At 44.0% G+C, this 144,179-nt stretch overlaps 1 protein-coding gene across 2 annotated transcripts; it reads right to left on the bottom strand.

Moving 5' to 3' along the window:
- Positions 1 to 41,039: 41,039 nt before the first annotated feature.
- Positions 41,040 to 136,716, bottom strand: KIT (KIT proto-oncogene, receptor tyrosine kinase). 2 transcript variants are annotated; one of them, XM_035113018.2, is made up of 21 exons: positions 136,347 to 136,716; positions 94,884 to 95,135; positions 86,613 to 86,891; positions 85,962 to 86,098; positions 81,903 to 82,062; positions 77,715 to 77,904; positions 75,317 to 75,432; positions 66,489 to 66,603; positions 57,528 to 57,718; positions 57,242 to 57,348; positions 57,014 to 57,140; positions 55,440 to 55,544; positions 54,419 to 54,529; positions 51,992 to 52,133; positions 50,879 to 50,967; positions 50,432 to 50,559; positions 48,792 to 48,914; positions 46,440 to 46,551; positions 46,212 to 46,311; positions 44,727 to 44,832; positions 41,040 to 43,639 (listed from the first exon to the last, which is right to left on the bottom strand). In XM_035113018.2, exons 1-21 carry the CDS (start codon positions 136,408 to 136,410, stop codon positions 43,514 to 43,516), a joined length of 2,880 nt encoding a protein of 959 aa, XP_034968909.2. In that variant the 5' UTR covers positions 136,411 to 136,716; the 3' UTR covers positions 41,040 to 43,513. The 2 variants fall into 2 exon arrangements, with proteins under 2 accessions (XP_034968909.2, XP_034968910.2); XM_035113019.2 differs by lacking the exon at positions 94,884 to 95,135.
- Positions 136,717 to 144,179: the final 7,463 nt, after the last annotated feature.

Here is a 144,179-nt window from a genome sequence, read left to right as displayed (position 1 = left end):
AATAGTATTTTTAATTTGTTTTACTATATCTGGTTGATTAAATTAATAAACATGCAGTATGCAAAAAGAAAAAAAGAAAAAGAAAGGGGCAAGAGCAGACACAGACACACAAAGGTTTTGGGTTTTTAAAATCAAGACCCCTTGCACTCTGCTGTGCTCCCCTTTCTTCCTGCCCCTCAGAGCTGGAGTGTCACGTGGGGCTCTGCCTCTCCTTGGTGGTGACAGCCTCTCCTCCTCCTTGCCTTCTCTCCAGTAGCTGCTACAAGCTGCCCAAAGGAGGAGGCTGGCAGCAGCGGCCATAGAGAGTCCATGGAGAGGTTGCTCCCTCACTGCCGCCACTGCTCGGGACAAGCGCCAGCTCTTCCTCCTCCCCAAGCTTGGTGGCAGCAGCAGTGGCAGGGGAAACAGGGACATTCCTAGATCAAACCAGAAGCCAGGATGGCTTTTGTAATTCTAGGACTGTCCCTGGAAAATTGGGACACGAGGAGGGTGTGCCATTGACCATGCTGACTGGGGCTGGTGGGATTTGGAGTCTAACGCCATCTGAACGGCCACAGCTTTCTCCAGCCTTGGTGAAAGAAGAGATAGGAGTGAGCGGTGTCAAAAGACAACAAGGAGAATCCAGGTCAGAATCCAAAGAGACGCAAGTAGGATACCGAGCCCAATGTCTGTTTTAAGCTAGACATGGAAGAAATGAAAGACCTGCATTGGCTCCCAGTACGTTTCCGAGCACAATTCAAAGTGTTGGTGCTGACCTTTAAAGCCCTAAACGGCCTCGGTCCAGTATACCTGAAGGAGCGTCTCCACCTCCATCGCTCTGCCCGGACACTGAGGTCCAGTGCCGAGGGCCTTCTGGCGGTTCCCTCGCTGTGAGAAGCCAAGTTACAGGGAACCAGGCAGAGGGCCTTCTCGGTAGTGGCAACCCGCCCTGTGGAACTCCCTCCCACCAGATGTCAAAAAGAAAAATAACTACCAGACTTTTAGAGGACATCTGAAGGCAGCCCTGTTTAGGGAAGCTTTTAATCTTTAAGGAATTAGTGTATTTTAATATTTCTGTTGGAAGCCGCCCAGAGTGGCTGGGGAAACCCAGCCAGATGGGCGGGGTATAAATAATTATTAATTTTATTATTATTTATTATTTATTATTATTATTATTATTTCTGGAGAAAGGTGAATGGGAAGGCCTCTCCTTTTAAAAGTCAACCACATCCTGGCCTTATTTAAAGAACAAACCTAGTACACAAACCAGGGACAAGCAAGCTACACAAAATCACAGATGCATTTGTTTCCACACTCATTAGTGATTTGTAAGTTTAGTCAGGCAGGAGTCATGCCACAGCCTGGGCCTCTGATGCCTCTCAGTCTGAAGCTCATATAATTAGCTTGTGATCACTCATGACATTCTGACCCTTAAAGCATAATAAGACAAGATAATAACCTTTCTTCTCATCTGTGGTGGGCGAATGGATGCATACATGTGACAGGGGCTTCATGCGGCCGCTAGAATGTGTTTGAATGGCTCCCCAGACAGGAATGTTCAACATACTTCATGAGGTGAAGCAGCAGGGATGTCCCCACCCCTCATAATGCCCAGCATCTGAAGGCCCAGTTTGTGTGTCCTCTCTCTCAAAAAAAGGGGGGGTATGGAAAACCATACAAGAGGGTTTATGAATGTACAAACTCTCTGTGAAACATTTGTCTCACATGTAGCTTTAGGGGAAGAGTGGTAGAGCATCTGTTTCGCATGCAGGAGATCCCTAGTTCAATGCCTGGCATCTCTAGGCAGCACTAGGAGAGACCCCAGCCTCAAACCTTGGAAAACCACTGCTGATCAGGGTAGAAAATACTGTGATAAGTATTTTGGGAGAGGGCCAAGACTCCCCTAAAATCTCTGGATTCAGTAAAGGGTTTAGGATTTGAGGATGCTTGGGTTCCGGTCTGGGTGCGCTAGAGACAAGTCGCAAGAAAGCTGAGCTCCGTGTTAACGGACCAGCTTTGCTTCAGTGGGGGTCCGGAAGGGGGGGTCTGGCGCCGAAATCCCACCCCGACGAGAGGGGAGAGTACGGGTCTCTCCCTGGAGGAGGAAAGAGAGGCGTCGAAAGGCAGAACTCCGTCACAGCACCTTCGAGTGGAGGTGACGGAGAGGAGCTGAGAACGCCATAGACCGAGCGGACCCACTGAAAGGCGCCCGAAAAACTCGTAATAGCGAGCACCTAAGGCACACCGGCCAAAGAATTGGGATAGCTACCGACCTGAGAGAAGGAAATAGGATCTCACTGAGCTGATTTGTGAACTCCAGGCGGCACGATAAGGTCGGTGTTTTATCTGCGAGCGCGGAAAGCTGTTGCTGGCGGTGAGACTCCCCTTGGACTGTGGGATTTTTAAAACAGCGGAGGCGGCACGTCGCGAGGTGGGGAAGTTAAAATTATAAGAATAAGGCTTAGCCACCTAAAGGGGAAGAAGATCTTTACCCCCCTGCCGGAGAAAGGGCGTGAAAAAGGAGACGAGGAAAAGGGTTTAATTAGAAGAAGAAGAAGGAGAGGAGGAGGCGGGCGGAGGAGGAGGCGGAAGGGGAGTTGCGATCTAGGCTGTGTGACTGCATGCTTTTGGAAAAGACAATGGAGGGTAACAACTATAATGGCGATTGCTGAAGCGCGAAGTCATACTTCCGCCTTCTTCACGGAAGAACTAGTAAGATCTGGGTAAAGCCTAATAAGCCCTTTTCAAGAGAGAACTGACGTGCTCTCCTTTTCAAGGGAGAACTGACGTGCGACACCTGCTGGGGAAAGTGAGGCACAGCAGGGGTGAAAGAATAAAACAAAATGAAAGGCTTTTAAAGTAATTTTCCCGTATCTTCCCCTCAGTGAAGGAACCCCATGCTTTTGTGATTTAAAGTGAAAGGGGAACCCCCAAGATTGGAGAACGTCTGAGAAAAGCCCTCAATTGTGCATACTTTATCCTTCTTTCTTCTGAACACAACAACTTAAGCCCTTGCATTAACCACTCAAAATGGGAAGCAAAAGGGCACAAGCACAAACTCTATCATCAAGGAGGCAGTCAACCTCGGAGAATGATGCCCTAGCAGATCTAAAGGAACTTATAACCGAAATGAATAAGTCCTTAAACGAGAAGCTGGATATAGCTGAAGTCTCGAACAAAGCATTAAGCGATAAAATGGACTCAGTGGAGACAAAGATTGAAAATAATTCTAAAGTGATTTCAGAAATGACCAATCAAATTAAGGACTTATATGGAAAGAATAAGGAATTAGACAAAGCTTTGAAGGACTTAAACAGCAAGGTGCATAGGCAAGAAGAAACCATCAAAAAAATTGTTTCGGCAAACAAAGAGATAAAAGATTTACATCAGGAGGAAGATGCAGAGAAGCTCAAAATCAAGAAAGCTCAGGAGGACTTGGCAGACCAAATTGCTATGTTAGAAATGAAGCAAAAATCTTTGTGGTTGAGGATGAGAGGGATAAAGGAGTCCCCAAATGAGCGGATTGATGAAAAAAATATTAAAGAGCTGGCAAATTGGCTCCAAGTTAAAGAGGACGATTTGCTTCTCGACGTAGAGAGAATCTACAGGACTCGGACGGACAAAACTAAAAACAAGAGAGGACCAGGAGATTGCGTGGTCATTCTGAACTCCTGGCTACTGAAAGATAGAATATTACAGAAGAAGAAACGCGATGAATTCACAGTAGATGGGAAGGCGGTGGCCATCTTTAAAGAGATACCGAAAAGGTTCCTTCTTAAAAGACAGAATTATAAAGTCCTAACAGAGGCCCTCACGAAGAGAAATATTGGATATGTTTGGGAGTTCCCCGAAGGCTTGTCCTTCCCCTACAAAGAAAGAAGAAAGACAATTAGATCAATGGAAGATGCAGAGAAATTTATGAGAAGATTAAGAAAAGAAGCAGGGGAAGAAGAGGAGGGTGATGGGGGCAGTGAATGAATAATGAGATTATTTAGGAAAGAGTAGAAGAGAATTAAAATGTGATAAGACAGAGTAGGGGAAGAAAAGGGAAGTGGGATTGTTTTCTTTCCCTTTTGTTTTTCTCTTCCTTTTGTTTTTTCTTTATTCTTTATTTGCTTGATTGGGAGTTTGCTGTATAATTAGTTCTCTTGGTATACAGGGTTTACATACTTTTTATTTCTTCTTCTCTCTGTTTTCTCCTTTTATAGTGTCTCCAACCCCGGCACCTCCCTACCCCCCCTTGATTCCGGGGGAAGGGGAGTGGAGTTGGGAGTGGGATTGGAAACTGGACTCATTTTACAACTAAGCTGTCGCCATACTTAAATTTGGAGTAAGAGTGTTACTTTATAGTGAAGAGAAGGTGGGGTGCATTCTCCTGAAAGTCAAATTGGCCAATTATTATTTGAGATAATTGATTTGTTTTGCAAGAACCATTATCAGTATTATTATTTTAGATCATTGTAGATTTGTGTAGGCTTATTAATAAAGAATGACTCATAGATTAATTTCTTGGAATGTTAACGGTTTAAATAAAAAATTGAAAAGAAACAAGATAGAACATTTATTAAAGAAAGAATCATGGGATATAATGTGTTTACAGGAAACACACATTTCGCAAAAACACGAGAGAATTTTAAAAAATAGTAGATTGGGTAATGAATTTATATCTGCGGATAAAAAGAAAAAGAGGGGAGTGGTCACCTATGTTAATAAAAAATGGAAAGCCGAAAAATTATTCCAGGATACCGAGGGGAGAGTGGTAGGAGTGAAAATTCATTTAAATGTGGGAAAGGTAGTAGTAGTTAACATATATGCCCCGAATGATTGTAAGGTAAGGTTTTTTGAAAATATTGGGAAATTAATTGGGGAATATGTGGAGGATGAGGAGATTATTTTAGCAGGGGATCTTAATGGAATAATGAAAACAGAATTAGATAGGTCCAATACAGGGAGGAAAAGGGGAGGTAAATTACCAGAAAGTTTCCGACATTTAATTTCAAATTTTGGGTTGATAGACATTTGGAGGGAGCGGAATCCAGAGGAGAAAAAATTTACACATTATTCTGATGCAAGGAAATCGGCAGCTAGATTAGACGCCATTTGGGTGACCAAAAATTTAATGATGAAAATTAACAAATGCGAAATCTTAGCAAAACTCATTACAGATCATAATCCGGTCATGATAAGGATGGAGGAACAGGCAAAGCAAGGCAGGAGGTGGAGGCTGGATGAAGCAATCCTGAGGGATGAGAATTTTGTGGAAAAAACAAAAATAGCGTTGAAGGAATTCTTTACAAATAATATAAAAGAGGAAATGAGCCTAACAACGGTATGGGATGCCAGTAAGGCCTTCATAAGAGGGCTTTACATACAACAAAAAGGAAGGAAAGTGAGAGAGAGGAGAGAGAGGATAGAGGAGATAAAGAGGAAGATTGAAGATAAGGAGAAAGAATTGGGGAGAAATCCCAGAGGGGAAAATTTGGCAAATCAATTAAAAATTTTACAGAAAGAATTAGAAAGTGTAGTAGAGCAAGAATTGGAGAAGAAGATAAGATGGAATAAACAAAGATTATTTGAATTTGGGAATAAAAGCGGGAAATTTTTATCATGGCAACTTAAGAAAAAGCAAAATGAAAAAATTATAACAAAAGTAAAAGAGGGTGAGAGATGCTGGACCAACCCGATTGAAATTAATAAGTGCCTGGTAAATTTTTACAGAAACCTCTATAAGAGAGAAAGAGGAAAGGAGGCGGAGATATCGAAATATTTAGAAAAATATAAAGGGGACTTAATAAGGGAAGATGAGAGGGATACTCTAAATAAAACAATATCAAAGCAAGAGATATATGCAGCAATATCCAAATTGAAAGCGGGGAAATCCCCAGGCACAGATGGATTGGGGAGCCAGCATTATAAGACATTCCGTGAAGAATTGATAGAGATCTATCAAAAGTTAGTAAATGATATTCTAAAGGAAGGCAACATCCCACAGTCCTGGCAGGAGGCACACATAATTCTATTACCAAAAGAACAAAATGAGGAGATTCAAGTGTCAAACTTTAGGCCAATCTCGCTGCTAAACACAGATTATAAGATTTATGCTACTATCATGGCCGAGAGATTGAAACAGGTCCTGAATAGAGTAATTGCACAAAATCAGCAGGGCTTTCTTCCAAGAAGGAAAATGGCTAACAATATACGGTTGTTGCTAAACATATTTGAGTTTCTGGATTGGCACCCGGGGAAGAAAGCGGCATTCGCGTTTTTGGACGCAGAGAAAGCTTTCGACAATTTGAGGTGGGAGTTCATGTTGAAGGTTATGGATAGAATAGGAATAAAAGGAAATTTTGCGAAAGGGATCGAGGCAATTTATAAAAGGCAAGTAGCAAAATTAATCGTGAATGGGAATATCTCTGAGGAGTTGGAAATTGGCAAGGGAACTAGGCAGGGGTGCCCACTCTCGCCTTTATTATTTATCATGTCGATAGAATGCCTAGTGGATGAGATTAAAGAGGATAGCGAGATAAAAGGAATTAAAATTAAAAAATACACACACAAGATAAGGGCCTTCGCAGATGACCTCATAGTAATGTTAGAAGACCCGTTGGAATCGATAAATAAAGTTAAACAGAAATTGAAAGAGTACGGGGAGGCTTCTGGATTTAAGGTAAATGTTAATAAAACAAAATTGATGGTAAAAAATATAAGAGGAAAGGAGGCAGAAGAATTAGAAAAATTGGCAGGGTGGAAGATAGTTAAAAAGACAAAATATTTAGGCATTAATGTGACCCCAAATAATATTAATTTATTCGACGATAACTATTCTAAATTATGGAAGGAAATAAAAGAGGATTTAGAAAGATGGGGAAAATTAAACCTTTCAATTTCCGGAAGAATAGCTACAATAAAAATGGCAATCTTGCCGAGGGTCCTGTTTCTGTTTCAGACGCTTCCTATAATAGGAAAGAAAGACACTTTTGAAGATTGGAGGAAAATCTTAAGCAAATTCATCTGGGCAGGCGGGAAACCCAGAATTCAATATAGATTGTTAACCGAAGCAAAGGAGAGAGGAGGTTGGGGGGTCCCAGACTTGAGGCTATATTATGCGGCAGCATGTTTTGGCTGGATTAAGGATTGGCTTATTCTAAAAGACTTAGAACTCCTTGAATTAGAAGGATTTAGAAACATCAAAGGGTGGCATGCATACCTTTTGTTGGAAAAAAAAGGGAGTCAAAGAGAGTTTACGGATCACACAATTAAGAAATCATTATTCCAAATATGGAATGAATTTAAAGATTGGGTAGAACCGCAAAGTCCGTGGTGGGCGTCCCCAGTGGAAATGACGGCTATGGGCAACCTCAGAGGGATGGAGAAGTGGCCAACCTACCAAGACTTATTAGTAAAGGAGGATGGCCAATGGATTCTGAAACCATATGAGAAGATCAAGGAATACTGCTCGAGCTGGCTACACCATGGGCAGGTCCAACATATTTTTAAAATTCATAAAGAGATTGGCTTTCCGGCAAAGGAATCCAAATTGCAAGAATTAATAATAAAAAATGAGAAAAAACCATTGGGGAAGATGTATAGATTCTTATTGGAGGAAGAATTGAAAGATGAGTTAACCAAGAGCGTGATGATAAAATGGGCTACCGATATCGGGAGACCTATTTCAGTAAGCCAATGGGAGAAATTGTGGAGAACAGATTCTAATTTCACAGCTTGTATGTCAATCAGGGAAAATGTATTAAAAATGTTTTACAGGTGGTACGTCACGCCGGAAAAAATAGCAAAAATTTATAAGGTAGGGGATGGTAAATGCTGGAAATGCAAAAAGAAAATTGGGAATTTTTTCCACTGTTGGTGGACATGCCCTGAGGTAGCCGCTTATTGGAACAAAATTTATGAAAAGATGAAAAAATTGTTGAGATGTACGTTCGAAAAAAGTCCCGAGATATTCTTGTTGAGCCTTATTCCTTCTAATATACCAAAAGACAGAGTGAATATTATGTTATATGCTTGTGCTGCAGCTAGGATTTTATTGGCAATGAGATGGAAAGGTGATGCAATTCCCACAATTCAGGATTGGCAGGGAAAATTAATTGAATATTTGAAGATGGCAAAATTGACAGCTATAATTAGAGATGTACCCAGGCAGAGAATCATGCAAGAATGGAGATATGTACAGGATTATTTGGAGAAAGAGAATCTAGAATGTAATTTAGTGATATGCCTAGATTAACCAAATAAATTTCAGGAGGAGATTTTGATGTATAGTTTTGTATGAATTGTTAAAATTTGTTAGAATTTATATTGAAGTAAGTGATACAGCAACGATGTAATTAATGTATTTAGGGTCGCGTTTCGCAAATAATAGGAAGAGTATTTTTAAAGTGTTTTTCCTTTCTTTTTTTCTTTCCCTTGTTTCTTTTCTTCTCTCTCTTCTTTCTTCCTCTGTTTCTCTTTTCTTTCTTTTTTCCTTTCTTAGTTCTTTTCTTAATTCTTCTTATAAGTATTAAAGTGATTCTTAGTTTTTTCGAATTTTAAACGTTTTTTTTCTGCTATTGTGTATTTGATTTTGTATTTTTTGTGAATTACTTGAATAAAGATCTATTTTAAAATTTAAAAAAATAAAAAATAAAAAAAATAAAGGGTTTAGGATTCAAGCAAACCCCATAACTCTTGGATTTAGTGAAAGTTAGAGTTAATCATGGTTTGATTAAACTGTGCCAAACATGGATTCAGTTTCTGCTAAGAAGCCAGGCCAGCTTTGCAGAACCAGCTGGATGTATTGGAAAATAATGTATATGATAAGAATAATATTGGAGAAAACTGGGTATTGAAACTTGCTTAATCTAAATCATATATCCCAGTTTATAGCGGCCCTTTAAAGTACGCTTCACACAGAGTATACGCAGTCAGAAGTTGACCTGGCTAAGAAAACACCACCAAGAGCGCAGGGTATTATTTCCCTTATATGAAACCCCATACTAGCTGCACACTTGTAAAAGTATGCAGATGAAAATACAAACGGTTGGGTTTCTTTAACTGAAAAACAAACTGAATCTAAAGAGACTTTAAACTAAAGATAAATGCTTTCTCCCACATTCCAAACCTCCCACAAACTCCCATTAAACTCCCCGAGATTTAACAGCAAACTAGCATTATAACTAAGCAATCATACTAAGATTCAACTAAGGAATCTCTTAAACTGAGAACAACTGAGAGAGTGATCTACTACGAGATGAATCAAACTGAAAGATCTAACTAAGAGATACAGAAGGCTTTCTGGCAGAGCCTTATATACAAAAAACAGAGCCCACGCCTGTGAGCAATTAACAGAAACACCGGCACCTGTTTCTCTTAAACAACAGTATTTACATTAGACCGGCTCTAAAGTAACTTGGCTATTCAAAAAATCCAACAGGATGGGGGTCAGTGGAAGAACCGTTAACCCATTAAGAAGGTCATTGACAAATATTTCCTGGGCTGACAGAAAATGGGGAAAGCCCTTCCCCTGAGGGGAGAGATAGTTACATACCCAAAATTTGGACATGAGTCTTCCCAACTGTGCTCTCTTGTGAGTCACATGACCCTTGTGAAATCACAGAGCCCCCAAAATGTGCTTTGGGGCATGCCTGCGTGGTTTTTTCCAGGGTGAGATCCTGGCACGAAATTGCGTGAGGTCACGGCATCCAAAATGGCCGCCGTGTTCTCATGCAAGAAACGGGATTTCCATTTTTCCCTGGAGGAGGGCAGGGCAAGAGCATTATGCGGATGGCCTGTTTTATGCTCCAGAGAGAGCAGACATGATGTTTGGGATCTCTTGGAATCTGAGGCTGCAACAATGGGAGAAACAGGACCCTCTTGGGATGTGACTGCTTGGCCATACTCAGAGCAGACCTATTGGAATTAGTCACACCTGTTAATTTCAGTGGGTCTTCTCTGAGTAAAGCTTAGTTGAATGTAACCCTAGCTCTTTCCCCCTCTAGTTTCTGTCAAAGTCTCCCTCCTCAAACTTCTTTTCTACCTTCCCGCCATGCATGAAAAAGCAGCTTTCTTTCTGTGTGTGTCTGATTGTCACCTAAAGAATATTTTCTTATTAAGTGACTCGTTAATTTAATGAAGAAGATAAATTCTGTAATATGTAACAGCTGGACGGAGGAGAGAGTCACTGTCCTTCCTCTGAAACATGCAGCTTGCTGAAGTCGTTTTTGTTGAAAAGCAACATGGAGAAAAGTATCATAGACCATCTCTGTGTAGCATCTAGTTTGGTCCTTCGTAATCTCCACAATTCCACCATAAGCTACAAAGCTGCCTTTAGTTATGCTTGAGAAGGCTCAAACTATTTCTTTTGGACTCAAAGAGAGGTTTAGAATGACACAGTTTAAGAATCTCCGGTTTAAAGGAATGGTAGCAGAAAACTACACCATCCCACAGGAAAAAAAAGTTTTAACAAGTGCAAACTTTGCTATAAATTCTCCGGAAGAAAGCAACAACTTTTGATGTTAATAAACCAGCGGTTTTAAAACCAGCTTCCCCATTTGCTTGTTCAACCATGCTATATGAGGACAAAAAAAAAGCCTGACATGCCTCTCCTCACCACATCAAATGAGGCCTCTTACTCCCATTTTGCTCCTTCCCAGACCCCCCTCCTGCCTCATCCCACAGCAGGGAAGTGGAAACAAGTCATTGAGTGAGAGGATGGGGAGAGCTACATGAGAGCTTAGCCTGAAGATTTTAGAGGCATTGTTTTCGCACAATTGTTTTCGCATTGTTGGCATACCCTCCAACATTTCTCTGATGAAGAACGTCCCATTCCATAATGATAATGTTACTATTTATACCCCACACATCTTACTGAGTTTCCCCAGCTACTCTGGGCAGCTTCCAACATATATAGAAACATAAGGAAACAGTAAACATTTTAAAAAAAGAAAACTTCCCTATGCAGGATTTATTGCCTTCAGACAGCTCAGGGGTCAGATAACTCAATACCCTTCAACATTTCTCCAATGACAATAGATGACCTAAGGGAAAGCAGGGCATTCTGGGATCAAATCAGAAACCTGGACGGCTTCTGTAAATCTGGGACATCCCTGGAAAATAGGGACACTTGGAGGCTTTGCAAGTGCACTGGAAGTGCAGAGCTGGCCAGGTGAAGAGCAGTGCGTGAGAAACTTAGGAGCGTCTTCCCATTTGGCCCCCTCGCCTGCCTCTGCTTTGCCAAGTCAAAAGAATAAAGTGCTTGCTTGGCCACTGTCTGGCTTGACAAGCGCTGCAATGGAGGCGAGAGGTCTGACTTGGCAAGGAGTTTGGTCTTATGGAAGCATCTATACCTATCTCTATAACTGGTGTGTGTCGGTCTGTTTTCTCTTAGGCATGCAGATTTACTCAGGCGGGCGTTGGCGGAGTTTTTGCATGCAGAAACTGAACATACAAGAAGCTATCCAACATCCTGATGGGGGAAGGCTGGTAGCTCACTTGCTTTGCCTAAATAAATTCCCATAATGCCCTTCTTCACACTTGCACATCCCTTTCCATCATCCATCCAGGCAAGCAAAAGGTATCAGAGTTCAAGGACACATTCCAGCCTGACAAAACCACTCATGGAGGGTGCAAAGCAGGAATGGCGAGAGAGAGAGGGTGGCCAGGGAGGAGGCCTGGCTGGATGCAGAGCAGTGGGGGGGGGAGGCACCAGCTATGGAACCCCCAAGGGAAGAAGCCAAGGGGTTGATTGGTGGTGGGATGACAATGAGGGGTCAGAGGGAGAAGAAGGAGCAGGCTGGGAGGAAGAGGTGATATATTGCTGGCTGGCTCCTGACTGTTATGGCATTTAAACTGAGTAACTGCGCTGTGGAAAGCATGCTGAGGATAACTACCCATTCTGAGTTTAATTAGGAGAATTGTTTTAATTGAAGAAAATAACAGAAGTTATATTAACTCTACAAAACATAACAAAAACCCCACCCACCCACCAGGGTACTGAGAGAGGTACACAAACCTCCTTATATACTGTATCCGATTGCTGACACAGCTTAATTCACACAAACTTAACATCACCTGCTGTACTGCCTCGCAGCTGCAAAACTAGGTCATGACATTTACTTCTGGCTTTTAAAGAGATACACATCTTGTGAAACAATAACGAACCTCAAAACTTAAACCATTCAACACTGACTAAGGGTCTAAAATTCCTCATTCCTGCTCCATGTTCAGGTCTCTGAAAGACAACCACATCTGAGGATTTCCACCACTCCTGCAATCCTATGCACACATACCTGGAACATAGTCCCAGTCAACTCACTGGGATTTGCTTCTGAGTAGACATGCACTGTGAACAACTGGTGGTCTTTTGGATTAGCCAATGAGATGGATTGAAATTCCCTATTGACATTTGGAGTCCCGTCCCCCCCCCCCCTTTAAGGGCAGGGTATAACTGTCTAAAATAAACAAATAAGGTCCCGTGAATTGCAGCTAAAGCAATATTTTAAGGTGAATTTGACTCGGGTGAAGCATCTGAGGGATCTCAAGGGATGGAAGCGCAGCTTACACAAGTCTATTGATGTTTCTGATTCAGGGCACTCCCTAAATTGTTGCTGAGGTTTGCTGAGGAGGGGGGAGGAGATTCCTGCACAGAGGGCTTCTGATGGAAGCAAAAAGAGCTTTGATTAGCCATGTTGAATTTGTCAGGAAGGAAATTTTCAGAGAGCAGAACGTCCAGACTAATCTGAATGAAAATACAGAATGATATACAGCTGAGAGATGAAAGTGAAATGAATTGGCCACAAAAAGGGTGCAGCTAGATATTACAGGGAACATGTGCCTCCCAGTAATGCCTATTAAAAGAAGTCTGTGACAGGACGCCGTTGAGTTTGTGGTTTGCCCGCCCCCTTCGGAGAACAACCAATCAACTGAACTGGGCTGACTCCAGGTTGGCAAGGTGCCCACTGATAGGCCTCCTCGGCTGCCGGCGGTGGGCCCTGCTGGGCTTACCTGGTCACAGCAATGCAGCAAGTAGCACGGGGTTGGCTGAGCGTTGTCATGTTAATTTCCCACAATGCCCCAAAGTGATGCTACATTTAGGAGTATCGTGGGAAATGAAAATGTCCCCTAGACCCAACTGCTTGGAGCATCAGCCTTTAGAGAAAATAATCGCAAAGGAGCCCTGGAATCTGCCCAAGAATCCCAGGTGCTGGAACTGGAGCAGGAACAGGGAGATGCTAGACGCAGTGACATCACCCCACCACATGTTTCTTTTCCTAGACATTACCAAGGGAGACAAATAGGTTGGAGGCAGCAGCCAAGTGCCCCACACAACGTCTCCTTAGGACACCGTTCCCCCCCCCATTTGCTTCCTAGCAACACGTAAATGAATGCTGCTTGTCGAAACCGAGAACGTGTCTTAGGACGTGCACTTCCGTTTTGTGAGAGGCAGATCACGTGGGGGGCATATTTGGCTGGGGAATGATGCCGAGCGATGTGGCAGAAAACTGACATGTGACACGGCTTTCCGCAAAATTGGCAGGCCCGCCATATGCTGTGAAATCTGGGACTTTCGGCACAAACAGTACCATTTCAAAAAGACAAGGTTTTGGCAATTAGCAATTTCTCTCGCTGATGGCGACGTTTGTCACTCTAGAAATCATTCCTATCAGATGTGAGCTTGGGCATCGACAGAAAATCAGGCAGAGTTGATCAGAAGGATGCGGCTTCTGCTAAACGAAAAGAACGGCACACGAGGCAAACTGCAGTTTGGAATATCGAGCTGGGGGATTAAGCAATTTTGCTTTCCCACTAGCATAAAACAATTACTATTACTGGAGAATCATTGGGACTAATATGTGAGCAATATACCTTAGAAAAAACAGGCGACACATCTGATCAAGGGAACTTGCTGAAGTAGTTTCAAAAACTCTGTATCAAAAGCTTTCTTGAGCTTTCATATCTGGTGGCACCTGACACATATCTCTTAGCTACACATGGCTCTTAAGGCCTTATAATAATTTAGACTATCACTATGGTATTTCTTTTTCTTTCTTGGAAAAAAAATGTTTCTAGCCCTCATTATTGCAAAGCGAAAATTGTAAAATTATCAGAAAAAGATGAAGAACACAAAGAAGAGTCCAGGTGTATTTGTGTTTTTTGCATTTATCTATCTATCTATCTATCATCTATCTATCTATCTATCTATCTATCTATCATCTATCATCTATCTATCTATCATCAGGGATGGAGAGACCTGTCATCCTCCTCATGTTATTTGACTAAATCTTCGATCATCCTCTATGCTGATTGGGGCAACGAGAGTTGCAGTCCAAAAATATCTGAAGCCACATGTTTCCTACTGCTGCCTTAGACATTCATAGAATTTTTCTTCTGGTAGAATAGATATCTGAAGAGCTAAACTTTTCTATGAAGACATGACTCTTATGCACTGCTTCAAAGGAGTTTTCTTGTTTTCTATATGTTTTTTTTTTTTTAAAAAGGATGATCGTGCCTTCCCTAAGTGATCATAAATAATAAGATCCAAAACAAAGAAGCAGTCCGCCTCAGTTTGCACCCAGTAGTGTTCATTATACTAGCAAGTAATTAGAATGAGATGTGATTTCAAAACCTCCCCCCCCCCCAAAAAAAACCCCACTCATTTTCTAAGAGCTGGATACTCTAACTAGTCCCAATTTCCTGAGTGTCAGAGAATCAGAATTCTGGGCCCTATTAAATTAGTGCTAAAATTAGTGTCCAGAGAGATGGCACTGAAAGCAGGACACTTTCAATAGAGACAGAAGGAACTGTGTCATCGTGTCCAAAAGGCAATTTGTAAAGTCCAGCACTGTGGCTCTGTGACTTTCTCACAGGGAATGTACGTGCTGCATCCCATGCTGTGCAACTTCACAGTGCAGCTGTTTAAAATCAAATTAGGATCTTTGCCATCTACCCTAAAGTCTCAGGTCAGGGTCAACAGAGGAAGGCTAAAAGCACCATCCTGTGGCATGTGTCTTTCCTGCATCTATGCAAGGCCATGGGAATCTGCACTGATCTCCAAGAGACAGCTGCCCAGTTCACCCTGCTAAATGTCTATGGTTTGCATGTATCCATGCATCATGTTGAGAAAGGTAACTGTGAAACAGAATGCGTTCATGAAGAGCCAGTCAACCATTCCCAGGATTGCTGCTGCTGAAAAAAATTGCAGCCGTGATCCTGGAAATGGCAAAGACTATTTCTAGAGGTTAGGAAGATTGTGGATTTCAAAGGGGCCCAAAAGTGGCACCATCACTTTGCAAAAGGCAAAATGGAGGTGTGAGAGAATACTTGGTTTGGTGTGCTCCACGTCTTCTGAGTTAAAACTGCAGCCCTCTAGACTGTCAGCGCTTACCATTCTGCAGAGTTTGCTTAGGTGCAATTTCAAAATACCCTCTCAAATGTTCTAGTGGCTGCCACAGGCCAGTGACAAGTGTCACCTCAAAGGACAAAACACCTGTATCAACCCTCCTCAGCAGCTCCTCGTAAGAGGAATGTGTTTGATTTGCCCCATTGACCAGGTCTATGCCAGTTTATTGTGGCCGACCACAGCTTTTGCAACAGCCCCAGCCAAGCCACTTGGTATTGGTTAAGGGAGAGCAAGGTTGACAACCAGAGACCACAATCCTAGTTTCTCCAGACATGGAGTGGGGGTGGGGGTGGCAACAGAAATAGTGTGGAGGCTTTTGACAGCATTCATGCTTACTAGCCAGGCTATACCTGAAGGAGCGTCTCCACCCCCATCATTCTGCCCGGACACCGAGGTCCAGCGCCGAGGGTCTTTTGGCGGTTCCCTTGCTACGAGAAGCCAAGTTGCAGGAAACCAGACAGAGGGCCTTCTCGGTAGTGGCACCCACCCTGTGGAATGCCCTCCCACCAGAGGTCAAAGAGAACAACAATTACAAGACCTTTAGAAGACATCTCAAGGCAGCCCTGTTTAGGGAAGCTTTTAATGTTTGATGGATTTCTGTATTTTAATGTTTTGTTGGAAGCCGCCCAGAGTGGCTGGGGGAACCCGGCCAGATGGGCGGGGTATAAATAAATTATTATTATTATTATTATTATTATTATTATTATTATTATTATTATTATCATCATTGCTGACTGCTGAGTGGAAGAGAAATAGAAAGAAGTATCAAGCAAGCCATGTGCTTCCTATATCTCTGTTTGCAGAGAGACTTTGCAATCTACCATTTATACAGGTGAGGAAAATTAGAATATTGTTGAAAAGTGCATTTATTTCAGTAATGCAACTTAAAAGGTGAAACCAATATATGAGATAGATGCATGACATGCAAAGCAAGATATGTCAAACCTTTATTTGTAGTAATTGTAATTATTTGTCGTTAGGCGGGTCAATTATAAATGGAATGTAATTAATGAAATGTAATAGTGATGTTTATTTTTGTATTATTGTAACTATTTGTTTTATTACTGTAGAATTTCCAAAAGAAAGCATTTGCAAAAATTAAAAGAAAAAAGAAAAAATAATAAGTTGCATTACTGAAATAAATGCACTTCTCAACGATATTCTAATTTTCCAAGTTTCACCTGTACATGGAGAGAACTAGCCTCCTGAGGCAGCCATATTTGGCTGTGTGTGGACTGCCCATAGGGCCATCACTGCACATAGATGGCAGAATTGAGACCTTGTCATGCCCATTTCTGATCCTGTTGGTGCCTCCAGCTGCTCTTGTTGTTTGGTGATCAGATTTGCTGCAGGGATAATATAGCAACCTACTTCACCTTCCCAATAAGGCTTTGGATCAGGAATCCCAGACTCTTAGGAGTTCTGTGGCTGTTAGACCCCCCCCCCCCAGGCTGCTTGCGTTTCTTTGGCTCTCCACCTTGCCTTGATTCCTCATCTGATGTCTGCCTGCCTTCATTTCCTGTCTGGCTGTTTGTCTGAGCTAAGCTAGCTGACTGCACTAAGTTTTCTTATCTGTTTCCTGGTCTGTTGATCTGAAGAGTAGGTAGGAATGAGGTTCAACTGGTTGGTCTGGTCCTGGATTGACGAACTGGGCTTTATCCTGCAAAGGCTGTTGTTCGAGTGGCCTTGTGTCCTGCTTTGCAAAGGACAGACCTCTATTTGAGGGAGTTTTCTAGCTGAAGAGCTGTTCCGTCTCAAGCCCAGCTTAAAGAAAAAGGACTCCAAGACAGAAGCCTTGAAGTTACACCTGGATAGCAGACTGAGTAGGCATACAGGTCTGCTGGTTAAAGTCCCCCCCACTATGATGAGACATATTTAAATCATAGTGATAGTTTCTGATTCTGCATCTATACCCATAAATAGCGATACTCACAAATCGACACATGCAATTGCGTACTCAGACACAGCAACCCTCCAAAGACATGGCCGCAACTTTACTGAATTCAGATGCTGTAAACCTTGGCATTCCTGCCAACCTAGCAGTTCGAAAGCATGTCAAAATGCAAGTAGATAAATAGGAACCGCTACAGCGGGAAGGTAAACGGCGTTTCCATGTGCTGCTCTGGTTTGCCAGAAGCGGCTTTGTCATGCTGGCCACATGACCTGGAAGCTATACGCCGGCTCCCTCGGCCAATAATGCGAGATGAGCGCGCAACCCCAGAGTCGGTCACGACTGGACCTAATGGTCAGGGGTCCCTTTACCTTTACCTTTAAACCTTGGCATAGGCACTGGGCATGTGTCCCTTTTAGCCCTCTGCTGGGAGCCTGGGCATGACAGGGTCAGTTAGAGGAAGATGGCACCAACACAAAACACATGTTTACATAGCTGGTCCCTCCCCAAATCACTGAGGGGCGCTCTATGGCCCTCCTGCCATGCGCTATGGACAGAGACTCCCCTCATTACCCCTCTAATGGAGTACCCTTGTATCACCGCTGCAGGAAGCGGGTGAGTCACCACTTCACCCCAACTTCAGATGTTAGACTAAAGGATTCTGCCCAAGGCCTAAACCTCCAAAGTTGTGACAATTGCTATGGGGAAGGCGAAACTTGCAGAGCAGGGGAAATTCCTTCCCGGCTCTGAAGACAGCAGCTATCGTACAACCATAGCAACGCTTGCATTTCTGGAAAGAAGAAGGTTAGCCTGCAAGAGAACGAGATTAGATGATGGGCTGGGTGGATGATGCTCTGGGCCGACTGCGCTGCCATGAACAGCCACAATATAAGCTTGAAGAGCGGAGTAGAGCCCGAGGCTCCTGCAATGCGGTCAGCTCCTATTGCCCTGCCCCTGGGCAGCCACGGATTGGCCAGAATTTGAATCTAGGTTAGGTGGGAGCCCAGTAGGCTCCATAGCAACCGGGGAGGAAGAACAATGGCTGCGCAAAATGATGTGGCTCCAGGAGGAAGGGAAAGCGCCGTGCCAGGTCGCACACATAGTCCCTCGTAGTGGTCAATTTCATGCAAATCTCCGTCCACCTTTGTTACTCTTATTTTGTGGTGCATTTCATCACTTTCAGTGATGTGTAAATACTTGTCCAGAGGGTCCTTGATGTTGTACTTGCCCAGAGGGTCCAGACATTTATCTAGGGCAGAGCTTTGCAAAATGTATGTTGTGACACTTTAGTGCGTCAGCTGCAGTGTGTAGGTGTGTCCGAGGCTGGAAAGGGGTTAGTTTAACCTCTGGTTTGCTAGTAAAACTGAATTACTGTGTGGCAGAATGATGCTTGTCTAAAAAGTGTGTCACCAACATGCAGAGTTTGGAAAGCTCTGATCTAGGGACATGCTTTTGTCTACTGCTCTGGGCCTGGGCATTACTGGCATTATATCTACCGTAAGCAATGCGTACACATTATTGGACTGATGGCTCATTTCACAAAAGGATTTAGTACTGGATCTTGACCTTTCAACTGATTCCACTAGATGTGGACTTCAGGTGAGCATTACATGTTTGTTTTTTTAAGTGGAGCATCACACTTCCATCACACATGAAAGCTTATTATCCACAAATGATACATAATGTCAGAATCAATTACCAAGAGATCAATGATGAAATGGCAGTGAGCATCTGATTTCAGAGGGGTTTAAAAGCTTTCCTAATATGCCTATAATTAAAGCCATCAAGCTTCTCTATGAAGTTGTGTATGACTATCTGCAAAGGTTTGCCAAATATCTCTCTCTCTTTTTTCTTGGCAGCTGCCACAAGCTCCCTCTTGTCATCTAACATTTTCTACTCTTACAGATGCGAAATTCTTGGGTAGTGACTGAACTCGTACTTAGCTTTGAGAATGCACACAGGAGTCCTATGAATGGTACCCAAGTGAAGGCCTGGAGCCTTTAGTGAGTGATGCTTAACACAGTGTTCCCTGAGGAATAGTTTTGGCAGCTAACTTAAATGCATATTTGGTACCCATGCCAGGAGTTTTCTAAGAAAAGGCCCTGTCTTCTAGACTGGAGACAGATGCACTACTATAAGAGTGGTGAAGGTGACTTGATAGCATCATCACTGTCTCCAGATTTCTTCTGACCCCTTACTCTATCTCCCAGAAACTCTGCTGAAACAAGTTCTCCAGCTTTTCACCAAGTTTCACAGGAAAAACATTCCATACTATCATGGGGAGATAGCTCTCTCAACTATGGCGTATACAGCTGTTTGGGGTGCCTTCTTCCTAGTGCTCACAATACCACTAGAGCCATGATACCATCAAGGTAGCTCTCTCCTGCTGCAATGGCCAAGAGTACCTACCAGGTGACACACCTTTGTCACATTGAGTTTCCCTGTCCCCATTCCATGTCATTTGCTGTCAAAAGCATCTGGCCCCAGCCCTACCATTAACAGTGTGAGACATTTCAGTTTTGTGTATTGTTTCAGCTGGTATAAATTAGGTGAACCTCACTGAGTCCTGCCTGCTAGGTCCGAACCAGCAGTGTTTTGCATCTGGTCGCAGACTGTGTGCCAAAATGCACTTTTATTTTGATTTTTTGATTTTTGCAAGCAGAACTTAGGGTATTCTTCTGTTCTTTCTGGGTAGTTATTCTGTAAAAGAACTTTAGGATCAAAAGCAGAATGCTTGCAAGTATGAAAGCAAATCTTCTGGAATATTTTGAATACTCTTTTGCATTTTTGGATTGCATGAAAAGTTTGCTTTCAAAGAACAATATCTTATGAATGGGTATGCAATGCAGAACTACCAATTAAGTCAAACAACTGCTAAAAATAGACGATTGACCAGGACATGACTATTTTTGGTCTCCGATAATTAGAGTTCTGAGTTGCTGTTTTTCTGAGCGGGGAGGTGTTATCTGTGAATATGTTAAGCAGGATTTTAAAATCAGTCATGGACCATGTAAGGAACAAATCTCTCTCCCCACCCCCACCCCCCACTTCCCCTCATTTAAAAACTGTTTACAATAACCAGACTTCTCTAACTGTGCCTTTCACATGGAGTGGCAGTTATGTACTGTTAATTATTTTATCCTTTCTTAAGATCCTCTGAGGTAAGTGGTTTGTTATGCAACAAAGAGTCAAATTGCCACATGTCACATGAGAGGACGAGGAAACCAGGCAGAGCCTTAGATAAACTGGGATTCTGCTGGGCTACAGTTGTTGTTGTTGGGCACAGAAGCAGTGAGTGAACTCACCCTCCTTTTGGAGAGGACAATATATTAGCTCAGAAGTTCCCTATAAGTAACCCACATGAGTACCACATTTCCTGAGCATCTGTGCTTCATGACACCTTCAGGCCTCCTAGATTTCCTCGTGGAGGCCTCCAGCTTCCTCTCTTGTCAACTCAAAACACAGAAAACTACCTACAATGTTGCTGCAAGATTGCAGAAGCCCATGTGAAATGGAATGGTAGCTTCAGTTGGGCCACATTTCACTTTGCAACATTCAAAATGCCATAGAAGCCTGATGGCGATGAACCGCAAGTTTGAATCGTCCAGCAGTTTGGTACAACAGTTCGACCACTCAAGTATGTTGGTTCTCATGCCATGTGATCATACAACCGTGGGATCAGTTCATGTGACTGGGGAAGGTGGTATTTTAATTAAGATGTCCTCAACTACATCATGTGGTTCATTCATGAGTTTGGTTGGTGGAATGTTAGCCATTATTTGTATAACCAGTGCTTTTTATTCTGCTGGAGCGTGCGTAGTTCTGGTCTGGCTCCTCTCAGGTGGGCACCATTGCAGGCCGGCACTCTGCCTTCCCCCTTCTTGCCTTTACGTACTTCTGAGAAGTGGAAAATGAGCGTTTCAAGTCAAAACAGAAGCTGGCCAGCATGTGCGAGTCTTGCAGGAGAAATGGGACAGAAGCTGGCATCCAATCCATGGGCTGCCACTTCCTACCCCCTGTTCAAACATTTGGCTCCAGTCGGTGGATCTCAGGGATATAATAATAATAATAATAATAATAATAATAATAATACCCCAAAACAAAATATATCTCATAAGACAGAAGTCTCACCACTCCTTTTTTTGCGCATCATTTATTTATTACAATTCTTATGTTACATTAATAAACATTGTTACGTTACATTGCAAGACTTATTGTACTATGATTTTCAACGTATAAACAAAGGTAATATACAAAATATACAAAATTTTAAAAAGAAAGAAAGAAAGGGGAGGAAACAAAAAACAACAACCCAAAAAGTAAAGAAGTAAAAAATATTCCCAACTCATATATATACCAACATTTTAGGCTTCCTGTCAATCCCCATTGTATATTTTTGTTTTACAAATGAATGTACTCTTATTGTTATATATTTCTTTATATATTTTTTCTATATATATTTTGTCTAATACATTCCTATATCAATATGTACACATTCTGTCTCCAAAGTCAATCAAATGTTAACATAGATACTGAGCCCTTACTATATCTTCGAACATATCTCTTATACCTATCCCACTTTTCCATAAATTTTTGTTTTGAGTTGCCTCAGATTATTTGTCCATTGCACCATTTCAGCAAATTTTTGTAGCTTGTTCTGCCAATCCATTATCGATGGAGCTTTGCTACCAAAGTCCGGGCTGTAGCTGTTGCATATACCATAAGAATACCTCTCTCAATCTAATCAGGATATCCTTACCGACAATGCCTCTGGTCTTTTTTAAAAGGTTATTCCAAGCATTTTTTCAGCTCATCATAGATTAAACCCCAAAACACTTTGATCTTCCTACATGTCCACCACATATGGTACATGTCACAATTGCTCCCACCACACCCGCAACATATATTCGCTAGATTTTTGTACATCTTTGATAGTCTTGATGGGGTGAAGTACCATCTGTGTTGCATCTTTAGCATATTTTCCTTAATATTATAACACGCAGTAAATTTCATATTTATTCTCCAAAGATTTTCCCATTCGGCCATCACTATTGGGCGGCCAATATCCTGTGCCCATCTAATCATTGTTGCTTTAACCTCATCCTCCTTGACTTCCCAGTCAAGGAGGATTCGGTACATTCTAGAAATTATCCTAGTTTTATTGTTTATTAATTCTATTTCAGGTTTTGAGGGGTCTTTGTCAAATCTTTTTATCCTGTTTAAATATTTCATACATTTGATGGGACTCCAACCACCCAGAGAGCTGGTCCTTTATTTCCTCATATTTCCTAAGTTTAATTTGGCCATCTTCCCACTCCTAATATATATAGTAAATACAAATCACTTCACCCGCTACTCAGATAATGTCCACAAATTACATTATCTGCTACTCACACGGAACAGATAAGATCTCTTTTTGTTAAGCAAAGCCGATTTAGGATTCATTGATGAACCAACCAGGCAGGATCTTCAGTTCCCTAAGAGAGAAGGAAAATCAAGGCTCCTAATTTATTATGAAACCACTTGCATCTCGAATGCAGGACTTCAAAGTCGAGCAGCATGGCAAGTCCATTTGCCTTTGAAGTCTGTGAAGTCTTCAAAGCAGCTGCTTCTCAGAGATCAGAAACCGGTGATTTGCGACAATATACAGCCCAGCGACAGACAGGCAGAGGGATGCTTTCGTGGCTGCTTTTTTGGAGACAAGTCTCCAAAGACAAGGGGGAAAGAACCAGCAGGTAGTTGAAATAATGGATATGGGGCGGTGCAAGGAGATTGAACAGATAGGTGGAGCATAGGATGAGGGCCAGACCAGGACATTTTGCTGCCTGAGGCAAAGATCAAGATGACATCTCCATCTCCCCATTTGATGTACAGAAGTCAACCAGGCTTGCCGTTGACTTAAATTACTTAATTTAAATGTTTACAATCCACTCTTTGATAAGTGTGGCTTACAACACGCAAAACAGAATATAAACCAGTCCATAAAAATATCCATAAAGCATAAAATTAAAAACATCAGTAGGTACAGGTTGGTTAAAAGGAGAAAATCATATTGGCTGTTTCGTGAAGCCACACTGCATTTTGGCTGCATGTGCCTGTTCTCAGCAAGGGAACACACATATGCTTTCAAACAGAGCAGGATTGCAGGGCTCTGGGAAAGTAGATCCTAGCAGAATGGAATCCTCTGCTCACCAACTGGTTAGCAGAGGGTTCCGTCCTGCTGGCTGCAGGTAACTCTCTAGTAAAGCAGCAGCCAACAGGGATGAAGCCTTCTCTGCAATGTGCAGGAGGTGGCAGAAGCAGAAACATGCTCTCCTTCCTATTCCTGTCCTGACTGTATGTTCAATTAGGCTTAAAAATAGAAAAATTTCATCCCGCCCTGAATTGACTTGGGGCTGTATGTGGGCTGGTTACTTGGGCTGGTGGGAGGAAACATACAGAGGGCCTTCTTGGTAGTAGCTCCCTCCCTGTGGAACGCCCTCCCTTCAGATGTCAAGGAGATAAAGAACTACACTTGACATTTCAAGAACATCAAGAAGACTTTGAAACTCTCTCTCTCTCTCTCTCTCTCTCTCTCTCTCTCTCTCTCTCTCTCTCTCTCTGTGTGTGTGTGTGTGTGTGTGTGTAGTCTATCAAAGGTAGCATTCATGTGCAAAATGCTTCAAGCATCATCATCATGGGCCACTAAAAGAAAAATGCTTTCCTCCTAGTGAGGTCCTCTTTTAGAGTTTCTTTTGTAACCTACATATATCCATATATGAATGTCATTCTGTTTGGGGTGACAGTTTAACATTCATATATGGATATATGTAGGTTACAAAAGAAACTCTAAAAAAAGCCCCACATTAATTCAGTGAATGGCCTTCTTTATACTGGTCAAGTAACATGACATTTCAAGTTCAACAAGAAGACTTTGAACCTACACACACACACACACACACACACACACACACACACACACTGTATATAGTCTATCAAAGTAGCATTCATGTGCAAGATGCTTCAAGCATCAACATCACGGGCCACTAAAAGAAAAATGCTTTCCTCCTAGTGAGGGCCTCTTTTTCATTAAATCATCAGCAAAGCTCCTGCTATGCTCAGTTAGAATAATATAGAATAATATAACATGACTTTGTTTGCTGAACAGTATGTGGTAAAAACACTGTTCTTGCAATACGATTTAATGGACAGTGGGGGACCTTTATTCCTGCTCATTCATAAATACATTGAGTCATTAGAAAGCCAGGTTACCAGAGAAGGGTGAATCTCTTAGTATCCCAAAGACCAGGAAGTGCATTGCCACAAAAAAGAACAGCTTATTAAATTTGTATACAGCCCTTCACCTGTAGATCCCAGGGCAGTTCACAGCAGAAAAATACAAGATAAAAACACAAAATCTATCTATCTATCTATCTATCTATCTATCTATCTATCTATCTATCTATCTATCTATAAATGTAAAAATCTTGAAAGTGTCGGTCTCACTTTTCTCCATAACCACTTGACCGATCGTCCTGAAATTTTGACACAACGATCCAGGCCACTCCCCAAGCGTTGTTGGGGACAAAAATCCCTCAAATTTCGCATCTGGGCAGGTAGAAACCTGGTTTTCCACCAAGTCAAACAGTGCCCTCAAGTGGCGTTATACCCTCCTCCACCCCCTCCCTTCCTGTGAAATCTAAGCCACATCCACAAACCAAATGACATCATCAACCAAGCAACTGAAACCACCAAGGCGGCCATTATCAGGGTGGGGGGAGCAACTGTCCAACAACCACCAAAACAGCCATTCCACCCCCAAAGCCCAAGCCCAAAGCCTCTCCCGGCAGCTGCATTAATAAACGCCTGGAAGCATTAGGCAGTCGTTCATCATTTCTTCTAACACACACTTGGGGGCACAGCGAGGGGTTTTCGCTTTATAATTTAGTGGCCGTTGTGTCACATGCGAGGCTCCGGCGGCCATTTTAAGTAAGGGCAGTCGTGCCCCTTTTAACCTAGGCTTCAATTCCCCCTCCCCGATTTACAATCCCCTACCTTCCCCTTGCCACTTCCTGGGTTTTTTATGGAACCAAACAGCTTGGGTGCTTCGGAATATGCCTTCTGCTGCTACGGAGCTGTGGGGCTTCGCTACGACTTATTGCAAGCATCTGCGTCTTTTAAAAAAACAACAACCATGCACTTTCTCTCCCCAGTTTAAGTCCTCAGATATTTGCAGTGGCCAATCCCACCCCCTCGATTTACAATCCCCTACCTTCCCCTTGCCACTTCCTGGGTTTTTATGGAACTGAACAACTCGGGTGCTTCAGAACGCGCCTTCTGTTGCCAGGCCCTTGCAGGGCCAGACAGAGGCCCGGGCCACATTTTAACCCTTTTGTTACTTTTTTCATTTTACTGATTGTGAATATGCTGACCGAGAACCCCCTTTAGATTCGGAGGCCCGCGCCAAGTGGCCCATATGGCCCCCCTCCTTCTGCCTGGGCCTGTCTGTTGCTACGGGGCTGTGGGGCTTCGCTATTTGACACCCCCCCCCCGTCGGGATTTTTAAAGTAGTTCTCTGGGTCCCAGGGCGCATCATCACCCCGATTCTTAATATAAATATATAGAAATGTTCACGATGCGTGTGCAGGGGCCAATGTATGGAGATACAGGGGGGAGGGGACAACAGAGGGCTCAGACAAAAGTAAATATTGGGAAATGGAACCCAGAAACTGACAGTTCCTTCTCCAAGGGTGGGGGCCAATGTAAGAAGATACCGGGGGTAGGGGCCAACACTCCCCAGGGACAACAGAAGGCTCAGACAAAAATGCATGCTGGGAAATAGAACCTAGAAGCTGACAGGTATGGAGATACAGGGGGAGGGGCCAACACTCCCCAGGGACAACAGAGGGAAGGGTATCCTATCGAAACACAGGGATGAGCCAGAGTGGAGGGAGGAGGGGCAGGATACATCATGGATCGGGACAGGGGTGGGGATCACAGGAAAGAACCACAGCAACGCGTGGTCGGGTCAGCTAGTACCTAATAAAAACAAGAACAGAACAGAACAATAACACCCTCTCTCACAAACACATTTAAAAGGATATAGGGTGTTAGTCAAAAGCCTGCTGGAAGAGGAACATTTTTGCCTGGCACCTAAAGGTGTATATTGAAGGCAGCAGCAAACACAGTGCTCTCGAAAATACTCGCTTGGATCCTCTGCAGTTATCACGCAGCTGTAGCATGATAAAACCATTGATTGGGAAAGGCCCATGCATGATCAATCCAGATCTGTTGTCCCCTCTCTCCCTCCCTCCCTCCCTCCCTCCCCATCAAATCCAATGGAATTTTAAAACTGAATATGGCAACATTTCTTCCTCATGTGCCTTCACCTTTGAGGCTGGGCTATCACACATGCCAGAAAAGATGCTTTTACAGAAACATGCCCCCTCCCCACTGAATACGTATTAATAATGTATAACCATAATTTGAAGATAATGCAATAATTGCTTGCTTGATTATGTAGCCAAAAGAATAATTTCTGAGACGTTTGATTTCTACATGGTGACTGCATTTTGTATAATTTGGTGAGTCTGAAGGGCTGGGAAGTGGGGTGGGGGGTAAAAAAAAAAAGCAGATGCTCATCTATTTGTAATGGTCCAGAAAGCAGCACTAAATTGAACTAGAATTACTTTCAACCTTTCCAGGCACCTAATTTGACTTTAAAAATAATCACAGCATAAATGGTCTTATATCACTCGGAGAAAATCTATGTAACATTTATGGATGAAGAGAACAATTTCCTCTACTTAATAATCACAGAGTAATGTAGACCAAAAAATAAAATAAAAATCCCATAAATCATAAAGCACCTCATTTCTTCCCACTCCTGCTTTTTACCCTCTCCCTTTAGGACCATGTTTATGTATGCATTTCAGTGGAAGGAACTCCAATTAAACTCACTGAAACTTCCTTCTGAGTAAACATGCACAAGACTGCAGTAAATCCCACCCATTTCAGCTAAGGAGGATGAACTGCATGCTTAACTATACCATGAAACCAATGGGATTTAAAAGTCCTTAACTCTGACAGGATTTCTCCCTGTACTTGAATACATACTGTACGTGTTGGGCAGGGAGTTCAAACATGCTAGGGCTATGTTTATTTGGTAACTCCCATTTTGGATTGCAACCCAGTTGTCTGTTTCCTCCAAAGCAGACCCAAACAACAACAACAACAACAACAACAACAACAACAACAACAACAACAACTTATTTATACCCCGCCCATCTGGCTGAGTTTCCCCAGCCATTCTGGGCAGCTCCCAATCGAGTGTTAAAAACAATACATCATTAAATATAAAAATCTTCCCTAAACAGGGCTGCCTTCAAATGTCTTCTAAATGTCAGGTAGTTGTTTATCTCTTTGACATCTGCTGGGAGGGCGTTCCACAGGGCGGGCACCACTACTGAGAAAGCCCTCTGTCTGGTTCCCTGTAACCTCACTTCTTGCAATGAGGAAACCGCCGGAAGGCCCTCGGCACTGGATCTCAGTGTCTGGGCTGAACGATGGGGGTGGAGATGATCCTTCAGGTATACTGAGCCAGGGCCGTTCGGGGTTTTAAAGGCTGGCACCAACACTTTGAATTGTGCTCGGAAACGTACTGGGAGCCAATGTAGATCTCTTCGGACTGGTGTTACGTGGTCTCGGCGGCCTCTCCCAGTCACCAGTCTAGCTGCCGCACTCTGGATTAATTGCAGTTTCCGGGTCACCTACAAAGGTAGCCCCACATAGAGCGGATTTCAGTAGTCTAAGCGGGAGATAACTAGAGCATGCACCACTCTGGTGAGACAGTCCGTGCGCAGGTAGGGTCTCAGCCTGCGTACCAGATGGAGCTGGTAAACAGCTGCCCTGGACACAGAATTGACCTGCGCCTCCATGGACAGCTGTGAGTCCAAAATGACTCCCAGGCTCCCAGGCTGCACACCTCGTCCTTCAGGGGCACAGTTACCCCATTCAGGACCAGGGAGTCCCTTTACAGAGGACAAACTATTTAAAAGGCTGCCAGAGACCAGCTCTGTCTTCGAAGGATCCCTGTTTTGAAGGCCATCCTGTTAAAGGTCTGATTTAAAGATAAGAAAAGAAAGGAGCGCAGAATGAGCAGGCACACAGGTCCCCTGGTCATAGTCTTCCCCACCATGATGAGATGTATTTATATTTAAATTATATTTCTAAATTTGCACCTGCACTTATAAGTCAGTATGTGAGGATTTTATGAAGGCCCCTCCCATCAACTTTGATGGTTCTTTATCTTTAAACTGGACTTGGGCTAGAGGTTCTTCAGATGGGGAGTATCTTCTGCAAAGTATGGCATGTAGCCATCTCATGCCTCACTTCTGCTTCCCCAGCATTTTGAACACTAAATTGGGTCAAGTCTGCCTGGCACCTAGTTGAGTTGTGGTCGCTTCTGATCACCATAGCTGCCAAGTTATCCCTTTTTTTAAGGGATTTTCCCTTATGCTGAATAGGCTTCCTCGCGAGAAAAGGGAAAACTTGGCAGCTATGCTGATCACTGAGGAAAGGGAATAGGGAAGATGAGGTCATTAATACCAGTCTGTATACACAAAGACTGTTTGGTTGTGGAAACCTCCTGATCCTTCAAGCGCACATTGGATGAAGCATTTAAAAGGCAGAAGCTAAGAAGAAGAATTAAGAATACATCAAAGCCCTGTAGTAATTAAAGTCAGAAATGAGCTTTTGTGGTATACAAGGAAAATGCTGGGTCCAGGAAGTGGTCAATTTGGTTTCATGAAGGATAGTTCTAAGCCTGTTGCTAAAAAGGAACTTGCTCTGGCCATGTGAAGGTGCGAAGCAGAAAAACAAGCAATGAATTATGGTCAGGCTAAAGATAACGTCAAAAACGAGAATTAATGCATCACAACTGAAGGGAAACAAGTGTTTCTTGAATAGGTGGTTGAGAAAGGACGACTGTCTGAAACTTTTTTTTGAGGGCTTCTGGTTCTTGCATATCCTTCCCCACTCAGATGTATTTATAGGAAGGTGGCATATAAACATAACAGTTTGGACAAAATCCACACACACACTGCTGTTTTGTCATGGTGGGGTAATGCACTACTACTGCCCTCCACATGCTGGAGGAAAAGCCAGAAGCAGCTGTACATACGTGGCCTCATTGCACTATGTAGAACCCTGCACCATTCATTCATTTTCTATCCCACCTTCCTCCTGAAGGAGCCCAGGGCAGAACGTTTTCATGTCAGAACATTCCCTGCCAATGGCCACCAAAGCAGTCATGAAGGAGGTAACGGGGCCAGAGAGTGTGATCGCTATTGTCTCCTTCACGTGACAGCAATCTCACACATGATGACACCTAAATATAGTCAATGCTGTTTTTCTAGAAAAAGAGGTGTTGGAACTCACCATGAACACCTCCCTCATTCTCTCAGAATGGCAATGGCGCCCACCTGAGAGGTGCCGGAACAGAGTTCCGGCAAGTTCCGGCTGAAAAAAAAACCCAACCTGGTTATGGTTGCTATAATTCAATCCCAGTTTCTCTTGGTGGTGGCTGGTGCCTGTTGGAAAAGTAGGGCAGAAGGCAAGGAGGCCAACAGTAGGTGGAGCCAGAGGAAACGACAGGCAGGGACAACTAGTACTAACTTCATCCCCATCCTACATTGAGTCTAAGATGGAGGAAGCTGACAGGCAGTGGCAAACCCTGGGATGGTTATAAGTAAGAAGGCAGGCAGGAGGGGGCTGGCTGAAGTTGGTGGGGCAGCGCCCCATTTGTCCTAATAGACCGGCTTTCACTGGTTTCTCTCTTCCTTATAGGGCCAAGCCTGAGTCATACAATACATTTGTTTGAGGCAGCCATTATGGATCTGTTGATGGTGGCTTCTTCACTCATACAACCGCCTGAATCGACTATGCGGGCACTTAAGACTTGCACACAGCTGGATTGCACCACAAGTCTATCTCCATCTTGTGTTCAGTTTCCAACAGAGGCCAGCCAAACACAGGTTAATGGCTCCAGTGCAACACCCCAATCTTCCAAGTTGCCACAACACAGCAGTTTTTGTCTTCCTCCCTAAACAACTATTTGCTGGTCCAGCAGCTCATAGAATTGGAATGCCAGCTAATGGAATTAATTGATTGAGCAAGAATGGTGAGAAGCACATTAGTACAAAAATTACCAAAAAAAAAAAAAAAGCAATTAGAATGGTGGTTTCAGAAGAGAGAGACAAAAAATAATAATCTTCCAGATAATTATTTTCCACTCACCTGTTAAAGTTGGCTTCACTGCCTAATAAAATGACAGAACAAATATTAAAAGAAAAAAAGAATATCAATAAGCACACAGAGGGGAACAAAATATTGACTCAGAAGCAAGTGTTGGACAGAAAACGAAAGGCATGTGATGACTCCAATGAATCATGAACTCTGTGGAGGTTTTATACATCAGGAGAACCAGAATTCTTGTTAGTAGGCTCGCTGTGGTGTTAGCTAAAGGCAAAGGACTCATATATACACAGACCAACACCTACATTTATACTGCCTGTAGTGTTTGGTCATGTAAAGTGCAGTCTGGGCTGTTGTTGTTTGGGTAAATAAAAATAAAACACACCCTAGTTAATTATGGAGGGCATAAATACTCCCATTGGTTGCTTTATCTGTAGAATATCCAGAGTGGACTTACCACTTGGTAACATCGTCATGGTGAGAAGGGAGACTCAGAGCGCCCCCAAATTGCCACAATTTTGCATGAGGGAGTCAAGTGCATACTGAGAAATTTAAGTTTACACAGCTCCAAGTGGATAAAAGCACCCTGTCCTCCTTGCAAAACAAATCCACTTCAAAAAAAGAAGCAGCAGCAGACTTTTTCCGGTTAGGAAAGTGACAAGGAAATGCATGGAAAGTGGGGAATGGGCAAGTGATTAACAGGAAACAAAGCAAGCAAATCAAGATGAATGCAGGGTGACTGTTCATTGTCATATAACTTTCCCACAAGCAAATCACAGCAAATACTCAATAAAGAAAAGACCAGGTGTAATCTAACCTCTGCATAAATTTAGTACAGGCACATCAGAACGTAGCCCTCTCAGTATATAACATACGTACATTGGAAGCAACCACCCCAAAGAATCTGTAGTTTACCCCTCACAGAGCTACAATTCCAAGTTTCTCAGTAAGAAGCTGAAGAAGGGTGGACAGGCTCCCTCGAGAGACAACTTGCTCACTGCCACTCCTTCCCAGCAATCTAAAATACTGTTATGAGATTGTGGGTGCCAGACCCCTCTAAATCCCTGGATTCAGCAAGAGTTAAAATCTAATATGCCAGGTTTTCTTCCTGATAAGGTGTCACCTGGGTGACAAACACGGAAAGGGGGACACTGTGCCAGATGGCAAATGGATGAGATCCCTTCTTCAACTCTTGGATAGTTAACACGACAAAGCCTGAGTTTTAGAGCAGAGTTTGCTGTTATGTGAGCCGGAAGCTGGAAGAAAAGTTACAGGCTGGAAAGGCAGAGAGAGAGAGAGACAGTGCTGTGGCTGATTTTTGCTGGAACCCAAGCCTGTGGCTATGGGAGAAGCAAGACCCTCTTGGGGGTGTTAATACTGCAAACCCCTCCATCATAGGCTCGTCATATTTATTTTATGCAAATAAACCATATATCATAAAGACCCCACAGTCTCCACTGTGCCTCGTTTCCAAAAGGAAGCACATGTTTTGAACTACTGGAATCTTGCCCTGATCAGCGATGGGGGTGGTACACAACAATACGTTCTTACTTGATATGGCATTAGATGGCAGACTGGCGAAACAGGTGCCCCACATTAGCTGAGTAGTACATACAATTGAACCCTTACCCCCGAGTTCGCCTACTGTGTTCAGGGGAAAGTTCATAGAATCATAGTGTTTGAAGGGACCGCAGGGACCATCTAGTCCAGCCCCTTGCAATGCTAGAATCTTTTGTCCATCATGGGGCTTGAACCCATGACCCTGAGATTAAGAGTCTCATTGCTCTACCGCCTGAGCTATCCCAGCTCCTGTGGCTGATATGCAAGTGTTCCTCAGCAGACCAACTGATGTGGGAAGAGTTTTGTGAAAACCTCTGCCAGAGTCAGCTAAAGCAAGGGAAAGGGGATTCCAGAAATATCGGGAGGGTTGGACAGGAAGTCTCAAAAGCATGACTCTTGGTTTAGGGATAGATGGGCAAACAACATAAGCTGTGTGAGAGAGGCCAAATTTTCTGGTAACTATGGAGTGGTGAGCACTGAGAAGTTTAGAAGCATCAACAAGAAGTGATGATCTGAGATGGCCATGGGTCCAGTTAGGTTTAAGAAAATCCATCTCTGTCAGTAAAAATGTCTAATTGTCTAAGCTTGCTAGAAGCTTCTAAATAAAATAAGGATGCTCCAGGGAAAATTTGCCCAGGAACCTGTTTTCATTCGCCCCTCGTGACTGTGTTTACTGTTGCCTGCCACTTTGTATCCAAAACTCATATTTAATTGCTCATGCGTCTTTTAAATTCTCAAGGCTTTCTCGCTGAGGGCGATTTGCAGTACAATCGAAGCAAAGCAAATAAAAGGCTGTTTTCGATCATGAAGGAAACAAAGAAGCCCCTTTTTTCCCTTCTGATTTAAAAACGCAGCTAACTGCTTCTTTGGAACAAGATGGTGGGAGACAAGCAGATCAAGTTTGACAAGGGAAGAGGCTGAATGGAGGAAAAGCAGCTATAATCATTTTGTAGGATTGGGCTACAGTATTTGCATGGCCTAGTTTAGAGGCAGCCAGTGTGATGATCTCCATGTGAGGTGAAAGACCAACTTCTACCAGGCACAGCCAGCAGGGCCAATTGCGAGGCATGCCCAACAACATCAGGAAGACATAAAACCATAAAACCATAGAATTGTAGAGTTGGAAGGTACCCAGGGGTCATCTAGTCCAGCCCCCTGCAATGCAGGAATCTCAGCTAAAGCATCCATGACAGATGGCCATCCAACCTCTGCTTAAAAACCTCCAAGCGTCCACAACTTCCCAAGGGAGGATGTCCCATTGTCAAACAGTTCTTACTGTCAGAAAGTTCTTCCTGATGTTTAGTGGGAATCCCCTTTCTTCTAACTTGAAACCACTGGTTCGAGTCCTACCCTCCTGAGCAGGAGGAAACACGCTTCTTCCCTCTTCCATGTGACAGCCCTTGAGATATTTGAAGATGGCTATCATATCTCATCTCAGTCTCCTTTTTTCCAGGCGAAACATATCCAGCTCCTTCAACCGTTCCCCGTAAGGCTTGTTCCACATGTCAAACGACATCTGGAAGACACCGCATTGGCTACTGCTGACCTAGTTAAACCCTTCTGGCTGAATAATGCGTATGTGAAAACCCATAAACTCCAAATGCTATAGTCCTGTACATACATGTTTAATGTTAACTGTGGAGGGGTGTGTATGCACATGCCAAACCTACTGCCATTCCCATGTCCCCATGTGGGCTAAATGTGCCTACTGTCCTTCCTTCAGTTGGCAGTCTGGATTTTCCCACCCTAGGGAGGTTGCGACCATGTTCAACTGCATGTGCTTTCATCTCGCCCTTTAGAAACTTCCCACACAAGGTGAGGAGGTCAGATGTGGAAGGGGAGGTGTATGCAGCACTGCACCTTCTTCATTGACAGAATTTAAGAAACCTGAATAGGTCGTGGCACACTAAAAAATATATATAAAGAGACTTCTGGTTGGACCTCTGGTCATGTTTACAAGCCTCCACAATTGAAGGCTGGAATTGGAGAGCACCCTCTCTTTGTCAAAGCTTTCCACGCAATGTAGAGTCTTGAGTGTGTACAGTTCTGCGTCGTGCAAGGAGTTTCCACTAAGTTGAGGAAGCTCCCCACTTCAGATCTTTACCCTCAAATGCATGAAGGGCTATGGGTGTTCCTTTGTGGTTGGCTGTGGTGGTCTTTGTTTTGTGTGTGAGTGGGGTGGGTGAGTGTTTTGGGTCAGGTTAACCATATTGATTCGTAGGCTGTTGGTGGATTTTGTCATTGTCTTGTTGGGCTGTTTACAGGTAGGTAGCCGTGTTGGTCTGACGCAGTCAAAATAAAAATAAAAAATCCTTCCAGTAGCACCTTAGAGACCAACTAAGTTTGTCATAGGTATGAGCTTTCGTGTGCATGCACACTTCTTCAGATCTTCTTGTTGGGCTGTGTATGTGATAAAGGGGAACCATACCGGGGTGAAGCCATCTTCTTCTATTTGTCCCCATGTCAGTTTCAACTTATTGATTACTTTTTCTAGTAGGGCTGTTTCCCATACTATTTGGTACCATTGATCCATGCTTACTCCTGACAGGTCTTTCCAGTGTCTGGTTATGGTGCTTCTGGTTGCTGAGAGTAAGTGGGATATGAGTTCTTTGTGATGCAGGTGGGCATTATTGTCCTGGAAGATGTTTAGCAAGGCCAATTCTGGGGTAAATTCTAATGTCTGTTGGGTTATTTTACCTATTTCTCTTATGGTTGTTGTCCAGAATAGTTGGATTTTGGGGCACTCCCACCACATGTGGAAATATGTGCCTGTTGAGGTGCATGCTCTCCATCACCAATGTCTCAACAAATGAAACTGATTTGTAAAAATGCTAAGAGAGACATTGCACATATCTTTGTAAAGCAAGAAAACCCTTAATTTAAAAAAAATGCATGGAGGGCTGTAAATGGTATTCAGGTGATGCATCAGACAGGGTGAAGAGGGGCCCTTATCCGCAGGACTCTGCCTCCCACTCGTGTTTATAGAGATGGAGATGAAATTCAATTTGGTTTGCATTTTAATGAGAATCTATCTAATTCACGCTTCTCAGAGCAATGCACAAACCAAAACACATCTATCCTTCAATTCCTTGAATTTTGCAGTGCAGTTCTCCAATGAGTAAAAAAAAAGAGTTCAAAAAATGCATATGCTGAGAGGAAAGCGTTGTGCATTACTTAAAATAGCACAGGAAAGTGCATTAGAACAGAGAGAATTGATAGCAAAAATCTGCTAGTCGAGACTGCCTGCAAAAGCATGTACTCTGGGAGAAATTTGCACTAAAATGGTGGCCAACTTTCATGAGGGTGGAAGTGCGCCTGTTGCTGCAGAAATGTGGAGAACTGAATTTTAGCCTGGAAAAATGAGAAATTTGCAGAAACCAAAATCTGCAGATCTGCCCATCCCTGGGCAGCCCTGTTTAGGGAAGCTTTTAATGTTTAATAAATTATTGTATTTTAATATTTCTGTTGGAAGCCGCCCAGAGTGGCTGGGGAAACCCAGCCAGATGGGCGGGGTATAAATAGATTATTATTATTATTATTATTATTATTATTATTATTATTATTATGTGTTTGCTTACCCATGAGGAGACTGAATGCCCATACAGGGCTCCTGCAGATTCTCCTCCCGGTTGGCTTCCCACCCAAACTTGTGCTGGAGCCAGAGCATTTCCTTATTTCTGCAGCTGGTAGTTTAGAGGCCTAAGAAATGAGTGGCATGGCCAAGTCCAAAACTGCACTGCAAGTGTTTCTGAGACCACACAGGAAGCAAAAGGAAGAGGTGCTGCCTACGACACCATTGCAACATGCAGTACTCAAGGCTCTGCCAGTTCCATTTTGTGGGTTAAAATGCCCTGGTTTTTCATTTTTTGCTCCCCACCCCCCGGGCTGTGTCTTCCTCCTCTCCAGTGCTCGGGTGCCTATCTCACCAGATATATAAAGCAAACCTGTCTCTTCTCCCATCCCCAGAAAAGGCTATACCATCACAGCAAGATTGTCCCCGGGGGTGGACTTTGGTCTTTCGAATTTCATCTGCACCCTGTGCGATGCCAAAATCCGGCTCTGATCTCCTCAGCTCTGCGCCCAGTGCAGGCGAACCTGTTGCATTGCCCTGTACAGTGGTACCTCGTGTTACATACTTAATCCATTCCGGAGGTCCGTTTGCAACATAACATGAGGCACGCTTTCTCTAATGGTGTCTCCCACTGCTGCTGCGCTGCTGGAGCTCGACTTCCGCTCGCATCCTGGGGCAAAGGTCACAACAAGGGGCATCTACAGTGGTACCTCGTGTTACGTACAGCCCCCCCTACGAATGCTGCGGGTTACGCATTTCACTAACCCGGAAGTAGATGCCCCTTGTTGCGACCTTTGCCCCGGGATGCAAGCGGAAGTCGCACTCTGGCACTGCAGCAGCGGGAGGCGCCATTAGAGAAAGCACGCCTCATGTTACGAGCGGTTTCCTGTTACAAACAGACCTCTGGAATGGATTAAGTACGTAACACGAGGTACCACTGTACTTCCAGGTTAGCGGAGTGCATAACCCGCAGCATTCGTAAGGGGGACGGTACGTAACACGAGGTACCACTGTACCTGCCTGTGATTATCCCCACCTCTTCCTTAAATGAGCAAATTTGACACAATACTTGTGGCTGGAGCATTGAGGGTGAGGAGTTTCAGGCTGCAATCCAATGGTCCAATGGGAGACCATCTCAGGGGTCTTGGAATCGGTTGGATTTCCCTCTTGGAGGGTGGAGAGGAGATCCAATGTTGGCTATCTCTCCCATGAGACTGGCAAAAGGACTGCAGCCAATTCCTCTTTGATGATGGAAACTCTGACATTGGAGAAGAGACAGAGGAGAGGTGGTGTGGGTGCAGCTATGCCATATATTATGTATTTTGTGGTTTAATATCTTGATTTTATTCTGTGAACCGCCCTGAGACCCCTGGGTATAGGGCAGTATAGTAATAATAATAATAATAATAATAATAGATCCACAGCTCTTTCTCCCAACGTACCATGGGAAGATTATCTGGATTTGCATTCAGGTGAGCTAGAGCTAAAGCGAAGGCATAAAATGGAGAATAACTCATGAGGAAAGGTACACAAATAGCAGACAATGACAAAATCATCATCATCATTCAGAAGAGGCAATGGTCACAAGGATTTTTTGAATAACGCTAGTACGGTATCAGGAACAGCCCTTAACATTCCTCCAAACTGCCTATGCAACAATTGTTTATTTTACGTCACTTTCCGAGCCCTTACAGCAATGATGTGGCCTCGCTATGCATATGATAGTCATGTGCATCGATTATAACTGTGGCACTTTTATCTCTCAAAACAACAACCCGCTCATTTTCTGTCACTTGCTGATGTCAGTTCTTTTTCCTCCAAGCAATGCAAGCAGGGGCCGAGCCATATGACGGTGGTTTGGTATTCTTCTAACAAGCCTTTCAAAGCAACCACTGTTCAAATGCTCCACTGTCTTTAGATGTAGTGCATGAAGCAGTAGCAAGAGGGAACGAAGAGTCTGTGAACAGCGTTGCAGATAAAAACTCTTATTTGTTAAAAAAATGTGTAGGGTTATATTCTGTGTGCGTGCGCACATGTGTATTTGTGTGTGTGGTGTGTACAGCAAGACAGAGAGAGATCCTTGCTCTGAGGAATTTACAGTCTAAAAAATTAATACAGGAGAGGCAGTAGGCAAGATTAATTACCGCCAGATGACATGTTTGCCTTATTGTGCTCTTCTACTTACCAGTAGCACAAAGCTTGAAAAATCCCAATACTGTTTCTTGGCTCTCCAAGACCATAGCAAATCACATATGTAGAACAGGAAGGGTGGCAGACAGCCATGTGCTTACAGCGTTTCTGAATTTCACATGTGTTAAAGCCAAACACAATTTTATACACAGCAAGCCAGTCACAGAATTTATAAAATTGTGCAATGATTTCTGAAGAATGTCTGGCATAAAACTGTATCCAGGAAATCCTTGTAGTTCTTGAATAGCTGAAGTTCACAGTAAATAGCATTCTGTCCCAATAATGAGTTTCTATAATAGTACAAATCTGCTTCTAGAGCGGAGTATTTATTTATTTATTTTTAAATCACCCAGTTCCGTTGTTACACCAAACCATTGTTTAGTGTTACAAGAACGTGTCCCGTCTCCACTGGGCTTAAGTATTCCCCTTCCTCTCCTTTAGTGCTGCTGCAAGGAGGTGATTGGAAGCTTCCACTTACGTTTTAGAGTAGCAGCAGTTTAGTGTGTCATCCAAACCCTAAACTGTGGTTAATTATGGTTAGCGAAAGCATGACTTTATAAATGTACCACCAGTCAGTTAAGACTAACAGCAATATGTCTGGGTTTTGAGGCACAAGAAAGTTCATTTCACCACAGATGGAAGAGAAAGATTCTGAATTCCCCCAGTCAGACTGGAGAAAGAGGAGTAGTATGAGAGTTTGGCAAGAGGTTAGGTTCATCCTCGTAATGCTAAACATTGATTTAGCCTAGCATCCAAACCAGCCCTGCCTTAACTGTTGTTTTGAAATGAAAGAACAAATAAGTGTTTATAACTTAGCAGCAAGAAACTTGAAAGAAAAGATCATTGTGTTAAGCCCACATAGTGAATCCAATGAATTAGGTTCAGTATCTTCATGCAATATTGTCAAATGGAAAAATGCATTGGGTCAGAGAGAAAACAAAAAAAAATTATTTGCTATATACACAGTGTGTGTTGGAGATAAACTGATGTTAAAGATGACCATATGTTTGTGCTAGAGACCTCCAAATCCTATTATATGCCCAAATTTGGATTAAGTAAAAATCCATGTGCAGCAAAAAAGAAAAAAAAGAAATCAAATAAGTGGTAAGATGTAGGAGTAATCATGTGTATTGTTTGGGTAGATGATTCTCTTCCCAGCCCTGTTGTTTTGCCCGTCTCATAGCTACTAATCTAATTTTCATGCCTTCTGTCTCCTCCATCACTGTGTTTTCAAGCCCGGGTGTCTTTGGGTGTCTTAGTATTTCCCCTTTTCACCCGCAAGTAGGTATATAGCGGACATATTTTGTAAGTGGCTTGACCTAGTTCTAGCAGATTACTATTAAGTAAGTGTTAATGGTAATAATTAATTGCATATAACAGTCACCAAGGATGGGATATTATTGAGTCATCTGATTTAGCACGATTGCAGCTTTTTGACTCTGGATTTTCAATGTCTTCGTTTGCAAAACTGCATTTTTAAAACTCAGAATGAAGTCCTAGTTAAGCTGTATCATTACCATAAGATGCTTTCTGAGCCACTGCGTTTTTCCAACCTCAAAACAGATATGAAGTTACTCTCCTTTCACAATATATAAAGCATTTTGAGAGCAATTTTCCTTATTTAATAGGGGTTGCCGTTATGCTTGTGATTCTTTAATTTAAAGTCAAACACATTAGGCTCCCAAATATTAAGAATGATGGCAATTGAGAGAAGGGAAATTGGAAGGCTAGTACGGTACAGGCATTCCCAATGTGGAACATCTCTAAGGGATGGAGAAATATGGTACACGGCTGTTCATTTCCAGCAAATGCAAGCTGGTATATAGGACTCCTGGCACATCTAAAAGTAGTGCAGAAGAAGGAATTCATGGCAAACTACTCCTGCTGAAATTCCCTCTTCTACACAGCCAATATTCACCAATCTGATGCTATCCAGATGTTGGACTACAACTCCCATCTTCACTGACCATTGGCTACGCATGCTAGAGCTAATGGAAATTGGAAGTCCAAAACATTGTTTGGGTGCACGCCAAAATGGGGAAGACTGTACCCAAATATTAAAAGGTGTACGAGCCCTGTCTCCATTTTTACTTGGTCCCCATAGCTTATATTCGTCAGGGAATGAATATGAAACCTCCACTCTTAAGACTGGCTCTCCTGAATCTGAGGCCCAAGTGAACTTCCAAACAGGATCTGAAACAGAAAAGGATGTAAAAGTCGGGAAAAGGCACCAATCACATGGATGCAAAATCCCCCAAGAAACTTTGAGTGGAGAGACCACAAGGGTAGAAAAGGTCATAGAGGAGATTGACTGGAACTTCATTACTTAGAATTGCCAACTGCCACTGACGCCTAATTCACATAACAACTTTGTCGTTCCTTTAGACATCTCCTAGTTTTGCATTATGCTGTCTGGCTTACATGGGCCTGCAGTCAATTTTCAGGTTAGCACAGGGGTCGGCAAACTTTTTAATCAGGGGGCCGGTCCACTGTCCCTCAGACCTTGTGGGGGGCCAGACTGTATTTTGAAAAATATAAATACCCTGCAAGCCAGTCCCGCTGCTGCCTCCGGACCTGGAGGAACGCGTCTCAGCACCGCCCGCCCACCGGCGTTGTTGACGAGCAGCAGCCACTCGCATCAGCCCATCCCTGCGGAGCTCCCAGGAGCCTATCCGAAGCCATGCCAGCGTCACTGCCCGCCCAGAAGCCGTGCTAGCATTGCGGAAGTCAGTCGCCGCGCAGTGATGTGTCTGCAGCACGCAGGGACTAACCGAGCAGGTGGCAGGGTCCACGGGCCGGATTTATGAGCCTGGGGGCCGCATCCGGCCCCCGAGCCTTAGCTTGCCAACCCCTGGGTTAGCAGATTGGTGATGTAGAAAACCTACATGCCAGTGAGTGAGGGGTTTCCCCCCTTGTTCTAGGTAAAGTACTTCTGGTACCGGGCCTATCCATTCTAGTTCCTTTATAGTAAGATCGATCAACTACACTGCTCCCTGTGTCAGGAATGCACAGGCCAGTCATAGGGTGCTGGTGAATGAACTTAATTCAAAACCAGATGGTTTTGACTTGGCTTGCATATAATCCATCTCCATAGCTGGTGCACATTTGTTGCAGTAGCACATGTGTGCAATTAAATATGGCTTTTCAATCCTTCACACATTTTTCAGTTGATCAACAACACGATTGAGCCTTTCCCTACACTCTTTCACATTGGAGATCTCCAATATAGATTGCTAGTAAGCTCATATAGACCATAAAAAAGCAGGTTGATTAAGCCACAGGGCAATGATGGAACTAGCAAAGTATATCACAGCACGGCTATAAATGAATGTATATTATTAACACTTTTATTTAAACTCTTTTAACAATACAACTTTTCAAACATCCACATATTTATACATACAGCTGCTTTGCATATATATATATATTTATATAAAAATATTTTTCAAGAGCCTAAAGGAGTTGAGGAGACATTATTGCTACAAACCTGAAACTAATTTTTCCAAAAAAATATATAAAAATATAACTTTTGAGAACATTAAAGGAATAAAGTCTTCCATCTAAGTGCCAATGAAGTACCGCAGTGTGGAAAATTATTATGCCTTCCGACAGCTATGGAAGCCAAAAAGGTGTTGGGATGTATCCTTGGAAGTTGGGGTCAAGTGCAGGATAGAAGCCAAGGCTTCCCCATTATCAGAACAGGAAAATGACCTACATGTGCAATGAGAACAACCGGTGCATTTTGGGAGCGTTTCCCTTCACAGAAGAGAATGGGAAACCCCTGCATATGTGGATTTTAGACTGAGCCCTTCTTCGCCCAAACTTTGGAAAGGTGCAAAAGCGTAAATAACTAGTGTCTACTGTGAAGGCTGGCTAGTAAACATCTGTAAATAGAGCCCCAAGTGGCATGGAGGAAAATGTAGCTATAGATCAGATCATACAGTAAAAGTGAGTGGTATTCAGTGTAATTTGAGGAATCAAGCAGTGTATATATATATATTTTTAAATTATCTTGCATTTGGGTGAAAAGCTACTTCTAACGAAACAATGTAAACTCAACAAAGGTGTGCTGAAATAACACGGTGCTGAAATGCTGGTGCACTATGAATAAATAACTATTTCAAAATTGGTCTATTACCTACATGCCTTCTTCTAATTTTCGCTGCTTTATGGAAAACTGAAACTTTTAGGGGGGAAACAAAGGGTCTAGAATGTTTAAGCATCTTTTTATGGTCTAGGACAATAAGGATGGATTCTGAAACAACAGTAGCAATATCGGTATGCCATTCCTAAATCTACCTGCCTGCTATACCTTGGCTCTAACATGAAAATCCAAAACCTCAAGCAAGTTATTTATCATGTGTCGCCATCCCTGCAGTACATAATGTTACAGAGGGATAAGCCCTTCCCCAGGATGTGGTTATGTGGGCCTCTACAGGAAGCTTTCACGGTTGTGTAGAAAAATGCAACCAGGAGATACTTGGGGAAGAATAAGAAGGGAAAGAAAATGACTTTTGCAAACAATAATCACGTTGGTGGTAATAAAAGCTGTGAAAAATGAGCAGCTTTCTTCAGAAGGTACCTAACTCATACCACTAACACCTTGCCTAGTCTCTGATCAGACTATAAGAGCTTTACAGAGAACATACAACTGTAAGTTGTGAAATGCAAATAAGACATATTTCTTCTCCAAACTGAGAAGCAGCAGTCAACGGGGATGCAATTATTTTGGTAACTTGGAAATAGCCACCCAGCAGAGAATTTTCTTCTTCCTGGCATATGCCGTGAGAAATGGATGCAGAGACTGACCTGCCAAAGTAGATGAAGCTATGAAAAATAATTAAAACCAACCACGGGACAGCCACTCACACGTTACAAAATATAGGTACATGTACAAAAATGAAGCATGAACATAATCTTCTCTCTCCACCACCCCACCCGTGCCCAATCTTCTACCAGGAATGGAAGTTACAGAAGCATCAAGCGGGGGACAGACCAGGTGGGAACTGCCACTCCGATGTTGCTAGACTCTTTTCTGCCATTGGCTATGATCATATGAACTGGAAATGTGGAGGGCCACAGGTCCCCCACCCTTGTCCTAAGAGGTGGCCCAACATCTGAGATGCTCAAGCTGAGGTGCTACAATATTCAGGGTCTTTCCATTCCCTTCTGCTCAAGTGGTCTATTTTGCTCCAGGATTTGGAATGTTATATGTTTTGCTTTTTGCTTGCATTTCTAACATTTCTGGGGTTGGGAAAGTAATGGAAATCGATTCAGATACCTGCATTTATTCATTTCCAAACATAAACACCTATTTTCTAGAATCAGAGCTCTTGACGTCTGGCATTATATATATACATATATATACAGATAGATACATCTTTAATCCATACCAAAGATTTTAAACAGGTTGTTTTCCCACTCCCAAATCTGGTTCTACACTACGAACACATTTAACATAGCAACTATACAGATTCTAGCAAACAGTGTAACGACATTGTTAACTGTGATGGGTAACCTACTTTTGTTTTTAACAGCATGTGATTTTCAAAAAAGAGGGGGGGGGACAGAGCAAGAATATCACTGCAATGTTCCTACTACCCTTGGCGTAGTAGTGGATACACTGCGAACAACCGGTAGTCATTTCGAAAACAACAACAGTAGTTTCTTCATCAAGGGAGGCTGGACAAGTCTCCTGTCAAGCAACTTCATGTGTGAGCAAGGGCTGAGTCGATGAAGCGCTGCTGCCTACTGAATTTATTCTCACCGAGTGATCCGGAGCATTTCCTTGAGTGCAAACGTCACTTGTAACATTTGAGTAAATCTGGAGAAAGATACAAGAACAGCGATCAGTATTGAACGACTGCAATGACAACAGACTACCTGCCCCATGGGATCGCGATTTAAAAGCTCACGTTTGTTTTATATTGGTTTTTGCTCCCATTTACAATTGTAGAGAGATCCCTTAACTTACTTTTATTATTTCATTTATTTGCACCTTTGCGGGAACTTCCAAGCATTTTGCCAGGATTTCAATTATCGTTTCACTCCATCTGTATAAGTGTCAAGGGTTTCTACATGGCACATCTCCCCATCCAGACAAGCATTGCCGGGGGTTGGACTAGATGACTCTCGAGACCCCTTCTGACTGTACAATTCTATGATTCTAAGCTAGATTATTGCAATTAAAGGACACCTTCCAGCCACACACAAAAACTGGATCAGAACCAGGGGTGCTTTTTGTCCCTAGACCTGAGGTTCCCCACCCCTGATACAAACCAAAAATGGCTTTCAATTTTGTTCCTTTTTTTTAAATAAAAAAAACAGTAAGCTTTGGATTTAGTCAAAAAGCACAGTGATCATTAGAAGGCAACATTCATAGGCTTCTCACTTCAGTCTAGATTATTTGGTCTCTTTTGAGCCGTAAGGATCTCCAGTGTGACTTACATAAAGTTTAAAAGTACCTCAGAAGTGCTTCCATGCCATCTAACATAAAGCACTGCTCTGGGGTTGCCACCCCACAAACCCCAATTCTCATTAAGAAATTGGGGGTGTTCCCTTCCAATTTTATCCCACTTGCTGTCCCTGATTTTTTTGGGCAATTTACTGGTCAATCGTCTGGCTGTGTACTTCCCCTCTACTCTGGTATTTCTGCAACTAGCCAATATGCAACACAAGGCTTCTAATTTTGAGCCGAAATCTGCTGAATGCCATTCCTGCATCAAGATATACAAAAACAGGAACAGTATTTGGTGACAACTTCTTTCCATTTATACTCTTTCAAGCAACTGAGAAAGGCATTTAATGCAGAGGAAATTGGAGGGGGGCATTTACGGCGTGTAATGACATTAAACAAGGGCACTCAGCACCCATCTCCATCAAGAAGGCAGACTGAAAGGCTCAGTGCTTACATGGTTTGTGGTATCTGAAATCTGCTGCTCAATCAATTGTACAATTTGCTTAAAAGTCGGCCTCTTCACGGGGTCAGCATCCCAGCAGCTCTTCATTATCTCATACCTGCAAATGCGGCCAGAAATTTGTCAACTGAGATTTCAGCAGTCGGTAAAATGTTAAGTAACATGTAGAGCAACGATGAGCAATACAGCATCCAAATGCATACTATTTTATTGCACAGTTTTTAAAGCACGTTTACTGGAATAAGTAGAAAGATAAAAAATATAGTGATTGTGTGTGGAATCGTAAAAAGACAACAACAACCTGGTGCTGTATGATGGCCTATGTCCTCTTGCCTTGCCATGTATTTGAGAAGCCCCCATTCAACATGCAGGTGCTGTGAGTTGATTTCCCTTTGTCATCAAAGGACGTTCTATGGAACATCTCAACTTCTTTCAAAACCTATCTCTCATAGACACCTCATTTTTCTGCTATCAAATAGCCCTAGCCCTTTGTTCTTTATTCAGTGCACCCTCATTTTTATTTAGTTCACACTCTCCATTCATGCTCTTTGCTTCTGAGCAGAGACGCTACTCATCTAGATCTATATCCATGGTCTAGCACACTGTCGGTGGGAAATAAGAGCAGGACTTATGGGAACATCAAATCTCGAAGACCCTGCTGTCAAGGTCATCTGACAGTCACAGCCTGCTGGCTATCAACAACATCCCATCAGCTACGATGAGAAAATCAAACTGAAACTAGCTAACTTTGGGATACAAAATTCCATGAGTTTGTTTTCTCTGATCATCATAATCATTTGCTTAATTCGTCAGTTGTATAGATTTAGTGCTTCTGTGATCATGTTACACCAGTTTCAAGTTTCAAGACAGGTTGGGAAGGTCATCAGCAATGGCTTCCAACATTTCAAAAGGTCATGTGGGGTGTCTTCTGGGCAGGATTTCTAGGGGCTGCTGTGTAGTCATTTCACCTCTCCAAAATCTAAGTGCAATTGTTCAAAATAAACAAATTTGGGAAGGGACCATCACCTTAATGCTAGAACATGTGGCCCTAGAGAGCTGGACCACTGCTTGGGCTACCCAGATCAAAATTCACAGATAATGTGCTTCATCTACTCGCACTGCCAAATCCACATTTTCTGGGTGCATGCATTGGGTCTTATTGCTGCTAGATTTTGTTTTTCTATTTTTAAAGAAATTCGAGTACAGATCATCATGCAAACTAATACCCCAATCTTACATGCATGTATCTGGGACATCAATGGTACTGATTTTACTGGGGAAACTTCCAAGTAAATGAATCTAGGACCAGCTGTTAAGGCAGTGATAGGGGATTTTGTAAATATTCAGTATACAATTGCAGTTTATTTCATGACTGCAACTTTGAGCAGGAGAACACAAATACACTGCTTAAATCAAGAAGGTTAAATCTAGAAGTTTGACATTTTCAACTTCAACGTTGTTATAAATTTGTCCTCTCACATTTCAGCAGGTGCAAATTCTGGAGTAAACATTCTGTATCCTTCCTTAATCCTTTTATAGAACTTGGAATCCACAGGCATTCCAGGATAGGGACTGCTTCCTGTTAACACAGAGCTGTCTGTTAATATATCATATCAGGTTTGGTTAAATGTGAGAAACAAAAGAGCCAAGAAGTAATTGTTGTAGCTCTGTATAAACTACAAGAGTTGATAGTCATATGCGTCTTACCTAGAGAGAACAGTTCCCAAAGCAGGATTCCGTAAGACCAGACATCACTCTCAAACGTGTATACACATTCAAAAATGCTTTCAGGTGCCATCCATTTCACAGGAAGCCGTGCCTTTACAGAGAAAGGAAGGGAAAATGAGTGCACAAACAGTGGGTGGGCAGGGGCTGAGCCAACCCCACTGCCATCATAAGACCACATCAGGCCTGATTTGGGTCCAGTCGCTGTGCTACCTTCAGAATGGTTCATGGATTTGCTTGCCCCTTCAACTTCTGCCCCAGCAATGGCTGCATTGCTCCATTCAGCCCTGCCAGGAGCAAGCGATAGGATTGCACAGCTCATTGAAAAAGTCATTCCTATCAGAAATAGCAGCTACTGTATAGAGATGGACATTCAGTGCCATAAGACAATGCCACCAAGGCACTGGAAAGGGTTCATTTCAAAACCCTTTAGGAGCTTAATCCAGGTAACAAAGATGGAAGTGAGAGTCTTCCACACCATCTCCTGTTCTGCTCTTAATATTCTGAAATGCTTAGAACCCCACCTAGAGGAAAATCCCTGGCCTGCTTCTACAAAAATGTAGCCAAACTTCTACATCTATTGCATTGAAAGGCAGCTAAAGGAAAGGCAAATTAGGCAATCATGGCAACCAAACATACGCAGTACTGCCTATAGCAGTGGTGCCTTAAAGATGGTCCATCAGCCTCAGACACCCTGGCCACTAGTGAGGGAGAATGGGAGTTGTTGTCAAGATCTAGTGAGCACAACGTCTCGATTAAAAAAGAGTCACAACACACTTAGCCATGATGATGATCCTATTTATCCAACTGCTGTTTTATAGTATCCCACGGCTATGCTACAAGGTACTTTGTGTTTTTAATTGTTCAAAGTACCTTGAACTGTTTGAAACTGCTTATAAATACAATAAAAAAAAATCTTATAAAATAGAATCAACCTAAGGCCAGTATCCCAAGAGCTGTGTTACTATTTTTATGGATTCAAGTGGGTTTTAGATATGTATCTTGAACAGCAGGGCCCCAGGCACCCCGTTTTTGAAACTGAAGGGAATTTTCAAAACATTTTGTGATTATAGCTGGGATCTTCCTGTTAAAAGATAATAAGTCAGACGTCCCGATGGGTTCTCCAATGGGCTTGATTAAAGCAGCACCTCTGATTCTTAATGTTGCTGTAGCCTATATAATTCCTAAATGATTGCACGTTTCTAGTTTTCTCATCACAAAGCAGTTCCTTTTTCTCTAATGAAACCCCTTTTAAGTTGGTTTTGGTCATTAGAGAGCAATCTTAGGTTGAAATCGCTGCACTTCAAAGGATCACCTTTCATCAAATGGCTGCCATTGTATGGTACAACCACAATTCATTGTTTGGGTTCAGGAAACCAATTAGTGTTACTGTTTAGTGTAATTAGATGAAGTGGTATAGCCTTGAATTACAGCAATAATCCTAAAGCCACCATATCTTTGATCACCGAAGGATGATTGAATCGTTTTTTTGCTGGAGGTTGAGGTGGGGGCTGGCTGCTGTCACTATTCGGGGTGATTGGAGTTCCCCTAGCATCAGCTTTGATATTATGCCAGAAACAATTATGGAACATCCCTAGCTCCTAACAGCTGCAGCCAATTCGTCTCCTGACTCTTTCACACTATGAAACATCAGGCAACTCAGGACACAGAAACCCCTTAATCTAGGCAAATGGAATGCAATTACTTACTGCCCCACTTGCCTAAGCTGTTGCCCTGTATGTTAAAAATTCTAGATGCAGATAATTAGTCTGAGGCTTCACAATTAAACCTGGTCCTCACTTTAGTTTCTTTGCACATTTAGCTGCTATTAAAAGGCTTTCATACTCTTGTTTGCTTGCCTGTGCTGCACGCATTCTGTCATCACAGCTCGTGCCTGCATATCACATTGAATTTTTAAAGGGAAACAGGAGTGATGGTAAAACCTGAAGGAAGGAATGCAATATTCTTTGCCTGAGCCTCAGATGAGTCAGATTCTCCTTATCTCAGGAGATGGTTTCAACTGCACACATGGCACACAGGAAGAGATTACAGGTTTAATGAAGAGATTTAGTCGAGAGGAAGTTTATCTGAGGGAAGACCATTTACAACAAGCGAACCTATGACAGAAGGGACTTCCTCCATACCTTCTGTTCTGAAAATCAGCACAATTTGTTTCCATTGTCCATCTCTCCATTCCTATTCTAAGTTGGCCCCCCCTAGGCAAAGGCTATTTGGCACACAGACGCTTACGGGCGTGAACTCCAGCCACTAAGAATCAAATGCAGTTCCACAACACACTTTACAGTGGTGCAGGTTGCATCCAAACATACTTACATTTCCTTTGACCACATAATTTGAGTCATTCCTGATATCTCTTGCAAGGCCAAAGTCACATATTTTTGTAATCCGCCCATGAGTAAGCAATATGTTTCTTGCTGCCAGGTCTCTGTGAATGCACTGAAGGGATTGAATAAAAATATATATATAGGAACTATATATAACCAAATATGATTGTTTTGCATTGCACACCACCAATACAACTGTGCAGAACTGCACTTCTATTATATCTGAATTTCTTGAATATTAAATTTGAATATTAAATTTGGTCTTAATTTACTGGTTGGAGTCCTGTGGCTATAGCCAAATGACTTTTTGAGGATAGGAGAACCAGGATCTTATTGGATAAAGTAACATCCTACAGTTAGTAAGTTCGCCTTGCTTTACTTTGTGTCTGTTTTTATTTCCATTTGATTCCACAAAGGGGAGGGCAGCTTTCCTTTCCTAGTTCTCTTGATTCTGCCAACTCAGAATATTGTTCGCAGCACAGTCACTTGGAGGAAAGGTCCGTGGAAATCAATGGAATATGCTTTCAAGTACAGTGGTACCTCGACTTACGAACGACTCGACAAACCGAATTTTTCGACACACGAATGGGGCAAATGGCCACACGCTTACGAATTTCTCAACATCCGAACGGAAATCGTAGGGTTTTTTCGACTTATGAATTTTTAGATGGGGTTGCTTCGACTTACGAATTTCTCCGTTTCCAATGCATTCCTATGGGAAATCGCGTTTCCAATGGTGCTTTTGACTTACGAATTTTTCGACCTACGAAGGTGCCTTCCGAACGGATTAAATTCGTACGTCGAGGCACCAATGTAATGTCTTCAGAACTGGAATGTTTTCTGTTGGGGTTTCCACCCACTTATCTTGTTCACCATGATCCAAGGAAGCCAGAAAGAGATGCCCTCCACCAAGTGGCTTAGGTTGTTCTATGGTGTTGTTTAGTACAAACATTTAGCACGAAGCAGATAAAGTTAGGTGAAGAGCTTTTTAAAAAGTATATAAAAAGGCCGACTGTACAAAGCAGTATTTACAGGTGCCCATAGTATCACCCTAATTTAAAACACTTCCTCTGACTGATGGTCATAGTACTGAAGGCCAGCTCTGTTAATCTACAGCAGGCATCCCCAAACTGCGGCCCTCCAGATGTTTTGGCCTACAACTCCCATGATCCCTAGCTAACAGGACCAGTGGTCAGGGATGATGGGAATTGTAGTCCAACACATCTGGAGGGCCGAAGTTTGGGGATGCCTGATCTACAGAGACAGACTCTTACTGACCAATAACCTGGAAGCCAAAGGACCATCCCAGGCCACAATATCATCATATATCCTCCTGATTGGAAAGGGTCTGTTTCTCCAGGCTGAAGAACATAGCTGATTCCCTGCCCATATTCCACAACCTCTTATTTCCCCACGGGAGGTGTACCTGCTGGGGGAGAATTGTTATTTTACACTCCCAAGGTGGCATGAGAGCAGGGGTGTAAAAACATCAAGAGCAGGAGGCAAATGCATCCCACCTGACAACACATGGTTTCCCATCCTTTCAAAAATTACTCAGCAGTGAAAAAGATGCTCAATTTAGTGCTCCTCTAGGTGAACGAATTATTTTTTTCCAAATTCTCCACTCACATTTTTGGAGGAAAGGAAGCTCATCCCTTTTGCCACCTGGTAAGAAAAACTTAGCAAGTCTTCAATATCCAGAGCCAGCTCATCATCTTCTAAGATGGCAATGGTGACATCCTGATTAGCAAACGATCCTACACAACACAAGCAGGGGCAATACATAAATGGATTAATTATGGACATTTGGGAAGATAGCAGTGTTTCTATTAACAGAGCACAGCACTTAATTAACACAGATATACCCCTAAGCTGCTATTGAAACATGAAGCGATTCTGAATGTGCCCACCCAATGGAAAACTGCAAAATTGTTTTCTGTTTTTGTGTAGATTATTAAAGTTCTAATACATTGAATTAGGGCTGGTTTTTTTAAAAATAGACATGTTTTGATAGGTGTGGGTGATTTCAAAAAGAAACTTCCCTTCTTTCTTTTCCAATCTTGCTTGAAAGCTTACCTGGCCTGCCTGGACTCCTTTTAGTGGCATTGGTGTGGATGACCTGAGAAACTCCTGGTTTCATGTCCATGTATTCATTAGCGGCATCACTATGTGGAAAACAGAAAACTATGAGGTTGGATAATATATGGGGAATCTGTTGGCTTGGGTGACTGGACCCCTAGCAGTTTGTATGATGAGGAGTGACTAAGGTTTTCAGCTATGTAGAGAATATGACCTAGAATCATAGAATCATAGAGTTGGAAGAGACCACAAGGGCCATCCAGCCCAACCCCCTGCCAAGCAGGAAACACCACCAAAGCATTCTTGACATATGCCTGTCAAGCCTCTGCTTAAAGACCTCCAAAGAAGAAGACTCCACCACACCTGAATGAACATACCATTTTTTTTATTTGAGAGAGAATTATTTAATCCGTATTATCAACTGTCTCACAATCTAGCATTCTAGATTGTTGGCTGACAAATCTGCATTTGGTCCCACCTGTAGTTACACAGCACAGAACTTTGCCAGGCTGCAAGACAACAGGAAGGCAAGTCCAACGGAAACAAATAATCATTGGCTGTGTGGTTCGTAATCCCATACCATTCCCATCAACCCTGACCACTGGTCTCGATTGCTAGCGATGATGGGAGTTGTAGTCCAAAAACAGCTGGAGACCCAAGTTTGGGAAACACTGATCTAATCTATAGGAAACGTGGAGACTCAGTCAAAAGTTTGCGAGGAATAATCTAAGTGCTCTCTTGAAAGACAGCCAGAATGGGAGTGCTAGACTTGAATCACAAAGTCCAGGATTCAAATTCCTTTAAAGCTTCTAAGCTTAACTGAGTAGCCCTGGGCAGGCCCCTTATCTTTCAGCCCAGACTACCTCACATGATAGTTGTTGATAGTGAAATAGGACAGCCTCTATGTACATCATCCTGAATTCCTCAGCGGAAGCATGAAATAGAATAAATGTGATAAATAAAAGCTCCCCCCCAAAAAAAAAGCCCACACAAAATGAGTACAAAGCTGTGAAAAGCAACAAAACAACTCCCCTCCCAAATGCACAAGCGCACAAAAGGTGCACTGTGATTTCCTGGCAATGACCACAAATATTGGCACCACATCCTTACTACATGTGTTCTTTTTGATAGAGAAGGTTCTTGTAGACAGCTGTTTCTTCATGCTTTGGGCAAATAAAAGAGTCACGTTTCCTTCTCAGAAAATTCAAAAGGTCACCATAGCAGCAGTATTCTGTGATGACCAGAGTAGGACCTGCAGATGCAGAGGAAGTCAAAAGCAGTGGGTGAATTTTCCATTCTGGCTCGGCATATTTAAAAACAGAAACAAACAAAAGCCCCTCGATTATTTGGCTACATGTACAAAAACGGGCCATTTCAGATCGCACTATAGAGTACTGTTTCAGCTTGAAAAGTCAGGGTGAAATTACATCAGCGGATTCTCTATTCAGGCACTGAGCCTTATTTCCAATTAAAACGATGTCATTCCCAATTAATTATTTTCACACATCAATAGGGCTGCAGTGTTAAGAAACACACACACACACACGAATTAAATAAGTCCTGTGATAATGGTGCAGACCAGACACATCTGTTTCATTCCGGAGCTCTTCCTGAAGGAAGTTATCTGTTCCAAATGCAAGCTTCTAACATTAATCCTTTTGATTCACTCGTGTTTACAGTAGACTTCTCGCTCTTATAGTAATGTTTTGGAAATGATATAAAATACATGGGCGTAGGCAAGGGGGGGCAGGAGGGGGCAGTTGCCCCCCCTAGAAGCAAAAAAAATCTGCCTTGACTATGAGACCTCCTTCTCCAGCTTCCTATCCAGCTTGCAAAGGATTTCATACCTGCACCTAAAGAATGTGAGAGAAATTCAGAGGCAGGTTCAAATCATGTATGGAACTATTTACTTCATTATTTTCTTTTACTGAGGAGGGGGCATCATAGAACCATGGAATTGTAGAGTTGGAGATGCAACAATTTCACCATCTGTTTTAAAATGTATATTGCTAACCATTATTAATTATTATTATTATTATTATTATTATTATTATTATTATTATTTTATTTATACCCCGCCCATCTGGCCGGGTTCCCCCAGCCACTCTGGGCGGCTTCCAACAAAACATCAAAACACAGTAATCTATTAAACATTAAAAGCTTCCCTAAACAGGGCTGCCTTAAGATGTCTTCTAAAGGTCTGGTAATTGTTGTTCTCTTTGACCTCTGGTGGGAGGGCATTCCACAGGGTGTGTGCCACTACTGAGAAGGCCCTCTGCCTGGTTCCCTGTAACTTAGCTTCTCGTAGCGAGGGAACCGCCAGAAGGCCCTCGGAGCTGGACCTCAGTGTCCGGGCAGAATGATGGGGGAGGAGACGCTCCTTCAGTATACTGGACCAAGGCCGTTTAGGGCTTTAAAGGTCAGCACCAACAAAATATTATAGTCTTCAGCGTAATTGGGGGCAGGAAGAGAGAACCATTCAGACAGAACTCTCTGCTGAGACAGAAAGCTAGAAGCCCCAGACTTTTCAAACGATTAAAAGGGAAATTTAAGGGCAGAATCAAATCGTCTGCGGTTCTAAAGTTTTTATATCAAAGATGTGTTTTTTCTGAATGCCTGGCTGCCTCTAAGTCATTTCAAGTACAGGATGCCTGATATTTCAAATACAGGGCTCTGTATCAGTGCTACTCTCCACTCACACAGAACCGGAACTATTTTCCATAATAGCAATAACTGCACTCGTTGATGGTGGGTGAGGTATTATGACAAGAGCACAAGTCTTCTCTCGGGGCTGTGAGGTCTCCTTTTCAGTATCCCAGAGAAGCTTGCCTTCTTTCAGGACGCACTGTTCCCTTTCCCCCTCAGCCCCAAGGGACATCCAGTGGCCACTAAGTGTGCTCAGTCATCAAACTGTCCATTGCTTTCTGCCCTCTTGTGGGTTTTTCCTTCGGTAAGTTTTGTGTACTTCTGCAAACCTTGGGGTCCCCCTCAGCCTGCAGATGCCTTCTCCTCTTGTGTGTAGAAGGAAGGGTTGCTCCACGGCACCTGTACACAGTTGGCACCTGTACATAGTTTAGATCAGCGGTTCCCAATTAGCTAAGTCCTGTGAACCTCCTGTTTTTCAAAAGCCAAGCCATGGACACCCTACATTTGAAAATTTTGATATCTCTGTGGTAGTTTTTGTTATGTGAATGGTGCCACGGACCCCCTGAGTGGGTTACGCAGACCCCCTGGGGATCACAATCCACCATTTGGGAACCACTGGTTTAAACTTTAAGATTGATGCCCTGAAGCAGGGAGGCTCCCAGTGTAATTTGGAGCAATGATTTGGTCCCGTGAAGACCATTCATGGGTAGAGGAGGGCTCTGAACATCCACAGGCGTCAGGGCTTGGCAGCACAGACTGCTCCCCACTTCTCCTCACCTGTTTGCCAACACACAAGATGCCTGAATGCCAGAATAGGACGTCTCTCTGTGTGAACATTACTAGCTTTCCCCTCAAGCCTACCCAAACTGAGCAACAGGTTGAAAACTGTACCTCCAACTGTACAGGCTCCGAGTAGATTGACAATGTTAATGTGGTTGCCAAGGTAACTCAGGACTTTCAGCTCAGACATCAGGGCTTCCTTCTCAGTGAAATGGGCGCTAGCTGGAGAGAGAAAGAGGAGAAATTCAGCGAATTTAAAAAGGGAGAAGGGAGTTGCAAAGGAACATGCCACGAGGTGCTCCAGGTTGGTTCCTGGCCCGATGTGCTTTCAGGTCTTCCAAGAAGGCTCTGCTTAAAACTAGACTTGCCACACTGGTTTCTGATCTTAGGAACATTTACTTTTAAGGGGTTCAGTAACTGGGGGGGAAAAACCTCTCTTTAATCTGATGCGTTACAGTGTTCTGACACATGGGATACATTCTTATGGTCACACAATGTGCTCCATATTTTGGAGATCCTTGGATGGCAACCCCACCTCAAAAACCCTCCTGAAGTTAGGAAAATGGCTACTGGTGTGTATGTGGGGGGAGAGTGTACCTGAAGATTCATTATGGAATATCCTTCCCAAGGAGGCACTTCCAGGCCCACACTCTACCACTTAGAATCACAGAATCAGAAGGGATTCCAGGTCATCTAGACCAACCCAGCATTCAATCAAGTATCTACAATGCCTGCCCAGCCTCTGCTTAATGCCTCTGACAAAGGAGAACCCACCACCTCCAAAAGCAGCCCGTGTTCCACTCTCAAACACTCGTACCATTAGGAAACGCCTCAAAACGTTTAGCTGAGATCCACTTCCTTGCAATTTCCACCCACCAATTCTAGTACTGCCCTCTGGAACAACAGAGAACTAATGTCCAAATATTTCCTGCATGGCAGCTCTTCAGATATTTGAAGCTGGCAATTTATGCAGGAATTCAGTGCTGAAGGCAATGAGTTTCAGATGGTTGTAGCAATGAGGTATGGTTTTCATCTTTTGGTGTGTATGTCGCTTTGGGAAACCTTGGGGTGACATGGCAAGAGAGATATTTTTTAATACGTAAAACTTGCAATGAAGGTGTTGGGAACTTACGTTTGAGCATCTTTACAGCTACTCTCATTGCTCCATCAGGTTTGAAGAGACCATAGGCAGTGGCTTCAACGACTTTCCCAAAAGCTCCAGCTCCAAGAATCTTGCCTAAAGGATTTTCAGTGGGGGTTTAAAAAACAACGACCAAACATTGAGCTGCTACCAAACAGATTAGCAGTGCAATTAAAAAACACCTGATCCAATTCCTATTTTTTAAAAGAAATTTAAATCAGGGATAGGCCATTGTAAGATCCACAAATAATGTCCCATTGAGTAGCTGCCAATTCCATTATTTCATGCATCTGGGGAGAGGGTGGGGGGCAGTAAATTTGTTACTCAAAGTCCAACACTATTAATATTTTGGGGTTCAAAGTCACAGTCCCTTATTTTCCCTTAGCTCCCCTTTGTTCCACACATCTGACTTAACCTTTCCCTCTTTGACTCCATCTCTCTTGCCTTTTATGTCTTCGGTATTTGACAACAGTTACAGGTACAAAAACCAGTAACAAAGTACAGGCATCTAAAATGCATGCTGGGGTTTAGTTGTACGTGTGACGCACTTTGGAGGGGGACTGTAAGCAGAACAACAAATTACGGAAGCAGAGTTAACTTAGAACATGGCAGTTAATGTGGACCTTTTCCTCCAGGAAAGTTCCCAACCATTTTCCTCAGCTTGTGACAGGCCGCAGTGTAACACAATGCAAGTCAAGTGGGGGGCCAGTCTGTGGGCTAGGGAAAACTCTTGACTGGTTTTATATTGGCCTGGTTCGCACATAACAACAAGCCAAACTATGGCTTAATGTACAAATACCTGTAGTAAAATAAATAAAAAACTTCCCTCAGCCGTGCTGCTGCCATGCTACCCAGAGCTTAAGCCATGGTTTGGTTTGTGTTACATCCAAACCTGGGCTTTTGGTTTGTCTTGCTCCCAGCAAACCATGAGCTGTAACCAAGACTTGCTCTTGGTTTACTGCTTGTAGTTCATCTGCAGGAGATATGCCATGAGCCCAGGTTCTCACGCAACACTAAGCCAAACCATAGTTAAGCTCTAGGTAGTGCAGGAGCAGCAAGACAAGGGGAGAAGTGAAGTGACTGTGATTTCCCTTCCAAGTCATTACACGCTTGTTTGTTCTCGGCAAGCCATGGTTACGTACAAAGAAGTCACTTGCCTAACCTTGCTCTGAAGAGGTCACAAGCTCCTTAAAGGACTTCTTTAAAAAGGAGTGCTGGTCCTACATTCCCCACCCCCTTCCAGGAACAATGCCATTCTGGTGGCACAGAGTTCTATAGGTCAAATACATGTAAACCAGGGGTAGGCAACCTAAGGCCCGTGGGCTGGATGCGGCCCAATCGCCTTCTCAATCCGGCCCGTGGACGGTCTGGGAATCAGCATGTTTTTATATGAGTAGAATGTGTCCTTTTTATTTAAAATGCATCTCTGGGTTATTTGTGGGGCATAGGAATTCATTAATTCCCCCCCCCCCCCAAAAAAAAATATAGTCCGGCCCACCAAATGGTCTGAGGGATGGTGGACCGGCCCACAGCTGAAAAAGGTTGCTGACCCGATGTAAACTAACCAAAACTTAGCCGGTTTCTCGGAAACTCCCATTTGTCGTCATAAGGAAGCTGTGTGGGATCTATGTAAACATAGTTGTTTCCATTTATTTCGTCAACTACTTTCCACTGAACCTCATATTTTGGTTTCTGGAAGAGAGATACAACCATGTTGAGTGCATAAAACCGTGAACGTAGGTAAAGGAAAACATGAAGATCGTGGGTGGTATAGCCACATGCATGATTCTTACCTGCAGATATTTGTACACAAGGATGATGACTGTGATGCACATCAGTCCTGCCGCTGCTCCAAAGCCAATTAACAAAGGAGTGAAAAGGGTGTGGGTGCTTATTTGTTCTGGAAAGACACACACAAAAGAAGCCTGGCTTAAATTTTTGCATTAAGAGACTTGGCCCGTGACTCATCAAGGAAGACGGTGTTTTATGGTATGAGCCAAAAGGTGTGTTCTCCGTCTCAGGGAGATTACAGCATAAACACAGTATGCCGTTTCAAATATCACTCGGGCTGCCAGTTACCTTTAATGGCAAAGTTGAAAAAAGCAGTGCTCCTGGCAATGTCGTTGGATGCCTCACATGCAACAGTGCCATTCTTGAACATGCTGGCATCCACGGTGCTTTCAACAACTATCTTCCCAAAAGGAGGAAAAGGCGAATCTTTATAATTGGTCTTCACATCTACTGGTGAAATGTTTGGTGAATCTGAACACCTGGAAGAAACAATTCACTTGGGTGAGCCCACTTGGTGGACAAGAGAGAAAATATCCAGAATGTTGATGCCAGGAAAATGGCAGCACCCTTTAGGTGAAGAAATGCATATTGCCTATATCATAAATCCCTGCATATTCTGCATAAACTAAACCATTCAGTATTCCATTATTACATCAAACAAAACTTGTTTGCACTGTTGAACTTATCTCAATGCTGCCAACGTTTTCAAGTGTACACAATTCCCTCCCCCATATATTCAATAAACATTTTCCAATCTTCTTTAAATGTATGTTCTTCTTGTTCTCTTATTCTATATGTTAGGTCTGCAAGCTGCACACATTCCATCAGTTTAAGTTGCCGTTCTTCTTTAGTTGGGACCTTGCTCGTTTTCCATTTTTGGACTAACGAAACATGGGCCGCAGTGGTGGCATACATATATAATCTTTTTTGACACCCAGGAAATTCCCATGTACTATACATTTTGAGTGAGTAAAACCTCATCTTAAAAAGCTTTGCCCATTCTAAGAGGGAAAATATCTCATATCTCATACTCCCCAGCATTTCCAAAGAGGTGAAACAAAACCTCTCTCAAAAAAATGTTTTCCTTTAATTTTTTGTTTGTCTCCCCCACCCACATGAGGCCTGAAGTGCATGTATAGCACCTAATGTAAGATATATACATAATTTTCTAACACAACATGCCCCAAATTATGTAAATCTTCTTAAAAGCCTACTGTGAGGGACAGGGGATATCGCGAAGTCCCTCCCCTCCTGAGTTCAAGCCCGTCCCCGAGCAAAGGGGAAAGCAGGGAGAGTTCCGATTCCAGTGGGGAAGCAGGAAGTCGTGTCCGAGGCTCAGGCAAGGTAGAGGAGCCAAGGTCCCAGGTGGGACAGGAAGGGGCAAGCAAGGGGGGAAGACCCATCCCCCCAACTCCAGAATTACGCAGGAAGAGGAGGGGCAAGAGGATGGGTCTGCCAAAGCTTTTGTGTTGGAGAAAGACGCGCCAAAAGCCATTAGGAGGTTCTGAAACCGACTGACAACATCGCTCCGTGTAAATAGCAATGACTTGAGCACTGTAAATACGCAGCACCAATAAAAGAATAAAATGCAGAGCTGCGTAGCGTCGTTACTCTGAAGTAGTCCTCTCCGGCCACTGTGACAGCAACCTCCTAATCATTTTTGGGCTACTTTGGAGTTGCCGGGATGAGCGTGTCAGAGGCGGAGAAGTGGCGGCAGATCGCTGAGCAAGCCCAGCTAGAACTGCAACAGCTGTCGCTGCAGGCGCAGGGAGAATTGAAGGCAGCTAAAGAGGAGACTAAGAAGGTCCAGGACGACCGGCTACAACTTGCGGAACAGGTGAGAGAGCTTCAGGAAAAAGAGCAGCATTTAAGGGCGGTGGCGGTAGACCTCCAAAACAAGCTGGATGCAGAGAAAAACAAGGCGGGAGGGGCACCCCAAGTCCAAGTGCTGCCAGGAAGGAGAGCCGGGACCCTAGTAAGCAAGTTCAACGGAGACCTGAAGGAGTTTCAGGGCTTTGAGACTGAGATTGTGTATGCTCTTGAGCTGCACCACGATGAGTTCCCTGATGATGAGCACAGAGTAGCGTTTATTGTGGAGCACCTTACAGGGGCGGCCAGGGAGTGGCTAAGACCGTTAATTGCAACAAGGAATCCTTGCATGAAGAATGTCAAACTGTTTCTAGAAGGTTTGAAAACGATGTATTCGTCCGATAGTCATATGGACCAGACTAAGGAGGAACTTCATAATTTACGCCAAGGAAATATGACAGTTCGCGCGTATTGGGCGAAATTCACCATGCTGGTGCACAGATTGGGGTGGGATCTGGAGTCGGCCCCGATGCAAGCGGCGTTCTACTTGGGGTTGCATGAGGAGGTGAAGGATGAGCTCTCGAGAGGTCCAAAGCCCAGTAATATGGATCAACTGAGCAAAGCGGCTCTGGCGGTGGGGGTGAGGCAGGAATCCAGGTGGAGCGACAAGCAAGCAACGCGCGCAAAGCGGGCTTGGTTCCCACGGTCGCAGGAGAAGCCACTCCCTCAACAACCCTTTCAAGCCACGCCTGGGGCCAGTCAGGACCAGGAACCCATGCAGATTGATAGCGCGCGCGCGCGGGCTTTTCAAACCCCAGCGGCGCCAAGGCGCAAGGAGGGAAGGGGTGGGAATTGCTTTCTCTGCAACTCCCCCCAGCATCTCGTCAGAGACTGCCCACATCGCAGGGAGTGGCAAGGAAAGGCGGGAACGGTTGTGCCCTTCCCCACTGACGCAGCACCACAGCAGGGAAACGGGAAAGCCTGGCTGCAGGAGACAAGGGGCGGCAGCCAGGCACAGTCAGCAGACAACAGCCCCAGCCCACCCACCCGCACAGAGAGGAGCAGAGCCAGCCCACCCCTCCCAGAGCAGGAGTGGTTCTAGAAGTGACGCTCACGCTCCCAAATGGCTATCCCCTGACAGTCCTCGCCTTAATTGACAGTGGGGCGTCAGCGAACTTCTTCTCGAGGAACTTTGCAGAAGAGCACCAGATCCAGCTTCTGCAGCTGGATTTTCCTCTGCACGTGGCAACCATTGACGGCAGAGAGCTGCTGGGAGGGGCCATCACTCATCAAACCCCCCCCATGAGAATGACGGTTGGAAGGCACTCAGAGACACTGGCATTCAACGTCACCACCATCTCAGACCCCCCAATCGTTTTGGGCATGAGCTGGCTGGCGCGCCACGACCCCTCCATAAGTTGGCATCAGAGATGCATCACTTTTGGATCGGACTTTTGCCTGGAACATTGCATGCAGCACCAACCAGGGGAGGGGCCTCCGATAGCCACGGTGGCCACCATGCACGTCAAAGGGGGTGAGGCGATACCCAAACCATACTGGGACCTGCAGGAGGTCTTCAGCGAAGCGGAGTCCGACCACCTGCCCCCACACCGGCCTTTTGACTGCCAGATCAACCTGGTGCCAGGGGCAACTATACCCCCAGCCAAGCTGTACGCCATGTCAGACCAGGAACTGGAGGATCTGCGCGCTTTCATCGACAAGAACCTCAAGCGGGGGTTCATCAGAGAAAGCAAGGCAGCAGGGGGCAGCCCGGTCTTCTGGGTGGACAAGAAAGACACGCAACAGCGCCGTCTTGTGGTGGATTTTAGACGGCTGAATTCGGTGACAGAGCCAGTGGCTTTCCCCATGCCCAGAGTGGATGATCTCCTGACAGCGGCACGCAGGGGCAAGATTTTCACCAAGCTAGACCTGAGGGGGGCGTACAACTTGATCAGGATCCGGGAGGGCGATGAGTGGAAAACCACGATGTTCACGCCTCTGGGCTCTTTTGAATATCTGGTGATGCCCTTCGGGTTGCAAGGGGGCTCAGCATGCTTCCAGGCCTTCATGCACCACGTCCTGGGGTCCCTACTCTTCAGGAAATGCTTGGTCTTTCTGGATGACATCCTTATTTACTCCAACGACCCAGTGCAGCACGTGAAGGACGTCAGGGAGGTGTTACAGCGCCTGAAGGAGAACCACCTGTATGTGAAGCTGGAGAAGTGCAAGTTTCACACCAAGGAGGTGGACTTCCTGGGCTACAAGCTGTCAGACAAGGGGCTAGCGATGGACAAGGACAAGGTGCAGACCATCCTGGACTGGCACAGCCCCAGGACGCGCAAAGATGCCCAACGCCTACTAGGCTTTGCCAACTTCTACAGGAAGTTCATCAAGAACTTCTCTCGAGTTACGGCTCCCATCACTGACTGCCTGAGAGGCAAGCAGAAGTTCAGGTGGACACCAGAGGCGCAAGCAGCGTTCGAAAGCCTCAAGAGGGTGTTCGCCTCAGACCAGAACCTGTTCCACGTGGTTCAGGACGCGCCCCTACGCATTGAGACAGATGCTTCTGATAAGGCTGTGGGCGCCATTTTGTTGCAACTGGACGCCAACAGAGAGTGGAGACCCTGTGCCTTCTTCTCCAGGAAGTTGACCCAGCCCGAGCGAAACTACACAGTTTTCGATCGGGAACTTCTTGCGATCCACGCGGCGTTCCAGCACTGGAGGCACTTCCTGGTGGGCGCCAAGCACCCCATCCAGGTGTGCACAGACCACAAGAACCTGGAGTTCTGGAGAACTGCCAAGGTGCTCAACCAGCGGCAGATACGGTGGGCAGAGTTCTTCTCGAACTTCAACTTCTCCATACACTACATCCCGGGAGAGCAGAATGTCAGGGCGGATGCCCTCTCCCGCAAGCCAGAGTACATGGAGGTGGAGGCGCCACCAGCCCCGAGGCACATTTCCCCCCCGTCGGCATGGTCCTGCGGAGCAGCAGTGGTGAGCGAGGCAGAACTCACAGCACTGACGGCAGCGGATGAATTTGCCAACCGCATCTTCAGAGAACTGAGAGGGGGGAGGGAGCAGGCAAAAGACTTTGCAGAACGCAGAGGGCTGCTTTTCTACAAGGGTGCGCTGTACCTACCCACCACCCAGCTTCGACGTACGGTCCTCAAGCAGATGCACGACAACCCAACAGCGGGGCATTTTGGAAGGGACAAGACCACTCACCTAGTCATGAGACACTTCTGGTGGCCAGGGGTGAGGGAAGATGTTCGAGACTATGTAAGGGGCTGTAACACCTGCCAGCGGGCGAAGGTGGTCAGAGCAGCGCCGCCAGGGTTGCTGGAGCCCTTAGCCACGCCACACAGGCCGTGGGAAGTGGTGTCCATGGACTTCATCACAGATCTGCCTTCGTCCAGGGGTAAGACTGCAGTGTTGGTGGTGGTGGACCTCATGTCCAAAATGTGTCACTTTATACCGTGTGCCAGGGCAGTCTCGGCAGAAGAGACAGCCAAACTGTTTGTTGATCACGTTTTCAGACTGCATGGATTACCTTTAAGGGTTATTTCGGATCGTGGCCGCCAATTTGTTTCCAGGTTCTGGCGGCGGCTCATGAACCTCCTGCAGGTGGAGGTCAGCTTGTCAACGGCTAGACACCCGCAGACCAACGGACAAGCGGAGAGGGTCAACGCCATTCTGCAGCAGTACCTGAGATGCTACGTCAGCCAGCGGCAAACGGACTGGGTGGATCGCCTGCCACTAGCAGAATTTGCCTACAACAATGCAGTGCACGTCTCCACAGGGGTGTCGCCCTTTAAGGCCAATTACGGGCGCGACCTCAGATCTTTCCCAGAGAGGGAGGGGGAGGGGGAGGAGGAGGGCCCGCAGGCTGAGGATTGGGCAAAGGAACTGGAGACGGTGCACCAGCAGCTCAGAGAACACTTGGAGAGGGCCAAGGAAGCGTACAAAAAGGGGGCAGATCGCCACAGGCGACAAGGGGAGGTCATCAGGGTGGGGGACAAGGTGTGGTTGTCCTCGGAGGGCCTTCCCACCAGAGGAAGGTGCAAAAAGCTGGCACCCAAATGGCTGGGCCCCTTCACGGTCACGCAACAGGTCAACCCGGTGGCATACAGGCTGGCACTGCCAGAGGACATGAGGGTGCATCCAGTGTTTCATAGATCGCTGCTGTCGCCGTACAGGGAAAGCAGCAGGCTCCGAGACAGCGAACAAACCCCCGAGGGAGGGGGGGAGAGGGAAGGCAGGGAGCAACTCAATGAGGCCACGGCCATCCTGGATTCAAGGTGGGGGGTGGGGGGCCTGGAGTACCTCATGGCATGGGAGGATGCTCCACCGTCCCAGAATGAATGGGTCCCCGCCACTCAGATACAGGAGGAATTCTTGGTGGAAGAATTTCACGCCCTCTTTCCCCACAGACCCAAGCCCTGGCACATGGAAAGGGAGGGGGAGGAGGAGGAGGCACGGGAGAACAGCTCACCATGGCGCTGGGAAGCGGAGTTTGAGGAACCAGAGGATGAGATATGGGTGTCGCCAAGATCCACCCAGTCAGAGGAAGGAGCAGATTGGCAAAACATTTTTACCCCCACCAGCTCTGACGCCACGGACTTTTTGGGATTCCCGTCCTCCCAGGCGGAAGGGGGGGGCTCGCAGGACTGGGGGGAGGTGTTCACACCAACGGGCTCGGAGAGCACCGAGTTTTTAGGCTTCCAGTCGTCACCGACACCTGGGGGGGGCCTGGGGAGGGGTGAAGGAGAGCTTGGGAGGGGGGTGGATGTGAGGGACAGGGGATATCGCGAAGTCCCTCCCCTCCTGAGTTCAAGCCCGTCCCCGAGCAAAGGGGAAAGCAGGGAGAGTTCCGATTCCAGTGGGGAAGCAGGAAGTCGTGTCCGAGGCTCAGGCAAGGTAGAGGAGCCAAGGTCCCAGGTGGGACAGGAAGGGGCAAGCAAGGGGGGAAGACCCATCCCCCCAACTCCAGAATTACGCAGGAAGAGGAGGGGCAAGAGGATGGGTCTGCCAAAGCTTTTGTGTTGGAGAAAGACGCGCCAAAAGCCATTAGGAGGTTCTGAAACCGACTGACAACATCGCTCCGTGTAAATAGCAATGACTTGAGCACTGTAAATACGCAGCACCAATAAAAGAATAAAATGCAGAGCTGCGTAGCGTCGTTACTCTGAAGTAGTCCTCTCCGGCCACTGTGACACCTACTTTGCATCTTCCACAAAGTATGACTTTAGATTTCATGGTCTTATCCCATTTCTCTTCTCATTAATTTTCAGAATACATATAACAGGAAAACAAAAGTGTCTCAACAAAATGCTCACAGCCTCTAACGACAATTCATTAAAAACGTTACAATAATCCAAAGGGTAATATATTTAATGTTAGATTGCAAAGTAGCATAAATGGTGGCGCATTCCCAGTGGCTATATTTTCCTTTGTGCCATGTTGCACTTTCAGCCAAGATGGCAGCAGGCACCATTCTCTAGGAAATCTCCTCTCTGAGCAAATTAAGACCAATCACTCAAGGCCCCGTTACCCTGAGACTCTGACCTTCCCACAACTACCCAGGGCCTTTGTAGAACTAAGATCCCAATAGATGCCCTCGACATATTTAGAGGGGAGATATTGAGGAATTCCCCATATGGATCGCTAAAGTATGCATGGATGCAATCAGGTAGAGGACATCTAACACTACCTGCTGATGTGCCCCCTGTATACAACGCCCAGAGGAAAATTTATATTGCCAATTCTTAATTGGTTTCCAGGTTGAACTCCTAGCAGATGAACATCTATATATTATACACCAGGTAGCCAGATTTGCGGATTAGTTCCAGCTATGTGAACACACTCTAATATTAAGTAGAAGAGTTTGGATTTGATAAGTCTTAATGTTGTAAATTTCTTTTTATGTTGCAAACGGCTACAGGTTATGTGTATGATTTAAGATGAAAGTTTCCTTTTTTTCTCTGTTGTCCATTGCAAAGGCCTCTGGCTATATACAATAAAAATTGACTGACTGTCCAGTCAGCTTCTTTATATATGGATTGGAATCGGGCAGCTGTTTTGTCTCTTGCTGTAGGGCAGCAAAATGTCTTGGGCTGGGCCTGAAGGATCTCTGCAGGAACCTCTGCTTCTGATACAGAGAAAACTAAGGCTGTCCTAAAAGTGGTTTTCATTATCTACTACAATCTCACAATTTAAAATCCTTTTTAGGATGGAGCATATATACAGAGTTGAGAAACGTTGCCCGTTGCTGTGGATGAAAAATGCACACCTCAAAAGTATACTTAGGAAAGAATAACTTGTGAAAAATGATTCATACAGGAAACATATTATCTGCTAGCAAGAAAGTCTTTAGAACGCTGTCAAAATAAGCAAGTGCTTTATAATCTTGTTTGCAAATCCTCTACCTGCACTGAAAGTACATACAATCTTCTTAGAAACTTGGTAATTACCTTTGTAGTTAATTCTCTTCCCCCACCACAAGCTTACAAGACACATTTACCCTATAATCTACTGTGTGTAAATGAAAATCTAATTACCCTGTGTCCTGGAAAATTGTGTTGTTACATGATAAATCCAAAAGATAATAGCCATACACGGGAGCTATTTTGTAATTGTCATTCTATGGGGTTAAATCATTAGGGCCAAGAACAGCCCGGCTGCAAGTGGGTGTAAGCCCTTTGAAGTCCATGTTTGGCCCTTAATGCTTAGTCATAAATTATAGTGACTCCTTCAAGAAAAGAGGAAGTAGCGAACCACAGAAAAGTCCCACCATAAGTAAGGCTACTTAGGATAGTGAGTGTGTTAGAAAGCGGAGTCCTCCTAGCCTAAGCCAGTTCGCTGAGATGCTGACTGATCCCTCAGTTGCCAACCAATGGGCAAAGGAAACATGGGATCTATTCCAATGAATTATTTCATTGGAATAGATCTATTCCAATATGCTCATTTGCCTTCAGTAGCAGTAAAGCTCTGCTGGATAAAATGTAATTGCCTCTGGCCTATTTTGGGGGGATCCTGCAACGTGTTCAAGTTGTTACTCTGCTAACTATCCATTGGAATCTACCCTGGATCAATACTGAGTAGTATTTCAATGACACTTTTGTGGCAACACAACTGGCTGACAGCCTCTGTTAGGCACTGGGGGCGGGCAAGGTTGGGAAACCAAGCCATCAAACCCATTCCTCACTTTTCAAGCAACTCTCCAGTGGCTGATTCAGAGCTGTAGAGCACAATGACGTACAGGCACAACATTTCTTTATTTTGTTTTATTAGAAAAATACTATCATTTGTATCGCCCTTGCCCTTCTACCAAATATGAACACGCCACTCATCTGAACATTTGTTTCTGAGCATATTAATTTATTGCGCTGAAGATCGAACCCAAAGACAAAACGCATGATGGAAATTATTTGGCTCACTCACCTTTGCTCAGCTGCTGTGCAGAAATACCAGTCTATTTTCGGGGCAGGGTACCCAGCAGCCACACAGTGAAGCATGCCATTGCTAAGCCTGTCTGAAGCAACAATTTCCGGTTTGGCTGAAAATAAAACGGACAGATATATAGTCATTCCTTAGATCTGCTTATGACTGGGCATTCATACTTTGGCCCAAATACTAGAAATATGTCGAAAACGTGTGCCAATAAATTAAGCATCTGCCCCCAAGGCAGTCATGAATGCTTTGCCTACAAAGCCCTACTGAACACAGTGCTACTTCTGAGTAAACATGTGTTGGACGTGCAAAATGAAACATAATATTCATCTTTGGAAATGCTCATCATTTCCCCCAGGCATCAAAGCATTTTGCAGAGTTTACCCCAGCAAGTCTTGCTAGTTAACAGCACTCGAAGGACAGAACTAGGTGTTCTATGGTCGCTTTGTGTCCTGAAACCACGGGTGCTGCTTCTCTTCAAAATCCACCCCACTGCCGCCAATATGTTACAAAGAAATAGTGCAAAAAAGAGGGGGGGGGGGGACAACCAAGTCAATCTCAACAGGAATGTAAAGATTTTAAAACAGGACGTAGAAAAAATACCATTGATGTTCATAAACCTATACAGTGGTACCTTGGTTCTCGAATGGCTTGGCTCCCGAACAAATCGGCTCCTGCATGCCGCAAAACCAGAAGTAAGTGTTCCAGTTTGCGAACATTTTTTTGGAAGCCAAACGTCCAATGTGGCTTCTGCTTGACTGCAGGAATCTCCTGCAGCCAATCGGAAGCCATGCCTTGGTTTTCAAACTGTTTCGGGAGTCGAATGGACTCCTGGAATGGATTAAGTTCGAGAATCAAGGTACCACTGTATAGTCTTCCCACAGGTTCATATTGGTCTCAAGTTGACCTCGTTTGTACTCAAAACAGAGGTGTTGGGGGAAAGGCTGATTGTCCAGTATTTAGCATGAGTAGATAAAGAGATTTCAGGGCAACTGCTCAACTGCTTTTTACAAAGAGGCATCCCATAAAGTGAAATGAAGATTACGGGCTTGCTATTCTGTTACATACCTAACGTAAGTTTCTCCGTCGATTAAGGTTTGTAAGGCCTTCTGCTTCCTTTTCCAAGACATGACACTTTCTTTTATTGCATTTAAGAAATCGCAGCACTGCTGCATTTAAAAGATTATTATCAGAGCCCATGGGGAAGACAGCAGCAATAAACAGGATTTACAGACATTTGTTCTAGCTGTCTTTGAAAAGGCATCCGAAGAACAGGTACACCAAGGGAAAGACTTCTGACAAAACTTTCCCATAACTTCCTGTAAGGATTTAGTTAATGGAGGACCTGGACAGCTCTAGCAGGAACTGAGGCCAGTGCAATTTTGACAGCCGCACTCATTCCAAGTCCTCAAGCACAAAAGAAAAACTTTGGTTTTGGGAGCACTCAGAGAAACTCTTCCAAAAGCCCTGGGTTTTTGAGAGCGTTCAATTCAAATACTCGCCAAAACCCCAGAGGACGCCTTCAATGTGCCCTTTGCTACTGCCTCCCTTTCCCCTCTCAAAAGCTGAGAATCTTACCGGCGCCAGAGGGAAGGTTAAGGTAGCAGTGAGATTCTCCCCAGGCCCTGTTGGAACATCTTCACTGGGCAAGACTACAAGCCCCAGAATCTCTGTTTCTGTCAATTCCAAAGGGAGAAGGCCCTTCAACATAGTCCCAGCCTCAGTGGGGAAAAACCACTGCCTGTGCCTGAGAGAACCCACTGCTCTGCTGAAGGAAGGTTAATGAAGTCTTATGGACAGAGAAAGGATGATGTGGTAGCAGAAGCACTTGAAGGATTGAGGGGAGCAAAGCAGCCTGCTCAAACGCTGTAGCAGACTAATGGCATACGCTATGGGCCAGGAGAACTCCCGCACAACTCTCAGCCATGAATTCATCCATAAGCCACTGTCTGAGCCAATGCATGCCAAGCACACACTCAAAGGAAGTGCTCTTGCCTCCATGGAGGTTACAAATTCACAAACGTATTTTTAAAACTATAGTCGAGTTGCAACAAGAGAGCTCTTTTCCAGGTGTATAACTTCTAAGCATTTGGATGATTTATACACCTTGAGATTATGCATGGAGGGGCCTTAGCTTCTGTGTGTATTCACTTTTCCTTTGCCAAACTCCCCCCCCCCCAATGGATTATGTTACAGGAACTGAAAATCCTTCTTCTCCTCTGTATTTGCAAGCAGCACTTCAGTCAAAACAGCAAACCAACCAACCCTTTTGCAAAATCGCCAGGCTGGATTCGCAACATGACTCAACTGAGTGCTGAACTCGCTGGTCATGCACATCCTGGTCGGAGGGAGCGTTGGGGGAAAAAAACAGCTTCAGGCAAGAGAAGAGCTCTCTTATTTATTTAACTCCCAAGCAATCACATTCATGATTACTGTTCCTCGCCAGCTCCCATCATGCCTAAGATACTTGATTGTTAACTGGATTTTGCAGCCTGATCTTAAGTTGGGTTTGGAACACAGGTTTACAGAGCGACGTCTAAAACTGCCTGCCCTTGGCAATGGTTTGGGACCTTCAGCCAGCGCCTCCTAAATGCCAATGAGCTACTGGGCTAAATTCAGGATGCACTGGTATACAAAGCCCTAGGCAGCTTGGGTCCAGGATACCTAAAAGATTGCCTCTTTGCCTACTCAACCCCATACCCAAGTGATTCCTACATTCTGCAGCAGAGGGCATTTTGTAGATACAAACCTTAGTGTGGTAGGAGAGCTGGGGGGGGGGGGAATTCACATCTGGCAACCAATGCACCCCTTTGGTTTCAGATAGGGCATAGGCAGGTGAGTCTAAAAAGTCTGCGGCACAAATTTTAACGTCCCTGGCTTATTTACCAGAAGTAATGTATTTAGTGTTAACTCTGGGAGTGTATACTCGATTCTGACCAAACTAAGCCCCCTAATGTGTATTTTGCTCCGAACCCCTGAGATTACAACAGATTAAAGCCACCCTCTCCCCCAAGATCCCAATCTGGGTCATGCTACCCACCCTCCTATTTACCTTTTAAAAAGCCACTGAAATATTGCTAATTGCATGCATAGCATCTCATCCGGTTTGCTCCTTAGTTCCAATGAAAAGCTGGTGCAGACACTCCTTAAGGCTAGGGCTCCTTGATTCAGTTATGCCAGGGTACTTGGATTGAAACTGACGGGAGACCTGTTTTCATCTATGGGATTAAACGACCTCGAAACCTAGGTACTCCTTCACTACTTCTTTTTCGTTTGAACTAGCCTTGGTAAGATAACATGCACACAGACATCTGAGACGCAAGCCAATTAAGATAGAATATATATGGATTGAAGGAGGCTGCCGGAACTGCATGTTTAACTACCATGTTGAGGTCTGCTGTATTTCACACATGCGATATGTGCCTCTTTTAAAATTAGTTTTATGTCCTCCATTCCTACCAGCAGGATCCAGGTATGATTGAACAAGTCACTGACTGCAACACAGTCCACTTTCAGATACCATTCTATCCAAAAGCAGCTGCAGCCATTACTTGATAAATAATGAATGTACCTATCTGCATAAGGACTGAGGGCCAAGTTCTGTTTGGCTCTCCTGTTTGTGGAACTGTCACCAAAGTTAATGGGAGTTCTGCAAATATATTCCCAGGAAACAGTTTCAACTGTTTATTCATTGGGCTTTTGGCAGCAAATATGGATTTCAAATAATTACAGAACTGGATGTATTTTCAGGATTAAAAGTCTTCCAAAGTTTAGAAAATGCCTCATTAAAATTACTTATTGAAGAGCCACCCCTTCAGATTCGTTGGTCCTGGGGTGAAAGAGGTGAGCCAAGGGAGTTTTATTTAAGATTACTCAATTCATTTTCAGTCTCTTGATTCGTTCCTGCGTATGTAAACAAACTGGAGGATGAAATGAGTTCAGGATTTGTTGAAATGAGTTCGGCTGGAATTGTAAAGGTCACCTCTCCTTTCAGGTGGGCTTTTATATGCCCCTGAAATCAGTTTCCAAGCCCAACCAAGCTCAAGAGACTTTTGCCAGTATCTCCAGTTCCTTTTGTGTTGACTCACAGAATGCTGGGGTGAGCTCTATTTCTGCCTCTGCTCATCTCTGAGCTACATAAAAGGTTTGGCCATGGCTTCTATTCGTGATGCGAGCACAAACGGCATAAGGGGACCAGACACTCATCAGTGGGTTAAACCAGGTCTACAACTTTATTAAACAAAACCAGCTGATTGTTTTAATCTTTCATAGTTTTGCACCCACTTGCCAAGCCATAAAAGCCATTTTAATCCTTCGTCAACCACTTTGGGTAAATAAATATTTTAAGCATAGGAATTGTGTGGTTCTGTTAATACCCCTAAGCGAGTAAAAGAATATTAGCATCTCTTATTTATTGATCCAAGCGAGTAAAAGAATATTAGCATCTCTTATTTATTGATAAGCAGGATGTTGCTGTTACCAATTGTACCCATTGCAAAAAAATGTTGTCCCTCTGTTCTAATTAATCAGCATCCTGTACCAATGCTGCCGGAAGTCTAAGCTGGGTTAACAGTGCAGAAGAACAAAAAAAAAAACCTTAATTCCTCCAGTGCCAACATAGCTGGCAGACCAAAAAATAATAAATAATAAAAATTCCTATACTGTCACCCAAGGGTGGGTGGACGGATACTGAGCATGGGCAAAAGGCAGCTGGCTGGAGAGAAACATATATAATAGCATCTGCTAAACAAGACAAGCAACTTCATGTCCAGTGGGTCCAGCGTCAGGTGTAACCCTGCTTGAACATTGGGCAGATAGAGCAGCTATTTGCCAGAGGGGCAGCACCACAAACCTGGTCTCCTAGCAGTGACATCACTGCCACGTACTGAGATAGTGTGGGTGCAAGGGGGCTGGCAAGGTTGGGGTGGTTTGGGTGCACTGACGGGAGCATTGGATTGGCTCGTCCATACCTTACCACCACCCTGAAATGCTCTGCAGTGGTGATGGCCCTGCCAGGAGGCCAGGTCTACTCCACCTACCCTCTCCACTGGACGCTCCTAGCTGTCACATGAGAGCAGCAGAAGCTTCTGGTCCAACCTTCTACACCAACTAATGTGCCTCTCTCTGTGCTGCAAACTGGAGTGGCAATGGCACATCCAATCTTTCTATCCAATGTACACACCAAAGTTGTCAGCCCCGTAGTGCATAGCTCTGGGCCTGTGGGTGACAAATTCCTCTCCAGAGTGCGATGGTGAGAACGTACATATTGCAACCATGCAATCTTAAATATTTATTTGTCTCTAGTAATTAGGAGGGAGAAGGAAACTGGCAATAAAAGTAACGCAAATTGACTCAATGGTGCTGAAGTGACGACTACGGAGATGCAAAAGTAGGAAAGTAACTTCTTTAAGCTCTCTTCAACCGTGCTTGGAATCTGCCTTGCTGGTAGTTCAATAGCACTTAATAAACTAATGAAATTAGAGATTTAAAGCGCTTTATGGCTGATTATTGACAAGAGGATGGAACTATGCAAAACAGCTTAATGAAATGTTCAATAATTAATTTGTTGCAGCTGAAGCAGTGAGCAATACATAGCCATTAGCCTCATTGTTGTTTTTTCCTGATATTGGGGATAATTAAAAACAGTGGAGTGAATCAAGCCAGCCCCTGTAAAAAATAAATAAAAATAAAAAAAGCTCCCAGAATGAGGCTGTGGGAGTAGGGAGTGTCATTTTAGAGGGTGAAACTTAATTTTTGCAAATTTCTTCAGCGAGGGGTCTTAAAAGTATGTTTTTGAGTGTGAGGAATTCAAATCTGCTTTTATTTTTGTGACTGGACAACATTTAGCTTGGCAAGTCTACGTTTGATGAAGAAGCATATAAACTGCTTTGGGGAAACCAAATAATTTTACCTTCTGAAAATGTCAGATAATGCTAAATAATAAAAATTACATTGATATAAAAAATCTGTAAGTACTTGGCAAGCATTTTTAATGATTTCTATGCAATTTTACACACATTTTACTTACCTAGCAAAACTAAATTGTATTAATTTAACCAAAATATATTTTGAATTCCCCAGTCATGTTACAACTTTTTAGCACCCATCATTTTTGGAAGTTGAAAGCTGAAAAATGCAACGGTATGGGAGGGTATCTCTGCCCACACTCGCTAGCACTGGTCCTTGTTTGGATCGATGTTTCATTGCATTCCTTTCGCTATACTTGATGATGTCATCAGCAGAGGAAGAAAAGCAAGAAGAGGAGAAGGAGGAGGAGATTCCAGGACTTGGGCTAGCAACAATATTCCAAAATCTGGTCACCCAAGTAGATTTCCAATAATGTTGGGGTACTTCCTATGATTTGACCAGTGGTTCTCAAAGGCTGTGGAACACCACACTGGCGTGGCAGGAAAGGAGGGCAAACATGGCAGAAAGATTCAATATGAAAGATCAGAAAACAGAAAGGCTTCTTTGTGCTCATGAGAAGATGAGAGTTTGTTTGACTCAAATTAGACCTACTAATATAAATGAGATTACCTAGCAAAAGCAAGCTCACGCCTCTCATCGAGCTTACATATATACTTAAGGTACATGTGTAAGAAGCTTGTTGATCATTATATTTTTGGGATGATTCATGTTCTTATATATCTGCATTGTTTTATACTTTCTGGATGTCCCATGACCATCTCATACAGCAGTTGTGTTTTATGCTATAAATCAAACACTGCTAGTTGTTTCTCTCCCCCGCTGCTGAAAGTATTTCAATAATATAATTTTTAATGGCATGGTGCGAGCAAATATTTTATTCTGAAAGTGTGGCCCGGGGGGGTGGGGTGGGGACTTCAATTTTCCCCCACAAAATTGAAGTTAAAATGATATAATCCAGTCCTTGGTTGAAGCCTGGGATACAAAGGTGATAATGAACACTAAATATGTGAATGTGGGCTGTGTGCCCTCTGAAACTGGCTATGATACAAGTGCACCAAGTAATCCTTCCTTAATTTACACATTGATTCTAAAACCCTGTCAGTCAGAAGAAGCTAGGCAGCTGCAGAGGGGAGAGAGACAGCTGCAACCTACAAAAACCTTTTAGACCATGTAAGTCTTGCCGGCTGAGACTGACAGTGGGGCTAAGCTGTACAGCTAAGCTGTACTCCGAATAGACCCACTGAAATTAAGGAAACATGACTAAGTTAGGTCCACTCATTTCAATGGGTCTACACTTGGTGACGCGGGTGGCGCTGTGGGTTAAACCACAGAGCCTAGGGCTTGCCGATCAGAAGGTTGGCGGTTCAAATCCCCGCAATAGGGTGAGCTCCCGTTGCTTGGTCCCTGCTCCTGCCAACCTAGCAGTTCGAAAGCACGTCAAAGTGCAAGAAGATAAACAGGTACCGCTCTGGCAGGAAGGTAAATGGTGTTTCCGTGCGCTGCTCTGGTTCACCAGAAACGGCTTAGTCATGCTGGCCACATGACCCGGAAGCTGTACGCCGGCTCCCTCGGCCAGTAAAGCGAGATGAGTGCCGCAACCCCAGAATCATCCGTGACTGGTCCTAATGGCCAGGGGTCCCTTTACTTTTACTCTTGGTGACTTCTGTTTCAGCGTATCTGAAAAAAGTGTGCATGCACACGAAAGCTTATACCCATAACAAACTTAGTTGGTCTCTAAGGTGCTACTGGACAATTTTATTTCAACTGCGTCAGACTAACACGGCTATCTACCTGAATTTAGTTGAACACTGTGCATCATACCATTTCTGAGACTTTAAACTCATGCATTTATCTCAAAGAATTCTGGGCACTGTAGTTTAGCCCTCACAGAGTTACAATTCCCAGCAACCCTTGACAAACTACAGTGCCCAGAATTCTTTGAGAGAGGGGAATGTGCTTCAAATGTTTTTAGAGTTATATTGTACAGGTATATGCAGAAATTGGCATATTTGCTAGGATTAAGTACCGTATCTTATTCTGACAGCAGAACTAGGTTAGCTGGTTGTTCGCTTTAAGTAACCTAGTCGTAGTCCATGACATTTCTGCCAAATATGTAGGGGGGGGGGAGATAATGTTTTATGAATTTTGAAGGCCTTATAGCTTATAAAGTATTTAGTCTAAGCTCAAGAAAACATGTCCCTTGAAAATGAATGAGATATACAGTTGATTCAAGGCAGGGATACTGAACTTGACCCCCTTCCAGAAGCTGTTGGAATACAACTCCCTTCAGCCCCTGCCAGCATGTCCAATGGCTAGGGTTGACTAGAATTGTAGTCTAGCAACACCTAGAAGGCACCACATTTTGAGGTATCCTATGCAGCAGTATATATTTATGAATGCTGATGAACTTTTTTTACATTTATAGGGCTAGTCAAGATGGACTCCATAGTTTGCAAACGAAAAAACAGTCTTAAGAAGCAATGCACACACTTTTCTGTTTTCCCTTCCCTTTCCTATGGTATCCCTAAAACCACAGTTTGAAACCATGGTCTGCAAACCATCACTCTGAGAGAACACGATTAGCCATGTCTAGCTAAACAATGGTTAACATAAAGAAGTGGAGCTAGAGGAGAATCAAAAACCAGAGTTTGGAGAGAACACTGCCGGCATGGAAAACTAAAAACTTGTTTAACGCCAAGAAGGGAAGAGAGGAGGGATTGTTCTTGAGATGAAAGGAAAGAGCGCTCACACCTGGGGCTAGCTCCCAATTCGCAAAACCATGTTTTACAAGGTGCCTATTAATCACTGTGATGCCTTGCATGTACAATGTGTTTTGTTAAATGCAGTGAACTGTGATAAAGAACTATTGCAGACTGCTCTTTTCTACTTACTGTTCACATAGACATTAAATGCTATAGAGGAGTTGGCATCTGAGTTGGACACAAAAAATGTGTATACGCCTCCTTCTGTTCCCTTCAGTCGAGTAAGGTGAAGCTCACTGGAATACCTACAGGAGGAGGAAGCAATTTAGTTTTATTACTCATATTACTCACAGTGCAAACAGAAAGGCCAGTTGCTATCCTGAGACATTTTTAAAAACTAAGCAAGTTGTGCTTACATGTGGAATCTTAAAACCACCAAGGATACCATTCCGGTCTGCTTGTTCCTTTTGGACAACCACACTTTGCTATGTCGACAAAGGCAAGGGAAGGCTGCTTGAAGGCTCCTGAATCAGAAGACCATCGCTTCTGTACTCTGGTACAGATGCATGTGCAAATCTTAGTGCCAGCCAGTTTCATACTGCCTGGCTATGTGAATTTCACATCCTATTCAAGATGGAGCTCATCATCAAAAAGCCACTCTGTATCAACAGCTGTTGTTTCTCAGACTAACTTTTCCCAGACATGATGGGTAGCTAAGATGACACTAAGATAGATATTCAAAGTGTATTTACCTGGGAGCAAGCCTCGCTGAACACAGTAATACTTCCTTCAAAATAAACATGTAAAGGACTCCTGGACAGTCAAATCCAGTCAAAGGTGACTATGGGGTGTGGTGCTCATCCCGCTTTTCAGGCCAAGGGAGCCAGCATTTGTCCACAGTTTTCCGGATCATGTGGCCAGCATGATTGAACAGCTTCTGGTGCACCGTGACGAGTGCCAGTGGGCACGGAAATGGCGTTTACCCTCCTGCCTCAGCAGTACCTATTTATCTGCTCGCGCCGGTATGCTTTCAAACTGCTAGGTCGGCAGGAGCTGGGACAAAGCAATGGGAGCTCACCCCATTGTGGGGATTCGAACCACCAACTTTCCGATTGCCAAGCCCAAGAGGCTCAGTGGTTTAGACCACAGCGCCACCCGCGTCCCTTCAAACTTAGGTAGGATCACACCATAAGCACTCCTTGAATCCAAGGTGGCACAGAAACACCCAATCTAGTAACACCCACCAGCTACTTAGCAAAGCTAGGCACTGCTGTGTTGGGATTTATTTGCTATTTGTTACTATTTGCTTCAGAAACCTTGCCCTCTAATTTATTGATTGATTGATTTAATTAAATTTATATCCCATGCTTCCTCCCAAAGGAGGCCAGGGCAGCATTTTCACCATCATTTCAAGCTTTTCCTGAGATAAATGTAGGCTTGTACCCATCAACCTGGCTACGGCAAATCGGTTATTTTCTCTCTCAGCTCTGGTAGGTACACCTTATGCCTGATGGGAGTTATCAAAGGGTGTCCTTAAGCAGAAGGCTGTGTCTCCCCAACTCTGGAAGAGGGCTGATGCTTGGAATATTCAGTCCATATTGGCAGTATGACAGCTCACTTACTCTGTCCAGCATCAGAGGTTGGCACAGCTGATAACTGTCCAAGCCCTGAGGGCCCACCACTGACCCCAAAGGCCATCTGCAGCAATCCAGGCCCTGCAGGGAAACTTACCAGCCACTGAGCACCAGAGCCTAAGTGGTTGTGGCTGGGACCCTTTTAAACCAACTCCACACACACATTGCCTCTGTGGTCCTGATGTGACATTGGTCCAGAGCAGGCATCCCCAAACTTCGGCCCTCCAGATGTTTTGGACTACAGTTCCCATCATCCCTGACCACTGGTTCTGCTAGCTAGGAGTGATAGGAGTTGTAGGCCAAAACATCTGGAGGGCCGCAGTTTGGGGATGCCTGGTCCAGAGAAATCCTATGTTGGGGCCCTAAGAAGCGCTGTGGAAAGATAAGACGTGGTGGCAGCAACAGCACAATGACTTGACTGGCTTTTCTGCTGTTGCCGCAGCAGATGCCTGCCATGGTTAAGACCAGGGGTAGGCAACCTAAGGCCCATGGGCTAGATGCGGTTGTTTGGGAATCAGCGTGTTTTTACATGAGTAGAATGTGTCCTTTTATTTAAAATGCATCTCTGGGTTATCTGTGGGGCATAGGAATTTGTTCATACTTTTTTCCAAAATATAGTCTGGCCCCCCACAAGGTCTGAGGGACAGCGGACCGGCCCACGGCTGAAAAAGCTTGCTGACCCCTGGTTAAGATCAACAGAGGGAGAGGGTCCAGCAGGCTGAGGAGGCAGTAGAGGTCCAGCAAACAAGCCTAGGCGCTGGGTTCGATCATTACGTTTAGTGGTCATTGGTCAGTAAGTTAAGTAGCAAATCCCCGAAACATACCTCCTGTATACCATATCAAAAGGTGGCTGGGAATTGTCAGAATGATTTAGGGTGCTTTTCCCTCCCCAGAAAAGGGGCAGATCCCAGCAGCTTTGTCAAAGCATGCTTCTTTGCAATGTTTCACATTACCTGTTTTTGTCTATGTTTGTGACCCGCACATAATGATCGGATGAATTTTGCAAGGTTTCATTCATGTACATCCATACTTCTTCTTCCGGCCTTGGATATGCCTCATACGCCACGATTAAATCCAGATTTTCTCCATCATTTACATTTACTGTTGTGTTTGCCGAAGTTGATAAATTGACATATCCTTTACCTGGTTGGTTGTCATATGGAAAGATAAAAGTAATAATAATTATCTGGGTTTCTTTAAAACTGCGTATAATTAAACCAAGGTCAGCAGAGAATAAGCAAACTTTACTGACAAGTATGTTAGAAATTGCAACCTGTGGAAAAGCAGGTCTTATCAGCTAAATGCAAGACTGAGCGTCAATGACATTTTACTGAGTGAGGTGAACAACAACTCTGTGCTTCACAAAGGGATCCTGAACTACTTCTATACAGGCATTTTTCATGACAGGCCTAGATATTTACTTATATTATATTATATTATATTATATTATATTATATTATATTATATTATATTATATCATATTATAATATTATATTATATTATAATATTATATTATATTATATTATTATATTTACTTATGCATTTCTCCGATTTAATTTATATCCTACCCCTTGAAAAATATACAAGACCTCAAGGCAGCCCACAGCACAAAACGTCATAAGAATACAACCAACGTAAATATAAAACAGCAAACAATAAACGCATCTGCAACACTAACATGAAAGAGTCATCAGTAAAATGAGCTGTGCAATAGTACAAATAATCAGAAAGCTTCTTGAAACATTATCTTGTTTTGCCATTAATGTTGCTTTATATGTCAAATTTTAATTATACATTTGTATTTTAGTTTTCCATATATTTTTATGTTTAGGAGAATATTTTATTTTCCTGTTTATTCCACCGCTTTAAATATGGAACTTTGTTGTACTCAGTATCTGAGTTTCATTTGTTATGTTTTATGCTGGTATTTTGTAATATTCTATTTGATGTTTTTAATTTGATGTTATGATCCACTTTTTTTATTTTTTTCCAGAAAATGTAAAGCGGGACATAAATGCTTTAAATAAAATAAGATGCTCTTGGGCCACATAAGGACTTTATAAGTGAGAACCAGCAACTTGCATTGCATCCAGCAATCAATAAATCTCTTTTTGCCCAGGTGTGCCGTGTTCCCATCCTATTTCTGGGACAGTGCCCATAAATGTTTGCATCTAGATTTGGTCTAGTGGAATATCCACAGAATCAAGAGATGCTGCAATGTAACAGCTAGGTTTTATTCATTTCGTGTGTGAAATTAAAAGGTCTACGAAGCAGAGTAGTGGTGGTGGAGGAGGAGGTGGGGTACCCACCCTTTTCGCCAATTACGGATAAAGACATGTTCAGAATACTCCTGCTAATTACAGTACATGAATATGCTCCTAATCAGTTTAGCACTTATGGTAATTTTAATATTTAAAAAGTACCACATGTCACGGCAATCCCACACTCTGGGCTGCTTTTCAGGAAAGTATGTTAATAAACAGGGCAATGTAAGAACCTTTGGTGGCTGGTTGGCAGAACTCATCTAGAGTTCATGAGAGACAATGGATTAGGCTTTTTAGCAGGCTCTGGAAATCAAACCTTTCATGCTAAAATGTACTTTTTGGGCACACTCCAGCACACTTTGGGGAGCAGCTTCTCTCTCACATGGTCAATTACCAGATGAGAACTTGTTTCCTGCACTTTCCATTTGTAGAGTAAAAAAAATCTGCTAATGTATAGAAATTGGATCATCTCTGCTGCAGTGCCCAATTTACCAGGTTAGCCTTTCAAAAATTGCTACCAAGTCCTGCCACTGTATACTCTTTGCGAAAACCCTTTCAGACAAAAAGTCACACTGAGTTCAATGGGAGGTACTCTCAGATAAGCGTGTACAGAATTTCAGCCTAAGTACATAATATGCAAAGGCCGGTACATAAATATTTTATTGTGTGTTGCCTTTGGTGGAGAGGAGATTTAGAAATGCAATCAATCAATCAATCAATCCATCCCCCATTCTATAATGGCACTCAGTGCATTTTACATAAAGATGCAATATGGTGACAATTCTATACTCTTACATAGTAGCGTAGTTGATGTAAAAGGTGAAAAAACCTTGGTTATAGCTCGCTTACTGGAGCAAGACCAACCATGAACCCAGGTTTAGACATAATGCTAAGCCAAACCATGAGTTTGTCCTAGGTACCAACTGCATCAGCAGCAAGACCATGGTGTTTGGTTCAGGAACCCCCATGCTCTCTCAATCACACTAAGCCATGTTTTGTTTTGTTTTGTCTTAAGTGTTATGCATGAATCAGGTCGGTATTCTACAGGAGAGCCTATAGCAGTGTGCAATTCAAAAACACGAAGCTACTTGGTCATCTACAGCAAATGAAGCTTTGTGAGAGTAGGAATGCATTACTGGATCACAGCCATATACCTTTGCAGTGCCAAACTCATTTACAGCACAGAGATGGCGTAAGGCCATAGATGTTTTTCATGTTGACTGAGGACTGACTGAAACACTGGCTGAGGTTGACTTAACCAAAAGATAAAGTAAAGGTCTGGGAAAAGATGGATGGAAAAGATAATGGATGAAATCCACAATTTCCAGAAACGATCCATCTGACTTCAAGGAGATGTGGAAAAATTAGAATACCGGTACCTGGTTTGTGGATTGCAGGCTGTTATAGCACGTAATGCCAAAAGTAGCTATGCTAGCTTACCGGTAGGTGGGTCACTGTTGCCTACTGGGAAAGAAAGAAGTGAAGTGGTGGGGAAGCTGGTGTGGTGCACATGCACTGGCAGGAGCACCAAACTGGTTCCACTGGTGCATTTGCACTGCACCAACCTCCCTGTCCATTCCTGATGAGCAACAGGGGGCCATCTGCTGGCAAGCAAGTATAGCAGCTCTGCCCGAACTGTTGAGTCACTTCCGTGTAATGCTTCTTCTTAACCTGCATAGGCAGGCCTGGGGCCCAAATCTACCGAAGCTAGAATACCTTACTTAAAAATAGCATAGAGGCTATGACTTAGGAGAAATCAGACTGTACAATGACTGAGGGTGCTGCATTCCTACAATGCACATGCATAATATGCTTGTGAATGTCCCGGTTCTTAATTAGGGCACCACTAAGGGTCTGTGCATGGGACGCAGGTGGCGCTGTGGGTTAAACCACAGAGCCTAAGGGCTTGCCGATCAGAAGGTCGGCGGTTCAAATCCCCGCGACGGGGTGAGCTCCCGTTGCTCGGTCCCAGCTCCTGCCAACCTAGCAGCTTGAAAGCACGTCAAAGTGCAAGTAGATAAATAGGTACCGCTACAGCGGGAAGGTAAACGGCGTTTCCGTGTGCTGCTCTGGTTCACCAGAAGCGGCTTTGTCATGCTGGCCACATGACCTGGAAGCTGTACGCTGGCTCCTTTGATGAGCGCCACAACCCCAAGTCGGTCACGACTGGACCTAATGGTCAGGGGTCCCTTTACCTTTAAGGGTCTGTGCGGCTAGTTTCTCCTTTGAAAGCAGCAGTACTCTTGCTGAAGGACAGAAACACTTCCTACACTCACAAGTTGGGTCTTAGGCCCAGTTCACACTTTGCATCTTGCAAAACAGGTGCACCCCTGTAAGACATTCTTATGAGGTCAGGGGACCAGGTTGCAATGGCAAGATAAGCAAGAACAGCTCACATAGGTCCGCAGTCCCACAATGAAGGGGTGCACATGCATGGATGCATGTGAGTCACGCAGGCAGGGTCAACTGAATGGGCCTTTCCTATGGATTAGCATCCTTCTGCCATGAAGGTGCTGCTCCTGTGGGAAGGGTCTATACGATGCCATCACATTATTTGGATTATGCCAGGTGGGTGTACACGCAAAGGACACCCTAGTGGCTTCTTATAGGGGAGGGGGTGGTCACATATGCAAACCCAAGGGTGCTCTCTTTTGTTGACCAAGAGCAGGACTTTCTGTTTCCACATGCTAGTGCACCTGTTTCCACATTGTAACGTACACACATTGTAAAACTTGCTATTTTATTTTTGGCATAACATAACATAACATTATATTATATTATATTATTTATATCTATATATTTCCAACCATCTCAGCCTGTATGTTATGTTATCCCCGTGGCACAGACATCTTATATATCTGCAGTATTACTATTTACCTAGTACTTTCAAGGTTATAGTGGAATTGATTGTTCCAAAAGTGTTTCTTCCTTGGCACACAAATGCTCCAGAATCATTAACTCCCACTGAACTGATGTTCAGCTTTAATTTCTTTTCATATCCATAAGTGCCCGTATTCCTGCTTCTCCCTGTAACAGTCTGTCAGCAAGGGGGAGAAAAAAAATTAACATCTAAGATACAGTGTATACAGCATGTTTCCTAGATAAATTAAAAATAGATGTAATTATAACTTTGCCATATTAATATTCATAACTTAAAACCAGAATAATAAGCCATCATGACAAACCTGTCACTGGAACCTCTCCATACAAAACAACTACGTTCTCAAAGCTCTCTTTAAAAAAAAGCTGAACTCACTTCCTCCCCCACCACCACCCTTTTTTTCCTTTTCTTATTTCCTTTCTTCAGATCCACTCCTACATTCTTGGTAGTCTGCCTTCTAATTAGGAGACTCTGTAGACTCTTCCCAGTCTTACCTCAGCAGCATGAAAGGCATTACAAAAGCGTGTCTTTTTTTTTGCAATGCTGCTTCAATACACTGGGGAAACATGGGTCATGCGGTAGGGGCGGAGCCTTCAACCTCGCTCTTTCTTAGCACTGAGATGACATCGCCGCAGTTCCCAGAAACACTGCTTTGGCAAGTTGCCGTATCGATGTCTCCTCCCATGTGGTCCAGAGACATTACAGTGGCTCTTTCACCACTGAGGTAGCACTGGAGGGATTTCAGTCTTGGCCTGGCAAAATTCCACATCAGGGAAACCTGGATCTCCAACAATTGAAATTGTTGATCATATAATTCTGGTCCACCGGCCACTGGTTGGCAGTAACCAGGGTTAGAATTTGGCACCAATAAACTGATTGATTAACCATCACTGTGGCAGCAGACAGAGAATGCATGTTCTGGCAAAGGGAGGGAGCATCCATTTTTGAGACCGGCTCCTGAGGGATGCGGGTGGCGCTGTGGGTTAAACCACTGAGCCTAGGGCTTGCCGATCAGAAGGTCGGCGGTTCGAATCCCTGCGACGGGCTGAGCTCCTGTTGCTCGGTCCCAGCTCCTGCCAACCGTTCGAAAGCATGTCAAAGTGCAAGTACTGTAGATAAATAGGTACCGCTACAGCGGGAAGGTAAACGGCATTTCCGTGTGCTGCTCTGGTTTGCCAGAAGTTGCTTTGCCATGCTGGCCACATGACCTGGAAGCTGTATGCCGGCTCCCTCGGCCAATAACGTGAGATGAGCGCCGCAACCCCAGAGTCGGTCACAACTGGACCTAATGGTCAGGGGTCCCTTTACCTTTACCTGATTTCCTAACCAAATTTAGCAGGGAATCCGTGTTACCAGCCCACAGCTAAATGTCAATAGTCTTTCATCTCTGATTCCAAATTTAGCAGACTGACTCCTCTAACACTATTTCTTAAAAATAGGGCTGAAAGCATCAACCCTCCCCAAATATTTCAGTAGCTTTTAATTCATGCAAATGTGGGGCGGGGAAATAGAACGAAGAAACAAAACTAAAGAGTATGAATCTGAGGACATACGAAAACAAGCTTTTGTATGAAAAATTTATAATGCTCTTGGAACTGTCCCAGATCTCCCATCTGCAGGTCCCATATTTGACCGCATGCTGTTGAGGCTCGATTCACCCTTGGAATGGGTGAGTTGCGATTTGCCAACAGATAAGCACTTAAGAGTCAGCAGCTCTGCTGAGAATGGGCTCCAGGGAAAGATTACCCAGGACGTATTTTTTCCCCCGAGGCTGTGCGATTTATCTAGCATTACAGTGCTGCCCTAGTCCTTTTCTGGGTACACATGAATCACTGGTTATATATTCTAATCACTGCCATTAACAGTTGACAATTAACCGTGGGATTGTACTCAGCAAGGTTAGACGTGACCTTCTAAGAAATTTTCCATGCATGCTTAAATTACAAGATATGCTACTGCCAGTGATTCAGAGCAGAGTGGGTGTTGCCCAAAATAAAATAAAAATCAATTTCACATAGGTAAGGGGCCTAGGAGCATTGGGACCAAATCCCTTGGATGACTCTTTCTGCCCTGCTTGTTTTACTGTCTCTGGCCTACTTGTTGCTCACAGACTTCAACTCATGATGACCAAACTCAAATTGGAATTGGGTTCAGTTAACAAAGCAATTCCCCCTTAAAAATCAGAAAACAAAATCAGTAATTTTTAAGCCCCAAAGAGCTTTTCAACCTTCATTAGACACACCCAACAATTGTTATCAGGAGCATTATGGGGTTGGAATTCCTGCTATGAATCCCCATTAGCCTCAATCCCACCATATATTCTTAGGTAGCTGCTGCTAGAACTGTAGGTAGCTCTAGTGTCCCCTGGCATTTGGGTCTTTGTTACACAGACCAGGGATGGAGAGATGTATCTGCCAACTCTTATACTATGAAGGTGTTTTTTGTTTTTTACAGAATTATGTATTTTCATGTTTTTATATTGTAAACCACCCCTGTGGTCTTTGGGTGAAGGGCGGTATGGAAATTTAAAAAACAGAATAGAAATAAATACCACCACAGCCAGGTAATAACAGGTGACAGTAGCAACAGGAGAAAAGGAACGGCCACAGGCAAGTGGGTCCCAGGGGAGTGAATGGCTTGTGTGTATGTGTGAAGGATTGAGGAGGGTTAGATTCAGAAGATGAAACACTGAGATTTGTGATTCCTTGCCAAAGAACTGTGAACTTCAGAAGCATTGTGACTTGACATCCAGGCCTTTCATGCGGTAGTAGTGCTGCTTTAGATATTCAGGCTCCTCTCGCGTGTCTGGCTTTCTCAAATAAAAGCCTGACCTACTTTTCTGCGTTGTTGCTCTTTGGTAAAGTCATGACCACATTCAACAGTTGCCTGCGGTCTTTGCTTGACTTCAAATATGTTCTTGGCTGGGAACCTCTGTGCATTTGAACTTTGCTGGGTTCCAGTTCCCAGGAGTTCTTGCTCATGACTAATAGGGCCCTGATAGGGGATAACTACTGGATCAGCTTCTCACCTATGCCAGCAATTCACAGAAGCACTACCAGGCTCAGGAACCTGCAGCAACCTGTGAATATGAGTTTGGAGCTTTCTCAACCACTGCCTCGATTCCTAAAGCCATTGAGCTTCCTCTCCCTGAACTTTCATTCCTCCTTGCCTTACTGATTGACTACATGATTCAGACCTGCCCTTGAAGCCTGCTTCCTAGGCAGCCGCTGAATAGTTTTCCCTCTACAAAATGGTTCCTGGGATGCTAACTAGCATACAAACGCATTTAAGAAGTTCCCAATGCAATAATTTAAAAAAGCAAAGGAGCTTCAGAGTCTAGCCTGCTTTACCTTGACAAAAGTGTGCTTGTGTTAGGTTCCTTTCATGTATTAACATGTAACATGTATTTTACCCCTTGAAAATGGAAGTCCCTGTGAGGCCTGGCAGGGTGGTTTTTTATTATTTTTTAAGCAGTTCTGCACTTGTGACTTCAAATACACTCAGAGACATGGGCTTATATCAAAAGTGGGTCTTTTGTCTAGATAATAATAAAACAAAAAGAATGAATGACAGCAGGGATAGAAATATGGAAAAGCAAGGATGGCCAGAAGGCACAAAACAAAGAAGAATCAAAGCAGGGAGGAAGAAGAATAAAGTAGGAATGGAATCTAAAGTTGCAAGAGGGCCTATGGTATCTACTGGGAGAAACTACTTCCTACTTTAAATAAATCCTAAGAAGCAGGTGAGAATTTTTGTGAGTAGAGTCCAGTAGCTGCTGTCAGTCAGAAGGAAAGAGACAGATCATGCAATTCCACGTAGGTTGTTGTCATGCCATGCGTGGCAGAAAGGGTAAAAATCCACTGAAAGGCTAGGAATCCACTGAGGTATCTTATTTGAGACTTGTCAAGGCTACTGCTCTGGGTAACGACACTTCTCAGGAATACTGTTTTGTCATAACTAATGAAGAACGCACCCCCAATGCGATCCTGTGGTGTGTTTTTAAGATTGTTCTTTCAAGTACATTAGTTAAGACTGATGGGGTATAATGAACTCACCGCGCTGCCTTGAAAAATCCAATTAGCTTGCAGAGTGCTATCTACATCCTTGATTGTGCATGTAACTTCAAATTCTTCACCTTCTTTAAGAAGTTGGTTGGTTTTGGATAAGGAGATGGCTGGAAGGGATTTGTGAACTGGAAAACAATTTAGATGTGCATTGTTTTTCATTGCATGCAGTGCCTCCAAGAGAGAGGAGGGGGAAAAAATCAAAAGTTATTAACCTCCCAATAAAACATTAGACCTCCTAGAGGTATTTTAAATTTCTGTAATGTATTTGAATTGTTCTTTCATGCCAAGTACATCTCTTAGTTAAAGTATGAAAACATTTATTGGCACTATATAGCATGCACAGATAAGCATACACAATATTTAATCCTGCAAAGACTGAAGCATAATCAGGAAACTCATTCCATGACCGTTTTATAAGGTTGCAACCAAAAACGCCTCTCCATCCGCTGATGGAAGCTGAGTGTACCATCTGAAAGAAATAATTATGTAATTATTTTACCCTTGTTAACATGCAATCTTATATAAAGGTATACCAACTATAACGACAGCCTGAGCTGCAGGAAGAAGTTTGTACACAATAATAGAAGTCATCAATATGGCTTTACTAGATATTCCAGTACAGAGGAATGTATGTCTTACCTGCCCTCACGACCAGTGTAATAAATTGTGACACCTTCTCCTCTCCATTTTGATATGCCACACACTGGTAACAACCAGAAAATGATCTCTGTACATTTTTTATGGTAATTCCTTTCTGAAGATCAGGAACTATCACCATATTCTCAGTCAGAGGTTTCCCGGGACATCTTTTCAAAGTGAAATTTGAAATGTCTGGATCTGTCACTGGGCACTGAATGAGAGCATCACTATCTTCCATCGCATATGTGACAGGCTCACGAAAGAACAGGACTGCTGGATCTGTAATGAAAACAAAAACATTTTCCCTGAAGACTATATATTAATGGATGATGATGATAACAACTACTGCTACCATTCTTCTTCTTCTTCTTCTTCTTCTTCTTCTTCTTCTTCTTCTTCTTCTTCTTCTTCTTCTTCTTCTTCTTCTTCTTCTTCTTCTTCTTCTTCTTCTTCTTCTATAATTTATACGCCAACATCTGACTGGGTTGCCCTAGCCACTCTGGGCGGCTCCCAACAAAATATTAAAAACACAGTAAAACACAAATCTTCACACAAGTATTTCCTCCCCTCCAACAATTTGTGCTGTTTATGATTTAATTGTTTGGTTTTATGTTTTTTTAATTGTTGTAAACTGCTGTGATACACTGGCATATATAAATATTTCTATAAACAAACAAACATACAAACAAACCGGTTAATTTCAAGGTTTCCATAACATCACAAAAGCTTGCTTAAAATGCCTGCTGGAACTTTAAACCGTATTCAAATGGTACCTGAAGTTCAGTAGGGAGGGAGCTTGTCTGATCTCAGCAGAAAGGAAGTTTCTACTGTACTCAGTGACTAGTGTTGGATACCATACTGATCAAATTTGGAGCCATTTTGAGTAAGGCATCTTTTCTGCTTGTTGTGCACCTTGATTTAGGCTAGGAGGATTCAGTTTCAAGCAAACAATAGCCTGCCAGGTGCCGATGGGAAGTTCACACACAGAGCATAAAAGCAATAGCCACCCAGTGTTGCTTGCTCCCTTCATCTGATACACAGGGTATATGGATCAAACACTGAGTATTGATGAATATACTGAGTGAATAGTCTTGTGCTAGGGTTGGATTTAATTGTCTTGTGGTCCCCTGTAATTCTACTTGTTTGTTAAAAAGTGGACTTAGCCCTTTTACAAGCAGAGCTACAGACTCAGGCAGTCACAGAGTCTGATTTCCTTGGAACTATCAAGATGTCCTTTTTCTGAAATTTAGGCAATTAAAGAACTCTTTACTAAAGAATCCTTATCCATTTTTAAATCATCATTGTGATGCTTTCTTGCATAATTGAAAAACAAGAAAAAACTCCTCTGGGACTCATTTTTGCTGGGACTGTCCTCAAAACTTTATAAATTCACCTCCAAGTGTACTTCAGACATTTATGACCTGAAAATAACAGAATGAAAATTATGAGGATGTTAACTAATGGGTTGTCAGCTGAGTGGGCTCTGAGCCTCCATGAACATTTCTCCTGATTAGCCTTTCCCAACCTTGGGTCCTTGGATGTTGTTGGACAACAACACCCATCATCCCTGACCACTGGCCCCAGTAAAAGGGGGGTCTTTTACTACCCACTTCATCCTTTCCTCTTGTAAACATCTGATCTCTCTGCCTGTCTCTGCCTCTCTGATCTCTTTGCCTGTCTTATGTCTTGATGTCACTGGCTAATTAGTTCTCTGTTACAGTGGGCCTCTTACGGTCACATGTGGTACCCACATAGACCTGGTCCAAAATCAGAAGCTGACTGTAATTGGCTCAATTTCTCCTAATGTCATTAAAGGGCTACTAACTTTATGACCTCAAAAAAACCAAGATCATGCCCACTGGTCCCATCACCTCCTGGCAAATAGAAGGGGAAGAAATGGAGGCAGTGAGAGATTTTACTTTCTTGGGCTCCTTGATCACTGCAGATGGTGACAGCAGTCACGAAATTAAAAGACGCCTGCTTATTGGGAGAAAAGCAATGACAAACCTAGACAGCATCTTAAAAAGCAGAGACATCACCTTGCCTACAAAGGTCCGTATAGTTAAAGCTATGGTTTTCCCAGTAGTGATGTATGGAAGTGAGAGCTGGACCATAAAGAAGGCTGATCGCTGAAGAATTGATGCTTTTGAATTATGGTGCTGGAGGAGATTCAGAGTCCCATGGACTGCAATAAGATCAAACCTATCCATTCTGAAGGAAATCAGCCCTGAGGGCTCACTGGAAGGACAGATCGTGAAGCTGAGGCTCCAATACTTTGGCCACCTCATGAGAAGAGAAGACTCCCTGGAAAAGACCCTGATGTTGGGAAAGATGGGGGGCACTAGGAGAAGGGGACGACAGAGATGGTTGGACAGTGTTCTCGAAGCTACGAACATGAGTTTGACCAAACTGCGGGAGGCAGTGGAAGACAGGAGTGCCTGGCGTGCTATGGTCCATGGGGTCACGAAGAGTCGGACACGACTAAACGACTAAACAACAACAACAACTTTATGACCAGATAGATTTGGGGAAATGAGAAAAACCTCCAAAAAGCATCCAAAAAGAAGTTCCGCAAAATTAAAGTCTTATAACACTGTAATTATGACGAGGGATTTTGAATTAAGTCTATAGATAGATTGGGTTTTTAGCCAGAAACAGACTTAGTTGTTGCTCATTATTGGCAAACTGTGAGGCCAAAGGAAATACTAAAATTGTCTCCTTCTGGAAACTGGTGAGGTATTTTTATGTTTCCAGGAGAACAGAGCAAATTAAATGAATGGAATTACTTTAGTTATGCTTTCCAGCTCATCCTATTGTGTGTTAGCAAGCCCTAATGGGGGAAATAAAAGATCACAGAATGTCAGAATTCCTTTCATAGTACAATTTCCTTTTGTTTATTTAGATTTCAGTATGAAATGGAGCCTACACAGTTAAAATTCACACTTCAGTACATTACCATGAATAGCTTTTTCCATCTCATTCACAAGCAGAAATTCCTATGGAAAGTGTTAGGAGATCCCTCCGTAACAGAATAGAACCTTAATAGAAATTATTTTAAAAGGTAAAGGTACCCCTGACTGTTAGGTCCAGTCACGGACGACTTCGGGGTTGTGCGCTCATTTCGCTCTATAGGCCGAGGGAGCCGGTGTTTGTCCACAGACAGCTTCCGGGTCATGTGGCCAGCATGACAAAGCCGCTTCTGGCAAACCAGAGCAGCGCATGGAAACGCCGTTTACCTTCCCACCGGAGTGGTACCTATTTATCTACTTGCACTTGACATTTTGAACTGCTAGGTGGGCAGGAGCTGGGACCGAACAACGGGAGCTCACCCCGTCACGGGGATTCGAACTGCCGACCTTCCGATCAGCAAGCCCAAGGCTCTGTGGTTTAGACCACAGCACAACCCGTGTCCTAGAAATTATTTTAACTCGTAGCAAAGGCTTATCCCATCTACTGCAATCCTTAAAACACCTTAACAGACATACTCCCCCCCCCCATCCACAGGCTCGAGTCCACTCTGGCACCCAGCGCTTGCATGAACAGGATTCATTATTCCCATCAAAGGCTTTACGATGCATCTATATGCATGTGCAGAATTGCCCCCTCCATAAAACAGGGAAGCCACCTAATGCAGGAAGCGTTCTGTCTTCATTTGGGAGTACTTTTTGAGGTAAAACGCTGAGAAAAGTTTGATTCTATGTTACTAATGTGGGGTGGCTACTGATTTCCTATCTGTGGATGGAACCTGCATCACACTGGTAGCATTTGCATGATGAAAACACATGGGACGTATCAGTGAGAGAGATGTAGCACCAACAGAAGAATTTCCCATATGAGCTGTCCCAGGGATGCAGCAGCCACTCTACGCTTACCACCTTGCTGAAGCTAAGCAGGTCTTAGTCTGGTCAGAGCTTGGATGAGAGACTTAATGGGAACCAAAGGCCAATTTGGGTTCCACAATGGAATAAATATGGCATATAAATGTAATAATATAGGACAGACACTCCATACTCCCTGTTGTTGTTGTTTAGTCGTTTAGTCGTGTCCGACTCTTCGTGACCCCATGGACCATAGCACGCCAGGCACTCCTGTCTTGCACTGCCTCCCGTAGTTTGGTCAAACTCATGTTCGTAGCTTCGAGAACACTGTCCAACCATCTTGTCCTCTGTCGTCCCCTTCTCCTAGTGCCCTCAATCTTTCCCAACATCAGGGTCTTTTCCAAGGATTCTTCTCTTCTCATGAGGTGGCCAAAGTATTGGAGCCTCAGCTTCACGATCTGTCCTTCCAGGGAGCACTCAGGGCTGATTTCCTTAAGAATTGATAGGTTTGATCTTCTAGCAGTCCATGGGACTCTCAAGAGTCTCCTCCAGCACCATAATTCAAAAGCATCAATTCTTCGGCGATCAGCCTTCTTTATGGTCCAGCTCTCACTTCCATACATCACTACTGGGAAAACCATAGCTTTAACTATACGGACCTTTGTCGGCAAGGTGATGTCTCTGCTTTTTAAGATGCTGTCTAGGTTTGTCATTGCTTTTCTCCCAAGAAGCAGGCGTCTTTTAATTTCGTGACTGCTGTCACCATCTGCAGTGATCAAGGAGCCCAAGAAAGTAAAATCTCTCACTGCCTCCATTTCTTCCCCTTCTATTTGCCAGGAGGTGATGGGACCAGTGGCCATGATCTTGGTTTTTTTGATGTTGAGCTTCAGACCATATTTTGCGCTCTCCTCTTTCACCCTCATTAAAAGGTTCTTTAATTCCTCCTCACTTTCTGCCATCAAGGTTGTGTCATCTGCATATCTGAGGTTGTTGATATTTCTTCCGGCAATCTTAATTCCGGCTTGGGATTCATCTAGTCCAGCCTTTCGCATGATGAATTCTGCATATAAGTTAAATAAGCAGGGAGACAATATACAACCTTGTCGTACTCCTTTCCCAATTTTGAACCAATCAGTTGTTCCATATCCAGTTCTAACTGTAGCTTCTTGTCCCACATAGAGATTTCTCAGGAGACAGATGAGGTGATCAGGCACTCCCATTTCTTTAAGAACTTGCCATAGTTTGCTGTGGTCGACACAGTCAAAGGCTTTTGCATAGTCAATGAAGCAGAAGTAGACGTTTTTCTGGAACTCTCTAGCTTTCTCCATAATCCAGCGCATGTTTGCTATTTGGTCTCTGGTTCCTCTGCCCTTTCGAAATCCAGCTTGCACTTCTGGGAGTTCTCGGTCCACATACTGCCTAAGCCTGCCTTGTAGAATTTTAAGCATAACCTTGCTAGCGTGTGAAATGAGCGCAATTGTGCGGTAGTTGGAGCATTCTTTGGCACTGCCCTTCTTTGGAATTGGGATGTAGACTGATCTTCTCCAATCCAATCCAATCCAATCCATACTCCCTGACTACTACCAAATAACGAACAGAATATTTTGCAAAGAAAATAAACTCTCAGTCCCAGATGGACAGCATGGATACTTTTTCTTTATGCGCAACTTCACAGAGCAGAAGAAAGAAATCAACAAACTGAAGGCCAAAAGTAATTCAAAGACATCAACCAATAAATGAAGATGAATTTCTCCGTTCAACTGAGCACACACAACCAAGCACCACAGAAAAGTATTGCAGACAGTGGTGGGAATGGTACCAGAAATGCACTACTAAAAATGCTTCCTGGTTCACACGTATTTCTGTTCATCACTTCCTGTCTTACCGGTACATATATGAATGTAGTATCACAGTTCTAATAGCACTAATCAGATGTTTCAAACCATCTCACATCACAGAAGCAAAGTTTTCCCATGCAGTAAGTTCACACATTCAACTGCCCTTCAGGATTATTGGAAAATCAATGAATGAAAAATTTAGTGATCTGTACACATGTGTGAACCAGTCCTTAAGTGTTATCAGCAGCAGATTTAAAAAAAAAATAGGGAAAACATGCACTTCGCTTTTGGCGGTGCTTCCATAAATCCCTTTAGTAAGATAAAGGACCACAGAACAGCTGCCCACAACTCATTAGAAACTCATACTCCAGATCCTCAGCTCCCTTATTTCTTGATATTCTAAAGATGTTTGGGCTTTACTTGGACATCTTTCCAATCTGCTCAAGGAAAAAGCCCCAGCTTGAACATCAACAACAGGAACAACTGTGTCTCAAAGGGATCTTTCTGGAGCCTTCTGGCCCAGAACAAATCCCTGAACCAATGTTTCAAAATACTGTGTTACTAGACCTCAAGTTTTACTGGAAGTTCTGTCCTGTTTCCAGTTTCAGTTCTGTGGCAACAGCCTTGGGCTACTCAGTAGAAAGGGGAAAGCATGCTACTCAGATGTGCCTCTGATGACTATCATACTGTATATACTGAGTTTTATCCTTCAAAACAAGTTTCATCATTGATCCTTGGTTTAAACCCTATAAATACCGAGGTTAAAACTATTGGGCAGGGTTCACTGGTTCAGCAGTTTTCACCTGGACCTCAGGGTTTGTTCAGATGTACATCTTCAACACTTGATGGCTACAACCTTACTAGATCATACATATGTGTGAATCAACCACCACAGGTATTTCACTGCCGAGATGAACTCCAGTACCTTTTGGCGTTACCTCCATCCATTGCAATGTTTGTCAATGGAGTCAGCTAAATCCCTAAATCCCTAAAGTGGCTCACGTGAGGAAATCTGCAGAGCAGATACTTCTTCATAGACACTATGGGGTTTCTCATCAAATGACAATGAGAAAAAACTGTGCCTGATTATCCTGAAAGAGAGGAGACACAGCAGAAATAGTGCTGTTATGTAGCCACATGATCAGGAATGAATAATGAAGCTACAGACTGCTAAGGACTGTGGCCCCCAACTGCAGGATCCAATAATTTACTTGTGGTAGGTGATACTACAAGTAAGTTCTCTTATCCTACAGCTCAGGGATGGCTAAGCTGTGGCCCTCCAGATGTTGCTAGACAATGACACCCACCATCCCTTAGCCATGCTGGCTGAGGCTACTGGAAGCTGCAGTTCAGAAACATCCTGAGGACCACAGCTTGGCCTCTAGGTGGATCTTCACTGTCCAGCCTGATACAGGTGGCTACATGGTTAGTTGAACTCCATCTACTCTTCTTTTCCACAACTATGTACCTATGAACACATGTACCTACCTAAATCATACAATCCTCTTTTGAGGCCCAGATCTCAGCATTTGCGCTGAATGAAGACAGTTGGATAACTACCAGGGAGAAGGCTTTTTTGGTGGTGGCACCCTGGTTGTGGAACAGCCTTCCCAAGGCTAGTCACTATCTTTCAGACAGCAGGTGAAGACTTTTTGAATCACCTCATGTTGTCCATTCCTCTCTGTTTTTAAATCTGTGTTTTAACTTAGCAGGTGGGGTGAGCTTTTGCTTTGCTGTGAAACTTTCGATTTTCTTGACTTATTTTGCATTTTCATTGTTTCATTACTTATTTACTGTCGGTCATCAAGAGAACTTTATGTTATAGGGCAGCAAACAAATGTCATAAGCAAACAAGCATAAACGAAACTGTGGAGCACGATGGAACTAAAACTGATTCAGCTGCTCCCAACCGGTATCTGAGCTCACGTTTTCTTTGCTGGCATAGATCCAGCCACCCATCTGGTTGCCAGGAAGCATCACAATTCAAATTATTATCTATTGCACATGTCTATTTGCAGGCCTCAAGAGCAAAAAGACTGCATTTTTTAATGTAAAAATGGGGGGAGATTATTTTTTGTGGAGGGGGGGGAATGCCCATGCTTCATAGGAGGGGGAAGCCTGTGATAGGCAGATACCCTGAATTAGTATACATGCACCACAATCCCATGCACATTTGCTCAGAAATCCCACTGTGTTCAATGGGACATGCTCCCTAAAAAGCGTGTTTAGGATTGCAGCCTAAAAGGCTCATTTCAATATGCCCTTCGACATGGCCCTAAGTTTCCAGAAAGACAAGCAAAGGTTTTATGCCACATCCATCTCTGGGATGCTTCTTGGGAGCAGTTGTTTGAGGGTAATGCGGTCTTAGATCAAGACTGCCCCATCCTAGAATAATGGATAACAAGTAGCCTATACCGAAGTTTCAGTGATAGTTTAACTGGTACACACCTAAGCATTTGTTCAGACAACCTTGTGGTTGCAGCAGGTATCTGAAGGGTTACACTGGTTTCTTAGGATGTGAAAACATCATATCAAAAGCACCAATGTGATCAATATAAATGGAAGCACAAGCCAAGTTTTAAGGTGAGGAGGAAAAAACAAACAATAATATTTACCTTTAACAAAAACATAAATTGAGTTGTTCAATCCCTCTTTGTTTATACATGTATATGTTCCTGTGTGGCTTGCTTCTGCTTTAGTTATGTGTAACTCCTCCTTTTCTGATGATCTGAGGGGCTTTCCTGATGGGTCCGAACTCTGAAAATCCCAGGTCACAGTGCCACCGTCACTACACAACAGCTTAAACTCTTGTCCACTATTCACAACCCAAGTGGAAACTGCTGGAATAATAGAAGGTCTGGTACCACCTGCCAAAAATAAAATTTAGTGTTTAGTGTTTCGTACATTTCCTTTCATTGGTCTTTTTTTTAAAAAAAAAATCATGTTGTACAAGCCTACGTCAGTTTGATTTTATTTTAACTTCTTTTCAAAACACAATTCAAGTATTAAATCATGGCTGGTGACTGAAATTTCTTGGCTGCTAAACCAGGCTGTTTTGGTGCTCCCACAGCGGGTGGGGGGGGGATCTCCATGAAGACAGTCCCCGATATATCAGGAGTGGAAAGAAAATATCTGATTTTGGGGTGGGATTAAATATTTTTGAACAAGGCAAAAATTTCAGCATCAGTCTTCATTAGGAAACACATGCCCTGAGGCTACATCACAACATAGCACCATTACTCTGGACATTATGCTGAGAAAGGAAAAGATGGCTGCCCTCATGGGCAGCCATCTTCTTTTCCATTCAGTTCCGTGGTAATGATCTTTTATCATGATGTACTGTTATTCCCACTGGGCATCTGTTTTCTAATGAAGATGGATGTTGCTCGGCTGAACAATCTTGGCGTAAGTTAAAGCTGCAGAAAAATCTGCTGTTGGTTTAAAAAAACTGAAAAGAAACTTATCATCTGCTGCTTCATCTGGACGGCATCCCCCTTGCCACAAAATCATGAGAATCTCTCCCTTACACTGAAAAGTTTTAGAAAGTGCCTTCCCACCTTCACTCTGAAGGTGAGGAAGGACTTTTAGTATAGCTTGATTTTTTTGTCCAGCTCCTCCTTCAAGGCCAGGTTGTTAGAAATCCAGAAACATAAAAAACAATGAGCTCTAAGAGATATAGTGACATCAGCACCATATATTTAAAGCACATGGCATCCCATAAATAACCCTGGGAACTGTACTTTACAGCTAAGAGTGACACCTTTAACAAACTACAATTCCCAGGATTCTTTGGAGAAAGCAATGTGTTTTAAATGTATGATGTGAATGTGAAGGAAAACTGACCTTTTATTAAGCCTTGCTAGTCTTATGTACAATTAAGAGGACTTATCTATAAAGACATCCAAATTATTGTTCTTTCATCCATTCTTTTTCTTTTTTTTCTTTTTTGAATATGGAAGAGTGGTATGTATCCCTCAAGGTTTTACCTTCACATTATGCCTACATGCTAACAAAGGAGGAAGAAATCTAGCTTTCCAGCTTCCCCTTCTGGCATTTGAACATCTGTAAGATATGCTCTCTGATGCTGTGTGGCTCTTTTTCATTACCCTACCCAGAGAGGTCAGCGATTGAACCTAGGACCTTTTGAATTCAAAGCACACGCTCTCCGACTAAGCTACGGCTCTGAATCAAAGGGAGTTAAATTAATTCTGGCCATCTTGGGAAGGTCTAAGTTCAAGTGCCTGAGTTCAGCTACGGTGTATGTCTTATCACAGTTAAGCCACGCAAACAGTGTATGTTCCCTAGAAGGGGATGCTATGGGAATTCTTTTCTTTTCTTTTCAATAGATAGTTTAAATCTGACAGCTTATGTATTATCATTTGCTTATGATTTGTAGATGCCCACAAAGTTTTTAAAAAAACCAAAAACCAGCGTAGCCCCATTTGGCTTACAGCGTGCTCATTTGATACCGACAGTAAGAACAATTCAATTAATTAATTATTGGGGGAAAAGTTGATTTTTCACAGCATTAGGGACAATGCCATCGGCTCAGCCTGCAAATGAAGTTATGAACTTGTCACACCGATGCCAGATCCTGGGGAGCGCCTGGTATTGCAATCTCTCCCTAATATTTAGAGAGGCATCCAGCCTTTTCCACAGGCAACTTCAACAACAACTACAGTGGAACCTTGGTTCTCGAACGCAAGCCGTTCTGGAAGTCCGTTCAACTGACAAAACGTTCAAAAACCAAGGCACGGCTTCCAATTGGTGCAGGCACCCCAGAAACAATAGCTGACAAACCGCATTGGATGTTCGGGTTTCGAAAACCAGAACACTTACTTCTGGGCTTTCAGCGTTTGGGAGCCGAAATGTTCGAGTGCCAAGGTGTTCGAGAACCAAGATTCCACTGTACAGGGAAACACTATAAATGCATGAATCAGGATTGGCTGAGCCTGAGCCCATCACTCAACCTAACTCACCTCACAGAGTTACCAAGAGAATATTTTTAAAGTCAGTTTTTAAGGGGGGGTTATATATATGTGACACGAAAGATGGGAAAGTATGTATCACTCTTATTATTTCTATATTCATTTTAAACTCTTTCATTCTTTGGAGAAAGTTTAACAGAAGCACATGCACACACTAAAACATTTTGAATCCCCCCCTCCAAAAAAAATGCATATTTGCTTTTCTTTCCATGCATGTGTTCCTTTTATTTTCTGCTTTGGCATCCATAGGGAACAATAGTTTTCTTTCACTCTGTGCAGCCATGATTTCCAAGTCATACATTCAAAGGCTTCTGTCGGGCTTACAATGAATCTTCTCTTCTAAGCCACCATACACCTCTAACAAGGTACTCAGCATACGTCCCCCTGAGAAGAATGAATCCAAAGTCACAAGACCGAGAGCAGCATTTGCAGTTCATCATGTGCCCATTCATGATTCCAAGAAGAGACAGCAACAAAACCCACTTTGTGGTATTAAAAGAAACACACACCGCACATCATGGGAACACAAGAAGCTTCCTCAGACCAGTGGTCCATCTAGTTCACTAACGTCTACCCTACATGAAAGACAGATGCTCTACCACTGAGCTACGGACCTTCAAAATGCCACAAATCACTTCCGGTTCGTCGCGGCGGTGAGAAGGACGCAGGGACTTCGCGTGCCGAGGTCCCTGGCTTCTCGGAGGGGGGGGGGGAAGTCCGCAGAGCGAGCGGACTCCCCGTAAAAGCATCGGATAGAGAGTTCCGATGACTTAGGCGTCCAGCGGCTGCTCCGTTTGGCGGATCCCCCGCCGCCCGAGAGCTCAATAGAGCGATCGTGAGCCGGCGGGGTTGAACCGCGGGAGCCATTTTGGGCCACATCTTACCTCCGGGAGGCGAAGCTCTGAGTCCTGACCCGGCAAGCGGCGGATTCTTCCGATTTAAATTAAAGATTTCCAAAGAAGTAAGTGGAACTTTGATCTGGATTCTAAATTTGCCGATTGGAAAAATAGGAGAGACTTTAAAGTAACGGAAGTCGGTCTCTTCCTAATGGGAAACTGGGAGGCGATTTAAAAAAAAAACCTAAGCCGAACAACGAAAGAATTTGGAGTTGTGGACCCGAGAGGGAAAAAAAGACTTTTTTGGAACCATCTCAGCCCCCGAGTCCGGCACCCCTTGAGGCACAGCGGCATTAAGGGGAAGAGTGTTTTGACAGCTGTCAAAAGCTGTCAAACTGTCAAAAGACCGGGTGGATTGATTGCATTGTTGAACAGCTAAAAATTGTTTGAAAACGTGATAGAACTATTTAAATTGGAAGTAAGAACGGATTTGGGATTGAGTTATGAACTAAGGAAAAGAACAGCCAAAATGGAGTCGATCGTCTGAGAAAGGAATTTTCCAGTACCCATTGTTCCCTACCCCCTGTTTATCTGCGGTTACAAGAAGTATGAAAACAAAGCTTTCTCGAGCCTTCCAGGAGACTGTGTTGAACTATTTGCTGTCATGGGAAGACTTTTACAAGGAACGGCAACATCTCAACTTATCACCAGTCGAGACCGAAGTCCAAATCCAGGACTTAGAGGATAATTTAGATTTGGAGATTGCTGAATCTGAGACTGTGTGTGAGGAGAAACAATTGGATGAAAGGATTGAAGAGGACTTGGACTATGACAAATTTGTTTGGGATGAAGCAAAATATGATTTCCAAAAGGAAGAAAAACAAGCAGAAGAAGAAGATGAGAGGCAAAGGAACTTAAAGACTAATGGAATTAAAGATCCTGGAGGGGTTAAAATGTGGAGTGGTGTTTTTGAGGGATGGGAAGGACAGGGACAGGGGGGGGCAAAGGTCTGGAGATGGATTTGGGAAAGAATGGGTGTGGGGTAAAAACTTTAGTTAAAAGGTATCGTTTTGGTTTTTGAAAGACGGTTTTCGAAATCTTGGCATGATAATGGAAACGCTGAACCAATTAGGGGAAAAAGACTTAGGGAGAGGAGATGGAATGTAAAAAAGAAAGGGAAAAAAGTTATGTTTTCTTAAGGGAGCATAAGAATGGTTTGGGAAAGAATTTTTAAGTTATTGTAAATTTTTGTAAGTTAAGTGAGGTGTTTAGGCAAGAAAGCTGCCTACCCCCCTCTCCTTATTCTGAGGCACTCAGTGGCAGGGGGTGCCCAGATGGGTGAGGAGGAAATGGAACCTTGGAAGTGCTGTGCCCTGCGGGTTCCTCTTGTGGCAGGAGGGGACCTGTGGGAGGGCAGCATGAAAAAGGAGGAGGATTGAGTTAATATTATAAGATTAAGATTTGAAACTGAGTTGGAAAATTCGCCACAAGTAATCAGAATTTGTTAGGAAAACCATGAGGAAGACTATCGAGGGAGTCGCAATTAAAATGTTAAAATAACAAGAACTGGGAAGTTTCAACTTTTCCCAATTTTCTTTTTCTTTTTTTTTTCCTTTTTTGTTTGTGGTGTTGTATGATTATGAAAGAGTTGGGGGATGCAAATCCCCATAACTCCTTCCTCCCTGTTCTCTCAGTGGCAGGGGGGGGGGATAGGGGGGGAGGAGGGAGGGGGGAAGCTGAACTCAACTCACAATTGGACCCCTTTGATTCTTAAAGCACACGGGTTCCACTGGTGGCAGAAGTGGACCGGTGGGTGGAGGGAAAATGAAGGGACAGTGCTATATTGTATGTTTTGTTTGTGTCTGTCTTTTTTGAAAATCAATAAAAATCTTTAAAAAAAAAATGGAACACAATGTGTGACCCACCAAACTGAACAAAGACATGCAAGTGACATGACATGTGTCTGTCAGCTCTCCTGCTTTTGATGTTACAGGCAAACTGCTGCACATTCAATGGGCGGCCATTCAACCTGGGGTTAGAAGCAGAAGCAGAAGTAAAAAGCCGCTTTGCTTTAATAAACACCCCCCCAGATGAATCGCTTTACTTTCCCCCTTCATCGGCCACCTTGTTTTAGAGGTGGGGTGATTATGCCCAATTTGGGAGCCAAAGTTCAAAACAGGGTGAAAGCAGTCCAGCCCTAGCTCAAATATAAGCTTGGCATTGGACATAGAAAGACCCAAACAATTCTAACCCCCAACCCAGCAGGACTGATCACACACAATGCTTCTATTCCAACAGCCCCAAAAATGCAAAACCAAGTACTGGCCCGATAGAGAAAGATGCCTGTAGAGGTGAAAAGTCCTCCCGATGACTCAAGAGAAGCAAGCACACATATGATGAAGACTAGAAAATGCGGCACAGGACCACTGATAAACATATTGCACATCTGCTATGATATAGACAATATGCAACCTTGGCAGAGGAATGGTATCTTCGAATGAAAATGCAGTGTACTGTAATTATTACATCATGGCAATATAGTGCAGTGAAGAGGAGTAATAGGGCTGCGATCCCACATGGGGCTTAAAAACTGTACGAAAACCAGCAGAACTTGAGTGCATATAAATGCCTGTAGCCTTAGAGACCACATAGAGAAATCTCCCAATTATGGACTTCCAATACCAAAAAGGAAGAGAACACAATGCAATTGTATGAGAAAAGTAATGGTGATCAGGGCACTCATCACATTAGTTTGCTGATGGCCTCATCATAGTTCCATGATCTCAAGAGCCATTTACTGCCCCAACTGATACTGGTGACACCAGCACCTTGCCCATGTGTATGTGCATCCTTAGACAACAGGGAGTTAACTATCCTCAAGAACCATCGGAGGTACCAGCTCCTGCTGTGGGATTGCAGCTTTGCCTGCTGCAATATCTCAGGACTGCGACAGTAGCATTTACTATATTAAATAGCACTTCACTACTGAAAAACAGCATGTTGGATATCAGGAACAAAATTACCTTTTTAATAAACATTTGAGATTTCTTGCTGTAGAGCAGGGGTGGGGAGCGGGTGTTGACCTCCCCCCACTCCTGTGGGCCACTTTGACAGGTGGTCAGGGCAGGTAAAAAGAAGTGGAGTTTGCAGGACAACCCTCACTTTAAGCAGAGGTTGTGTTGAGTGTCAAACTTAAAAGGCACCAATGCAAAGCCCTGCTTGCACACTTGAATACTCCTGCTTGTGCCTTTGCAGCCACAACTTTACCTGCCGCACACCTGGCATCATTTATGGCACCAGGGGCAGAGCAGGTGGCCAAAACCTTGGGGCAATGGCCTTGTGGGCCAAATTAGGAGCCCTGCTGGGCCAGACTGCGCTTGTGGGTCAGGGCTTCCCCAAAACTGCTGTACAGTTTCTAATCCGGTGACACTTTTTGATTTAGCCCGAGTTCTTTTAAGACTATACAGAACAGGCCAAGTAATGCGAAGCCAGTCCTTTTGTTAGTTGTTCCTGTTAGTTAGGTCTCCTATTAGTCCTCCATCAATCATTAGACCCTAAAGCTGGGTAAGCTCAAAATTCAGGGCTTTATCCCACCTTCATGCCAAGCAGCTCTGTCAGGCCCACCACTACCTCACAAGCAAAGGGAACACAACAGTTCCTCAAAGGCCGCTGGGCCTGCTTCATGTGGGAAGGCAAATCACCCCTTTACCCCTGCCCTACAATGAGAACATGGCAAGACCCAGCCCAAGTCCCCCCAAATTGGGGAGGGGTAGGATACCACAAAAGTACTTCGCTTCACTGCTCACACCTACAGTATAAAATAGCACTGAAGCTGCTCAGCTACACTAATGTCTTTCAGTCAAGCTTTTGAGCTCCCCGTGACTTGCCTCTGTCATCCTCTGCTCCACAACTGACACCTGTGGTGCATTTTGCACATGGCTAACCAAGAACAATGTTATCAGAGGTGATTATCACCTGCATTTCTCAGTCGAGTAAATGAGGGGCTACAGAAAGTTCAGGTCCCTGTTGTTCCTATTTGGATTCGCAACACCGGGGGAGAAACAACAATGACCACAATACCTACTTTACAGGTACCTATGTTTACAGGTCTCCCTGCGGAACAAAGCACTTTGTTGCCACAATTAAACACAACTGACACCATAGCCCAGCAAGGCTTAACAAAAACAGGTCAATCATCCTTCAGTTACAGTTCCTGAGCTAAATATCCCAAAGGTTTTCAGATCAATAGTGGTTTCTTTGGAAAGTCTTAAAACTGGGGGGAGATAAAGAGACAGGATTAACAAGGACTCTGTTGTTTACCAAATGGGTTGTTTGCACCATCTGTGGAGATAATGTGATAATGATAATCTCCTTCTCTCTTTTAACATTAATCCTTTTCTCTTTTTAACTCTGAAAAGCAACAAGCCAAAATGCAAAGGGCCGAGGAGGAAAGTCGGGAGAATCGAGGTTTACCTCAGAAAGTACAAGTATAAGTAAAATAAAATAAAGATGATGGTTCTTGCAGGAGACATCCCTTACGATGTTTGTTGGAAGAGCTGTAGCTCAGTGGAAGAGCATCAAATTTGTACGCAGAACATCCCACGTTCTATTCATGGCATCACCAAGAAAGTCTGGAAAGGGTTCCCTGCCTGAAGCCATGGAGAGCCGCTTCTGCCAGTCAGTGACCGGCTATACTGTACCGAGTTAGATGGACCTATGCCAGTTTCTAGTGTTCCTATGATGAAAAAAAAACACACTTCTCCCAGGGCATGGTGGATGAGATGTGGCCCATGAGGGAGTTTTAATGCAGCCACCAAAGCAAGGAGGTCGAAGGGGCAGGCAGAAAGAGGGTGAGTATGGCTATGCTGCTACATAAGGGACACAAAGCACCCAGAATAAAAAGGACAGGAGGCAGGTGAATGGGATAACCAACTCCACCAAATTGCAGCTGAGGTGGTGTGCAGGTGTGTGTGGTGTGATAGCTGAGATGGCTTGCTGGAGCCAAGCCAGGATCATTTTTCACTTGCACCAGAAAAGTCCTCAGCTGTAGACATATATATCAATCCTCACGTACTACATATTCGGGGGGCAGGGAACCACCCTAGAACAAACCTGTAGGAATAGAAAAGGTAGAAGAATTGTGACAGTTATTTAGCCGAGGGATAGAATACCGTAACAAAAATGGATGCCGAATTCGTTCAACAAGCCTTCCCACACCCATGACATAACTTGAACCTTGCAGCCACTATATTCAGCTGAGGATTCTTCTATCTGCCCCTACTGAGAGGAGCTTATAGTGAAGTGAGAAAATTTAATGTGCTCAACTTTATGCTCATTATAGACAACGACTTGTACTGGACACAACTCAATTAAACGTGGCGTGCGGGAGGTTTGCTTGCTCTTTTAATAGTGTTGGTTTTAAACTGCTTTTAGCTGCTTCGTCCGCTGGTTTTATCTTGCGGTTTTTACTGATGTTTAGTTTTGATACTGAATTTACTATTTTTATTATGATTAGTTTGAAAGTCGCCTTGAGGGTATACGTGTCAAAAATGGACATACGTAAGCAATAACAGGTAACAGGATGTGAAAGGAAACGCAAAAGTAGATCTATATTTGGCTAGAGCTCATGAATTGGAAGTAAAGGCGAAGCTTTGCATCAAAATGCAAGTTAGATTGATTTCAGTGCCATATTTATTGACTGGACAATCCATGCTAGATCTGCAACAAAGGTTGCAGTGGATCCTCACCTTCTGGCAGGAATGTTCCTGTTCAGGGTTCCTTCCAGACAGGATACTTTTCAAAGCTCAAGGAGACAAATGTACCCACATCCACACATATACACCTGTTTTTACCCTCTCCAACTGACCTGAATGAGTATGCTAAACCCTCTTTTGATTTTTCCACCCCAGACAGGGGGTGGGGAGGAATTCCCCATTTGTCCCCATCCACCAAAAAAACCTACTTCTGCAAACCTCAGGTTCTCCCAAACTTGCATCTCTCTTGTTTCTCGGAGGCCCCATTTTGGCCTTGCTGACAATCTCTATCTGAGCATTGTGGTGGGTTTTTGCAGCACGACCCCCCATGCATTTTGCTCAATCAAAATGTCGCCTACTGAGAACACGTGGACATTTTTTATTTCCCCTACAAAATTAATGCTACTTTCTGGAATGTACTCAGTTTTGTTCCAGATTAATAAAACTGCTAATCAACTAATTGCTCCCCCTCTCAATTTCCCTCCCAACCATTGTACATTTAAATATGCAAAATATAAAATAATTAAGTTGCACCAATTAAAACAGATCAAAACTTACACTAATGGAAAATTCATCATTCAAATGTGTTGAGTTTTTACATTTTCATTCACTGTAACTTTTACAGGACAATTTGCTTAATGATTTTGCATTCCCACTCCAGTCCGCAACTTATCTTTGGAGGCGCTTCTAAAAGCGCATTATCTCTTTACTTTTTTTATTTGAAAGAAGTGTTTACTGTAATGTGCCACAAGAGTGTGAGATGATGTTTTCTAGATTTCTTTAAGAAAGTAGCATCAATAAATGGAAAGGAAATCTGGAGAGCCGCAAAGCTTTCCTCCCCCATAACACCATTTGAATCACCAGCCATTTAGAAAACACCAAATTCAACTGAAGTGCAGCTTTCTTGGTAATATGAATGCTAATTATTTCAAGGGCTAGCAGCAATTTAATCAAGATATTGAAGTTTCATTAAAGATATTCTGATAGTCTCCTAGATAAAGCCTTTACAAAAAGGGGAAAAAATAGCAATAACTACATACAGTAATTATTCTACTGTTGCTATTTTGTTATCTCTGGGTTTTCCCCTCTGCAATATATTTCATTTTGAGAAAAATGCAACAATGAATAAAACATGCAGATTAAAATAATCTACACAACTAAAGTGAGGGTGAAAGAAAGCTAATATTATATCTCAACTCTAGTTGACAGTGGATTGCCTCTAAAGGGCCTCCTATGTCTTTAATAACTGCATAGACATTTAGGAAATCCAGAAGTAGGTAGCCATTTTAGAGTCTGTGTGGACATCGGAGTCCAAGAACCCTTCAATCTGCAGTGCAGAATGGCTTGCCAAAATGGGTTTCCAACTACGTAATAGTCACGGTAGCAGTAATGTTGGACACCAGCTCTAATTACTTTATGATCTTTTTAATTTTTTGCAGGAGTAAGGGATGCTCAGTTTGCCAACCTCAATTCCAAGCCGAAGCAATATTTCACCCATCATCAGTTGCTTTTGGTGGGGAGAATAATCCCTAATGAGGATGCTAAATTAATCGCTGGCTGCCAGACATAGATGGTTTAAGGTTCTAGGACTGTAGAAATACCAGAAAAATGGTCCTCAAATGATTCAAGCTTGAGGAAGCCCACTAAATTTTAAGAACTATAATCTCAATTTGAGACATAGGAGTAGCTGTGATGACAGGACTGGCCCCAATTATGCCAATGACCTCCTGCTCTTGCTGCCTATATGAAACTGCAAAACAAAACAGAACGAAAACAGTAATACACGTTTGGTAGGTTACAATTGGCTTAGCTGGTTACAAGTTGCGAAAGTCTGATTGGCAAGGTCCTTGAACACACAGTACAGTAAAATGTTTGCTTTGGCACATATGCCTGATTCCCTTCCAATAGAATTTCATATCTGAATAGTTTTCCGTTGTAAATAATTATAAACATTTTTTTTGGAAAAAAGAAACAAATGGTTCCAAATCTTGACTTTTAAAATAAAATTCTATATTCCGGATGTTTACATTTCCAGCTATTTGTGGATGCGAAGAATAACCTGTCTGTAAACATTTCTCTCTTACATAACTAAGGAAGGAGTGGGATGAACACCAATCCACACGCCAGTTGCACAATATGTAGGAGCCATTTTTGTTTCGATTGCTCTAAATTTTCACCGAAATAGCAGAGATCAGAATCCAGCCTTTGTCTGCGAAGTGCAAATGAGGAAAACGTAACGAATTCAAACGCTGTTTGAGCCAACCATTGAGGACATCTTCTTTGTGGGGATTTTCTCCTGTCATGTAGTCAAAGGCTACACTCTTTTAGTCTGGGAAACTGACAAGTCATTATTTTGGGAAATGAACAAGGCAGTTCATGGCTCGCTCCCAATCTCACCACAACATCTGCAATCTCACCACACTCAGTAGCTTAAACAATAAATACATTATGGGGCTTGTTTTATAGGCATAAACTAAAGCAAACCTGGAACATCCCCCAATGACTGCCTCTATAGAGATGACGTAGCCAGCTGGGGAGCACTGATAACAAAGCGTGTTCTCCTTCATGGAGAGCACGTGTTGCGGTGGGGACAGACAAGACCCCCCTCTGCTGCTGGGCGGGTTAGTTTGGATGGCCACGAATCTTATTGGGCACCTCTGGGAGAATTTGATGTTGCAATTTATGATTGACGGCCAAGGGGCTATTTATTCCCTGGGCGCAGCATTGAGCTGCCCTCTTTTCACTGCATGCATCAGATCACCCACCCACCCTCCCTATATTTAGGGCTGTTCATGTTGACCTTGCTATGCCTGTCATGGGGTCATCTGCTTTGGGGCAGGGGCCTGGTAGGAATTTTCCCATTTGGCTGATTGGCCAGTGCCTTTCGGTTTTTTGCCTACTGGGTAGCAAAATCGTCACAACTTGTAAGGTTGCGGTTAGGCATTGGTTAAGTTTGGTTGGTGGAGGGAGTATGGCTGGCTGTGCCGGCCCCTCCAATGCTGCTGCTGCTGCTGCAAGGAATTCCATTGAAGGAATCCATTGTGGGGCTTGTTTTCTAGGCATAAACTAAAGCAAACCTTGCTCTTGTCCGAACCCCTGGCAAGGGGCTAGGGCCACGCAAGAGCCCCTGGGAGCATTTGGGGAGAGGTGAGGGCCTGGCCCCCAGCTCTATTTTCTCCCCAAAAATGTTTTCCCTTATTGACTTTCACAGGCTTGTGGATGTCGGTTCTGTTCCACAGAAGTTGCCTCTAAGAAAAGCCACTAATCATTTGATCACAGTCCCTTGATGTGGAAGAGGTAATTTCCTTTAAAATCCCTCTGCTTGTTTTGTTAACTACACACCACCTGTGTAGCCTGACAAGCCACCATCTAAACTGCTGTGATTAAACGCATGGATTCTGAATCACCATTTGGAAATGCCTGCCTTCTTTAATTATCCGTTAGGTTTTTAATAATAATAATAATAATAATAATAATAATAACAATAGTCAAATCCCACAATGTCTGGCATCAACTCCATATGGATATCATGGGTCTCCTCATTTCTCACGAACACGCTTTTTATAATTTCTACTATTTGCGTAACACATTTTAAAATGTTGGCTCATAATGACACTTGAGGTAGGTGGCTGGTAGGTGGGTGAGATTTTGAGCTTTGGTAAGAGAGGCAGAAATGGGCAAAGCAACTACAGTATAATGCCAATGTTACCTTTGCACAGGAGACTACTTTTGACATACACTGACATACCCTCCTCTCTTATTGTTTATCCAGCTAATGAAGTGGCATTATCAAGTGTTCAAGCACACATTCTCAAGGAGCAATACTGTAATTATTAGGGCTTGTGAGTTGGGGTGCAGGAAGAATAGGAGTGGTCCGAGGTCTGTGGGGGGGCCACATTTGGCTCCCCCCATGCCTGACTCTCCCCATCCCTGTGGAAAAGTGTCTGTTTAAATCAGGCATCCCCAAACTTCGGCCCTCCAGATGTTTTGGACTACAATTCCCATCATCCCTGAGCACTGGTCCTGTTAGCTAGGGATCATGGGAGTTGTAGGCCAAAACATCTGGAGGGCCGCAGTTTGGGGATGCCTGGTTTAAATTCTACTAGATTTGACTTTTACCCAGAACCATGGAAATTATGAATTATGTGTGTGAAAGATTCTCTCTGCTAGGATGGGAAGGAAGCAACCAAAAGGTGTGTGTGCTTGCAGGCATTCTTTCAACATTCCAAATGTGCCCATGTGCCTAGGAAATTTCCCAATTCCAGCTTCCTTATCCCAAACAAATTCCTCTGAAGTCATCTTTCCATGGTACGGGAAATCAAAGCAACATGATTCAGTTTTTGCTGTCATTCATCCGAATTTTTTAATTTCCTTTTTTTTAAAAAAAAAAAAAGAGAGGAGAAAAACACTCTAGTGTTCATTAGATCTCGGAACCGATGAGTTTTGGTTCTTCTTTCTTCCCAGCCAGTCTTTGTTTGTAATAGCTCACTTGATGCCACGAGGGACATCCGTTCTCGGTATGTCGAACGCTGCCAAGCCAAGTCTACTACTCACAGGAAAGAAAAGGCACAACACATCCGAATACCTTTGTTATCTCTCCTTCCAAATAGCGTCAACTCATTTGTCAGGCTTCCAGAATCAAACCTCCCACTGGTGCTGCCAACCACAAAACGAAGCAGATTTGGAGCTGTTAAACTCTAGGAAGCTGAAGTCTTCAGCGACAGTCACAGGGAGCTTGCCATTCTCCAATCAAGTCAGATTTATTTTATTTTTTTTAAAAAGGAATATATTATTCACAGTTCCAGTCTCCCAAACTCAGCTGCAGGTGTGACTATGAGATTTGCCTAATGGGATTTTCCCAGTGTTGGGTAGCTCTAAGAATTGTTCAGATAGAGGAAAACAGGAAAAAAGACGTAAACACTTCTCCAACCCCCACTCTGCAGGTCCCGGATGCTTAGTAGTAACACTGATTAATTAAGTAAAATGCAGAGCTGGAAATGTACAACTGATTATGTTACTAACGGAACATAATCAGTACTGTTCATAATCACTTTACGTTATTAAAATAATTTAAGTAAAACTACCATGAATGACAGATCGACATGTTCTTTGTACCTGCCTCTGAAGAAAAAGGAAGTTTGAATATTTTCCTTTTCTATTTTTGTATAATTGGTTCGTTTACAAAGATTCACCATAAGAGGGGAGTCAGGAGTGTTATTTTGGGTCTACTGTACAACCTGCCTTTGTGGAAACCCCCCAAATGTGGAAACCCCCCAAATGTAATCATTCCCAAGACTGGCATTCCTATCTTAAACACATCTACTCTGAAGTAGTCCCACTGATTGCAATCAGGGTGCCAAAGATGATGTTTACATATGTCCTTCCCCTGCATTGTTAACCTGTACAATTCCGTCCTACATTATTTTTATACATGTCATGTGACTGACTTGCATGAGTATTCTTTGCACACCATGAAAAACTAGTGTGTGTGTGTGGGGGGGTCATTCTCACATACGTAGTCTGTTGACTCATGTGTTTTCAGGGTACACTTTACACAGATTGGACAGTGTACTTCAAAGTGCCATTGTTAGCCTCCTTCCTATTAGGGAAACACAAGCATACATATCTTTGCAGAGAGACCACAACAATGGTGCTGCCGGAAAAATGAGCAGAGTTGCCAGAAGTTACAATATTGGTTCTTATTTATTTATTATTAGTCATTAGTTATACTTTTATACAGCCTATCCACCTGCATTCTCCAGGGGCAGTCCATAGAATGTTAAAACCAATAAAACAATAATAAAAAACCCCAACCACGGCTGCTGCCTGAGTGCTGGAAGAGAGACCTGCTCCCTGCCGCAAGGCCCATTTCCACCTGGCCTATGGGGTGGCGACCTCGCTCACCCTGAACAGCTAAAAGAGGCTCCTGGGGGGCCACTGGGACATTGCTGGAACAACTCTTGGGTTGGGGCAACTGGCTAAAATGTTTTAAACAGTTCTAATTTGGGATCTTCTGTTTCATTTTTGTCAGGTTGGTGTTGGTTAAATGTTTAGCTGGGGTTGGCGGTTACTTTAATTTGGGTATAACTGTAAACTGTTTGTTATTATTATTGTTACTGGTTTTTATTGATTTATTGCTTGTATAGGATATCTTGGTTTTTTTAATGTTTGATTTTGTGTGTGTGTGTTTTATATGTTGTAAGCCACCTAAAGTGGCTGAGGAAACCCAGCTAGGTGGGCAGGATATAAATTAAAAATTATTATATTATTATTCTTAACCATACAACACATTTGAAACAGTATAAAACAACAGCTAACAGTTTTGAACATGCACAAAACAAGAGGTGTAATTTTACTGCAAGATGCAAAAGGATGGGGGGATATAATTAAAAGGCCAATTCTATACATACCTAGTGGGACATCTTTGGAAGATGAAAAGAGTAAGGAGTAAGCCCTACACAAATACGGAGTGGAGTCCCTAAGATGGTTGGAGGGTTCCTGGTATGCTTTCTTTTGGGAACTCCTGCAGCCCAGCTAGTGCCAAATGTATTGCTTTCCTTTCCTTTGGACCACATCAGCAAGGCCGAGGTGGGGGGGGGTTGAGGTCTTGTCATGAGCCCAGGACCTCCATACACAATGGCCAGACTTGTGCCCTGGTACTAATGCATCATCCAGCTTACCTCCATCCATGGTTCTTACATTCCAGGTTCCTATGCAATATTTTTCTTTACACTGTACAGCATCGGACTTTCCTTTCGCTTCCAGGCATATCCGCAACTGAGTGACCTTTCGGCTTTGGCCCAGCCACTTCATCAGCTCTGAATCTACTTGTACTTGACCTCCGCTCTTCCTCAGTAGCATGTTGGACGCCTTCCGACCTGAGCGGCTCATCTTCCAGCGTCATAAATTTTATGCCTGTTGTCTTTGTCCATGGAGTTTTCTTGGCAGGGATACTGGAGTGGCTTGCCAGTTCCTTCTCCAGGTGGATCACGTTTAGTCAAAACTCTCCACTATGACCTGTCCATCTTGGGTGGCCCTGCATGGCATAGCTCATAGCTTCTCCGAGTTATTCAAGCCCCTGCGCCACGACAAGGCATTGATCCATGAAGGGACAACAACAACACTAATGCATCAAAAACAACTCTGGAGGCAGCAGTTATGAGTTACCGGTCTCTGCAGGCGCTGTGATTCTCCAGCGGTTTGACTTCACCCCTGGAGGTGAAAACAGGACGGGTGCCAACAACTATACATGCCTACTCAAAAGCCAGTCCCATTCAACTCTCGTCGATTTCAGCAGATTGCAGTCTGATGTGTGGCATCTTGGATACTGGCAGTCTTGGATACTGGTGGTCTTGTAACTTGATTGACAAGAAGGGAGTGGTGATGCAATCCTCCAAGTGCCTTTTCTACTACCTCCCTCCAGATGTTATAGGACTCCCAACTGCCAACAGCCTCAGCTATCACGGCCAATAGACAGGAATGATGGGATTTGTGTTCAGTTTCTGTTAATTGGTTAATTGGTTCTCATGGGAAACTTACAGATTCTGGCTTCACACAATTAACTCAAGGCAGTGTCAATTTACTCTTGGCAGAAAGCCAAGGTCTGCCTGACCTAGAAACTACTCTCTCTGATTGGTTAACGACCAGCACTGAACTCTGTTATCTAGGAATGCTAGCACAGTTGGTTTTTGTTAGGTGTTAGGAGTAGAAGTGCTGTGTATATGGTTGGAGAGAGAGAGACAGAAAGGATTTATTTTGCTTTGCTTTGTATGCAGAAACTCTGCTGCTTTTATTTTCTTTTAATAAATCCTGTAAATAGTTATTCTGCGTCTAGCCGACTAGTCATTCCACTTCAACTAGCTTCTGCGCTGTGCAGGAAAACTCTGCTACGTTTGGGCTAAAGCCACTAGAGCTATGCCTGACACTTCAAAATTCTAAGAGGTTATGGGTATCGTGCTGCCAGCCTGAGTTGTGGTGGTGTCAGCGTAAGCGGAGAGGTTCCAGTAGTTCCAGAAGTCGTTGTTCCTGTGACGTTGGTGCAGCGGAAGGACACTGGCTGGTTCCTGACTGTCGTGAGCTGGAGACGCAGTGGACGCAAGGACGACAGCTGCAGCGTTTGAGTGCTGGGTGCTGTGGTTCCTGTTCTCTCTCGGTGGCCGTGAGTAGCTGGTTCCGGGTTCCAGGGACATCGCTCTCAATATGGCCTCACAACCAGTTCAGATGGCTTTTGAGCGTCTGAATGACTCCAATTACTTGCTGTGGTTGGAACGCATGCAGGCAGTGCTGCAGAGGGATCATCTCTGGCGAGTGGTGAGTAAGTTTCCTGCGAAGCCTGATGATGAAGACCTCGATAAAGACCAAAGAGCAAGGGCCACAATTGTCTTGGGGCTGGAAGATTCCCAGTTGCCGTATGTGAGGGGGATCAAGACAGCTAGAGGTGTGTGGCAAGCACTTAAAGAACTCCATGTGCGTGAGACAGTGGTTTCCAAGCTGTTCATTCGCAAGGCATTGTACAAGGCAATGTTACAGCCTGGGGTTACAATGCAGGAACACCTACACAGTCTGCAGTTAAAGTTTGTTGCGCTTCAAGAAAGAGACTGTGCGTCGGACCAGCAGGAGAGGGTGGCTATCATTCTGAGCTCTCTCCCGGAAAGCTGGGATAATCTTGTTATGTCTCTAGAAGCAATAAGAGGATGATTTAACAGTCAGTTACGTGACTGGGCGTTTGATTGAAGAATGGCAGAAAAAGCAAGAAAGGTCGTTGGCTGCAGAGGCTTCTACAAGCGGGCGGTTTGGAAGGAGTTCTCATGCCGTACCAGAGGTGAAGCAGCAGCAGCGTGCCAGTGAGGAGTCAGCGTTTGCTGTTAGGCGTTGTTTCCGATGTGGGTCTTCAGCGCATCTAAAACGTCAATGTCCGGAGTTGGTCAAGTCTCAGCGGCCGGTGCAGGAGCAGAGACGAGATCAGCAGCAGCAGCAATATAAAAAGAAATTCTTCAAACAAAAACAATCAGCTCAGCTGGTGACCGCCGAGGTCAAGATTGCTGAGGAGAAACAAGCTGTCTGGGTGGTCGATTCGGGAGCGTCTCGGCACATTGTAAATTCAGATGAATTGTTTGTTTCCAAGAACTCGGCACAGCGCAGCCAGGTGGCTCTAGCAGACGGAAGTACTTCTGAAGTGATTTCGGGGGGTGCAGTTTTTGTTCCTTGTCTGCGTGAATGCCTGCAAAATGTACTGTGTGTGCCTTCATTAAGGAGCAATCTGATGTCTGTAGATTGTTTGCAAAAAGCTGGGTTTTAAGTGCATTTTGAAGGAGACAGTTGCATGATTAAGAAGGCTGGTGAGATTTTAGGCACTGCTAAGTCAGAAGGAGGCTTGTTTTGGCTTAAAGCAGGATCTCAAGTTGCAGCAGTGGTCAGTAAATCTCAGCCTGCAGTGAGCAACAAAGCTATGCATGACAACTGTGTGCACTTATTGCACAGGAAAATGGGGCATGCTGGCTGGAAAAGTGTACTGAAAATGTCTGAATTGGCTGATGGGTGCAATTTAAAGAGTTGTAACCAGTACCTTGACTGCAATGTTTGTAAAAAGGTTAAAACCCACAGAGTCTCTTACCCCAGGAGTGATAGAGTTAGTGAGTCACCACTACAGCTAGTCCACATGGACGTTGTTGGTCCATTTGCTGTAAGCAGGGGTGGGTCACGTTTTTCGTTAACAATTGTTGATGACGCGACACGTTACACTTGGTGTTATCCAATGAAGCACAAAGGTGACGTGTTCACTAAGTTTAAAGGCTGGGTGGCATCTGTGGAATGGTTTCTGTCCCTTAAACTCAGAAGGATTCAGACGGACAGAGGTGGGGAATTTATGTCTAATGCTTTTAGAGATTGGTTACAGAAGCGTGGCATTGGGCATAGAAAAACGAACGCTTTTTCCCCGGAAGAGAACGGCATTGCGGAGCGAAAACACAGATCTCTTCAAGAAATGATGTTTGCCATGCTTGATGATGCTGATTTGCCCATGTCTTATTGGGGGGAGAGCATGCTCACCGCGTGTTATCTCCAAAATAGGCTCTTTCATCAAACAATAGGGACAACTCCGTACTTTAAATTGTTTGGCAAAAAAACCAAAATTGACCACTTGCATGTGTTTGGGTCAAAAGCCTGGGTATTAATTCCAAAACAAATGAGAAAGAAGGGAGATCCTAAGACCAAACAGTTAGTGTTTGTGGGCTACCAGGAGCTAGGAAAAGGTTTCCGCTTTGCTGAAGGGACAAATGGCATTGTGATCTCCAGGAATGCAAGTTTTTGTGAACATAGTGGCTGGGAGAGACTACATGCCAATACTGAGGTTTGGTTTGAACCTTCCCAGGGGCTTCGTGACTCTGAAGGTAAACATAGAGAATCAGAGTCTGAGGGGGAGGAAAGTTCAGATAAGAGCTCTCAAGAAAGTGCAATTAGCCAGAGACCAGTTGCTAAGCAACAGAAGAGAGGTCATAGTTCTGAGGAGGAAAGTGGGTCAGAAGAAAAATTTTCTCCCAGAAGATCTAAAAGACAAAACAAAGGAGTGCCTCCAGAGCGTTTTTCTCCAGATACTGCAAATGTGTTTAGTGTAATTGCAGAGCCCAAGAGTTTTCAGGAGGTGTTAAAGTTACCAAAAGAGGAGGCAGAGCTTTGGAAACAGGCAATGGAGGAAGAGATGTCCTCTCTGAATGAGCACAAGGTTTTTACACCAGTAGCAGCACCTGAGGGGGCAAAGATTGTAGGCTGCAGGTGGGTGTACAAACTTAAACCACTGGTGACAGGAGGGTACAAATACAAAGCTCGTTTAGTGGCTCAGGGATACTCTCAGAGGCCTGGAAAAGATTATGACGAGACGTTTTCCCCTACTGCTAAAGGGGACAGTGTAAGGCTAATTCTAACGCTTGGAGCAAAGAGAAAACTCCAGTTAAATCATTTTTGACATACAGGCTGCATATTTACATGCATCATTATCAGAAGACCTGTATTTAGCTGAACCGCCTGGTTATGAGACAGGTTCCAATAGAGTGCTGAAATTAAACAAAGCTCTATATGGGCTCAAACAGGCTGCAAGATCTTGGAACAAATGTTTTCATGAGGCCTTAGTGTCATTTGGCTTCAAGCAGAGTACAGCTGACAATTGTGTTTATGTACGTGGTACAGGCAGTAATCAAGAGTTTTGTCTGCTCTATGTAGATGACGTATTGTATGCTTGCAAGACAGACAAACAAACTAAAAGGTTTGCTAAGCAATTGTCAAGTAAGTTCAAAGTGAAGGACTTAGGCCCTGTTCGGGCATATCTAGGGTTGGAAGTGTGCTGGGCCCAAGATGGCAGCTGCCTAATTAGTCAGCAGAACAAAATTAAACAGCTACTGACTACGTACAGGATGCAGGATTGCAAAGGGGCAGCGGTACCTATGGATCCAGGTTTCATAAAAACACTTCATACAAATGAGAGTCCTGTATTTGAACATCCTGATGTATATCATTCTGTAATTGGAAGTCTATTGTATCTAGCACAATGGTCCAGACCTGATACCGTGTTTCCCACATTTTAAGACACCGTCTTATATTTATTTTACTCAAGAAAATAAGCCTATGGCTTATTTTCGGGGGGTGTCTTGGTTTTTTTATTAAGCAATCTATTTTTTATTAAGCAATCTTGGGTTTTTTTAAAAAAGCAATCCTTCCACGCGGAAGGAGAGTACCGAGCCAGCAGCAGCAACGCTGGCCGCTGCAATAGGAGGCAGGCGCCTGGAACCAGCGATTGCTGCAGCCCCAACAAAGCGTGCAGCAGCGCCACTCGGTTCAAGGCAGTGGGACCCAGCAGTGTCATCCTCGTCCTCCCACTGCTGTTGCTGCTGCTAGTCCCTGGGGGCCGCGGAGGCGGCTGGGCAGCGACAGCTGGAGCCCAGCTGGGCAGCAGCAGGAGGAGGAGGACGGAGGCAGGCGCCCAAAAGCGGCGACGAGGCTGGCTGGCTGGCGGAGGAGGTGGTGGAGGTGGAAAAAGGGAGGCGGGTGGAGCCACCGCTGCAGCCCTTGTGGGAGCCGCCTGGCCGGCTGCTGGCTGGAGGGGTGCATACCCGAGCGGGAGCCGCCGCTGCCGTTGCCGGAGGAGGAGGAGCCTCCCGCTGCCGTTGCTACGCCGGAGGAGGAGGAGGAGGGAGGCGCATCGCGGCCAGGCGCACACAAGGAAGGCCGGCCAAAGGGAGCCCGCAGCCGCTCAACAGCACCTTGGCTCCGCTGGGCTTAGCTTCTCTGCCTTGCAGCCAGCTGTGGCTGCTGCCGCCGCTGCCTATTGTCACGGGAGAGGCAGAGAGCGAGCAAAAGAGGGCGCGTGCTGGCCCAGAAGGAGGAGAAAAGGTGCAGGCGGGGAGAGATGGGCGCCCCAAAGCGCCCTGACCATTGGATGTATTCGCTGCCTCCCAGGGTCGAAAAGGAAAGCACCAGTAGCCCCAATAGGAAAGACAGGCCTGCTCCAGAGGGGCAGGAAGGGGCTTCCCCCCCCTCTCCCTGTGCGCTCAGCAGGCGGTGGAGAAATCAGCTGAGAGGCGCGTTTTCCCCCCACGCCTGTCGCTGGTTCGCTGGCTCCCTGAGCACACAGGAGGGGCTGAGGAGGTGACAGGAACAATGGTGGCTTACTTTCGGGGTACGTCTTACTTATCTTACTTCTAGAAAAACCCTCCCATGGCTTACTTTCTGACTACGTATTAAAAAAGGGGAAACACGGTATTAGCTATGCAGTAGGCATACTAAGTAGATTGGTCTCAAAACCCACACTAAATGCCTGGAAAGGGGTAAAGCAAGTTCTGAGATACCTCAAACAGACAATTGGCTATATGTTACAACTAAATTCTTCAGAGGATGAAATGTTGAGTTGCTACTGTGATAGTGACTGGGGAAATTTGCCAGATAGAAAATCTGTCACAGGATTAGTCATAATGTTTGGAGCTTTAATCAGCTGGCGATCGCGCAAGCAGAACGTTGTAAGTGTGTCGTCAACGGAATCCGAGTACGCCGCATTGAGTGAATTATGCAACGAATGGTTTATTTCAAGCGTTTGTTAGCAGATTTAAATGTAAATTGTGGAGAACCAGTACAAGTTTACATTGATAATCAGGCTTGTATAACCTTAAGTAAAACAGAGGGTTTCAAGTCACGTTCCAAACATATCGCTGTAAAATACCAAAATGTACGTTGCAGTGTACAAGACAATGTAATCACATGTACTTATGTATCAAGTGAAGAAAATGTGGCAGATGTATTAACTAAACCATTGGCAAAGATAAAGAACAAGCAAATGTGCAAGGGTTTAGGTTTGCTGGAAAAATGAGTGAACAGTAAAAGTTCCTACACAGGTGTTATTTGATGTTAATTGTCCAGCAGAATCTGTGAGGGGGTGTTCAGTTTCTGTTAATTGGTTAATTGGTTCTCATGGGAAACTTACAGATTCTGGCTTCACACAATTAACTCAAGGCAGTGTCAATTTACTCTTGGCAGAAAGCCAAGGTCTGCCTGACCTAGAAACTACTCTCTCTGATTGGTTAACGACCAGCACTGAACTCTGTTATCTAGGAATGCTAGCACAGTTGGTTTTTGTTAGGTGTTAGGAGTAGAAGTGCTGTGTATATGGTTGGAGAGAGAGAGACAGAAAGGATTTATTTTGCTTTGCTTTGTATGCAGAAACTCTGCTGCTTTTATTTTCTTTTAATAAATCCTGTAAATAGTTATTCTGCGTCTAGCCGACTAGTCATTCCACTTCAACTAGCTTCTGCGCTGTGCAGGAAAACTCTGCTACGTTTGGGCTAAAGCCACTAGAGCTATGCCTGACACTTCAAAATTCTAAGAATTTGTAGCCCAGCTGCATATAGAGGTCCACCCTCGCATCCTGACTATCCAGCGGGGGAGCGGGGAAGAGCATCAGCCAGGGAAGGGATGTAGCCCAAGGTGCATACTTTGCACATCACAGTTCAAAGTTCCATTTCTATCCCTGGTAACTCCAGGTGTGACTTCTGCCTACCGTTCTAGACTAGTCTTCCCAACCCAAACCTGGTGCCCTACTTGATTAACCTCACTTGCAGATCTTGTAAACCTCAAAATATGGTACATGCAGGAATTAGCAAGTGGATAGTTGATGGTTAACAACCACAAAGCTATTATAAAGTCAAATGTAAGGAACGAAATGTTAATTAGAAACAACTAGGGAAATAATGCAGCAACAAGAACAGACACATCAAGAACGGAGTGCTGGAAACCAATTTTTGGAAAATGTGTATTAAATTTGTTTTAATGTGGCTGATTAGGTAAAAATTTAGAAAAATCAATAAAAATGATTAAAAACAACAACCAACCTGGTGCCCTACAGATGTTGTCATTAGTTTCATTTGTGGATCTAGTTCCATGTTCTGGACTACAACTTGCATCAGACCCAAGCAGCCTGAGATGATGGGAATTGTAGTCCAAAACAACTTGGAAGGGCACCAGGTTGGGGAAGGGTGGTTTAAACAATATTGAGCTATATGGACCAAAGGTTGGACTGTCTAAGGTAGATTGCTATGAAGGTAAGCAACCTTAACCAGGTGAAGGATGAAGAAATAGATGGTGAGGAGCGAAAGGGTTCAACAAATTCACAATAGCCCATGGTGGCAGGCATTGCCAGTTACTTGAAGGAAGTGAGTGGCAAGTAAACAGTTTGATGTGGCTTGACCCCAACATATTATAGGGCAATACAAGCCAAAACAATGGGACTTTTGTTTAGATACTTCAAACAGGAGAACTCCAGTTGTTTAGATAGTTCAGTTTTCAGAATAGGAAGGCCAGGATAATAGAGGATGAGAATGAATCTGATGTTTACACTCTGAATGGGGTTTAAATGTAGAATGTTCCTCTCTTGGATGAAAAAAAAAAGAAATATAGGTGGAGGGGAAAGTTGGAAACAAACTGAGATTTCACTAAACTGAGTACTACACGGAGTTAAAAAATAAAATAAAAAATCGCTTTCAGGATATTAGAGCTAATTTCCTCTTTTCCTTTTAGAATAGCTAAGAGAAACTTGAGGAAATGAGTCAAAATCCTGGAAGATGTTTGTAATACACTAAAAAGACAAACAACATCTGTAACACGGTGCTCAAATGAAAAGGGAAACTGTGTGAGATGGCACTTCTCTAGAGGAGTGAAATTGACAGGAGGACAAGAAAAGAACCCGCCTAAAGAGGTTTCACCTTGACTTACTAATGCCTCTGCTTATAAAATACATCTTATAAATCAGGCATGTCCAAAGTCCATTTGGGGGACGTAATCCGGCCCGCCGGTCAGTTTAATCCGGCCCCTGTGGCAGTTTATTTCCTGGGGTATCTTATGGAGCGAATGTGTGGTCCCTGGAGCTGAATTGCCCAGGGGTGAAAAGCAGGTCGTGCTTTTTTAAGAAGAAAAAAGAAAAAGAAAGAGCTAAAGGCTAACAAGAGGGAAAGAGGGTGTTGAAAGGAAGCCGCTCAGCAGCTGATTGCAAGAGATCAGGGAGGGAGATAAGGGATGCTAGCTCCCTTCCCATCCCACCCCCATGCTTAGGCCTCCATTGTTGAATGTTCTGCAGACGGAGGCTGTTTGTTTCCCCGGTGACATGTGACTGGCTGATTAGATTATCTGTCTGGAAACTGTAGAAATTGCTCCCTTTCCTTTCCTAAAGAAGCTGCAGAACTTTGAGTTGAACCCCATAAAAACAGGGTTTTTTTCCCTTTGCAAAGTAAGCTCAACAACTTTGAGCTGATCCTCAAAAATGGAGCCTTCCCCCTTTGCAAAAAAGCTGCACAACTGTGAGCTGATCCCCCAAAAAACGGGGCTTTTCCCATTTGCAAAAGAAGCTGCACAACTGTGAGCTGATCCCCCAAAAAACAGGGCTTTCCCCCCTTTCCTCCTCTAAAAAAAATTGGGTGCGTCTTATGGTCAGGTGCATCTTATGGAGCAAAAATATGGTCATTTTATTTTTCAATTAATTGACGTTTTCCACCTTTTTGAGTCCACGGCTTCCTTGACTAACTCCATTCTTTCTGCAGCCCCCCCATGGCGCTCAGGAGCCCAGTTATGTCAGGGTGAGGGGCTGCAAAGCTGGCAGCCTTCCCTCCCCCCCCCCGGTGACAACTAGCCATTCTGTTTTGGCACCCACAACTCAGGTCCCAGAAGCCATTTGGCTCCTAGATTTTCTATCCCAGTTTCTAACACTGCATGTAGGCAAATACACAGGAAAAGGTGATAGGAAGAATTAGGCCATATAAGGCTTTAAAGTGAAAAACTATCCATTTGAATTGGCCCAGAAACAAGCAGGTCCTGATTTTTTAAGACCACGTTGTAGCATTCCACAAAGCTTTTGTACCTGTTAATGTTTCTGAACTGTCTTCAAAGGTAGACCCATGTTAGTATATTACCACAGTCCATAAAGTGGTTCCCAAAACATGAGATTATGGAGACAAGAGGATTCTATATAGCCAAGCTTGAGAAATGCTATATTTCTATAAAATATTTCTATAATATAATATATATTTCTATAATATTTCTATAATACGCTTGCGTATTACTGGGCAACTTTCGAAGATGTAGCATGCATCGGATGAAGTGGGTCATAGCCTATAAAGGTTATGCTGTAATAAAATCAGTCTTTAAGGTGCTACAGAAGTCTCTAGTTGTGAATCCTCATCTGCAATTCTCAACCATGTCTTGTGCAGCAGGTCAGATGAAATCAAAACAGTAAGGTGGCAGCTACATTCAAAAGGTTCGCGGAGGTGGCATGCATGGGTTTTTCCCAACCTCATCAGCACAGCCACTCTGCCAGGATGTTAAACAGAGAGACTGTGACTTGATCAAGGTCAGCCCATGAAATTCACGACCAACTGGGGATTCAAAGAGTCCAAAATTTCCATGGTTTGAGGGAGAAAGGAAGGTCACAATGCGCAACCTTCCAGTTAAGGTGTAAAATGGGGGGCAGGGAACTGTATGGAAGGTTTGGAAGCCCACCCACCCAAGGCCACAAAGATGCAAAATGTGAAAAAATTGAAGAGTTGAAGGTGTAAATAGCTCCGTTTCATAGGAAGGTTAAAGTTAGGTATTGTGCCAGTTCCCCTCTATTGAAAAGAGTGAAGCAGAACAGTAAACAAAGAAACTAAACCTAATGTAAATGTCTGCGCTATGTTTGCCTAGGTAGAGATCCATTAGGGTAGCGTGTCTCCTTCTGTATCTTCATGCTTCTCCTCCATATTAATAAATTAATCCAATGTGTCACTCAGAGCAAAAACAAACAAACGTTCCCTTCTGTGAGGCTCCAGAGAACACCCAATGCCCGAATATAGTTAAACAAAGAAACAGGAGGCAGAAATAATCACTCCAGCAACCTCTTGTCCTTTGCACACCAACGCTTACGGAGGTGTGTTGACCTTCCAAAGAAGATGTAAGGCCAACCCTGTTTTCCCAGGTTTTTCCTGAAGAAGAAAAAATACATCCTATCGGTATCTGACAGAAATCATGAGGCACCCATCACACGTGTGGGGGATAAACCAAGAAAAGCTCAGTTGCCTTATCTCTGGCCTAGTATTTAATCTTTGCAATAAATAAACCATTGATGTCAATAATGGAGACCATGTTTTGAGGTAGAATGTTCAGAAATGCATTAAAAATGGATGTGGCTTTCACTATTAATATGGAGGTCAACAGGTGGAAAGAGGAAGCTGGTGGAACCAACCCTGCTGCTTGAAATAAAGCTTACACAGGGTTTGTATTTGTTTAAGGGGTGGTCTGCCCGGTTTAGCTCCATTTGCCAGCTTCCGCTTTTTATCCTCCTCCTTCTTGACGTCACCACCATGATTCTCCCCTTAGTGGGCTGGCTGGTTGGTCCCAGGAGGCAGAACGTGGAAGGAGAACTCCAGCTCACTATTTCTCTGTGTTAATGGGACGGCAATGCTGAGATGACAGATTTAAGTAGATCAGCTTCTAGCTCATTTCACCTTAAAAACCTGCTGTCTAGTGACACACACAGTACTGCCATAGGCCTGGCTCACATTTTGGGAAGACTGTGCAGCAATCTGCAGGTGTGCATGGCAGAGCCACAGATAATGCGGGTTCTCCATTAAAGAGAGCACGATTTGCGGTGGGGGCTAGCAAACCACGCCTGTGGCAAAGGTGGGGGCATGAGTGGCCACCGTTTGATTGGTTATGGGCTGTTGTTGGGCATAATTGTATGTAGCAATTTAGTAAGTCAAGCCCCTAGGGTATATAAACTTAAATGCTTGGTTTTTCTTTCTCTTTGGCTGCGTTTCTGATCACTCGAAGCACTTCTGGAGGACAGCGGAGCAATCTTCTCATTGTCTGGTTACACTTCTTTATTTTCCCTTTGTTCTAATCCTCTCCAGTCCCTTAATTAATTTAACTCTCCTCCCCCCCTTTTTTTTCTTGTTTGATTTCCCACCCCTCCCCTGGTGGGGTCTTCGTCACCCCAGGGGGCTCTTTGGCCTCTTACCTGGCCTTTGGGAAGATTCTCCCTGTACCTGTGAGCACTACCCATGCGTTACTCTCCTTGGCTTGCCTTTTCTGATAGGAGCTTTCTTGCAAAAAGGTGCCCCCCCCCATTTTGCCCGTTTTATAATTGTAGGTTAGTCAGGGCTGTTCCAAGCCTGGCTGGAATCTCTTTTGTTTATAGTATTCCTAAGGTTGGCTTTATTTTGGGTGTGTGCAGCATTTGTTGGCTGAATTTTAATTTTGCCTTGGGGCTTGAGTACCATTTTGGGCTTCTTCTTTTCGCAGCCATCGCCATTTGGTGTGAGCCTTGTCATGAGACAAAGATTCTTAAGAGCAGAAGCAGTGAGGCCTACACGGCCCATACAAATCATTCAAGCCTAAGCCTGCTACTGTGCTCTCTCTAAAATGTATCTGTTTGCTTGCAGGCTCAGTGTGTGTGTGTAACTGCCTGAATGTGCTGTTGTTGCTAATGTATATCTGTGGCAGACAGAGTGGAGCCAGTGACTCTCTGTGCCTTCAATGACTATGAGCACTCTGTGTATGCTCTTTAACTATGCTATTTCTGAATCAGTTTATTTTCTTCAAGTATGTTTTGCCCTGATAATAATGGTAGTAGTGGTGGTAGTAATAATAATGATAATAATTGTTATGGTTATTATTATTATTATCATTTATTTGTATCCCGCCCATCCGGCTGGGTTTCCCCAGCCACTTTGGGCGGCTTCCAACAAAGATTAAAATACATTGAAATGTCACACATTAAAAACACCTAGTGTTGCTTGCCATTTTCCTTATTGGACTACAGTGGTACCTCGGTTTATGAACACAATTGGTTCCGGAAGTCTGTTCATAAACTGAAGCGTTCATAAACTGAAGCGAACTTTCCCATTGAAAGTAATGGAAAGTGGATTAATCCGTTCCAGACAGTCCGCGGAGTACTTAAACTGAAGCGTTCATAAACTGAAGCAAACTTTCCCATTGAAAGTAATGGAAAGTGGATTAATCCGTTCCAGACGGGTCCGCGGAGTACTTAAACGGAAATGTTAATAAACTGAAGCATGGGTGTAATTGGTTCCGGAAGTCTGTTCATAAACTGAAGCGTTCATAAACTGAAGCGAACTTTCCCATTGAAAGTAATGGAAAATGAATTAATCCGTTCCAGATGGGTCCACGGCGTTCATAAACCGAAAATTCATAAACCGAGGTGTTCATAAACCGAGGTTCCACTGTATTATATTGCTGGGTAGGTCGGCTCATTTGTAATATTATTGCAACAAACAAAGAAATAATATAAAATTAAAATAACAGCTTGGGGTTTCTTGAGGGGGTGCTTCCCTCTAAAAGGGCAAGCAGGGGTACCTGGACAGGCAGAGTCGAGTCGTTTATTTCACTGGAAACATTTATGTCTGGCCTAGCAAGTGATCCTAGGGCTTTGGCCCACTTTGCGCTTAAAGTTGATGGCCTCTGGCAGCGTCCACCTCCTGCTCCCACCCGGGCCTTTTTTCATCAACTGTGAACGAAGCTCAGGGGCCTTCCATCTTTAGTAAAGAGGGGGAGGATTTTCCTCCTTTTGGCCCCTTTTTCTGATTCACAATTTATTTTTAATTTTAATTTTCCAGAACCCAGCTAGGCCCTGAGGGACGAAGGTAGCGTCTCCTAGTGGTGCATTGAAGGGTTGGTGTCGCTGGTTCTTCACATTTGTTTAGTTCTTTGCAGATTATGGCAGGGCCTTTTCAGATGCTTCCAGAGGTTGCCTCTCCCAAAGGAAGGAAGGGTCATCGGGGCTTCCGATTCGTCGCGCTGGTGAAGTTGGATGCAGGGACTTCGTGCTCCGAAGTCCCTGGCTTCGTGGAGGGGGGGGAAGTCTGCAGAGCGAGCGGACTCCCCGAAAAAACACCGGGTAGAGAGTCCCGGTGACATAGTGCCCAGCTGTTTGCTCCGGACGCGAATCCTCTGCTGCCCAAGAGCTCAGTAGAGCAATCGAGAGCCAGCGGAGTGGAGTCGCGGGAGCCATTTTTGGGTTTCATCTTACCTCCTTGAAGTGAAGCTCCGAGTCCTCAGCCTGCAAGCGGCGGATTCTTCCAAGGAAATAAAAGACTTCTTCAAAGTAAGTCAAATCTCCATTCGGATCTTAAAAATTTTAAATTTGAAGATAGGAAGAGATTCTAAAGTAACGGAAGCCGATCTCTTCCAAATGGACAATCGGGAGGCGCATTAAATATTCCCAAGCCGAAAAGGGAAAACTTCTTTCAAGATTGCGGACCCGAGAGAAAGAAAGACTTTTCCAAACCTCCCCAGCCCCCGGTGTCGTTGCCCCTTGAGGTTCAGCAGCAACAAGGGGGAGGACGCTTTGACAGCTGTCAAAAGCTGTCAAATTGTTAAAGGACTAAGAAAGACGATTTTATTCCTGTGAATTGGAAAAATTGATTCAAAAGGTTTTAAAAGGATTTAAGTGGACTGTAAATTTGAAATCTGATGAGGTTAAAGACAAAGGATAAGAACAGCCAAGATGGAGCCGACAACGTGGTAGAGAGGAATTTTCCAGTACCCTTCTGCCCTTATCTCTGGTCTGCCTGTGGTCAAGTGAACTATGAAAACAAAATTCTCTCGAGCTTTCCAGGAGGCTGTGCTGGGCTATCTACAAACATGGGAAGATATCTACAAGGAAAGGCAATGCTTCAATCCAACAGAAAAGGAGAATGAGGTGCAAGAGCAAGATTTAGAGGACAATTTTGATTATGAGATTGTGTGTGAGGAGCAACAATTTGAGGACAATTTGGAGACTGACTCAGACCATAAAAAATATGTGTTGGATGATGAAAAACAAAGATCAGAACAAAGAGATGAGGCCGACAAGGAGAAGCAAAGTGAAGAGAAGATTGATGGAAGTGAAAATCCTGGAGAGACTGAAATGTTGAATGGTGTTAGTGAAGGGAGGGAAAGGCAGAAAGAGGGAGGAGCAGAGGTCTGGAAGTGGATGTGGGAAAGAATTGGTGTGGGGTAAAAAATTTAGTTTAAGGTATTTTTTTTGGTTTATGAACAACGGTGTCGGAATCTTGGCCTGTTAAAGGATATGCTGATCCAATTGGGAGGAGGGACATTGGGGGGGGGGGGAGGAGAGATTTTTATAGTTTAAGGTTAAGAGCTTTCTGGAGGGAGTAAAAAGAATGGCTGAGGAAATATGCTTAGAGTTTGTTTTTGAATAATTTTGGTGATCAGGAGGTGTTTGGGTGGAAAACTGCCTGTCTCCCCCTTTTTACTCTCGGTACCCAGTGGCAGGGGGTGCCTTGAGGGGAGAGGGAAGGGTGGAGGGAAACCCAGACACAAAAATGGAACCTTTTGACTGCTGGACTCCTCGGGCTACCCCAGTGGCAGGGGGGGGGGGCTCAGAGGGGGACAGCATGAAGAAGGAGGAGGATTGTGTTAATATTATAAGAATAAGATTCTGAATTGGATTAGAAAACCCGCCATAACTATGTAAAGAGGTTGGGAAATCCAGGAGGAGGAGAGTCGTGGAAGCCATTAATATTTTTCCTTTTTCCTTTTTTTTTCTTTCTTTCTTTTTTTCCCCCTTTTTATATTTTTGCTTTTTTTTCTCCTTTTTTCCTTGTTTTTCTTTTTTCCAGTACAGTGAAGAAATAGCTGGGGGATAAGCCAATCCCCAGAGATCCTCCGCCTTTGTCCTCTCAGTGGCAGGGGGGGGATGAGGGGGGAGGAAGGAGGGGGGAGGTCAAACCCAGCTTAAAATGGACCCCTTTGTTCCCCAATACCCATGGGTCTCACTGGTGGCAGAGGTGGGCTTGTGGGTGGAGGGAAAATGAAGGGACAGAGTTTATGTTGTATACTTTGTATGTGTTTTCTTTTTCTAAAAATTAATAAAAATTATTATTATTATTTTTTTAAAAAAGGAAGGGTCATCGGAGGCAGCGATGAAGAAGGGGGCAAAGAGGAGCAGGGACGATGATTCCACTTCATCGTCAGTCTGTGCCAGTCTCTCCCAGGTCTCTAGAGGTTGCATCCCATGCAGAGGATGACTTGCTGGTCCACCGGGCGCCATCTTCAGGAAGGAAGCGGCAGCGGTGTCGGTGATCCAAGATGAGTATAATGAGGGGTGGGGATGGCGATTCCACTACCTTGGCATGTATATCCCTCATGGGCTATGATGCGATTCAGTTGGTACCTTGGACCTCTACAGGGGTCTGGGGGAGGCCATCCCCTGCCTTCAGGCCCATCGCAGGTTGGGAAATCTTTAAAGTCTTGGCTTAATGGCTTTCAAATATTACAGGGTTACGCTTACTTTCCCCAAAACACGCCCTGCAGGGGTCTTGGGGACAAGGTTGTGTGGACTTCCGATGGGGCTCCACCTCTTGAATGGCTTCCCCTGGGCATTTATGAGTGAGGCAGGCGTGCTGGAAGCCAGTTTAGCAGCAGAATTTGGGTCTGCAATAGCGGTTCTTGTCAGCCATGGCCCTGTATATATATTTATACGCAGCTGTGTGGGAGGTGCCCTTGGGTATCAGTCATACACTGCTTGCCCTATCGGCAGGGCCCCCACCATGCTTTTGATAGAGTGCCCCCCCTGCAGCAACCCAAATCACCTCCTCCCCAAGCTGATCCGAGGTTGATAAACATTTGTTAATATCCCTTGCCCTTGGCGGCACCCCACTGATTTTATTCATCTTTGATTTCATTTGTCCCCTTTGGGATTGTACCTAGTATATCCCTTCTGCCTTCTGCCTGATCCATTATTGATTGCATCGCACAGGCCCCCCCAACCGACTCCATTCCGGTGGAAGTCCTCAAATATACATCCTTGGATCAGGTGGTTGAGCACATTTAAGGCAACACGGCGCTCTCAGTGGGACGTAGCTTTTCTATTGTTAGGCGATGCCAATGGGCTGCGCAATCGCTTGTGCAGTATTCTAGTCCTTTTAGGACTTTCCTTCATAGGGCCTCTCAAGTTTGGCATGGTTCACTGGGGTGACCCATTATAGCGTTTGTTTGCTTTCCGGGCTAGATCAGGTGTCACCTGCATCGGCACAGCCTCCCTGGTCTCCTCTTCTTCCCCACTGAGGAGTCGGGGGTTCTGTGGGCGGCAGTTAGACAGAGGGCCCGATGACCTTCCTTTTAATTAGGAAACCAATGGGTCATCCATGCTCGAATATTCCATTTGCCTTTGGAGGAGCTGTCTGCCCTGAAGGAAGTTATTTTGTAATACTTCCTCTATAGCGAGTGATGCTTGTCAGATCTGCTCTGGCTGGGTGGTCTGTATCTTGCAAGGAGTGTGGTTGCCCCAGGTTGCCACTTCTGTTCTACAGGAAACGTCGAGGTGGAACCCATGCCCAGGTTGCAATTCCTATGTTAATGCTATAGTAGTTCGCCATGGCGTTATGCCTTGAACCGGCTCAGTGCTTCAGGTTCACTCTGATGCTACTAAGTTCTTGACTTTTGGTCCTATTTCAGGGGGGATGCAGGTATGGCTTCGCCCTTGGGGTGGTGACATAATCATTTGTCATAACCTTCCTTAATCCCCCCCATTGTAGTAGCAGTGCACGTTTGGACCCAGTGATTGGCGGTCCACTTTTGGTGCGATACTTGGTAGTGGTGAGCATTTTGGATTAACAGCCCTCACGCTACAGCGAATATCACTGCCTTTATATGCTTCTTGTGCTGCTGCTCGCTTTATTCCAGGATCCTCTAATGATATGGCTGGTATTCCTTTCAGCCTGCTTAGGAAGCGCCTTGGATCCTGGGCTCAGGTCCCTCAGTTATTGCTGTAATTTCCAACCTACCTGTGTCACTTTGATAATAATTACTAATTACAAGGTATAGCTTCCATTTTCCCTTCAGCTTAAGGTCTTAATGAAGGCCTGGACTGCTCTTATAGCATTTAGCTGGCAGTCCACGGACATTCAGAGGTACTTGCCCTCTCCTTCTGAGCAGGTCCTGCAAGTCATGGCTTACTTGCTGCAGAATGGCAGTGATCAGGAGACTACCCAAATTCAGCCCTGCTATGTCTGTTATCGTGCGGCTTTTATTCAGAGACCCTTGCAAACAGTTTGTCATGCGCAGGGCTTTGGAGGGTTGGGATAGGTTCCAACCTCACTAGACGACAGACGGGAAGCCGGTCATTTTGTCCTCTTTATAGTATCCGTTACAGCTAAGATTGTCTGTGGGTTAAGTATCTAGGTGGACCCCCCCCCCTTCTCATGCCATTGCATTTTGGAGCATTATTAAGGGTTGGGGTAATTGTGTCGGAGCCTGCACGGGGTTGAGAGTCTGGAGGCTTATTGCTTCAGGACTTTCCTTCACAGCCTTGGAGCTTGCCGTTAAGAGTCAGGAGCTCTAAGACGGACCTGGCGGGGAGGAGTACCATCATCAGGCTTCTGGTCACAGGTGGAGCGGGCCCTTGCCCGGTTAGGGATACCTGAAATATCGCGCTCTTCATCCTCTTGGGGGGACTGGCCCGCTCCCAGTGCAAAGATTAAAAGGTTTCCCGTTAGCCAGGCATTATTGCTCACCTAGTGTGGCAGTTTTTCTGCTTTATGCTTGCCCTTCGCTGAACGTGCCTCATTCCTTCCAAGCTGGGCTGCTACAAAGGTTGGGCACTGGGGACCTGTCAGGGGACAGGATTGTGCATACGGTTCATCGGAAGGGTGACACGGTTAAAGGTTTAAGTTGGGAAGTGTCGCAGTAATGCCTGAGCTAATGCCTGTCTGTTATTTTCCTTGTGTTTTCATAGGACCATCGCTGTGAACTGGATTGTCTGCCGCAGCTTCATGCACTGGGGCTGGCAAGCCCGCTGACAAGTCTGGACTGGGGTGCCGTCTCGGCCGCTTGCCTTTGCAAGTGTATCTTGGATGTCCAGATTGGGAATGCTTTAGGAGGATTTCATTCCTTTGGTGCAGTCGAGTGTGACCTGCGAGGGTCCTCCTGCAGCGGTGATGGGCAGCTGGGCGGTTGAGTGGCCTGTAACGGTCCTCCCATAGCGCTGGTGATGCTCTGCGTGGGAATGTTTTGCTGTCTTCGCCCAGAGTAAGTTTGCATCCTGCAGCAAGCGGACTTGGATGAGCTGTTGGCAGTGCCCCCGGGATAAAGAAAATTTAATTTTAATTTGGTCGCTTTCTCAGTGACATGTGCGGCAAGGTACCCGCTGCCCAGCTGCCACTAAAGAAGTGAATAAGACAGCCCAGGAACTTGGGGGGGGGGTCATAGCTCCTCCAGTTATTTCTTTCCAGAGCTCAGGAGTTGGGCCTTGGTTCCAGTCTCGGACTCCTGTTGCACGTGCATGTGTCTTGGCTGGCCAGGAGAGGGGTGTTGTGGGGCAAATTTCTCTCATTGATGCACAAGCAGTTGCACGCTGATGGACTCCCCTCGGCAATTGTGGTGCAGTTGGGTGAAAATGATTTGCCTACCATGGACTGTCGCACATTGCGGTTTTCAATTTGTGATGACATCCGCGAATTGAGTGCCCTGCTGCCGGCTACACGATTAATTTGGTCCCGTCTGTTCCCGAGAAGAGAGTGGCGGGGGAGTCGATCCCTCGCTGCCACCGAATGGGCTAAGAGACAGGTGGATTGGGCGGTAGTTAACTTAATCGGGGAATTGGGAGGGCTGATCATTGCTCATCCCCGTATTTCTTTTGACGCTGCCCAGGTTTATCATCTCGATGGGGTTCATCTTTCCACAATGGGTAATGATTTATGGTTGGAATCAATCAGAGGGTGTTTGCAGTCTTGGTTGGGTTTGTGAGTGGTTTTGGCGGTCGAGCCTTCGGCTCTGGTGGCGGTTAGGCATTGGTTATTTTGGTTCTATTAAGGGTCTTATTGATTAGTTGGCCCCAAGTTTATGCCTGAGTGGTGGGGAAATCCTGGTCAGGAATACAGGGGTTCTATGCTGTGTCCGTAACCCCTAGGTAGGGGCCAGGACGGCATATTGATGCCTCTGGGAGCCTGAAGGGAGAGGGGAGAGTTCTGTACACCCGGTCCCCGTCTCTCCCTGTTTGGATTTCCCCGTGTTGACAAGGCAAGTTATTATTTTATTATCATTTCTGTCCTTAGGTGACAGTTGGGAACCAATGCCTACGCAACCACTCACATTGTTTTGGATTTAATAAAGTTGTGGCCAAATTCATGCAAAAAACCATTAAACTTAATCCTGTCTACGTTGTGATTTATTTAGGGGTGGTTTGGGAACCTCCACACGCAATGCGGGTTCTCCATTAAAGAGAGCACGATTTGCGGTGGGGGCTAGCAAACCACGCCTGTGGCAAAGGTGGGGGCATGAGTGGCCACCGTTTGATTGGTTATGGGCTGTTGTTGGGCATAATTGTATGTAGCAATTTAGTAAGTCAAGCCCCTAGGGTATATAAACTTAAATGCTTGGTTTTTCTTTCTCTTTGGCTGCGTTTCTGATACCCACCCTCCCTCTGCTGTTTTTAGGCCTCTGTGTTGACATTGCTATGACTTTTCTTGGTCGCCTGTATTCAGGGGCCGGTAGGAATTTTTCCCATCTGGCTGATTGGCTGGTGCCATTTGGGTTTTCGCCTACTGCATAGCAAATAGTCACAACTTGTAAGGTTGGCGGTTAGGCATTGGTTATTTTGGTTGTATTAAGGGTCTTATTGATTAGTTGGCCCCAAGTTTATGCCTGAGTGGTGGGGAAATCCTGGTCAGGAATACAGGGGCTCTATGCTGTGTCCGTAACCCCTAGGTAGGGGCCAGGACGGCATATTGATGCCTCTGGGAGCCTGAAGGGAGAGGGGAGAGTTCTGTACACCCGGTCCCCGTCTCTCCCTGTTTGGATTTCCCCGTGTTGACAAGGCAAGTTATTATTTTATTATCATTTCTGTCCTTAGGTGACAGTTGGGAACCAATGCCTACGCAACCACTCACATTGTTTTGGATTTAATAAAGTTGTGGCCAAATTCATGCCAAAAACCATTAAACTTAATCCTGTCTACGTTGTGATTTATTTAGGGGTGGTTTGGGGACCTCCACACGCAAACACCCTTCCTCTCCACAGCAATGGACACCCACACACAGTGCAAAGTGGATATTCCAAATGGAAGGCTATGTGCACAGAAATCCAATTTGTGTGATTTCTCTTTCTCTTTCACACATGAACACACACCGCTACATGTGTTGTATATGGAGACTGGGACCCACTCCTCCAACCAAGAAATATATAGTACTGGTCTGTAAACATGTAAACCGGGCCAAGACTTGCACAATATGTTGCTGCACTATGCAGCCTGCCCATGTGGTTGCAGGGACAAAATGTGCTGTATTAGGTAGGTGCAGCAGTTTGCCACCTGAATTCCTGTCAAGGGATAGCTGCTACTTGCTCCAGGTAAGCAGAACATAATGATGGAGGCTTAAGGTTTCAGCTTCTCAGAGATGTACTTCTCAAGAAACACCCAGCTGATAACAGTGATTCTAAGCAATGTTTCAGGCAAGGAATCAGGACCAATCGCTCCGTTCCTGGGTTAAGAATGCCAGCAATTCTTTCCTTCTTTTTGAACACGTCAACATAACTCCCTGGATCACTGTGTCTGATTCAAAGCTGATTCAATCAACTTTGCTCACAACAAACCACACCTTCTTCTGTGACATGTCCTTTGCCAGGGCAGAAGAGTAAAGATGTCACTAACATACCTCACATATTCCAGTAGCAGACACATACAACCTCGGGTATTAGTGTGCAACCTGATCCAATATTAAGTCTTTTCTATGTTCGCATGGCACAACTTTGAGATCAGCCTGAAACAAAGCATCTACCTCAGCGTCTTTAAGAGGTTGTTTCCGAGTAGTTCCAATCCGGCTATTATAAAAGCCTAAAGTTCAATTCTAAAGTTCATCAGTTGCCAAAGTGGTCCCCATCAGATTTTGTGGACCACAAAACTTACCATTTCTAAGCCATGCATCAAGAGGGCTACTCTTAATGAATAGTGCTATGCCCAATAGAAATAAATGACACATAGATGCTAAAGTGTGTGAATTTAAGCCAATGATTTCAACAGGGCTTAAGTATTGTTTCAACTTCCTCCGATTTGTGTCCCTGGCTTTGTCTTGATTCTAATTACGCAGCTGTTGCTGCCGCACCATCCTCTGAAAGATCAGAATCTGCTCTCCCCATACCACCTGCCAATTGCAATTCAATTATAGCATTTTGCAACAATACAGCAGACACTAAGCAGTTTATCAATGGCTATTAGCCACAATAGCTAAACTCCACAGCCCTCTTACTGCAATCACTAACAAGCATAGCTGAATGTGCAGTGTCCAAAGACCTTCAGGATACCAAATAGATAAGTCCATTCCCTCTCCTACTTCTAGATTCCACTATCACCAACCGCTATGTCCAATTCCTGGCTATCTATTTGCTTATTGCTGCTGGGCGGTTCACATCATCTGGTACTCGTGTATTGAGCCAAAACATGAGCCCATTTCAGTTGTTTGGTACCCAGGTGTTCAGAACACATGGATGTTCTTCTGAGAAAATGACAGCTAGCCCTAGATGCATGATTGGTGCCAGTTTGAATGTGTGCACATGAAGATATGGTCTCTGATGGCCTAGAGTTCTCCTCCTTGTGGGGAGAGCTCTACAAAGACATCTCCTTACAGGCATGCCTCCTTTCACATTGATGCAAATCAAATGCCGGCTGTGGATATGGCCAACACGTGTACAGGTATCTAGGGTGTGGGACTAATCAGGTAGCCTCTTCACATTGTTAAGCTATCATGGTTAAAAGCCACAGACTGATTCAAGCACAAAGCTCTTGAAAGACGGCGCCAGCTTTTGCCAGCATAACACTGCCAACACTTCTGTGGCACAAATTTTGGTGTGTGCTCATTTATTTATTACGATACACTGTCTCCCACTGTTTCACCAATGGTGCTCAAGGTGGTAAACAACAACAATTACAATAAATACAAGGCTGGGCTTGTGCAGCGATTTGTGTGACTCCTGCTGTGCGCAGTTGCTTGGGATCAAGCAAGCTATTAATATTCTGCTTCATAAACTGCTGTTTGTGCTCACAGTCAATGCTACATCAAATAGCCAAGTGCATGTTTATGGGAGTCGACTGGCAACAGACAGGTGAGTGGTGGCTTGCTAAAGACTGGGCAGGTGTCTTTTGCTGCCAAAAGCTGCAGCTGGTCACCAGGTACGCCTAATAAGAAACAGCCGCAGCTGTTTTCAAATTACGTAAGGATCTGAGGTTACCAAAGGTGCCGTGCAAGCTGGTTCTTATACCTCCAAGTTAATGGTTTTAAAACTGCAATGCAAACTATGTTTTACCTAGATGGCTCCATGCACGTATATCAACAAACTGACAGAGCAGAGCTGAGGGATTTGTGACAAGGTCAACAGAGAACTGCAACTGGGACCAAAAGGAACGAAATTACATTGCCGGGCTCCTTAATTAGCCCTGAATTAGGTGTGCTGGGTTAGACCCAACAAACCCATTTACATTAACCAAGAACAGATATAAACAGCTTTGGTTCCTCCTTCACTGGAAAAGTGGTGGACACAGCCCTCAATCTCGTGCATTATTTCACCGCTGTACGCTTTGCAACGTTCATTTCAACCGCAAAGGCAGGCTGTACTGATTAGGAGATAAGTTAGCCTCAAAAACAGCACCGTGCAGAGAGATTCATACTCTCCACCCGCCCCCATGACAGACACGGTATGGAAAAACCCACCAACTTGCTTACAAAAAATAAAATACAGAAGTTTAAAAAGTTGTTCACATAGGCAGTTTTGCAGGCATTCTGGAGTGAGAACTGTACGTATATGGTTGCTGGAGTCTCCTCTCAGTGGCAAATTCTAATATTGCACCTGCCCAGGATGCAGCTCAGACTCCTCGCGAAATGGTTTTAAAAAGAGGGGGGTTAAAAAGGAATTTTAAGAGCAACGAAACCAACATGTTGGAAGTCCATAGCTGCAGCCGACATAGAGCAAGTTGAGAACATTTATCCAATTATTCCTGTGCAACCAGCACTGTAAACTACTCTATTATTTCTCCACCGTTATTTCCAGGGAATACTGTGACTTCTGCATGGTGTTCCTTACTAATCCTAGACAAGCTTTCTATCTTTCACTACTCTATACAGAAACTCCCCCTTCCCCCACAAGTATCAACTCAGCACTCCTTTTTGTTGTTGTTGACTAACGCCCTGCTCCAAAACACATTTCAACATTCCGTATTTCCAGTAAATAACACTCCTAAAAGATCACAATAGCAGGTCTGCAAAGGGGATGAAGGGTTGTTTCTTTACGTGTGAGATAGGCACTTCACACAGTTTGCATAACAGAACACACCATGCATGTGGCATGGCAATCCACAGACCTTTGCTCTGTGGATGTCCGGAGCCATCCGGACATCTCAGTTGATTTCACTCACAGATTTCAGCTGCACTGAGTTTTGGGTAGGAATTAGTGGCTGGCATGGTTTAACAACACATTTCTGCTTTGATTTCACTGCTGTAATACAATTAAGGCTTTTTGAGTGGCTTCTGACATGCACCTACCAGCAACAGGTACATCCACCGGTAGCAGGCTTAAAAACGCATGTTCACTATATAATATGTCCTTTCTGTGTACCAAATGGCTCTCACTGACAGGTGCCAGCAGAGGGTGGCAATCACCTTACGAGGTCGGGGGGGGGGGGGGAGGAATGATCCGGCAAACAACGTGGCAGCAGTTGCCACTTTAAAACTCAGTATGTTGGCTCCCCAAAGAAACCGGTCATTTTATATGCCATATGCAGGTTCCAATCTCAGCATGTGTTGTCTGACACTAAAAAAACAGCAGCGGCAATGGCAAGACAAATCTTTTGTGTGATAGTGGATACTCATGACCTGCTGAGACATGGCTTGGGAGTTTGGATGAGCAAGATTCTTAAGCAATGGCTCCACAACCAAGTGGTAGGGGGAATCAACACAAACTACTGCAAGTACTGGCAGGAAGGTCCGCTCTACTAACCTAACATGACAAAAACTATTTCTCAATATCAAAAGATTTGTAGAAATTACAACTTGCTTTTTATGCAATAAAAAAAACCACCCTGCATTCTCAAAGCAACAGTTTTCTATAAAAGGTAGTTATGCTCCGAGTAGACCCACTGAAATCAATAGGACTTAAACTGGCATGATTCAAAGTCCTATGGGCTTGCTTCTGCTCTAAGGTGCACAGGATGTGACTGCGTTGTCCCGTTGATTTTGCCACATAACTTGATTTTCCCTCTAGGACCGGAGTGCTTGTTGCAGAAGACCCCCGTTTCTCCAGAGAATTTAGGACAGGGCTCACTGATGCGATACAGTGGGGCGGTCATTTGAATCCTACTAAAACACGTTATTTGGAAAAGCTCCTTCGCAATCAATGAAACGCTTTGTTTTGTTTTGTTACCATCCCCACCCCCCTCAAAAGATCATAACTTTAAAGTTGCGCATTTAAGTATCGCGGCTTGCAAAATAAACCTGCAACCTTTCCTGACGCTTAACGCGCCTGCGGATCGGAGCGCTGGAGCCTAAGGGAAGGCGCATCCCGCTGGCCGCCTACAACTTAAACCGGACTCGAGATCCCTTCCCAATGGGAAGCGGGTCAAGCTGACCTCGAGCTCCAACTGCCCTTCCTCTGGGGGAAAAAGGGGCCGAGCTGTTTCACCCAAACTCGCGAAGCCACCCAAGCTGGTTGCCAAACAATCCCTTCTGCCCCCCACGCCCCCAATTTCCCCGCTCTCCGCCTGACCCTCAGGCGTGTGCATATTCTGTGCTCCCCGATCCCAAGATCCCCTGCACGGATCTCGAGGGAGAGGCGCGAAACCCAAGGACGCGCCTCCCACCCGGGCACCGTTTGTGCCTCTCCGCGCGCGCCCCTCGTTCGGCTGCCGTGCGCAACCGTCCTCAGCGCGCCAGGTGCCGCCGGTGGCTTCCCGGAACGCCGCCGTTAAGAAGGGATCCGACCCGCTCGCTTCCCACCTGTTGATTCGCCCAGAAGAAGAGCCAGCAAAGCGACCGCCCAGAAAGCTCGGGAGCCTTCCATGGTCCCGCTGCCCGGCGTCCGATCCTCCAGGCGCAGAGGCTCTCCAGGCTGACCTTTCGGAAGAAGGGTACCCTGCGCGCGTAAAGACACACACAGAGAGACGCGAGCAAAGCCAGCTCCACGCAAGAGAACCCGACTCGCACTGCCTCTCGCCTCCTGCGGCCACGCCTCTGTCTCTCTCTCTCTCCAGCAGCCCACTGGCTCCGACAGCCAATATTCCCGCGACAAACTCCAGGGGCTGGCGCGGGGTTGGGAGGGGGGGGCTTGCAATGTTGAGGGCTGAAGGGAGCCTATCAGACCTAGCAAATTATCTCTCCTTTTTTCTGGAAGCGTTCTAATGTACACAGAGGAATCCTTTCCCTTTTAAATTGAAAAATAAATAAATAAACCACTCTCTCCCCTCCAAGTCTCCCAGAAACTCCAAGGGGGAGGTGTTAATTAAGAAGGTAGTAGTTGTTTTATGGGAAGGGGAAGAGGCAATGCAGAAGTAGCTCTCCCAACAATGAAAGCCACCACGACTACTTCCCTTCAAAACTCTACAAAGAAAACATTTATTTATAACAGTTGCTGTTATGGAGTCAGCTGTTCTTTATGAGATATATTGTGCCAAAACATGAGCCCTCTTCTGTTGTTTAGCACCCAGGTGTGCAGAACACATGAAGTTGTGCAACTCTAGAGGGGAAATCGGGAAAACGTCTTGATCTGCCCCAAGTTAAGCATGTTTATGTTGCATTGGAAGGGCTGACTAGGGGCTCAGGGATCTCTCCTGCTGAAATCAGTGGACATTAAAAGGGCTTGAGTTAGGCTAAATCGTGTGCATTATGAACCAATTCTATTGTAATATCTTCACTGATGAATGCACCAAATATGCATATCAGGGCAAAATGAGGGAATGAATGCCAAGTTTGGTACGTGATATGATATGAATACATTTGTGTGTATGTGTGTGTGACAACTTCGAAGTGAGGGCTAAATTGTTCCCCCTTAGGAAATTAATGTGAGTAACATTGTGAATCTGGCTCACACCACTGCACCATATTCCAGTTCTGCTTAGATTCAGATCCAATCTATGCTCTTTGGCTTGTTGTGCTCGTTTTTTGGAATTGCTCTGATCACTTCCAAAGAAGGAGCAAACAATAAAAGCAGGGATGGGGAACGTGTGTCCTTCCAGGTGGAGAAGCGGAGGCCTTCCATGGCTTAAGAAAATGGCTCCTTTCAACAAACCGTAGTTACGATTAACCATAATTTGAGAGTTAGGATGTAACACTAAACTGTGACTAAGCTAAAATGGAAGCAGAAACTTACGGTCTCCACAAGACCATGCTGGAGGAGGAGAAAGGAAAGAGGGAGCACACAAGCTCAAAACTTGCGCAAGCTCACCACCTGAAGGAGCGTCTCCACCCCAACCGTTCACTGAGATCCAGCACCGAGGGCCTTCTGGCAGTTCCCTCACTGCAAGAAGCCATGTTACAGGGAACCAGGCAGAGGACCTTCTCAGTAACTGGCACCACCCTGTGGAACGCCCTCCCATCAGATGTCAAGGAGATAAACAACCACCTGACGTTTAGAAGACATCTGAATGCAGCCCTCTTTAAGGAAGTTTTTAATGACTGGTGTTTTAATGTACTGGTATTTTTAATCTTTGTTGGAAGCTGCCCAGAGTGGCTGGGGAAACGCAGCCAGATGGGCGGGGGTACAAATAATAAATTATTATTATTATTATTATTATTATTATTATCATCACCCGTAACACTAAACTCTAGTTTAGCATTACATGCTAACTCAGGCATCCCCAAACTGCGGCCCTCCAGATGTTTTGGCCTACAACTCCCATGATCCCTAGCTAACAGGACCAGTGGTTGGGGAAGATGGGAATTGTAGTCCAAAACATCTGGAGGGCCGAAGTTTGGGGATGCCTGTGCTAACTGGTCCTCTGCCAATATTACTGACCCTCCGTAATGTATGACTGCAAGGGAAGAGTGAACTCGTTTTTGGGCACACTCTCAGTGCAAGGTGGCAGATAAGCCTGATGGATGGCACAATATCAAGTTGATGCTCCATATAAACATAGGAGCATAAGAGGAGCCCTCTGGATCAGGTCAATTGCCCATCTAGTCCAGCATCCTGTCCTCACAGTGACCAACCAGATACCAGCAAGCAGCATTCAGGCACAAGAGCACCCTCCTCCCATCCTATGGTTTCCAGCAACTGGTATTCAGAAGCATTGCCGTCTCCAACTGTGGAAGCAGAGCAGAGCCATCATAGTTAGTAGTAGCCACTGAATCCGTCTAATCCTCTTTTAAAGCAATCCAAGTTGGAGGACATCGCTGCCTTTTGTGGGAGCGAGTTCCGTAGTTTAACTATGCGCTGTGAAGTGAACATAGCTCAGATCTTCTGAAATGTGCAAAGATTCTTCAACAGGTATGTCCATATATAGAAAAGATTTACCAAGGAGAAGAAGTTTGAAGCCACTGCTTTATTATAGCAGGCATTTGTCCAGAGATAGAGGTGGCCCTGATAGATAATTCCACGGGGCCTAAAATATGGGGAGGCAGGAATTAACATACACACCCTGTCTGAAAACATACACACCCTTGGCTCTCAGTTTTATGAACTGGTAGGAGCAGATGGGTTTTCAAAAGGCTGTGTCAACCATGAGAGAGCAAAGATATATACAAAAGTCCTACCTTCATTCATAGTCTAGTACTGTATTCCAAAGGTAGCACATTGTTTACTGATGGAAGAATTCAAAACAACTTGCCAGAAGAAAATCCATACAAAGATTGAGAGAAAGGCATATTACTGTTCATAACAATGCAGCCACTATCAGGATAAAAGAGAATTTCTCTTCCTCCCTCTTCAAGGCCATCAGATACTTGAAAGAAATTGCCAGTGGTGAGATGTTAGTTTTGTTGCTGTCCCAAACTGCAAATCTTTTTTTCAAAGGTTAACAGCCTTATCCCACAAAGTCTGGCAGCATCAGATGAAAGATTTGCCTTGTATGTAGAAACTGTCTTGTCTCGCCATTTCTTTGCTCGTTTTCATTTTTTGACAGGGAATCTCTTTTGTCTGGTAGATCCATCCTTCTTTGCAAAGTAAAATATTGATATACTGTATTTACATCAGATAGAGTACTTCAAAACTCATTTCACATTAGGGTCAATCTCATCATACTTTTTTTTTAGAGGAGGAGAAGAGGGGGATTTAAAAAAATACAAAAAAAAATGTCATGACTACCCCACATTTTGTGGTTATTTGTCCTAGATTCTGCATAATGGATATGACTTAATCTGTTCAGAAATAAGGAAATCATTCAAAGTTCCTCCATGAATCCAGTTGCCTGTGGTACACACATAAAGATGACACAAATAATCTCCTCACAGATCTATTCATTTTGTAAGATTTTAACAAATGCATTTCACTTAATTCTATTTTGCAAATTCAAGTCAGATGCAAAACAAGAAGCAACACACACAAATCACTATGCAAAACACGGTGTTTTGATGATTTTGGTTCTTTAGAGCAGGCCCGCACCACTTATGACCAACCAAGCAAAAAAGTGGGGGAAATCAACAAACCACCTCCTTTTCTTGCCTGGTTGGGAATGCAAAGAAAAAGAATGGGGTTGCCAATCCCTTATAGGTCCATATATGGCTAGTGGCCTATCTGTGAGTTGTAATGTGCCTGGTTTAAAGGACTGCAGGTTTTTATTTTTGTGGAAGGCACACATGACCAATCAGATTTCCAGGCCTTAAGTAGTTTCATTGATGTGGAAAGCGCAACTGGAAACAGACATGCTTATATTGTACACCCTCCATGTGCCCCCGTTTTCCAGGAACAGTCGGGGAATTATGGAAGCCGTCCTGGCTTCTGATTTGATCCCGGTATCTCCCTATTTCTCCCACCAGTGTCCCCACCACTGAGCTTGGGGAAGAGGGTGAGTCAGTGCTTGTTGTGCACGGTGGCGGCAGCAGTGGCAGCTGAACGGGAGCATCCCGTTGCCTCTCGGTTGCCTCTCCACCGCTGCCAGCCTCCTCCCTTGGGCGGCTTGTGGGTCTGCGGGACAGGCAGAGTGCAGGCCTGCCCTAGGCAAGAAGAAAGGGGGAGAGTGTCTTTCACTTTTGTTAAGAAACCAGAAGCCTTTTTACTGGGAATAGTAGGGGAGGAAATCCCCCCAAAAGGACATTACATTCTTTCTGTATGCCACAACTGCGGCGAGGCTACTACTGGCTAAGAACTGGAAGAGTCAAGATTTACCAACTATAGATGAATGGCAAATGAAAATGATGGACTTTATGGAACTTGCCAAACTGACCGGGAGACTTCGCAACCAGGGAGAAGAGACGGTGGAAGAAGATTGGAAAAAAATGTATATTATATCTGAAAAAATATTGTAATATTTAATATTGTCTAGGGAAGGAGGTATAGGTTATCGGAATTTGCTTAGGATATAGGTTAATTTTAAGATGTTTTTCAGGGAAATATTGTATAAGAGATTAGTTATTAGAAACTGCCAAATAAGATATGGAAAATGAAATTCAGAAGGGGGGACTGGGGGAAGTCACCCATTGATGTAAAAAAGAAAAGTTATGATGTTGTAAGAATTTTTTTCCTTTTAATGTATTTTTTAAGGCTTCCTTATGTTATAAAATGAATAAAAATTATTTTTTAAGAAGAAGAAGAAGAGGAGGAGGAGGAGGAAGAGGAAGAAGAAGAGGACGAAGAAAGGGGGAGAGGAGCAGAGGTGTTGCTGTTTTTTAATGCTTTGTGTGACCACATCTAATCTTGCCCCTTTCTAAAGTTTATTTATTGATGTGTGCTTTTCTTTTTGTAAATCTACCAAAGAATAAAACCGATATTAAGGGGTCTTTTCAGGACGGTGGAATGTGTGTGTGTGTGTGTGTGTGTGTGTGTGTGCACGCTGTGTCCCGTTGGTTTGTGGTAGTGGAAATGTTCTGGGTAGGGGGCCAAAAATGGAGGGGGGTGTCAAGTCAGTTGTGGGGTGTGAGAAATGTCCCCATTTTCACCAGAGGAATGTCGGAGGGTATGCTATCGGGTTGTAAGATCTCTTTAAGTTTTTTCCCATTGTTTACAGGGAAAACATCAAAATAAAGTAACTATAACCAGAAAGTAAAATAAAAAAATTCCTTCAGTAGCACCTTAAAGACCAACTAAGTTTTTATTTTGGTATGAGCTTTCGTGTGCGCTCATACCAAAATAAAAACTTAGTTGGTCTTTAGGGTGCTACTGAAGGAATTTTTTTATTTTACTTCGACCCAGACCAACACGGCTACCTACCTGTAACTATAACCAGAAAGGTGAGTGGTGGGGAGGGCAGCGAAACTTGCTTGGGTGTGTAGCTCAGGCCTGTGATCGCTGGGTGTGGGACTCATTCCTTCTTAGAGTCCCTCCTGAGGGGATTCTTCTGCAGAGGTCTAAAATGAGGTACAACTCACAATGTGAGCCTACTGTTTCCTAAATACCCTTGATAAAGGTGGGGCTTGCTGAGTAAGCATGTGTAGGATTCTGCTACTCTTACTTATTTAAAATATTTCTACCCCAGCTTTTTTGAATCACTGAGATACCCAAGGCTGCTAACAGTCGCTGTTGCTCTTCTTATCCTTCAAAATACAATATGCCACTACACCACTGCAAAACACAGTTTCATTGTTCAGATCAGATAAGTAGAATAGTGGTTGGTTGACAACTCCAGCTATATCATAGAATCATAGAGTTAGAAGAGACCACAAGGGCCATCCAGTCCAACCCCCTGCCAAGCAGGAAACACCATCAAAGCATTCTTGACATATGCCTGCCAAGCCTCTGCTTAAAGACCTCCAAAGAAGGAGACTCCACCACACTCCTTGGTAGCAAATTCCACTGCCGAACAGCTCTTACTGTCAGAAGTTCTTCCTAATGTTTAGGTGGAATCTTCTTTCTTGTAGTTTGAATCCATTGCTCCATGTCAGCTTCTCTGGAGCAGCAGAAAATGACATCATTTTATATATTTGAACATGGCTATCATATCACCCCTTAACCTTCTCTTCTTTGGGCTAAACATACCCAGCTCCCTAAGCCATTCCTCATAAGGCATCGTTTCCAGGCCTTTGACCATTTTGGTTGCCCTCTTCTGGACACGTTCCAGCTTGTCAGTATCCTTCTTGAACTGTGGTGCCCAGAACTGGACACAGTACTTCAGGTGACGTCTGACCAGAGCAGAATACAGTGGTACTATTACTTCCCTTGATCTAGATGTTATACTCCTATTGATGCAGCCCAGAATTGCATTGGCTTTTTTAGCTGCTGCATCACACTGTTGACTCATGTCAAGTTTGTGGTCTACCAAGACTCCTAGATCCTTTTCACATGTACTGCTCTCAAGCCAGATGTCTCCCATCCTGTATTTGTGCCTTTCATTTTTTTGCCCAAGTGTAGTACTTTACATTTCTCCTTGTTAAAATTCATCTAGTTTGCTTTGGCCCAGTTGTCTAATCTGTTAAGGTCATTTTTGAAGTGTGATCCTGTCCTCTGGGTTATTAGCCACCCCTCCCAATTTGGTGTCATCTGCAAACTTGCTCAGGATGCCCTCAAGCCCATCATTCAAGTCATTGATAAAGATGTTGAATAAGACTGGGCCCAAGACAGAACCCTGTGTATATATTCCTTAACAAAATTGGTCTGGGATTATGGCTGTCCAGCTTTCAAAAGTCACTGACTCTGGGTAAATTTTGCATTCTATAATTTGCATTCTGTACAGCAATCTAATGAAAAAGTCTGGGGTGATGATCACATCCATTTTGGAAGGAGATGCAACCGTTCCACAAGAAGACTCTGGTGTGCTAGAAGGAACCATAACGTTACAGGATGCCTTAGTAATCAAAGAGTCGCTTATTGCATATATCAAAATGGCTCACTTATTTTAACGTTGTTTGGTTTTGCTAATTAGCTATAATGATTTGCAGTTCAAGCTAATGATTTCAGGGTTCAGAGTAGATAACTATTTTTGTAGCGTGACATCCATGTTGCATGGCATTTAAACGATCTTGAGCAGCAGCTTAAAAACACTTCTTTTCAATAAGTGTGTCTCTAATTCCTGTGTCCAATCAAACCGGGCTGCAGCGGATTTTTCTATCCTTTAAAAATAAAACAACATTAGTTGTGATTTTGTAACCGAATACATTGCAGAATGGTAAGATGCCACTCTGAAAAATCAGTTACTGCAAAGTTATGCCTGAGACTAGAAGGAAATTCAGAAGTATACTTCCTTCAGCAACTGCTAAGTCTATTTTCATATTTTATGCGCTTGTAAATATCAGGTGTGCAGCAGCAGTGGGAACCATTACTTTTTTAATTTCCTGACTGTGGAGTTATTAAATGTTCAGCTTGTGTATTTCATATATACTATATTCCCCAATGGAATTTTAAAACAGCATACAAGAAGACATATCAACAATCTTTAGATTTTATGAGGACTCATTCTGTGAGTTTGTTGATGGGCTGAGCTGACTAAGTTACCCTACTCAGTGGTAAGGAGGAAGTAGTGAAAAATCTTTTTCGAGGCAAGGAGCACAAACATCCCATGATACACTCACCTTCCCTCAAATCCACCTGTTCTCTTCCCACTGACAAATATTAGCTTTCAAGCCATTATTATTATTATTATTATTATTATTATTATTATTATTCCACTTATACCCTGCCCTTCTTCCCAAAGGAGGATGGGGCAGCAAACATATAAATAAAATTTTCATTAAACATATTCTAAAACA

Source organism: Zootoca vivipara, chromosome 9, assembly GCF_963506605.1.
Source record: "Zootoca vivipara chromosome 9, rZooViv1.1, whole genome shotgun sequence".
Lineage (NCBI taxonomy): Eukaryota > Metazoa > Chordata > Lepidosauria > Squamata > Lacertidae > Zootoca > Zootoca vivipara.
Note: the sequence above shows the minus strand (reverse complement) of the source record. Positions and strands in the feature narration are given on the sequence as shown.

Excerpts from the sequence above, each read along its gene's own strand:
- KIT (XM_035113018.2), bottom strand. The coding sequence starts at position 136,410 with ATGGAAGGCTCCCGAGCTTTCTGGGCGGTCGCTTTGCTGGCTCTTCTT. Across the intron at positions 86,892-94,883 it reads AATTTATGTTTTTGTTAAAG|ATCCAGCAGTCCTGTTCTTT; the intron begins GTAAATATTATT and ends TTTTCATTACAG. Across the intron at positions 52,134-54,418 it reads CGGAGCCTGTACAGTTGGAG|GTCCTACTCTGGTCATCACA; the intron begins GTACAGTTTTCA and ends CTGCATCTGCAG.